The 144,179-nt window shown below is 39.6% G+C and overlaps 7 protein-coding genes across 9 annotated transcripts in view; 6 read left to right on the forward strand and 1 right to left on the reverse strand.

Annotated features, from left to right (window-relative positions):
* The first annotated feature begins 1,674 nt into the window (after positions 1–1,674).
* LOC135480961 (low-density lipoprotein receptor-related protein 4-like) lies at positions 1,675–18,923 on the forward strand. The gene is given in 12 exon segments (XM_064760891.1): positions 1,675–1,786; positions 4,689–4,817; positions 7,087–7,203; positions 10,488–10,625; positions 11,577–11,693; positions 13,335–13,462; positions 15,160–15,273; positions 17,575–17,600; positions 17,603–17,706; positions 17,876–17,986; positions 18,245–18,364; positions 18,745–18,923. Coding segments are annotated over 12 exon segments (1,362 nt in total). The 5' UTR covers positions 1,675–1,707.
* Positions 18,924–21,354: 2,431 nt separating this feature from the next.
* LOC135480962 (low-density lipoprotein receptor-related protein 2-like) lies at positions 21,355–67,146 on the forward strand. Its single transcript, XM_064760892.1, has 24 exons — positions 21,355–21,552; positions 23,824–24,013; positions 25,982–26,122; positions 26,954–27,176; positions 28,609–28,699; positions 31,554–31,654; positions 33,058–33,261; positions 34,673–34,851; positions 36,052–36,177; positions 38,239–38,493; positions 39,332–39,445; positions 40,524–40,673; positions 41,260–41,418; positions 44,193–44,306; positions 44,967–45,080; positions 46,874–47,012; positions 47,730–47,792; positions 48,520–48,582; positions 48,860–49,029; positions 50,211–50,368; positions 62,477–62,697; positions 64,394–64,585; positions 66,308–66,497; positions 66,952–67,146. The coding sequence occupies exons 1-24, from the start codon at positions 21,355–21,357 to the stop codon at positions 67,144–67,146; spliced, it is 3,750 nt and encodes a 1,249-aa protein (XP_064616962.1).
* Positions 67,147–67,569: 423 nt separating this feature from the next.
* On the forward strand, positions 67,570–79,087 carry LOC135480482 (uncharacterized). The gene is made up of 5 exons (XM_064760325.1): positions 67,570–67,654; positions 69,187–69,250; positions 70,923–71,919; positions 74,996–75,125; positions 77,390–79,087. The coding sequence occupies exons 3-5, from the start codon at positions 71,405–71,407 to the stop codon at positions 77,537–77,539; spliced, it is 795 nt and encodes a 264-aa protein (XP_064616395.1). The 5' UTR covers positions 67,570–67,654; positions 69,187–69,250; positions 70,923–71,404; the 3' UTR covers positions 77,540–79,087.
* Positions 79,088–82,594: 3,507 nt separating this feature from the next.
* LOC135480480 (protein odr-4 homolog) lies at positions 82,595–100,441 on the forward strand. Of its 2 annotated transcripts, none has more exons than XM_064760321.1 (12): positions 82,595–82,778; positions 83,594–83,782; positions 84,187–84,282; positions 86,797–86,903; positions 87,515–87,551; positions 88,497–88,634; positions 91,734–91,901; positions 93,113–93,238; positions 93,959–94,043; positions 95,764–95,952; positions 97,802–97,954; positions 99,967–100,441. In XM_064760321.1, the coding sequence occupies exons 1-12, from the start codon at positions 82,674–82,676 to the stop codon at positions 100,038–100,040; spliced, it is 1,467 nt and encodes a 488-aa protein (XP_064616391.1). In that variant the 5' UTR covers positions 82,595–82,673; the 3' UTR covers positions 100,041–100,441. The 2 variants fall into 2 exon arrangements, with proteins under 2 accessions (XP_064616391.1, XP_064616392.1); XM_064760322.1 differs by having other exon boundaries at positions 95,767–95,952.
* A 13,117-nt stretch (positions 100,442–113,558) lies between these two features.
* LOC135480483 (large ribosomal subunit protein eL28-like) lies at positions 113,559–118,149 on the forward strand. Its single transcript, XM_064760326.1, has 5 exons — positions 113,559–113,579; positions 115,064–115,152; positions 115,607–115,730; positions 116,733–116,851; positions 118,009–118,149. Exons 2-5 carry the CDS (start codon positions 115,072–115,074, stop codon positions 118,090–118,092), a joined length of 408 nt encoding a protein of 135 aa, XP_064616396.1. The 5' UTR covers positions 113,559–113,579; positions 115,064–115,071; the 3' UTR covers positions 118,093–118,149.
* Positions 118,150–124,065: 5,916 nt separating this feature from the next.
* Positions 124,066–128,237, reverse strand: LOC135480481 (uncharacterized). Its single transcript, XM_064760324.1, has 2 exons — positions 128,138–128,237; positions 124,066–127,372 (listed from the first exon to the last, which is right to left on the reverse strand). The coding sequence occupies exon 2, from the start codon at positions 127,219–127,221 to the stop codon at positions 125,956–125,958; it is 1,266 nt and encodes a 421-aa protein (XP_064616394.1). The 5' UTR covers positions 127,222–127,372; positions 128,138–128,237; the 3' UTR covers positions 124,066–125,955.
* A 13,358-nt stretch (positions 128,238–141,595) lies between these two features.
* LOC135480795 (neuropilin-1-like) overlaps positions 141,596–144,179 on the forward strand; it is a 4,411-nt gene continuing 1,827 nt past the window's right edge. For both annotated transcript variants that reach the window (XM_064760722.1, XM_064760721.1), the window contains exons 1-3: positions 141,596–141,680; positions 142,972–143,008; positions 143,629–143,880. In XM_064760722.1, the coding sequence (XP_064616792.1) occupies positions 141,630–141,680; positions 142,972–143,008; positions 143,629–143,880 (340 nt within the window). In that variant the 5' untranslated portion in view covers positions 141,596–141,629. The remainder of the gene's footprint in view (positions 141,681–142,971; positions 143,009–143,628; positions 143,881–144,179) is intronic.

Below are 144,179 nucleotides of genomic sequence, written 5' to 3' on the forward strand. Positions count from 1 at the left end.
ATCAAATCAACGCAGTTCTACAGACAGACGGACAGACAGGGTGATTCCAGTATACCACCCCCTCTCTCTAACTTCGTTGATATACAATAACATAGTTTCTATTGCTGTAAAGAAAGCTTAACCTTCAGTTTATTTATGAGTGCCCGTTATACAGAAATTAAAATAAAGCTTAAACATCCCTCCAAGTATGTACATTTACACACCATTCTTTAGATCATATAGGGAGGTAAAAATGCCTAACCTTCAATCCATGAAAATGAGAGCACAATATACAGGAGTCAAAATAAAATGGTTATTACCTTCCATCCGAGTATGTACATTTACACTCTATACCTTTGATTAAAGAGCTAAAACAAAGCTTGAACTCCATACTAGCAGTCGGGATGTGGTGTCGTTCTTGGAATCTTGGCGTACCTTATACATCTCAAACCCATAGATAGGCCCCTTTTTCACATGGTGCTGACACATATAGCCCGGGGTCGTTTCAGTACGTAGCCTAATTTATTAGAGCGTTCACCTCGAAGTCGGGGGACAAGGAATTAAACCCGCGGCGGGTCATACCAAACACTGTGACGCTCAACATTGCATGGTTAGCGTGTCGTGCCTGGTGTCTTCCGCATTATGCTTCCGTGAACGCAGCGCTTTAGCGGCATGGACTAACCGTGCCACAAGAGGGAGCGGCATCTGTACACTCACCTACTGATTCCTGGTCATCGCAAATAAAGGGCTCATTCCCTTGAAAGCCTCCTTTTTAAGTTTGTTTGATGAACCAAAAATATGTTACTACAATACTACAATGACATTTTTCATGCAGTTTTATTGTTTGAATATGGCTGGATGAGTGGAATTGTGAAAACCGTGCATATGCACTGTCAGTCATGTAGATGTTGGGATTGGAATAAACAGATATTTTGTAGAATAACAAATCATCTGGCGTTCTTTCTCGTTTTTGCATCGAGTTATTTATTTATTATTTCTTTCTTTATTTATTTTATTGATATTTAACGCCATACTCAAGTTTTACGACGGCAGTCAGTTTTATGGGTGGCGGTATAGAACTTACCTATAACGAGCTATATGTCTCACACGATTGGGGCTATTGCACACAAATTATTAATTGTGTCATTCGTTACCAGTTCAACAGAAAATTGCTCAGTTATATTGTATTAACATTAATTATTGTCCATATTATATATTACTCGCGTATTGACCGTTTAGAAGACTGTTGTTTTACTATATAATGTATTTGTTCCAGCGCTATAGAATGCATGTACGTCTGGGCGGTATCCAGAAGCGTTTATATAGGCGTGTGGTCTTGCATGAAGGACAAACTTCATGTCGTTGTAACCTACTTTTACGAAAATGTTTGGTAAGGTAGTTAGGCCTACATGTGATAGTTAAATTCGGCAAATTATAATCCAGTAGACATATATGTTATCACTGACTACCTTCTAAACTTCCGTATTTTGTGCTGACAACTTTACGTAGCCTGACAGGAAATTGACGTCAAACGGTGTATTAAACCAACGTGAGAACAAAGTTCCATTCACAGAATTGCGTGAACGATTTGACCAATGAAATCACCACCTTCATTGACGGGAGAAAAATCTTAGCGCGTGCGCACTTTTCAGAATCTTGTCACATCGCAAGAGACGAACATTTCCACGTGCGCCTGGAAGAAGCAGACATCGGAGTCGCTAGAACAAAATGACCGCAGATTTGATGGAAAATATTGCCAGATTTCTTCTTGCGGCCGCCTTTGTAGTGTTGCTTTCAGTAACATGTCGTGAGTATAATGTGCAGTAGATATGAACTTTTGAGAGAAGCCAAAAAGAAACTTCGGCTAAAATTAGAAACCTACGTCAGACAATCATTTTAAGCCGTAGCCTATTATACCGCTTAACGTTGAACTACAGCATACAATAGTTAGGCAGATCCGAATATCTGCTGTAAGTTAATCAAACAGTTTGGTCTCTGGAAGTACATGTTAAACATAAAATGTCCATGTGATAAATTGTTGCAGACACGTATGGCGAGATACGCAGACAGCGAACATTGTCCGTACTTTGAAGGCGGTGTGTGTGTTGGGGCGGGGTGTTATTTGTTTACTTGACATACTGAGTGTGGAAACAAGAGCTAAAGAAGAAAGCCATAATTGTTTTGATGTTATAATTACAGTTTATGCTACCATTGTCCATGTAAACTGAAAGTATTAAGTACAGCACACTTGCTTTTAATTTGTATTTTAACTTAAAGTTTACTTTCAATTACGCAGGCATACTTGTAACTTGTACAGCCACAAGAGTAACAACGTGAGAATGTCGTACTCATAGTCCCTGCTCAGAAGGATAAGTTCGTGAGCAATTTGTGTTAAAAAAAAAAAAAAAAGGCCTCCTGCATTCTTAACAGAGGGTGGTAGCTATATATGCATTACATTGTATGGGATTAATTTAATAGTGCTGAGAAAATCCCACCGAAAAGCTCAGTTTTTTGCTTTAATAATCTCCCCATTTTCTGTTGGCATGCTCTGTTTTTGAAATCCTGAATACTCGTCTACAGGCCTACTGCTATACATGTAGTATTGCTTCGTACATGCATGTGTTGAGTACGTTGCATAGTGTTCCGCAGACATGGAAAACCATTTGTCCCCCACCTCCCCACCCACTGCCCCAGGCCAGGGACCCAACAGTCTGCTTTACCCCTGGAAACCCAAGGAGTCGTGGCACATAGTGATTCACTCTTTTATATAAAAATTGTTCAACTGGATGATGTATTTTTTTTTAATCTATGTGTACATGAATTTTTTTTTTTCTAAATTGTACATCTGTTACATGTATTAAAATTGTATATATACACTGGAACTAGGGAGTTGAGCAGAACTAAGCTTGTTTATTAAGTCCGGATTTCAAACACTTACTTTATGTGAATACTTGAGTGCTAAGTTTAAACAATAATGGAAAAACAAAACCAAAAAGAAAAAAAAAACAAAAAAAAACCCCAAAAATAACACGCACATACACAATATAAATGAAAACACTTTCATGTAAGTGAATAGCATGTGTGTCATCATATCTTGTTAATTGTGCTAAAATATTCAGACTTACGTCAAGGGCCTCCGTGCCCTATGACCCTGGAGTCTGTCACCAATGCGGTTGCTGTGAGTTCAAGTCCAGCTCATGCTAGTTTCCTTTCTAGCTGTTTGTGAGAAGGTACGTGCTAAAATGATGAATCCTACATCCATCTGAATCCATATTAATTTACTGGTATGAAGAATGAAAACTTGTCAAGTAAGTAAGAACTATGGATGTGTCTTGGATGTGAACTTTGGGTACGTTTCACAAAGTACATGTGGTAAGATTGCAATAAACAAAGGGTTATAGAGACCGACACAGTAGCTTAGCAACCAGTGATGATGAGTTATGAGCTGCTGAACCAAAAGTAAATCAAACTAAACACGTACTGATGTGCCCAGTCTAACTTTGGTGTTTGACAGATGTTTTTGCAGACTTTATAGATCATGTTCCATGCCTTTTGGGAACTGTTGAGCTGTAAAGCACAGAAGCCATGTATCTACATGTCCCATTGGACTTTCTGGACTGGGATGACAACAGAGCAGGACAAACATTCACGTTTACATGTGCCACTTTTAATTGGTGCAATAACGGCCCTCAAGATTTGAAAAATCTTCATTGGTTAAGTTGGATTATTTTTGCATAATCTATGGGTTATGTAAACAGGTTTCCAAGACTCGAAAGGGTGGCCTGCGAATCGTGAAAAGCAGGTCAACTTTCAACCGGCCCCCCTCCCTCCCAAATCGTAGACCAAGCATGAGATGTCAATGAGTTCGCAACTATAAGTTATACTTTCTGATTTATGGTAATGAGATGAAGTTACGGCAAATTTATTATTTGCCAACAAACTGCAGGTAAGCCCCATTCGCGGCCCTTGTAAACCACATAGAGATGTTGCAGCAGAGAACTGTGCTGAATGATACTTGACAACAAAGTTATCTCCCTTTACTTATGTAAGCATGTGTGCTCATGTCAAGGCATGCGCTTCTATTTTTGCGTCAACTAAGCGAAACTAATGTCATTATTTCAAAAGCATGTCTCAAAATACTGTCAAATTGTCCAGAGGTTTTGGTTGCCCCCCAGGTGTCATTTTTGAATTTGTGTAACCACTAGGCGAATGGAACGATTGTTTACACCAACTTTTGAGGGCTTAGTAATTGTGTATATATATTAGCAATAAAATATCTTTTAACTAAAATCTTTTTCAGGTGTAAATTATATTGTCAGAGATTGGCCTGATGTTAGGTTTGGAAAAATTTTGTTCTGCCCAGAATGACCCCAAAGCAATGTCAGCACCCTCCTGGCATTAAAAAACCTCTTGCAGTTGCCTTGGCATTTTGAGACAAATTACCCATCAAAGATGTCACCACGGCTTGAAGTTTCCACAAGCTTATGTTCCTTACCTTTTCTTCTGTCGATTTATTACAAGCACAATGTCAATCAACTATTCCCTAGGTTACGTTGGTCCGAGATTCCTTGGTAATGCTCAGAGTAAAATACAGTACTGACAACCTCAGCATATTGATAAGGGCAGGTAACTGCGTCAGGCTTTTAAATGGAGCGAATTCGGATGTTTTACATGTCATGATCTGGACCGCTTTATTGATTCTGTTACAGGTGGGAGTGCTAATAGCGGATCTTGCTCATCTGATGAGCGCGCTTGTTCGAATGGAGATTGTCTATACATGAAATGGTGGTGTGACGGAGAAGAAGACTGCCTTGGGGGAGAAGATGAGGTGGACTGTCGTAAGTTTGTCCTTAGTAATTTATCTCTGTTTGACAGCGCAAAAAAACACTAGAATGTTGTATTCGAATGGAGAACTTGTTTGATTATTTCCAAATTTGGACCATTTGATATGTTGGAAAAATGCTCAAGTGACATTAGACATTGTCAAAGATAAATCCAGGTTTTTTTATTGACTCCTTTTTGGGAGACACCTGTTTTGTGATTTTAAGGCAGACACCTGATTGTTCCATTTTGGGGGTGGGACACCTCTTTGGTCATTGGGTCGGTGGGGGGGGGGGGTGTTTACCTGTTTGGTCAGTTTTTGGGGACACACATGTTTTGATGTTTTGTCAGTTTTGAGGAAAACCCGTGTTTGGTCCTTTTAAGGGAGACACCTGTTTGTTCAGTTTTGGGGGAGACACCTGTTTGGTCATTTGGGTGGAGTGGGAGTGGGGGGGCACATGTTTGGTCAGTTTTGGGGGAGACCTGTATTGTCAATTTTGAGGGAGACACCTGACACCTGTTTGGTCATTTGGGCGGGGGGGGGGGCACACCTGTTTGGTCAGTTTTGGGGGACACCTGTTTGGTCAGTTTTGGGGGACACCTGTGCAGTCAGTTTTGGGGGAGACACCTGTTTGGTCAATTTTGAGGGAGACACCTGTTTGGTCAAATTTGGGGGAGACGCCTGTTTGATAGGTTTTGGGGGGAGGCACCTGTTTGGTCAGTTTTGGGGACACCTGCTTGGTCATTCGTCAGTGGGGGACACTTGCTTGGTCAGTTTGAGAGGGGAAGACACCTGTTTAGTCAGTTTTGGAGGGAGACACCTGTTTGGTCAATATTTGGTGGGGGACGCCTGTTTGGTGATTTTGGAACTGACACCTATTTGGTCATTTGGGGGCTGATGCATGTTAAGTCATTTTGGGGCCGACACATGTTTGGTCATTTTGGAGGAACACTGGTTTGATCATTTTGGAGAGATACCTGTTTGGTCATTTGTGCGGACTCTATTGGGCCAAAATGACACCACCTGTTTTGTTTCTTTTTATACCAGCAAGTGTTGTATCTTAAAATGTTCCTTGTCTGAACCACCAGGTGCTCTGGTCTTCAAACCTTTGGTGAACTAGCTGACATGAGGTCTCTGGACATAGATATTGAATAACTGTAGTTGTACTTGTCTATTGTGAAGCATAGAAAATATCAGAAGTAGCAAAGAAATTTGAATTATTTTCACAAAGAAAGCTGTCTTGCATGTACAGTGTAACAGGTGAAGCCCAGAGTGAGTGTTGGAAAGGTAGCTGTAGTTTGTTCTGTTGCAAGCTTTGCTGGTTTCCGTCACCTTTGATTTTGCTAGGCTGACAATATGACTTGTCCGTCAGAAAATGGAATTAGATCAAGGCCCATTTCAAAAAAAGTGATTTGTGGTTTAATTTTGAGCTTTTTGTGAGTAAGTGATTGCTTGGGGTTTAACGTGATACTCAATAATTTTTTAGTCATATGACGAAGGAATCCTTAACGTGTATGTGATGTGCCTCATTGTTGCAGGGCGGATTTCCACTGCTCTTTTATCGAGTGCTGCTTCACTGAAATGACTTACCGAAGGGATGTAAGCCACCCAACCCGAGCCATTATACTGATACGGGTCAACCAGTGAGCTTTTTGTGAAGAAGATTAAAGTTTTGAACTTAATTACCCCAAAATGACCTTCTGAAACATGCAGGCCGCAGATAGCAATGCTATATTGTGCACCGACCCGAGTTGCACAGTTGGTAAAGCGTCTGCTTAGGGAGCAGTAGATCCAGGATCATTAAACGACATTAAACCCCAAGTGCTCAATCACTCACTCACGTCTGGCGCAGGTTAAAACCAGGCTCTTGACCGGAAATTTGTCAATGCCCCCACTCTCACTGCTTGTGGGGCTCTTACAGAAGCTCCTGTGGCAATTTGCAAAGTCTAATATTCGTTGAAGACCACTTTTTTTCCACCAGTATGGTGTGGAAAAACTTTGTCAGTAACTTGCCAAAGGTCAGTGGTTTACGCCAGTCAATCTGGTTTCCTCTACTCATGGGACTGACTGTCCTATACATGTAAGCAAAAAAGTCTTTAGTACAGTGTGCAAAAAGTTTGTCAGTAACTTGCCAAAGGTCAGTGGTTTACAGTGGGACAGACTTCCATCATATTCAGCAAAAAATTCTTGAGTGTGCGATTAAACACTGCATAAATGAATAATATTCGTAGGTGTGCATGTGGCTGCAGTCATTATCCTGACATGATGAGTTTGGCTTGTTTCAGCTGACAAAGGTTGCTCGGTGTTGGAGTTCCAGTGTGATAATGGGCATTGTATACAGGATATTTTTAAGTGTAATGGAGAGGATGAATGTGGTGATTTGTCAGATGAGCAGGACTGTGGTGAGTGATATGTTACTTAAATCTTAAAGGCAAAGACTAATGAAGTAAATATCTGATAAATGACTGTTAAAAACTGTTTCTGACCACAGTCAGACCAGTGATGTTACATAAGTTTTTGCTACTTAACACACAGTAGTCTGCTACATTTCATCATTCAAAGTACATATACATCCTTGAAACAAATTATTTGAGGAAAAAAGTATAGATGTGACACAATTGATACCTTGTGGGTCACAACAGACCACCTTAGAATCTGATCTTGAACACAATTTCACTTTTAGAAAAATTAAAAAAAAAAAAAAGTAAATAAATAAATCGAACTATTTTCCTGGATTGTCTTTTCATTGTCTTTCATCTTGACTTCTTTTTTAGTGTTATCATCTGATACATACTTCATTTTAAGTGTTATCATCTGATACATTCTTCATTTTTAGTGCTATCATCAGATACATACTTCATTTTTGGTGCTATCATCAGATACATACTTCATTTTTAGTGTTATCATCAGATAAATACTTCATTTTTAGTGTTATCATCTAATGCATACTTCATTTTTAGTGTTATCATCTGATACATCATTTTTAGTGTTATCATCTGATATATACTTCATTTTTAGTGTTATCATCAGATACATACATCATTTTTAGTGTTATCATCTGATACTTCATTTTTAGTGTTATCAGATACATACTTCATTTTTAGTGTTATCATCTGATACATTCTTCATTTTTAGTGTCATCATCTGATACATACATCATTTTTAGTGTTATCATCTGATACATACTTCACTTTTAGTGTTATCATCTGATAGTGTTATCATCTGATACATACTTCATTTTTAGTGTTATCATCTGATACGTACTTCATTTTTAGTGTTATCATCTGATACATACTTCATTTTTAGTGTTATTATCTGATACATACTTCATTTTTAGTGTTATCATCTGATACATTCTTCATTTTTAGTGTTATCATCTGATGCATACTTCATTTTTTGCGTTATCATCTGATGCATACTTCATTTTTAGTGTTATCATCTGATGCATACTTCATTTTTAGTGTTATCAGATACATCATTTCTAGTGTTATCTGATACATACTTCATTTTTAGTGTTATCATCAGATACATCATTTTTAGTGTTATCTGATACATTCTTCATTTTTAGTGTTATCATCTGATACATACGTCATTTTTAGTGTTATCATCTGATACATACTTCATTTTTAGTGTTATCATCTGATACATTCTTCATTTTTAGTGTTATCATCTGATACATACATCATTTTTAGTGTTATCATCTGATACATACTTCATTTTTAGTGTTATCATCTGATACATACTTCATTTTTAGTGTTATCATCTGATACATACATCATTTTTAGTGTTATCATCTGATACATACATCATTTTTAGTGTTATCATCTGATACATTCTTCATTTTTAGTGTTATCATCTGATACATACATCATTTTTAGTGTTATCATCTGATACATTCTTCATTTTTAGTGTTACTGATACATACTTCATTTTTAGTGTCATCATCTGATACATACTTCATTTTTAGTGTTATCTGATACATACTTCATTTTTAGTGTTATCATCTGATACATACATCATTTTTAGTGTTATCATCTGATACATTCTTCATTTTTAGTGTTATCATCTGATACATACATCATTTTTAGTGTTATCTGATACATTCTTCATTTTTAGTGTTATCATCTGATACATACATCATTTTTAGTGTTATCATCTGATACATTCTTCATTTTTAGTGTTATCATCTGATACATACTTCATTTTTAGTGTTATCATCTGATACATACTTCATTTTTAGTGTTATCATATGATACATACTTCATTTTTAGTGTTATCATCTGATACATACATCATTTTTAGTGTTATCATCTGATACATACATCATTTTTAGTGTTATCATCTGATACATTCTTCATTTTGGTGTTATCATCTGATACATACTTCATTTTTAGTGTCATCATCTGATACATACATGTACTTCATTTTTAGTGCTGTCTTAGCCTTTAACAGTCTTTGATCCAAGACTGACAGTTGTCAGAGTGAATACCAGTAATGATTTTGTTCAATATCACATGTATATTTGTTTTGTACTCATAACATATTTCACATAAAGTTTAGTGTGTAAAAATGCACTTTCTAAGCCTGTAAAGGCATTACAATTCCTTTTTATGCCAACACTTGAGTTTTCCTGGTAAGAAGCCTGCAGATGACCCCGGCAAGCTGACGATGACTTGATGCGAACTCGCACATCTTACCTTTCAATCTTAATATTCAAGCATTCTTTAAAGATCAGCAGAACTCTCAGCACTCCGGGGGGTAAAAATTAGCAAGTTTTAGTCATGGATGAATTTTAAATTACCTGGGTATTCATTATCTGTGTTTGATTAGTTGACCAATCGCCGATGAATCAGTGTGAAAACGCACATAAAACTGTCATACATGTACATCAGAATGGCTTTCCAGAATCGGTAAGAAAAAAAATGTGTTGATATATGTACATGTATATACCTATATATACCTCCACTTATGTCCCCACAAAAAAATAATTACCCTAACTGACCTGAAATTTAGGCAATTTAGTTTGAAGCGTGAAAGCATCTTTCTAAAATCAATAGAAGTTTCAAATTATCCAGTTATGGGCGAAATTTCAGTTCATTCACTTGCCCCGATAGCACAGTTGGTAGATCGTCCGCTTCGGGAGCGGTAGATCCAGGACCAACCCTGGGACGAGTCACACCTAAAACTTTAAAAAAGTTATAACTTCCTCGCTTGGCGTTCAGCATGAAGTGCATAGTGCAACTACTGGTTGACACATATCAGTATAATGGCTCGGGCCGGGCGGCGTACTTGCCTTCGGTAAGTCATCTCTGTGAAGCAGCACTAGATAAAAGAGCGGTGGAAATTCAGTCCTGCAACAAGGAGGTACATTACATGCACTCCAAGGATTCCTTCGTCATATGACTGAAAAATTGTTAAGTATGACGTTAAACCCCAAGCACTCACTCACTCACTCACTGAAACTGACTGTCATACATGTATATCAGAATGGTTTTCAAGAATCAGTAAGAAAAAAAATCTGTCTGTGTGCATGTATATACATATATATACCTCCACATAACTGTCCCCACAAAAACTAATTACCCTAAATGACCCAAAATGTACATGTGTACGCACATGTACATAGGATTCACACATTTGTTCCCGGAGGAAAGTTGTTAAGTATTCGTTACTTTTGTTTGACCAGTTGACCTGTCCCTTGTGGATGAATGTGACGAGGGTCAGTTCATGTGTGAGGACCGTAAGAGGTGTATCAGGGACTCTTGGGTGTGCGACCTCAAATCTGACTGCCTGGATCATTCTGATGAATCGCAAACTCGCTGTGGTGAGTCACTTGGAAGGAAATATGTGAAGAAAAAATGCAAGGCCAAAATTGTTTTGGGGGGTGGGGTAACATGCTCAGTTTGTGAGGCCAGAATAGAAGACTTTGTTTGCTAGGCTAACATTGTCAGCATGTGAGGCCAAACTTGAGAAGTTGTTCGTCTCAATTTTGGTTGGGGTCATTGACAAACTCAGTGTGTTGGGACTAGATTTGAAGATTTTGACACTAAAATTTTCTTACTAACAGTTTCTGAGGCAAAAATTGAAAAGCTGTATGGAGTAACATGCTGGATCAGTTGGTGAGGTCAAAATAGCAAGTTAAATGTTGAGGTAATGAGGCCAAAATTGAAATGTTGTTGGTTTGGCATATTCAACATGCTGAGTTTGTGAGACCAAAATTGAAAAGCTGTATGGAGTAACATGCTGGATCAGTTGGTGAGGTCAAAATAGCAGGTTAAATGTTGAGGTAATGAGGCCAAAAATTGAAATGTTGTTGGTTTGGCGTATTCAACATACTCAGTGTCTGAGGCAAAAATTGAATAGCTGTATGGAGTAACATGCTGGATCAGTTGGTGAGGTCAAAATAGCAGGTTAAATGTTGAGGTAATGAGGCCAAAATTGAAATGTTGTTGGTTTGGCATCTTCAACATGCTGAGTTTGTGAGACCAAAATTGAAAAGTTGTTTGTTTGGGGGGAACATAGTTACTCAGTTTGTGAGGATTTTGGTTGGATTGGCCAGTTTCAGAGCTTCACAAAGAGTATAATTTTACCTGTCTATACAGAATAATGACTTCAGAATAAGCTTGAATACACACCTGGCAAATGTGCAAAACGGTTGAAGAATTACAGAAGTGAAAGTATGTGTAAGTCTTGGCTACAGTGTTTGAAAAAGATTCAATGAAATAAATAATTGATATTTCAATGAAATAAATAGTTTCATCACTATGTATTTCAGGCCCGATACACTGTACGGACACGCAGTTTGCCTGCCGTTCTGGTCGCCAGTGCATTGTGGGTAGATGGGCATGTGACGGACGAGTGGATTGTGATGATGGGTCAGATGAAGAATGTGGTAATATTGTGTATAGTGTTTATAATAAATATCATCAGATATATTTGGGCAGCCTGCATGGCGGAGGTGATCAGCGTGGCAGTGAGGAGCGATGACCCAGGAGACTTTGATTATTGTGGTACCCGTGAGTTCAGGTGCAGCTCATGCTAGCTTCGTCTGGTGTACGTGGGGAAGTCTGGCAGCAACCAATGGAAGGTTGTGGGTTTCCTCAAGCTATAATGCTGGCCCAGACGTCCTGTAACTGAAATAGGCTTGAGTACAGTGTAAAACACCAATCAGATAGAGAAAATCAGACTGGGCAAACAAGCAATTTATTAGATGTCTCCTGGGAATGAGATGTGTTGATCTGTTGGTTACCGATTTGAATGGTCTCTGCCTAGATGTGCAGGCCTGTTTGCTATATGTTATGATGAATGAACAAAGTCAAATAGACCTAAATATGCAGCAGAGGTTGTATAACAAAGAGTTAGATTTGGAAGTGAAGTGCCAAATGCGCAGCTCTCTTGTTGTAACTTCAGTAAATCCACCTTTTCAACCTCTAATGCACTTTAAGTGGAATTTATACATATATTTGTTGTGAAAATGATGCCAAAATGATTTGTTTGTGTCACTCAAGATGCAAGCGTCTATATACTTTGCAAATTGTTTCTCTGCACCCCATGGTTCTGAAAGAACGTTTCAAAATTTTGGTCGCAGTGGTGATTGAAAAGTTTGTGTGTCGGCTTTATAGGAACATCACTTTCTTTGAATTAAAATGAACTTTTAAAGCCTTTTATTTTATTATGTTATTAAAATTCATCCCCACAAAATAGCAGAAAAGAAATGTTATGAACTATTATTTTTGGTGCTGAGATTTGCTCGAAGATCAGTTGTACTTATTTCTGATGCTTCTGTTGACCGTTAAATGTTTGGGGTTTGTTATCGCTAGTCATATTGGAAACGAAAGTTTTAGTATCAGGAAAAAATATTTTAATGACCTTAATTCTGCCTTAATTTTTGTTGTTTAACATTGAGATCTAATGGAGTATTAGAACACTGGCCTCACCACAGTAATTAAAACACTTAAAGGAGAAGAAACTTTAAAAAATGGCACTATACGCTGCAAAGAGCACATTTTTTTCTATCTGGTGGTGCCTGCTGCATAATTTTGGGATTTTTCCTCGCCATATAAGTAAAGCCTGAAAACGGCTAATCTGGCATAAATCGCAGATTCCATTGCGGCCTACATCTTTAACACCCTGTAATTTATGCTGGGGGTGTGTTGCCTCTCAGCCAGTGAGTGTCGTTAAAACTGCCGGCTTGTTCATGTATACTCGGAGCCCATGAAGAATCCAACTTCCTGATCGTCAAATGGAAATCACCAAAGCAATGCAAAGTACCGGCGCTTGGCAGGTTACGTACATTTTCTACCGGAAATGCATTGCACTTGAGCGGTTTCCGACAGGAATTCCCCTTCTAACACAGAAGACTTTAGGACCACAGTGGATTTTGTCGCTGAATTTATAATTTATCAACTTGAGGTTCATATTAGAACTTCTTTTTTATGGCATGCGCATGCGAGGAAATGCATCTTTTCAGTGGTATTTGTTTGATATTTAAATTTTCTTCTCCTTTAAATCAAATAAATCGTGACATTTTCAGATAAGCTGAACGTGTGTGATGAGGACCATGGCTGGTTCCTGTGTGGTGACCAAACCTGTATCAGCATAGCTCGGCTGTGTGACGGCAACAAGGACTGTCCGAGGGGGAGGATGAGGGAAATCATTGTGGTAAGATGTGTTATCATTATGAACATGTACTTGTAGGCCACCCTGAATAAGTTCCTCCATACGTGGGAAGGTCTGTCAGCATCCTGCAGATGGTTGTGGGTTTCCCCCCAAGGCTCTATCCGGTTTCCTCCCACCATAATAATGGCCGCTGGCCATATTCTTGAGTAAGGCATAAAACACCAATCAAAAAAAAAAAAAAAAAAAAAATTCCTTGTTACATCAACCCAACCCTATTAAAACAAGTGTTGATTGGTAAGAAATTTATAATTTGTTTTTTTGGCTCATGAAAGCAATAAAGAGATTCTAAAGAAATTGTCATATGTATCAAAAAAAAAAAAAAAGATTCTCCATCAGGAGCCCAATTAAGGCATTGAAAAATTAGAGCACTGCAGAATTTTAACTGCAAATACGGTTAAGTGGTTGAGAAAGCGAAAAGACTTCTCATGCTTTTTGCAGAATAAAACTATATTCATCAATTGGGAAAGAGTGAAAAAGCTGATCTCAAAGCAATAAGTGCTCAAACTTCTTTTTTAAGGAATACTTGAATATGTAAAGTTCATCAGTTAGTGGAAACCTAAGGGTTTTACCGGAATTTCTGTCGCTGATGGCATCGACCAAGGTCATCAGATAAGTCAGTAGCACAGGACTGCTGAAGTGGCCTATTGGTTTGAACTTCAACCCCAGAGACGAGGGACCCAGGATCAAATCTGACTTGGGTCATGACAAAGAAATTAAAAATGGTACTTGTTTCTGCCTTGCTTGTCACTCAGCGCTGAGAGGTTAGAGCAAGGAAACTGGACTAAATTGCTCAGGTGTCAGTACAACATTGCTTGGTGGGGTGTCATGTCTGGTGTCTGCAGCAGGATACATGTGCTTTAGTTGTGACAGCTCTTTGGTGGCATGGATTCGCCCTACCACAAGACAACACAGTATATGTACACACACCTAATGACTCCTCGTCGTCATATGACTTGTTATTATACCCCACTCTAATGAGGCAATATCCAGCGATCTCATGCTAATATCCAGCAATCACGTGGATTGATCCTGTGGTGGTTATCTCCCTTTGTTAGCTCTCTGCCGAATCTGCCGATTTAAACACAACCCGAGAAAGTACACAGTTTCGGTATAATAAAACCTATGGTATCGACAAGTGATACTCAGTATGGACGATACTGCAACAATTGGTTGACACGTATCAGTATCATGGCTCGGGTGTGGCGGCTTACTTGCCTTCGGTAAGTCGTCACAGTGAAGCAGCACTAGATCGGTGGAAATCCGTCCTGCAACAAGGAAGCACATTACATACACTCTAAGGATTCCTTCGTCATCATACGACTGAAAAATGTTTGAGTACGACGTTAAACCCCAAGCACTCAAGCACTCAACGAGGGCAAATATCGCTTCTCTCGATAACAATTCCTCATATCCCATCAGTATGCACAAACTATATAATGTTTGACTTAGTGTTAAGTACAACAACACCTCCCCCTCCAAGGATACATGTACATACATGTATATACGTATGTACTTATTTTTTAGCACGGCATTGCGCAGATCCATTGCGATCGGTCAGTCTTTTAAGATCTGCGGTACACGTGGATGAAAATTACCTTGGATATAGTTAGTTTTTCAGGCTCTTATGTCTTCCTGAAGCTGTATGTGTCATGGACATGCAGAAGAAAGTGTATTTTCAGGAACAATGTGTCAAAATGACACCTGCCACCACATGTGCTTTGAAGCTCCGTCTGGTCCGTTATGCAAGTGCAACCTTGGCTACATGCTTAAGTCTGACGGGAAGACCTGTGTTGGTGAGTAGTTAAAATACACTCCATTGCTTCATGCTGATCCAAAGTTTTGAACATTTTGCATATTAACGTTTTCTGTTGATATTTATGAGCTATCAGGCTGTTTTTGTAGTACATCTGTTTCTTCAGTGTACAGCATGCCAGGAAAGGGTCATTCGAACACGATGAAAAACAAAAAGCGAGCAAGAAACTAAGAAAGGTTCCATTGAATCGGTTATCAGCCAATCAAATTTCTTGCTGTGACACTTTGGTGACAAACATGGCGGCATTCAGCAAAAACGTTACCAACAAGAATACATGGGTGTCTGTATGTCCCTTCCCCTGCTTCCAGAAATCATGCGTGTACATGGTGGAGCTAATCCCTTTACTGCCATGACTGTGTTTCTATCTTTTAGGATGTAATTCTACTTAAATAATTACTGTGAAACAACAGACTGATACCCGTGCTAATTGTCCAGGTGTTGTTGTCACGTTAGCACGAGGGCTACCTTCAGAAAAAAAAAAATTAACTTTTTAAAGTAACTTTCTGCTGTTCATGTCACTTGATAATGCTATAACTTAGACTTTGTCTAGAGAAGAGAAAAAGTGAAAGTTATAAAATATGAACGTGAAAATTAATTTTTTTTAAGTGCTATGAAGGACCTATATCCAAAGTCACGAATTTCACTCTAATCCCTCAACCCTATTTGCATATGAAAGAGCAACTTTGGGTAAGATTTATGCACCGGTTTCAGTTGCTATCGGACACAAAACTACATTGGCTAGGTTAACCTACTGCAGGACTTTTCAACAGCCTGTGCAGAATAATGCACTCAGGATAATGCTTGAATAAACACCTTGGCAACTTTGCGAAAAGGTTGAATTACAGATGAAACTAGAATAATAAATTTACCTGATAAAATATGCAGACTTTTCCCTTCATTTTGCAAAGAGCTGTGGACAAGAAAAATAGGGCTGCATGAGGAACATTGAATTTCACTGACATTTAGATATATTTTTTTCCCTTGAACATGTTAGTAAATTAAAGGCAAAAAACACACAAGCATGAAGTACATATCAGATGAAAGACCATTACATAATGTCCGCAAAAATAGTTTATTTTTGTAGAATACTTTTTGACGTCGTAAAATGCATTTAAAATTTTGGGTTTTACTGTGACCTTTTCTGACTAAATTGAGACGGGGATGTCAGTTCAGATTTTTACTACTTGACACACGTAGATTGCTATATTTCATCATTCAAAATACTTCTTCATTTAGAGCTATAAATGAATAGAATTTTATGTTTTAAATGCATTTTGTTGGGTTAGAAACATTCTGAAAAAAAAAAATAAATCGAACTATTTTCCAGGACATTGTTGAATAGTCTTTCATCTGATAAATACTTCATTATTTTGGCATTTTATTTGCCTTTAACTGATTTGTATGGTGAATGGTACAGGTAGTTGTCATTTATTCAGGTCCTGCTTGTCATCAGCTGAAGCGTGAGACAACTTGTTGATATTCTGTTAGTATATACGCTCTGTGTCGTGTCCATATAAGGTGTCGATCTTCACTAAGTACTAAATTACAGAGGCCTCCGTGGCCTAGTAGTTAGTGTGCTAGAGCAGGACAGTGACCCTGGAACTTCTCATCAGTGCGGTTGAGAGTTCAAGCCCAGCTCATCCTGGAGGTCATGGTTGTACATGAAAAAGTCTTGCAGCAACCTGTGGGTGGTCATGAGTTCCCCCGGCCTGGTTTCCTCCCTCTATAATGCCAGCTGGCTGTCATTGTACAAGTGAAATATTCTTGTACAGCTTAAAACACAAAACCAATAAATAAATTTTTGCTAAATTTGATGTCATTGCTGAAATATTTGCACTTTATATTTGGTTGGGGCCTCCGTGGCTCAGTTGGTTAGCGCGCTAGCGCAGCGTAATGACCCGTTAGTCTCTCATCAATGCGGTCGCTGTGAGTTCAAGTCCAGCTCATGCTGGCTTCCTCTCCAGCCATACGGGGGAAGGTCTGTCAGTAGCCTGCGGATGGTCGTGGGTTTCCCCCAGGCTCTGTCGGGTTTCCACCCACCGTAATGCTGGTCGCCTTCACATAAGTGAAATATTCTTGAGTACGGCATAAAACACCAGTCAAACAAATAAATTATATCTGGTTACATGCTTGAATGCGTTTTGTGGGAACGCGGTGATTAGAAGTATTTTGTTCTGTTACTATGGCTACATGACTTTGTTAAGGATGTTGGAGTCTTGAAAATTAAAAATTTTCAGAAATTGTCATTTTCTGCATGATGCATGATTAATTGAAATTTCAGATATCGATGAATGCGATTGGTTGTCTGGTAGGGTGTGCAGTCAGATGTGTACAAACTTAGCCGGGTCTTACCTGTGCTCCTGTTGGGAGGGTTACAGACTGGAACCAGACGGACACACATGTAAAGTGAAGGGTATGCTCTGAAGTGTAATCTCTATTGTCTTGGACATCGATATACTGATAAATGAGCGATTAACAGAGGTGATACTCAGAAGTATTCTGAATTGGCTTAGTTATTTGGACTTATGATGAAACGCATTGGTACGAAAGCCGTGTTTTTTTTTGTTTTTTTTAAATTTCAGAGGCTAACCCAGTTTTGTTTTACTCCGAGGCACATCAGGTGCATTCCATTAACCTACATACCTCAGAAGTCAAGCAGCTTGTCAGTGGGAGGAAAAACATCACTGATATTGGTAAGTCAACGTTTCAGACAGGGCTTTGAAAACTTGGAAAAACCCGGAATTTGAAAGAAAATGCAACTTTTCCAGGCCTTGAAAATCCTGGATAATGGTTTCATTATGGCTGGGCAAAGAAAACTTTGTAATTGAATAAGGAGAAACTTTCATTATGAGAAACTTTAGTGCAGTGGCTGAATTAATGTTGAAAAACATTGTAAAACTGAAAACTTGCAAGTTGAATAACTTTCCAAGGATATTGAATTTATCCCACAGCATATGACCAGGTTGGCACCCTGGGGACGTTGTTCTGGGCAGACCAGGAGGAGTCTGCTGTATTCAAAGCCCATCTGGATTACCCTTTGAGGAACCATGTCCTTCCTGTGGTGAATGTTGGTGAGTTGGCTCTGGTTTGGTTCAAGGATGTGGGTAGTTGATTTGAGGATAGGGGTTGAGGCTATTCCAGGAGGAGTCTGCTGTTTTCAAAGCCCACCTGGATTACCCTTTGAGGAACCACGCCCTTCTTGTTGTGAATGGTGGCTGTGGGTTTCTTCAGGGATGTGGGTTGTTGATCAGGGGTGTGGGTGTGGCCGATTCTATGATGATTCTGTGTTATCTAAACAAGTACATATCGCTGTAACCAGCTGTTCAGTTTTTCTCCACCGATGAACTTCACTTGACCTCTGACATATTTGTGAAAAATACTTTCCCTGGGTTACAGTTTGATTAAATACCTAAATGCAAGAAACTGAAAGAAAGGTGAAACTGTTTTACAGGATTATCAAGTCCACATGCGATAGCAGTTGATTGGTTGTCTGCCATACTGTACATCATGGATTCGGGATGCAAGGAGATCATTGGCTGTAGAATGGGAGGAGATTCCTGCACTATTCTGGTGAAACTTGATGAGAGTGATCTCCCCTTGTCCATAGTAGTGGATCCTAAGAATGGGTGAGATTAATAGAACATGTTAAAGGGATATACTGAAATTCAGAACTTGTGCATTGGGTCCGTTAAGTACAAAAATGAGTTGCATTTTATTCCTTACTAAACCTCCTGGGCCTATATTTTCAAAAAAATGTTGGTTAAGAGAATTGGATTGGGAAATCTGTCACCGGTTTGAAGCGTCAGAAGCTATCTGTAAACAATACGATAGATTGAAAGTGAATTATAAGTCTAGTAAACCAAATACAATTTTGATTTCTATCGAAAATGTTTTATATAGTATTCGGGGGCCTCTGTGGCTCATTTGGTTAGTGCGCTAGCACAGCGTAATGACCCAGGAGCCTTTCACCAATGCGGTGGCTGTGAGTTCAAGTCCAGCTCATGCTGGCTTCCTCTTCGTCTGTATGTGGGAAGGTCTGCAGCAACCCGCAGATGGTCGTGGGTTTCCCCCCGGACTCTGCTCGATTCCCACCCACCATAATGCTGGGCACCATTGTATAAGTGAAATATTCTTGAGTACGGCGTAAAACACCAATCAAATAAATAAATAAATAATAAAGCATTCGTAATTCCCATTGATATGTATGGTAGAACTCAAATTCCGTTACTTCATAATTACAACACAATACTGTGTCTAACATTTGAAGTTTGCTGAACATGTCCGGTTGTCCAGATAACAAGGGGATGTAACTGGTTCAAAATGATCGGGGTTTCTAAATACAGCGACTTGAGTGAGTTGATGGTTGAAGGGAAACCGCAGAACATTCAATTGTTTGCTGAGTCAGATATGTGTCAGTAGACATTTGGCAGATTCAACTTTGTGAAGAGTATGTCTAAAATAACAGCACAATTTTTACAACGTTGGTTGTATGTCCCGTTAAAGGATTCATAAAATTTTGATTTCTTAATGTTAACTTTAGTAGGTATCCTAACATGAATAAGATTTTTAGCCTTGTTTTTTGCGTGGTAGAAATGGCATTAAAGTTGCTAAGGCCATAACTTTTACCTGTAATCCATATTTGTGACGTCTGTGATGAGGGGTAGTCTTCTTATGTTGGTTCTTGTTAAATACATTTCACAGGCTGACACATTAGATTGTAGTGTGGGGGATTCTCCGTATATTCTCCACATCAAAATTTCCCAGGCTGGTGATACAGGACTAGTGTGGAAGATTTTTTACATTAGTTCAGTTCAGATATGTTTTACAGGCTGATGTATTGGATTATAGTTTGAGATTTTCCATACATTACTTCATGTCAGATAGGTTTTACAGGCTGATGTTTTGTATTATGGTTTGGGAGGTTCCCCATACATTATTTCCTGTCAGATATGTTTTATAGGCTGATGTATTGGATTATAGTTTGAGATTTTCCATACATTACTTCATGTCAGATAGGTTTTACAGGATGATGTTACGGACTATGGTTTGGGAGGTTCCCCATACATTATTTCATGCCAGATATGTTTTACAGGATGATGTTATGGACTATGGTTTGGGAAGTTTCCCATACATTACTTCATGTCAGATATGTTTTACAGGCTGATGTATTAGATTATATTTTGGGAGGTTCCCCATACATTATTTTATGTCAAATAGGTTTTACAGGCTGATGTATTGGACTATGGTTTGAGATTTTCCATACATTAGTTCATGTCAGATATGTTTTACAGGTTGATGTTTTGGACTATGGTTTGTGAGGTTCCCCATACATTATTTCATGTCAGATATGTTTTACAGGCTGATGTTTTGGACTGTGGTTTGGGAGGTGTGTCAGATATATATACATTCTACAGGGGGGCCTGCGTGACCGAGGGGGTTAGCACGCCAACATGGCGCTGTGGCCATACATTACTTCAAGTCAGATATGTTTTATAGGTTGATGTTTGGAACTATGGTTTGGGAGGTTCCCCATACATTATTTCATGCCAGATATGTTTTACAGGATGATGTTATGGACTATGGTTTGGGAAGTTCCCCATACATTACTTCATGTCAGATATGTTTTACAGGCTGATGTTTTGGACTATGGTTTGGGAGGTTCCCCATACATTACTTCATGTCAGATATGTTTTACAGGCTGATGTTTTGGACTGTGGTTAGGGAGGTGTGTCAGATATATATACATTCTACAGGGGGGCCTCCGTGACCGAGGGGGTTAGCACGCCAGCATGGCGCAATGACCCAGGAGCCTCCCACCAATGTGGTTGCTGTGGGTTCAAGTCCAGCTCATGCTTCCTCTCTGGCCATACGTGGGAAGGTCTGCCAGCAACCTGAAGATGGTCGTGGATTTTCCTCCCACCAAAATGCTGGCCGTCGTCGTATAAGTTAAATATTCTGAAGTACGTCATAAAGCACCAATGAAACAAATAAATAAATAAATATTGGACTATAGTTTGAGAGTTTTACCATATATTTTGCCACATCATAATTTTATAGGGTGATGTATTGGACTAGTGCTGGTGATACTCCCTACATTGCTAAAGGCTCCATGGATGGGTCAGACTGGGATAAGCTGATCACTGAAGATCTGATCTACCCCTCTGGCCTCTTTCTGGATCAGACTACGGAACGCTTGTACTGGGCCGACCCCAAGAAGGGCAGGATTGCCAGTTCAAATTGTGATGGGACAGACATCCAGGTACAGTGCGCTTACAGTCTTTTGACCCCGTTGGTGCAGATGTTACATCTCGGTGATGGTTTTGTCTGCACATGCACATCACAAGCTAGGTCCCTAGGATTGAGTAAAACTGCTATATCTGCAACATTATCCTGGCTGAAAATGAGTTGTAAGTTCTTCTGGAGATAATTTAAGTTGACAGAAGCGAAAATTAAAATGGCAAGGAGTTCGTTTCAAAGACAAAATCAGAAGTCTTGCTCTAGGACACATACATGTACATACATATAGATAGGGCCATTTCTTTGAGCCATTTTAGTTCCACAAGACATTTAGGCTCCCAGACTGTTGGGCGGAACATTACAGGCATGATCAGTTATAGTTTCATTTTATAAAATTCCTTTATGTACAGTCAAAATGTTGCCTTTAAAGTTTGGGATCAGAGCCTGTAACACTTTTCTAGACCCTGATCAGAAAATGTATATATTTTTTTTTGGCTTGTAATTCAGGGGGCATCACTCATGTTCATGTTCAATCACACTTTATATTGTATATATATAAGTCCAGCCTTCAGTGCACACATATTTTTATTTGTTTAAAATTACTGAATTCAGCATGAAGGGGATAGTGCAACAACTGGTTGACCCGTATCAGTATAATGGCTTGGGCGGGGCAGCTTACTTGCCTTCAGTAAGGTGTCTCAGTGAAGCAGCACTAGATAAAAGGATGGTGGAAATCTGTCCTGCAACAAGGAAGCACATTACATGCACTCTAAGGATTCCTTCGTCGTCATATGACTGAAAAATTTTTAAGTGAGATGTCAAACCCCAAGCGCTCACTCACTCACTCCAATTACTAAACTTTGGAATTTCCCTCCAAAATGTATTTTACATCTGTTCTTGGTTCAAAGTTTTATTGGGAGGGAAATATGCAGTGACCTTGCTCTGAGGTCGAATTACTGAGCTGTAATGGGAATGTTATAAGTGCCCTATTTGAGCAATCAGTTCCATGGACATGGATCCTGAGAATAGTTAACCGGATTCTGGGAATAGTTAGCCGGATTCTGAGAATAGTTAGCCGGATTCTGAGAATAGTTGTCCGGATTCTGAGAACAGTTGGCTGGATTCTGAGAACAGTTGGCTGGATTCCCAGCCTTGTTCTACATAAACTATTCTCCAGTTTCACACTGAGGCATTTATATTGAAAATTTTGGTATAGAATGGAACCTTTCCAAACCTTAATGAAAAAAAATGGGAAAATTAGGATTTTTTTTTTTTTTCTTTGTGGGTCTGGAAAACCCTTGAAGTTGAGAGCCAGCGTGTACTGTGTGTTGATCTGTACACGGACAAACCTGACAGACAACTAACCTGAGCTTACACTGTAATATGCTTACACTATAATATCCATACACCGTAATATCCATACACTGTAATATCCACACACTGTAATATGCAGACTTTCTCCAGAAGAAATTTGTTTTCCAGAGTCTTTGAAATTATTTGATGCACTGATGTGTTTATTAGAATCTTGAAGTGCTACTTCAGGCCCAAAAGAAACTAGGTGAAAATAGGAAAATGATGTAGGGGATACCCAATGGAATGGTAACGGTTCACCACGGTTCTAAAATATTTACAGTGAATAATACTATTTAACCCCAATAAGTGAATGAGTCCTCAAAGACAAAATCTTTGGCAGTTTCCGTAAAATTCTTCTGATGTGATGTAATGTGATAATATTCCTTTTGTGGCGATGAATCAGGAAGATGAGATGTTGAGTAAGGCATTTGTGCAGGAATGATGTCATACGTGTTCGAAAGTACGACGTCATTTGTCATCACATGTGTATGTCAACGATGGGTGACGCCAAGTGTTCTTGCATGATGTCACGCCCAGCAAAATTGGAAATGACAAAACTTTTGTTTCTGTATTATCCTCCTAAACTAACAGCGGTTTTAATACAATGCATTTTTTTTTTTTTTACAGTTTGTGAAAACAATTTGCATTATCTTAACCCTTATTTACACTGCCATTAAAATAAACAAGTCTTAACTCTGAAGTAGTTCTTTAACATCATTTTACATTGCTTAGCATAAAGAAAGATTGTTTATTCCCAGTTGCTGGAAAAAGTAAGTTTTGGGTCTGGAAAGGCCGTTAAAAATACTGGAAATTTGACATTAATGTAGATGGTCCCTGTGTCTGATTTGTTTATTTAGTTTACTGGCCTGGAACAGCGAAGCTGTATTTGATTTTTTTGTTTAAATCTGAATTAACTGATTGATGATGTGTGCAATTTCAGGATGTTCCTTGTGAAGTGGGTGCCGCCCAAAACTTGGTGGTTTTCGAAGACAAACTGATTTGGACGGAACTTAACACCAGCAGTGTCCTGATGGTCAATAAATTCACTGGGAAGGGACTAAAAACCCTTGTGAAGATGATGAAGCAGCCACGGGGGCTCTATATTGCTCACCCTGTCCTGTATAAACCAGGTAAGAGAATGAGACAATCATTGGGGCTCGGTGTTGCTCACCCTGTCCTAAATAAACCAGCTGAGAGTATAGAAAACACAATATTGCTCACCCTATGCTCAGTAAGCATGGTAAATGCATGAGACAGCCACGGGGGTTCTACATGTATATTGCTCGTCCTGTCCTGTATAAACCAGGTAAGAGAATAAGACAACCACAGGGACTCCGTTTCCCACCCTGTCCTCTACAAGCCAGGTGAGAATATACAAAGCACAATATTGCTCACCCTATGCTCAGTAAGCATGGTAAATGCATGAAAGAGCCAGGGGGCCTCTGTATTGTAAGAGAACCAACCACTGGGGCTCTGTTTCCCACCCTGTCCTCGACAAACCAGATGAGAATATAGAAAGCTCGTCTGCCAGCAACCTGCGGATGGTCGTGGGTTTCCCCCCGGGCTGTGCCCGGTTTCCACCCACCATAATGCTGGCCGCCGTATAAGTGAAATATTCTTGAGTACGGCGTAAAACACCAATCAAATAAATAGCTCAGTGTTCATCCTGAGCTCTATAAACATAGTAAGAGCATGAGACAACCACTGGGGCTGTTTCCCACCCTGCCTTGCACAAACCAGGTGAGAATATAGAAAGCTCATTGTTGTTCAACCTGTGCTCTATGAACATAAAATTAGAGCATGAGACAACCATGGGGATTCTATACTGGTAACCGTCTGCTGTCGTCGTCATATGATTGAAAAATTAAGTAAGGTGTTAAACCCTAAGTATTCATTCATTAATTCATTTATTCCTGTACTCTGTAATCAGGGTAAGAGCAGGAGACAGCTGTGGGGCTCTATATTGGTCGCCCTCTGCAGTCGTCATATGACTGAAAAATTGTTAAGTACAATGTTAAACCCCAAGCCTTTAGCCATTCATCAATTCATTCATTCATTCATCATTTCATTCATCCATTCATTCATCCATTCATTCATTCCTGCACTGTGTAAACATCGTAAGAGCATGAGACAATCACGGTCTTCCATAAACTAGGTTATGGAGATCATGGATGACTATATTGCTCACCGTGTCAAACACAAAGTATCGTTGGCTCTGCCATGGTTCTGTTGTTCAACCAGCCTTCCACGGATGACTGCCCGCTCTGTCCTCCATAAACCAGATGAGATCCTGGCTAACTCTATTATATTCCTCTAGCTCTGTAAACTAGAGATCATAGAAGACTGTGGCCCACCCTGTCCTCTATAAACTAGAGATCTTAGAAGACTGGCCCACCCTGTCCTCTATAAACTAGAGATCATAGAAGACTGTTGCCCACTCTGTCCTCTATAAACTAGAGATCACAGAGGACTGTTGCCCACCCTGTCCTCTATAAACTAGAGATCACAGAGGACTGTTGCCCACCCTGTCCTCTATAAACTAGAGATCACAGAGGACTGTTGCCCACCCTGTCCTCTATAAACTAGAGATCACAGAGGACTGTTGCCCACTCTGTCCTCTGTAAACTAGAGATCATAGAAGACAGTGGCCCACCCTGTCCTCTATAAACTAGAGATCATAGAAGACTGTGGCCCACCCTGTCCTCTATAAAACTAGAGATCATGGAAGACTGTGGCCCACCCTGTCCTCTATAAACTAGAGATCATAGAAGACTGTGGCCCACCCTGTCCTCTATTAACTAGAGATCAAAGAAGACTGTTACACACCCTGTCCTCTATAAACTAGAGATCATAGAAGATTGTGTCCCACCCTGTCCTCTTTTAACTAGAGATCATAGAAGACTGTTGCCCACCCTGTCCTCTATTAACGAGAGATCATAGAAGACTGTTACCCACCCTGTCCTCTATAAACTAGAGATCCTAGAAGACTGTGGCCCACCCTGTCCTATTCCAACCATACATTTGAGTATGGTGTTAAGCCCCATTGAAGTAAATGAATTGAATATTCAACTCTCCTATTAAATCTGTTTGTGTTTCAGAGGAGAGACCATGTCGTTCTGACAATCCTGTGTGTAGTGACCTGTGTCTACTCTCACAGACCACCCCAGGGACAGAGCCCAGCTATAGGTGTGCCTGTCCTGTGGGTAAAAACTTGGCTATCAACCAGACCGTCTGTGAAGGTAAAGAGCTTGAATTGAAAATGTGGTGGATACTGGGTCACAGAATGAAAGTTATGCAAAATCGTTGGAGTAGAATGAAGTTGTGCAAATTGTTGCCTTAAATGAAGTGGTGTTATGCAAATCCTGGCAACCGAATGACGTGCAAATCATTTCAGTAAAAGGGAGTCGTGCAAATCGTTCCAGTATTTCAGTGAACTGTTAGTCATGCAGATTATTGCAGTGGAATAGAGGTGTTGTGCAAATGGTTGCAATGTGAAGGATGAATGAAAGGGGTTATCAGGCCATCGTGCAGCAGTCCTATCCTTTGTTACAAACCAGGTTGATACTGGGTAATGAGTGCATGCCTATACTTAAGTGGTGTGCATTTTAGGAGAGTTATTTGTGACCCATATTAGCATAACAATTATTAAACCAATCAGAGGGAAATTTTGGAAATGTTTACAATAAAATTAATACTGGTCTTAACCACACCATACACAACCAGACATTTGTAATAATCGTTGTCTTAATGTTTACTCTATAGATTTTTGTCTGCAAAGTTTGAATATCAAAAATATTGTTGGAGAGTGACAAACATTATCCATACTGCTCATGCGAATATAAGTTATTTTTCTATCCAATATGCTTTTTTTTTAAATATGAACATTTTTGTTAGAATATAAAATTTAGTGTATATTACATGGCATTGCACCTGCTCTTCTGAAAGAAGTATTAATGGAAGTCTTCTTATAAAATGGGTCAAATATTTATCATTTTGATCCGTGAAAGAAATATTGACATGTACATGCTCTGATAATCGTCTTTGTTTTTCCCCCCCCCTTTTATTTGCAGATAGTCATAATAGCCCGTTTCTAATGGTAGGCCACATTGACGAAATTATTAAAGTTGACCTGAACTACATCGGTAAAATTCCTTACAAGACTTTCGCTGTGCCGTCTGCAAAGAAAATAGTGGCCTTGGACTTTGACCCTGTGAGAGATGCTGCCGTGTACAGTGACATGACCCGGGGTGTCATCGGGGCCAGGAAGCTCTTCACACGGAGCGTACCCAGAGAGTAAGACCATCGTCATTGTGCTCTTTCTGTTCACCAAGTAGTGAGTGAGTGAGTGAGTGCTTGGGGTTTAACGTTGTACTTAACAATTTTTCAGTCATATGACGACAAAGGAATCCTTAGGCTCACCAAGGAAGTTCCAGTTCTTCTTACTGTGTGTGATCTAGCTTGAGTTGTGGCAGGTTCAAATCCAGCTTCTGCTCTTATTTACTCTGCAAGTAATTTTGATAGTGGCATGACCCCAGCATAGGCTCCAAACCAGCTGGTGTCTCCACGGCCGGGTAGTTACAATGCCAGTGCAGCACGATGAGTTAGGAGGCTGTCAACAATGATGTGACTTTCAGTCCAGCTCGTGTGAGCTCTGTCTTTGATTGCTGGTTTGAAGGTCAGCTTTAAGTCAGAAGATTTCCTTCCCAGGCACCATGGCAAAGTTTGGATTTCTGTATGCCCTTGCTAGTCACATATGTACCTCAGAAGAATTCTTCAAATAGTGAGATTTCCCTGGCACCATGGCAAAGTTTGGATTTCTCTATGCACTCTGCCTTGCTAGTCACATACGTACCTCAGAAGAATTCTTCAAATAGTGAGAATTCCTGAACACCATGGCAAAGTTTGGATTTCTCTATGCACTCTGCCTTGCTAGTCACATATGTACCTCAGAAGAATTCTTCAAGTAGTGAGATTTCCCTGGCACCATGGCAAAGTTTGGATTTCTCTATGCACTCTGCCTTGCTAGTCACATACGTACCTCAGAAGAATTCTTCAAATAGTGAGATTTCCCAGGCACCATGGTAAAGTTTGGATTTCTCTATGCACTCTGCCTTGCTAGTCACATATGTACCTCAGAAGAATTCTTCAAATAGTGAGATTTCCCTGGCACCATGGCAAAGTTTGGATTTCTCTATGCACTCTGCCTTGCTAGTCACATATGTACCTCAGAAGTATTCTTCAAATAGTGAGATTTCCCAGGCACCATGGCAAAGTTTGGATTTCTCTATGCACTCTGCCTTGCTAGTCACATATGTACCTCAGAAGAATTCTTCAAATAGTGAGATTTCCCAGGCACCATGGAAAAGTTTGGTGTATGACTTTATGCACTCTGCCTTGCTAGTCACATACATACCTCAGAAGAATTCTTCAAATAGTGAGATTTCCCAGGCACCATGGAAAAGTTAGATGGATTACCCTATGCACTGCGCCTTGCTAGTCACACATACATATATACCAAGGAGAAATAAATAAAATAGAGGCTGCATGCACCAGCTCTTGTAGGACCTTATACGTTGCAGATTCAGTGGCAAACAATGTGACAGCCTTTTGTTGCCCAAAGTTAGAAACCTCAAATTGATAACCTTTCATGTTCGATCAGTATCTTTGGCAGCCCCATGTTTTTTGGCATGTATATTTGGCTACATCTGTAACTGTTTCTCTGCAGGGAAGTGATTGTAGACCATATTGCTGGAGATGTTGAATCGGTGGTGGTTGATTGGGTAGCCGGAAATCTGATGTGGACGGACTCCACAAAGGTAAGGAGGATTGGCTATATGGAACTTAGCGAGCAGGGAAGATGTCGCAATAAAATGATACATCTTAATGGCATGTTCTATAAATTGATGGGATAATTTTACATTCATTTGACATCATTATCTTCATTTTGCATTATTATTACCAGTGTCACCTCATTGGACACACCTTTTTTCTGTATGGGACAGTGTCTCCTCCATGGGACATTAGCAGGTGCAAGACGGAAAAATGTGTTAGCAACTATGGCTAGAAAGTCTTAACTGTTTTGTCTCAGAAAAACAAAGTAACCAGTTTCCTGTATGTTTATAAAGTTTTAATTGAAATAAAATAGACATTCCTGGAATGTGGGGCTTTAAATGCAGCCAAGCATTCCATTAATAATATTTTGTCCAACTGAAGAAAATGTTTTTATTCACATGAAACATAATTAATATCTGAAATAATGGTCATGAAAAGCAGTTTTCATTGTTTTGCCACCATGCTTACTACAAGATTGTGAATGGCTGTAATTACAGGCCTCCAACAAAGCGAAAGTAATTCCATTATCACGGATCTAATTTTTGTCTCATGATTTGGCAAATACATTTCTGATAACAAGTGCACTTTTGTTGTATTCATGAGCAAGCTAAAGTTCAAGGAAGTAAAGTATCCCTTGTTTCTGGTTTCTTAATGACACTTAAGTAAATTTACCGTGTAGTCTATAAAAAGTGTAGTAAAAGTTTGATAGCTGACTAATACTCTGCCAGTGTAATGGCTGACTAATACTCTGCCAGTGTGATGGCTGACTAATACTCTGCCAGTGTGATGGCTGACTAATACTCCGCCAGTGTGATGGCTGACTAATACTCTGCCAGTGTGATGGCTGACTGATGCTCTGCCAGTGTGGTGGCTGACTGATGCTCTGCCAGTGTGGTGGCTGACTGATGCTCTGCCAGTGTGATGGCTGACTGATGCTCTACCAGTGTGATGGCTGACTGATGCTGTGCCAGTGTGATGGCTGACTGATGCTGTGCCAGTGTGATGGCAGGCTGATGCTGTGCCAGTGTGATGGCAGGCTGACTGATGCTCTGCCAGTGTGGTGGCTGACTGATGCTCTGCCAGTGTGGTGGTTGACTGATGCTCTGCCAGTGTGGTGGCTGACTGATACTCTGCCACCGCAAACGATCAACTGCTCTTAACACATTTGCTTGTTTATATATTAGTTTGCATGAATCAACCAATCACAGAACTTATTCATCAAAGCTATGAGACTCTGTGGGGACACCTGGGCCTGTGTGGGGACACCTGGGACTGTGTGGGGACACCTGGGCCTCTGTGGGGACACCTGGGCCTCTGTGGGGACACCGGGGCCTCTGTGGGGACACCGGGGCCTGGAAGGGGGGGGGGAGGGGGTGCATCAGGTCTCTGGTTTACGAGTTTCTGAATCGAAGTCCAAAATGTAATTTTATACTAGTGCTTAATTGTAAGTTTGAATCACTGCCAGAGGATAGGTATTGACCTACCCTTAGTCATACATGTTAGCTTTAGTGGAAGGTTTGCCATAGTCAGCTGGAAGCAGATCGAGATTAATCCTGCCAGAGGATAGGTATTGACCTACCCTTAGTCATACATGTTAGCTTTAGTGGAAAGTTTGCCATAGTCAGCTGGAAGCAGATAGAGATTAATCCTGCCAGAGGATAGGTATTGACCTACCCTTAGTCATACATGTTAGCTTTAGTGGAAAGTTTGCCATAGTCAGCTGGAAGCAGATTGAGATTAATCCTGCCAGAGGATAGGTATTGACCTACCCTTAGTCATACATGTTAGTTTTAGTGGAAAGTTGCCATAGTCAGCTGGAAGCAGATTGAGATTAATCCTGCCAGAGGATAGGTATTGACCTACCCTTAGTCATACATGTTAGCTTTAGTGGAAAGTTTGCCATAGTCAGCTGGAAGCAGATTGAGATTAATCCTGCCAGAGGATAGGTATTGACCTACCCTTAGTCATACATGTTAGCTTTAGTGGAAAGTTTGCCATAGTCAGCTGGAAGCAGATTGAGATTAATCCTGCCAGAGGATAGGTATTGACCTACCCTTAGTCATACATGTTAGCTTTAGTGGAAAGTTGCCATAGTCAGCTGGAGGCAGATTGAGATTAATCCTGCCAGAGGATAGGTATTGACCTACCCTTAGTCATACATGTTAGCTTTAGTGGAAAGTTTGCCATAGTCAGCTGGAAGCAGATTGAGATTAATCCTGCCAGAGGATAGGTATTGACCTACCCTTAGTCATACATGTTAGCTTTAGTGGAAAGTTGCCATAGTCAGCTGGAAGCAGATTGAGATTAATCCTGCCAGAGGATAGGTATTGACCTACTCTTAGTCATACATGTTAGCTTTAGTGGAAAGTTGCCATAGTCAGCTGGAAGCAGATTGAGATTAATCCTGCCAGAGGATAGGTATTGACCTACCCTTAGTCATACATGTTAGCTTTAGTGGAAAGTTGCCATAGTCAGCTGGAGGCAGATTGAGATTAATCCTGCCAGAGGATAGGTATTGACCTACCCTTAGTCATACATGTTAGCTTTAGTGGAAAGTTTGCCATAGTCAGCTGGAAGCAGATTGAGATTAATCCTGCCAGAGGATAGGTATTGACCTACCCTTAGTCATACATGTTAGCTTTAGTGGAAAGTTGCCATAGTCAGCTGGAAGCAGATTGAGATTAATCCTGCCAGAGGATAGGTATTGACCTACCCTTAGTCATACATGTTAGCTTTAGTGGAAAGTTGGCATAGTCAGGTGGAAGCAGATTGAGAATAATCCCAATGCCCTGTAATCAGTAGGTAGTGGTTGTTGTATGATTTATTTGTCTGTTTCAGGGTTCCATAGAAGTGGCAAGGCTAAACGGTTCGTTTCATGTTGCTTTGTCAGAGAGTCTGGATGGAACTCCCACTGCTTTAGCGATTTATCCCAAGAACGGGTGAGTATATCTTTACAAGTCATAGAATGTAAATTTGGTGAAATGTAATAGTCTTAGATTTTGTTCAGCCAAGGTTGCTTTACCTGAGATGTGGCTGTTTACAGATGCAGTAAAATTGATTAGCATAGTGCAAAAGCATAGAATCTGTGATTCTTCAACCTTTGGCATATTTGCAGGGTGTTTATTCAAGCATATTCTGAAGACTTTATTCTCTGTAGACTGATAAAATTATACTTATTGTGAAGCCCTGGAATTGGCCAATCCAACCAATGTAGTTTTGTCTGCATAATCTGATTAAAAATGTGCATAAATTGCACTGAAAGTTGCTCTTTCATAGTCAAAAAGTTGGAGAAAATATTTGATTCATATTTGACATTTTCAGTATATCAACAGAATTTCGTCGTCTTCAGGAAACGTGTCTTAAGAACACAAATAAAATTTTATCGAAGTAATAAAATGTCAAATGTGCAACTTCTGATTTTTTTTTCCTTTTTCAGAGTTGTCTGTTCTTTTGCACTATGCTAGCTTATTGCTGAATCTGTAAGTAATAATTCAGCATATTCAGAGGTGAACATGTTTCCAGTGCTCCTCCGCATTTTAGACCGCCCCCGATAGCACAGTCGGTAGAGTGTCTGCTTCGGTGGGTGGTAGATCCAGACTCAATACTGGGTCGAGTCACACCTAAGACCTTAAAAAGAGGATGTTGTAACTTTCTCCCTTGGCGTTCAGCATAAAGGGGATAGTGCAACTAATTTTTGATCTGTATCAGTATAGTAGCTTACTTGCCTTCGGTAAGTTGTCTGAGTGAAGCAGCACTAGATAAAAGAGCGGTGGAAATCTGTCTTGCAACAAGGAGGCACATTAATGCACCTTAAGGATTCCTTTGTTGTCATATGACTGAAAAATTGTTAAGTAGGACGTTAAACCCCAATCACTCACTCACTCACTCACTTGGGTTTTAATAATCATCGGCTCCACGTACAAGTCCCAATTGCACACAAACACAACATCTAGAACTAGATTGGCCCATATAGTGCCAAGCCCAAGTAGGCTGTGTGTGTGTGTGTCTCCCCTATTCAACTTGTCATACAAACTCACAGCCTCATATTGTAAATGACCAAAATTTTGTTCCGTGACTCAAATTGCCTGAGAGTTCTTTTGATCTTTTGAAAGGTTTTTTGAGGTTTGATTAGAATGTAGAATGGTGTTTTATGGACATATGGCATCAATAGCAATATTTTGTAGCATTTAATTCCTCCTAAAATAAACTTTATGGACAAAATTTTAGGTTTTTATGGCAACTTTACATCTTGGACCAAAGTTGATGTGGGTTCATTGCAGTTGAGGTACGCATGTATCTTAAGGGATAGTACACTTAAGACAAACATTTTTTTTATTTCCAGGATGTTGTTTTATTCGACCATAGGAGATAATGCCGGAATTTCACAGTGTGACATGTCTTTGTCTGGGTGTTTGCCAATCATCAGTGTAGTGAAGGACTGTCGTGGAATTGCCGTGGATGCAGACAGACTCTACTGGACAGACCAGGAACTGAAGCACATCGGAACAGCAAACCTGGACGGCAGCGACCCTAAAATTTTAATTACGTGAGCAGATCTCTTCAGTTTTTAGCTTTTTTTTTTTAGCTTCTCTTTTTGTCTGAGCATCATCGTCGGCGTCTAATAATAGAGAAAGCGATGTTAAACAGAATGTTATTTATTTATTTATTTATTTGATTGGTGTTTTACGCCGTACTCAAGAATATTTCAGTTATACGACGGCAACCAACATTATAGTGGGAGGAAACCGGGCAAAGCCCGGGGGAAACCCACAACCATCTGCAGCTCGCTGGCAGACCTTCCCACCTACGGCCTTAGAGGAAGCCAGCTTGAGCTGGTTTGAACTCACAGCGACCACATTGGTGAGAGGCTCCTGGGTCATTACGCTGCGCTAGCGCGCTAACAAACTGAGCCACAGAGGCCCCAAACAAAATGTTAGAGGTGATATCTCAAAGTGCTCCAGGTATACTGAACTCCGGGTTTGCACACAAGTAGAGCACAATAGAACTAGGGGGATATTCAATCGTTGATTGGGTGTGTGCATATTAAGTACCGTGAATTTCTGAATTCCTGACTTAGCATATTGTGTATTAGAATCAATGTTAGACAAAGTGTTAGGGTTGGTATCTTGATAAAATATTGTATGTGTTGATCTGAAGGTTTACTTGGACATAAAGCACAATGATGATCGCTTTGTGAGCACATTAAATACTGTTATTACCAAATTCACGATTTCAGTTGTTTATGCATTGAGCTGAAATTTTGCATTCATGTGTCTCATACAGGCGAGCTCTTTGGTAGCCTGTCTACCAATACTAAGTTGGTTTTACAATTCTATTGTATATGGATCAAATGTAGGGATTTGATTTGTGTTAAATGCACTGCTCAAAAATTTCAGAAGTATGACAGCTGTAAGTTTGATGTGTACAGGAAATCGGCGTGCTTCACATGGCATCACTGCCAGAAACAGTCAGAATAGAAAGTTACGGCCGATCCGTCCAAAGCTGGATTTGAGCTAGCGACCTCAGTCACCACAGGGACCATCACATAGGCAATTGTGGCTGAGATTTTTGGCAAAACCTTAATATTCATTCATCAAATCAAATTTTCTGTATTTACCAAGAAAAGCTCAATTATTGCCTTGCAGCAAATATCAAACTCCTGTGTACTATTTACTGTGTTAAAATGATTCTAAAGTATCAAAATGTTATGTGACCTGCTTATACAGTTTAGAAACTACATTTCAGAATTTGAACGATAACAAATGTGCACACGACTTATTTTGTGAAAGGTTACTTGTGCTGTTCTAAAATCAAACACCAATCAAATAAAATAAATAAATCAAATTTAAACAGATGAGCCTTTGAGATACATGTGTACATGCCATTGAACAACTGTGCTGTTTTATTGTGAACGCACATATATTGGAGGAAGACATCTATGTCTGTTTACTTTTCAGTGGACTGGAAAGTCCAACATCGCTAGCTGTTCACGGAGACGTCTTATTCTGGCTGGACTCTGCAACAGACATTCTGCACAAGTACTCTCTGTCCGAGGGCAAGGCCCTGTGGAATGCCCTAACTGGGTGGGACTCCATGACAGGGCTCTCGCTGGTAGACTGGCAGAAATACACCACAGGTACTGTATAGTAGTGCCCCTCATTCACCTGGCAAAGAGAGGAGATTCCTACAAGGACCATTAGCTTATGAAAACTGTTCGCTACGAAAACATGTTTGCTTTAGTCCGTACAGTAATTCTGAATTATCAACTAGTTAAGCGTGAATAATAAAATTTAGCACAAGCTTACCTAGCGCATCGACAGCAGACTTTAAACCTTGCTAGCCGCCATTTTTGATATGAGCCCAAAGACAGTTAAATTGTGGAACATTAGGATTATACCTAGGAAGATTACACCATTAAGGGGTGAGTGACAACTTGTTCGATTGTCTTAACATTGTTAATTTTCATTTTATTAATGCACCGGCCCAGATAGCACAGTTGGTAGAGCGTCCGCTTCAGGAGTTGTAGATCCAGTGTCAATCCTGGGTCGAGTCACACCTAAGACTTAATAAGAGGAAGTTGTAACTTCCTCGCTTGGCGTTCAGCATGATGGGAATAGTGGAACGACTGGTTGGCCCGTATCAGTATAATGGCTCGGGCGGGTCAGCTTACATGCCTTCGTTAAGTGGTCTCAGTGAAGCAGCACTGGATAAAAGAGCGGTGGAAATCCGTGCTGTGGCAAGGAGGCACATTACATACACCCTAAGGATTCCTTCGTCGTCATATGACTGAAAAATTGTTAAGTACGACGTTAAACCCCAAACACTCATTCACTCACTCACTCACTCACTCATTTTATTAATGAACATAAGCAACTTTTGTGGGAAAAGATGGTAGAGCAGCTGAGCCAACACAGTCTGTGGCATAAATAAAGTTCCCAAAATTTATAAAAGTGGGTTACATTACAACTTTTTCAAACATTAAAATCATGTTTACACTAACAGGTACAAATCTTATTATTTACCATATTTCCTATAATTTTAGGACAGATAATAGTAGTGCTGAAGGCAAAGATTTACCTTTCTCTCCCCTTTTTTTTGTTTTTCTTAAAAAGTATTCCTGCTACAATTAGCTCTACATGTATAATGGCTAGTATAACAGACCAGGTGTCCCAAAAACTAGAAGAATTAGGGTACTGAAAAGTAGTAATTTGAGCTATTTTTTTGTGTATCTAGAAAAGTTGAATTCATTAGCTGATGTGAATTTCTGTTAGCTGTTATCGTCATTTAGCTGTATTTACTGTTCTAAATACAATGTGTTGACAATATCTGTTTTCAGTTCAGAATGGATGCAGTGTGAAGAACGGGGGCTGTAGCCACCTGTGCTTGGCCCGTGGGGCACATGGCCGGGCATGCAAATGTCCAGAAGGGTTGTCGCTGAATGAAGATGAGGCTACTTGTCAAGGTATCATAACTGTCCCTGGGAAGAAGGCTGGATGTAAATGTAGAGTGTCGCTGGGTTACTGCTTCTTTCCCGATGTTGGACGCAGCTAAAACATCAACTGTAAATTTTCCTATGGAATTTCTTGCTAACAAGCATCATTGAGCGTCAAAGATCATTGGTGGTACTGCGTAGACTGGTTTGATCTGGATATGGGGTTGTGTGTATAATTTGCTGATCTTGGCAGTCTGCTTTATGAACTGTCGCTGGAACATTCAGCTGTAAAGTTTGAGCCCTTTGCCGTTTTTTTGGGTGCCGTCACGCAACTTTCAAGGGGTAACTTTGACTTGTAGGTGTCTTTATTGTTCGAAGATGCATGCACTCGCCCAAGTATGTACCAACCATTGTCAAAGTGTGGGTTCAATCCCAGCCTTGGGTAAGGACTTCGTATTTTGATTCCCCAACAGTCCTTATTGGTAGGGTCATGCGGACAGTAATGGGCCAACAGTTTGCATAGTCCTTTGTGTGTGGGTCACGTGGGATTAAACATTTGTGGCATTTTTCAAAGATTATTGATTAACCAAGGCATGTTTCATGAGGCATACTTAGGGTTAAGTGCACTTTGTCACTACAACACACATTGGATGGTTGTTAAGGGCGCTTCATGAAAACAGCCCGTGTGTGCTCGGATTTTCACCTCCCATGAAAGAGGTCACCATTATTTATAAAGTTGAAAATTCTAAGAGGATACATTGGAAGGTAATAGAAAAGTGAGAGTATAGCTTCAAGGAACTTGAAGAAAGATATGCCATAAAAATGTTCGTTGTTTTTAGGCATTTTTGGTAGCTCCCCAGTATTATGCAGGTTTTCCGTCAGTGGTCGGAAATGTGTGGAAATGTTATCATTGAACATACTGGGAATGTGTGACCAAGTTAGCACCTCCAATTTGGACTCTGTTCCCAAGCAGAGTTAGCTGTTCCCAAGCAGAGTTAGCTGTTCCCAAGCAGAGTTAGCTGTTCCCAAGCAGAGTTAGCTGTTCCCAAGCACAGTTAGCTGTTCCCAAGCACAGTTAGCTGTTCTCAAGCACAGTTAGTTGTTCCCAAGCACAGTTAGTTGTTCCCAAGCACAGTTAGCTGTCACCATTGATGCCACCACAGAGGGCAATTTAATTTTCGGGCTGACCTCTGGGTCCTCGTGAAAACTGTAGTTCGTCATGTTTTCTCTCCAAGAAGATCTGAAATCCGATAAGCTTTTTCGTATTTTATATAGTAGACCACATAATATACTATATACTAAGATGTAAAAATCAAGCATTTCATGTATCCTTGCAGCATATTGCATTAAATGCAGCTGTCAAATAAATGAATGTCTATTCAGAAAAACATTGTGAGTTTGCCTGTACGAAGTAAAGAGGGGTATTGTGAGAGGTGGATCAGCTGTTGGCGGTGGAGGTGACGGTGTCCAGTTTAGTGAAAGTTTCTGGCCAATCATAGGATTGCATTGGCTGCCCATAGTACACATATAGCCAGTTGCCAATATTGATTTGCATATCAAAGACCAAGAAAGTTTTTTTTCAACTCATAGCTCAATATTTACGTTGTCACCCATAGTACATGTATAATGCCAAATGCATTTCTCGATTTGTATATCAAAGACCTCTGTCGTCGTCATATGACTGAAAAATTGTTGAGTACGACGTTAAACCCCAAGCATCTCACTCACTCAAAGACCTCTGTGATAAATTTGTGCACGAAATCCCCAGTGTCTTTTTACCCCTGTAGTGATCTACAACTCCATGACAAATGAAGTAAATGCTCTGCAACCCTGATGCATCAACAAACAGTGATAGTTGAATAATAATGTTGGCCTTTGTAGTTGATTTAATGGCAAAATCTTAGCACTGTCTAATTAGAGCATAATATCTTTGTATGACAGTGTCCGTCATTCTACTTTATTTTGGTTTAAAGGTCATTATTTGAACATATTACAGGACTTGAACATTACACAGTTTTTACGAACTACTCAGTCAGGGGAGCTACTGGTATTCTCTGAATGCCTTGTTCATGTGGGTATCCTTCTAAACAGATACTACAGAAGAAACCTTGGAATGTTCTGTGGAGGAGATGCTCTGTGATAAAGTACGCTGTGTTGAGCTGAGTAAACTGTGCGACGACAGACTGGACTGTGAGGATGGCATGGACGAAAAGAACTGTGAGCGGCCGCATACCTGCAGCAGTGAAGAGTTCGCGTGTACACACAATAACAGAGACATCTGCATCCCATTTTCTTGGGTATGTGACGGAGACAAAGACTGTGACAATGCCACTGAAGAAGCAAATTGTAAGTAACAGAAAATGTGAACCAAGTTTATTGAAAAAAAAAATTGTTAGAAAGCAGCTCAAAATTTTGAACCAGTTTGTTGAACGCAAGTGTAGAACAGCCAGCATAAGATATGAACCATTTTGTTAAAGCAAGTTCTATTGTAAGGCTGAATTTCAATAGATATATGGGGAGAGCACAAAATTTTCAACTAGGTGAAAGAAATTGTAAGGCCTGAAAAATTGTAAAGCATGAAATTGTGTGCCGGTTTGTGAAAGCAGAAAGGTCTGGTTATTCATGGAGTTATTTGAATAACTTCATAGCTTTTTGCTAAGCCGACATAGTTTGACAGCATTATGTGGCTGTCCTGTAAAGAGAATCTAGCAATTGGAGGCAAGGTTCCCCCCCATGATTTGCTTGGTTTCCACCCCCATGATTTGCTTGGTTTCCCCCATGATTTGCTTGGTTTCCTCTATGGTGTCAGGGCCTCAATGGTTAACACGCCAGCGCAGAGCAATGGGAAGGCCTGTCAGCAACCTGGTTGTGGGTTTTCAACCTGTCCAATTTCTCTCACCATAATGCTGGTTGCCTTCATATAAGTGAAATGTTCTTGTGCAACGTGAAACACCAATCAAATAAACAAACCTGTGGTGTCAATGCTATTATTATATAGTTTGTGGTATCCTTCATGGCTTGAATGATTTCCTACATGAATTGCTTTGTTTCCATGGTTTTGATTGCCTTCATGGTTTTGATTGCCTTCATGTTTTTCATTGCCTTCATGTTATATGGATTGTTGTCTTCACCAATTAGTTCTTTTGGGTACAGTTTACAACAGTCTTCTTTCAAACAATTTCAGGTGATAAAAGTTGCTCGACTGACGAGTTCACCTGTGTGAATAAGGACTGTGTGCCCAATGATGTGGTCTGTGATGAACTAATAGACTGTGGGGACGGCTCGGATGAGACCAATTGTGAGTCGGTGCTATTTGGATTTTATTGCCTGTTTTGTTACCATGAAGAATCCCGTTGTTCTGTATAATATTTAACTTCAAGTCAAGTTTTCAGATTTTGTACTAAGCCAAAATATTACTATTAAACATGATGTTAAGTATGAACCAGGTCTGTAACTGGGTGGGGTGTCATGTGTGGTGTCTTCAGCATGACATTTTCGTGTCAGCAGCACTTAGTTGGCTGCATGGACTCACCCTGCCACGAAAAGACACAGTATATCTACATACACCTACTGACTTGTCCTGACGGAAAAATGATAAAGTACGACATGTAAACTCAAGCATATGTACATTTAATGCCATATTCAAACATTGTTCGCTTATACTACGGCGGTCAGTTTTATGGGTGGAAAAACATCCAACAGTTGACCAGTCCAGACATTCAACTTCGGTCTTTATTTATTTATTTGATTGGTGTTCCACACTGTACTCAAGAATATTTCAATTACGCAACGGCGGCCAGCATTATGGTGGAAGGAAACTGGGCATAGCCTGGGGAAAACCCACGACCATCCGCAGGTTGCTGACAGTCCTTCCCACTGGGTCAATACTCTATAACCTTCCCTGTGAAAATTTTATGCCACCATTGTGTACGTGGAAAATTTTTCAGTATAAAAGCACCAATTTAAATGAATTCTATATTTTACATTGTAAATATATCATTCACTATCATTTAAAACTTTCCTTTTTAAAACAGTCAATAACGTTCTAATACAACATGGAATGTGAAGCCGCTCAACAAGGCTGTCGCTATGAGCTTGTGCTGACTTATAGACTGGGAATAAAGTCTGCCAGTATTCAGCAGATGGTCGTGGTTTTCTCTTAGGGCTCTGCCCAGTTTCCTCCCACCAGAATGCTGGCTGCCGTCATATAACTTGAAATATATTTGAGTACAGGGTAAAACATTAATCAGATAAATGAATTCTAAAACAAAAGGGCTTAGAAATGCACTACAAACATGTAGTTCTTTGTTATCAGCGCTTATGCCTGCCCTAAAAATTAGGTTTAATATTTACAGTAATGCCTAAATGTTTACCAGGTCCTACCATCCCAGATCTGATGCCGGAGGATCTGTGCAGCAAGTATGGCATGTTTCTGTGCGAGTCTGGAACTTGTATTGAGTCCTCCAATCTGTGTGACAAAAAACCGGACTGCGAAGATGGTGATGATGAAGATTGGTTTCGCTGTGGTAAGACTTATCACACATGCAACAGTTGGAATAAAGAATTTCCCTTTAGACCATTGGTAGAAACGTGGACTCGAAACCCAAAGATTGCTGATTCAAATCCCCACTTAGAAATCTTGAAAAACTTGGATTTGGTGATTCACCTGCTTTCATTGCTTGTGAGGGCTTTGTGAAAATGAACAGTAGATGATGCTTGTGCAGGGGATTTATTCAAGGCTGCCTGCTTTGACCGATGCTCCAGTTTTACTTCTTTCAAGTCCAGCTCATGGTGGCTTCTTCTCAGGCCATCTGTGGTAAGGTCTGCCAGCAATCAGCGGATGGTGGTGGGTTTCCTCAGGTTCTGCCCAGTTCTCACCATACGAGTAAAACACCAATCAGATAAATAAATGAATATTACTTCATTTAATTCCATCGGGTAACTGACTTTTGTTTCCCAGGGTATTCTTATGTTCAAAAAGATTTTTAAAGCCCAACTCTTGTGGCGGCACATATGTTGGATATTGGGGTAATCTAGAATTGATCTGTTTGAGTTTTAGGCTAGAAGATTGAGGAATTCTGTATGCATATCTGATGCTTTTGTGTTTGACAGGAGGACAGGTGTGTGGCGAAGACGACTTTCTCTGCTCTGATGGCTTCTGCATAGAGCAGCGCTACCGCTGTGATGGAGAGAGGGACTGCAACGACAACTCGGATGAGGATCCCGTCCTGTGCATCAATGTCACCACAACAACACTGGCTCCTCCCCCTGGTAACAACTTCTCATGAATTTGTGTTTGCATGGAGCGTTAAGGGGCTGCATGTACCATCACAAAACTCAATAAATCAATTTTTAGCTCACCTGTACGAAGTAAGGAGAGGTACTGTGATAGGGGGACCAGAAACCATTGATGGCAGTGTCGGTGTCCAGCTTGTTGGCCAATCATAGTTACAGTGGCCATCCATCGTACACAGATAACCAATCATCGGTAGCAATTTGCATAGCAAAGACCAAGAAAGTTTTTTTTACCACATAGCTTAACATTTCCTCCGCTGTTCAGAGTTGCAATTGCCACCCATAGTACATGGATTGCCAAATGCAGTTTGTGATTTACAAATTAAAGATCTCTGCAGTGAATTTATGCTCAAGCTGCCCACAGTGTCTTTCACCACCACAATGATTTACAACCCCATAACATATGAAGTCACTGCCCTGCAATCCTTACGCATCCGATAAACGATCAGAGTTGTGACAGTTTAATAATTTTGGCCTTTCTTGTTGATTTAATGGCAAGATCTTAGCACTGTGTAATTAGAGAATACTCTCTGTATAGCAGTGTCAGTCTACTGTTTGGTTTAGAGGTCAATATTTGAATGTATCACATGACTTGAACGTTATGCAGTTTTATGAACTGCTCAGTCAGGCGAGCTACAGGTAGTCTTGGATTGCTTTTATAAGAACTGGTACAGTGAGATATCATTGAGCTGTCTCTGGGTAATCTGGGGAAGTGTGTGCGGTAGCAAGTTCTGAATAGTAGACTTGAAAGAAAGAAGACCAACTCACTTGAAAATACCTTGCAGTTAAATACAGGATTGTTGACAAAGAAATAGGAAGTAAAAGATAGAAGGGAAATCTTCGCAGGCCGGTTTGTGTGCTGAACTGATGTTGAGGACGGCCTGCGTGCTGGGGATGTCTGACTAAACCTAGATGCATAAATACAGTGGCATATGCAAAAGCTGTTGTGACTGTGAGTCTTTACTGGTCAACTGTCCCAGAAGAAAGAGCTGTTTTAAACGCGTGTAGGAAAATCATGATGAAACCTAAACTACATATACAATGTTTCAACGGAGTAATAACTAATATAAGAACAATGAGACAATGCATACGGTTATACCTTAATCACTGATAAGGTGTGACCAGGTAAAGGATGATTGGAGTTGACAACTGACTGACATATGCTTAGTTCTGTTAAAGAATTGTGACAACACTCACTCACTCACTTATGCCTAACCTAAGTGACACATCAGTTTACTGGGAATATGAGAAGGGTGAAAGCGAATGCAATAAGTTCATGTCTTATGTGGGCATGTGTAAACTACTGGGCACACATGGAAGTATTGGCGATATATGTAACTCTAGCATAGACCAAGGTAATAGATGTCATGAATGTAAAATACAGTGTGCATTCAACTATCAAAGTAGCAGCAAGAATGATTAAACCTATCATTATCTTAAGGCAGCTCGGCCAAATGGGATCAAAACTTTTCACAACTTGGGAGCGAAATTGTTTAGTTTAAACAAAACAAGGTAATAATCATTATCAAGATTATTAAATATTTATCCATGTTGCTACTGATTACCAATGAGGGAATTAAAATATAAGACATATGGATTATTGACATTCAGTTGGGGCTGCCATTTTGTCACATGATCGAAACAGAGTGGGGCTCTGACCCATCCCACGGTCCAGGATTTTATTAAATTTTTTTTTTTTTATTTAGCATCAAAAATACATACACCTCTACAAACAAACTTTGTCTAGTATTGAGACAAACACATTTACAAACAAACACGTATAACAACTAGACATAAACGAATCAAGACAAACAGGAATACACCCATACGAACATTAAACAAGATGATAGAACGGAACATAGATTCGGACTGAACAAATAGGCCTGATCTTATCATACTTTTGTTTGTTAGACACCTGTGAAAAAGGTCTTCATTTCATTTCAAATTATCCCTTGACCCAGGCCACAGCTGAGGATTATCATACCTGTGACTGGCTGTATACAAAGGTCACTTTGTAACTAAATGGTTCAAGCGGACTCTACAAATATTACTTTAAAAGCTACAGCACATGCACCAAAGTATTAAAGGTGATAACATTACAATATCATGTAACGTGTTGAAGTTACCAGTGGAAATATTCGATTGATCATAGTCCAAAGATGGGAAGTAGTGAATTCAGAAAATTTCAATGTTTTGCTGATTAACATCTTAATAATACACTAGAACACTAAGGTAAACTTTTTGATGTCAACTCCATGGTCAGTTACACAAAAGATGAGGAAGAAGGGGGAGAATATGTACATACATGTATATATATATATATATATATATATATATATATATATATATATATACACCCAATTGTTTGACACAAAAATTAAAATACATGTCCAATGGTCCCACATGACTCTATTTAATAAATAATTAAAATACATACTGTTCATGCTACCATTCTGGGGGCCTCCAGGGCCATACTGTTACCTAGACGCTAAATACAGTGGCTTACACAAAAGTTCCTGTGACATATTCTTTACTGATGGGCTCTCCTAGGAGAAAGAGGGGGACTTCTGTCTCTAACCCCCCTAGGACACCAGATAGGTATTAAATCTAAAATCTTGTTTGTTTTCAGTTTTCTGCACATTCCGACATTCCTTATGCACACACTGTCCCCATGTATTAAACTAGAACATTTGCCAAATATTCGTGTTTCTAAATTTTTTCTTCCAGTTCGTATGTTTTTATCCTTGTAGAGTTTTGCAGTTCTGACATGTTCCGCTGTGAGTCGGGTCACTGCATACCGTGGACATCCATGTGTGACGGAGCCGAGGACTGTCCGAACGGCTCTGATGAAGGAGGACTCTGTGGTGAGAAATATTGATACTGACATTCACAAAAAAACGTGATTTTTCATTGAATCAGTTCAGAGCACATAACACACATTGCAACAGATTTTTTGATTTATTATTTTATTTGATTGTTGTTTTATGCCGTACTCAAGAATATTTCACATATAGGACAGCAGTCAGCATTACGGTGGAAGGAAACGGCACTGAAACTTTGTAGGACTTAATTGGTTTGCTGTGCTTTGTAATATGTATGTACATGTGTAACCTTTATAGGTGATGAAACATTTCCAGATGGTGGCTTAATAACTGCCAAAATATTGAGCACAAAATACATGAGCCTTATTTGAGTAGTTTACATGTGTTAGTCCCCAGCAGGTACCAGAGAGTACACGTATTCTCCTCCTCTGTCCTTTAGTCACAAGTCTTTCAACGAGGTTCATCATATGAAATGAAACTTGATACAAGTCTTAACCAGGAGGACTTAGACGTTGAGTTTCAGATCACTTCATCAATCTTACACGTTAGCTATTATTCTGACAGCTCAACCCAGCATGGAGAAAAGCAAGATGTACTATCACAGTGCTGTTAAATGTTTGTGTTCTTTTGGTGTGCTTCATTTTTCCTGATGTCATACATTGAGTAGTTTGTTTGGCACCCGCCTGTTTTTTGTGTCCCCAGAGTCTGCCTGTGTGGATTCGTCCTGTAACCATGTCTGTATGCCTACCCCTACTGGTTCCCTGTGTAGGTGCCATGAAGGATTCACCATGTTGTCTGACAATGTCACCTGTATAGGTAAGCGCATTGACCATGTTGTCTGACAGTGTCACCGGTATAGGTAAGCCCATTGATCGTGTTGTCTGACAGTGTCACCTGTATAGGTAAGCCCATTGACCATGTTGTCTGACAGTGTCACCTGTATAGGTAATCCCATTGACCATGTTGTCTGACAGTGTCACCTGCATAGGTAATCCCATTGACCATGTTGTCTGACAATGTCACCGGTATAGGTAAGCCCATTGACCATGCTGTCTGACAATGTCACCGGTATAGGTAAGCCCATTGACCATGTTGTCTGACAGTGTCACCTGTATAGGTAAGCCCATTGACCATGTTGTCTGACAATGTCACCGGTATAGGTAAGCCCATTGACCATGCTGTCTGACAGTGTCACCTGTATAGGTAAGCCTATTGATCATGTCTGACAATGTCACCTGTATAGGTAAGCCCATTGATCATGTTTTCTGACAGCGTCACCTGTATAGGTAAGCCCATTGACCATGCTGTATGACAATGTCACCTGTATAGGTAAGCCCATTGATCATGTCTGACAATGTCACCTGTCTAGGTAAGCCCATTGATCAAGATTCCACTTGAATACTTAATTTTTCACACATAATAATTGCAGGGTTTGTACATTTTAAACATTTCAAACTTCCAGGCCACGTGAAGAAATATATTTTATAGCATCAAGGCATTGCTGCAAAGAATTCTAATATTCAATGTTATTTAAGGCCTGGAAGAGATATTTTGTGATTCCAGACTTCCCAGTGTTTTCAGAGCCCTGTACAAACCCTGTAATTGTGGTAATTCCATGCCGCAGTCCTAGAAGGAAGCACTCTTAAATGTTATCTATGCATGCATCATTGCAAAAAGTAGCTGAGCATTATGAAACTTTTTTATTTTAAGAATAAGGGGCCTCCGTGGCTCAGTTGGTTAGTGCGCTAGCACAGTGTAAAGACCCAGGAGCCTCTCACCAATGCGGTCACCGTGAGTTCAAGCCCAGCTTATGCTGGCTTCCTCTCCAGCCGTATGTGGGAAGGTTTGTCAGCAACCTGCGGATGATTGTGGGTTTCCCCCGAGGTGTTCCTGGTTTCCACCCACCATAATGCTGGCCGTTGTCGTATAAGTGAAATATTCTTGAGTACGGCGTAAAACACAAATGAAATAAATAAAGAAATATTTTAAGAATAAAGATACAAGAAAGCATTTTTATTGATTTAATTCTTTGAATTTTGCATTTACTTAATCCTTTAGGCCTTGCCAATTTAAATGTTTGTTTTATTGGCAGAATGAATTTTTTTCTTTTTTTTTTTTTTCAGTTTTGTCGGAAAGAAAACTAGAAAGTCATCTAATTTTAGGAAAATGTGCCAGACTTTCCAGACTGTTGTTCCTGTTATAAATGTACTTAAGTGATTTGGAAAAACTTAAACAATCATTAAGCATTAAGGTCCAACAAAACAAAAATGTGGATTTTTATGTTTGTTTTTATTCTATTTTTAGATTGTTTTAGTGTTGGCTCGTGCGTGAAAAAAAGAAAAACAAAACCAAATGAAATTGGTGTTGTGTTAATTTGTCTTGATGCAGAGTTAGATTTATATAGTCAAGAATTACAACTCTATCGATGCACATTGTCAACTTTAAACATGAGGCAAAGATAGCACTTAAGGCAAAGTGAAGAAAGGATTCAAACTTCTAAAGAGCAAACTTTCAGTTTGTAGAAATAATCAAACAGTTGTTAGATATGCACATTAACAGCGTTACAAAGTGGTATGGACTAGTGCTAAGACTTTCCTCTCTCTTCACAGATCAAGATGAATGTGCTGTCAGTGTTCCACTTTGTAGTCAGATGTGTGTTAACACCGAAGGATCCTTCTCCTGTAGGTGTGCTGAAGGATACAGCCTGACCAGTGACAACAGAGGCTGTAAGGCCATGGGTAGGTCATGGTAGGTTATGTGGAGTCAGATGTGTGTTTACACCGAAGGATCCTTCTCCTGTAGGTGTGCTGAAGGATACAGCCTGACCAGTGACAACAGAGGCTGTAAGGCCATGGGTAGGTTATGTGGAGTCAGATGTGTGTTAACACCGAAGGATCCTTCTCGTGTAGGTGTGCTGAAGGATACAGCCTGACCAGTGACAACAGAGGCTGTAAGGCCATGGGTAGGTTATGTGTAGTCAGATGTGTGTCCACACCGAAGGATCCTTCTTGTGTAGGTGTGCTGAAGGATACAGCCTGACCAGTGACAACAGAGGCTGTAAGGCCATGGGTAGGTTATGTGTAGTCAGATGTGTGTCCACACCGAAGGATCCTTCTTGTGTAGGTGTGCTGAAGGATACAGCCTGACCAGTGACAACAGAGACTGTAAGGCCATGGGTAGGTTATGAGTAGTCAGATGTGTGTTTACACCGAAGGATCCTTCTTGTGTAGGTGTGCTGAAGGGTACAGCCTGACCAGTGACAACAGAGGCTGTAAGGTTATGGGTAGGTCATGGTAGGTTATGTGGAGTCAGATGTGTGTTTACACCGAAGGATCCTTCTTGTGTAGGTGTGCTGAAGGAAACAGCCTGACCAGTGACAACAGAGGCTGTAAGGTCATGGGTAGGTCATGGGTAGGCTATGTGTAGTCAGATGTGTGTCCACACAGATGGATCCTTCTTTTGTAGGTGTGCTGAAGGAAACAGCCTGACCAGTGACAACAGAGGCTGTAAGGTCATGGGTAGGTCATGGTAGGCTATGTGTAGTCAGATGTGTGTCCACACAGATGGATCCTTCTCCTGTAGGTGTGCTGAAGGATACAGCCTGACCAGTGACAACAGAGGCTGTAAGGCCATGGGTAGGTTATGTGTAGTCAGATGTGTGTCCACACCGAAGGATCCTTCTTGTGTAGGTGTGCTGAAGGATACAGCCTGACCAGTGACAACAGAGACTGTAAGGCCATGGGTAGGTTATGAGTAGTCAGATGTGTGTTTACACCGAAGGATCCTTCTTGTGTAGGTGTGCTGAAGGATACAGCCTGACCAGTGACAACAGAGGCTGAAAGGTCATGGGTAGGTTATGAGTAGTCAGATGTGTGTTTACACCGAAGGATCCTTCTCCTGTAGGTGTGCTGAAGGGTACAGCCTGACCAGTGACAACAGAGGCTGTAAGGTCTTGGGTAGGTCATGGTAGGTTATGTGGAGTCAGATGTGTGTTTACACCGAAGGATCCTTCTTGTGTAGGTGTGCTGAAGGAAACAGCCTGACCAGTGACAACAGAGGCTGTAAGGTCATGGGTAGGTCATGGGTAGGCTATGTGTAGTCAGATGTGTGTCCACACAGATGGATCCTTCTTTTGTAGGTGTGCTGAAGGAAACAGCCTGACCAGTGACAACAGAGGCTGTAAGGTCATGGGTAGGTCATGGTAGGCTATGTGTAGTCAGATGTGTGTCCACACAGATGGATCCTTCTCCTGTAGGTGTGCTGAAGGAAAGGGGCTGACCAGTGACAACAGAGGCTGTAAGGCCATGGGTAGATCATGGTAGGCTATGTGTAGTCAGATGTGTGTCCACACAGATGGATCCTTCTTTTGTAGGTGTGCTGAAGGAAACAGCCTGACCAGTGACAACAGAGGCTGTAAGGTCATGGGTAGGTCATGGTAGGCTATGTGTAGTCAGATGTGTGTCCACACAGATGGATCCTTCTTTTTTTAGGTGTGCTGAAGGAAACCGCCTGACCAGTTACAACAGAGGCTGCAAGGCCATGGGTAGGTTATGTGGAGTCAGATGTGTCCACACAGATGGATTCTTCTTTTGTAGGTGTGCTGAAGGAAACCGCCTGACCAGTAACAACAGAGGCTGTAAGGCCATGGGTGGGTCATGGTGGTCTATGTGGAGTCAGATGTGTGTCCACACAGATGGATTCTTCTTTTGTAGGTGTGGTGAAGGAAACCGCCTGACCAGTAACAACAGAGGCTGTAAGGCCATGGGTAGGTCATGGGTAGGCTATGTGTAGTCAGATGTGTGTCCACACAGATGGATCCTTCTTTTGTAGGTGTGGTGAAGGAAAACGCCTGACCAGTAACAACAGAGGCTGTAAGGCCGTGGGTAGGCCTTTGTAGGTTATGCGCAGTCAGATTTATGTGTCAACAGGTGGAAAGCCTGAAGATCTTGGTGGCTTTTTTCCCACTGTAGTGCTGGCTGCAGTCCCATAAATTCAATATTAGCGTAAACACCAATCAAATATATATCAATAAATTAACTACCTCCATAGCCAGACGTTTTAGGTAAGAACAAACATGTGTGATAGGATCCAAACGTTTAGAGCAAAATTAGAATCCCAAGCAACATAATGTGTATCCCAATATACAAGGTGCTTGCACGGGGAATTTTCCCTCTCTAAATATTTTTGGGGCCTTGGTGTCTACAAATGGTTGACAGTTGACGCTAGTGTGGCGGCGTCCACTCTCTGACCTGAGTATGTTGATGACCACTTTCTTCACCAAATTCATTTGTGGCATGGATGTCATACTTGCCAAAGGTTGGTGGCTTTAATATTTGGGCTCGCTGTGAGTTCAAGCCCAGCTTATGCTGGCTTCCTCTCTGGCCGTAAGTGGGAAGGTCTGCCAGCAACCTGCGAATGGTCGTGGGTTTCCACCCACCATAATGCTGGCTGCCGTCGTATAATTGAAATATTCTTGAGTATGGCGTAAAACACCAATGAAATAAATAAATAATATTCAGACACTCCGCTTGAGATTCCCTCTGAAGCACAAATTTGTCCTTCCGTCGTGTATATGTGGTAAATTGGTGTTACATACATGTTTCATGCACATAGTGCACACAAGTTCATTTACATGTCTTGAAAAATGCCGGCATGGAGCAACTCTCATTTGGGACAAACCTTGAAAGGGAGGAAAATTTAGAAATGTGTGTTTATCGTTGCTCTGACCAGGTATAAGATCTTTGATTTTCAGTTCAGGAATATGGCAAACCTATTTTATTTAGTAGAAACTTTATATAACATCACACAACATCCTACATGCAGTGTACATACACTGGAGGTTATCTACACAAACAGCAAAATCTCAAGATGCACTTGTGTGTGTATGCACATTGTATTTCTGTATATGAATACAAGCTAAATTTTTTTATTGACATTTATTTTCAGAAAGCCGGCCAACTATCCTTCTTGGTCGTCTGCATGAAATTGTGAATCTGACGGAGAATGGACATAGTATGCAGGAGGTCATTACCGACATCAAAGGGGAGGTAACCTCGCTGGACATTAATGTGCACACTGGGGATATATACTGGACAAACTCTCTGGTAAGCCATTTTGTTCTGTGGTAGTTGGTTTTTCTAAAATGGCTGCAACAATCTCTGTTTATACCAATATGGGGCGCGATCAGAATAGCAGTCTGGTTATGCTTTAGAAATTCATTTCATATTTCGTAAGCTGATTCGTATTGATTTTGTAAATGGTTATTATTTAAACTTGGTCTGTTTTCAGTTTGTACATAGAATTCTGAGTAGAAATGCAAAATTTCTGTGAACAGGAATTTCAAGCTCCAGATTCCTACTTTAAACTGAGGCTTATTTACTCAAATATCTGGTTTCTCTGGTAACCGACTAGATTAATTGCAAGTTTGCATGACGGATGTGAGATACATTCTCTGTAAACTAGACTGATGGAATAGAATTTCTGGTTTCTATGGCAAGGGCCTGAAAACCGCTTGTTTCACACGATGCTACCAACTTTGGTAAACAAACCTTGCGGAGATAAAGTACATGCAGCAGTTTGAAGTTAATAAGATTTCCGGTTTCTAAAGCAACCAATTCATTAAAAATAACAGATTACAATTCCAGACTTTCATACTTTTAAGTGCTAATTCAGTCCCGAAAGAAACCAGACAAAAATATTGAAGTGATCTGAAAGGTACCCTATGGAAAAGAACTAACATGGTTGAAAAAAAATTTATGATGAATAGCTCTCTTTGACCCCTATAAGTGCAGAATCCTCAAAAACAAAATCTTCAGCAGTTTCCGTAAAATTTGTCTGATGTGATGTAGTAATATTTCTTATTTGACCATGAATTGGGCAGGTAGGATGTTGAGAAAGACAGTTAGGCTGGAGTGACATCATGTGGTCTTGAAAGTACGTTATTTGTTGCTATACATCAGCAATAGGCGACGATGATTGTCCTTCAATGACATCAAATCAGGTAAAATTAGAAACAATGGGAAAGGGTATTATCCTCCAAGACTAACAGCAGTTTTTAATACAATTCAATTTCTTTACTATTTAAGAAAGTAATTCAGACTATTTGGATCCTGGTCATCTATATTTAAGACATACAGGTCTTGACACGGTAGTAGCTCTTCAAGAAGGGATGATTGGATTGTCACACTTAGTTGATTATTTTTACCCTGGATATAGTGGAAGGCTCATAATTGTATAGGATCTTGGCACTTTGATGCCAGACATTCCCATAACCGAGAACTGAGATGGGCAAGTCGTAAACCCCCTTCCTGCCTGCAGCAAAGCTGTCCCAAGCTCTGAACTCTTGTAACGCCTAGGTTAGGATGATTTGTACTGCTATGTTTTACAACTCGTCATAAAGTAAATAAAGTGACTGTGTACAAAAAAACAAACAAAAACAACAACAGCTTTGCTCGCTTCCCTTACATCATAATGCTGACCAATGCCGTAGAAGTGAAATACATTGTATTCTTGAGTATGGCATAAAACACCAATTAAATAACAAAAGAAAAACACTAACAAACTCATTTGATGAACTTTAACTTACAGGTAAACTGTTTTTTTATCAAAAGTAAGCAAACTGTTTTTTATCAAAAATAAGCTCTTCAGAATATCACGAACTTGTTATTCTGAGGAAACATTTAAAGCCTGTATGATCCTATCCACAGGTTTGCTTTAAATCTTCAACCTTTTCAGCCCCTCAAGTACTTTTAAGAGTGGAATGTATGTATACAATTATTATGCAAATGATGCTGAGAATGATTTGTTTGTGTCATTAAAGATGCAAGCTTCACAAACTGGGTGAATGATTTCTCTACACTCCATAGTTCTCTCAGAATGCTCCAAAATATTGGTTGCAAAGGCGGTTGAAAAGGTTGAAGAATAAGGTAGATAAATAAATCAGACAGAAGAAAAAACTAACGCATTTCATGAATTTTAATGTACATATAAACTTCTTTTTGTATCACAAGTAAGCTCTTCAGAATATCACAGTTTTATTATTCTGAGGAAACCCTGTAAGATCTTATCCACGGGTTAGATACTGTGCATATTTCCAAGGATTTTCCATCCTTTTTAAGGAAATATACATAAAATAAAAAATGCTTCAGCACAAAATATGCACCGAACCAATTCGACAGTCAGATAATCATGATGATTGTATGTCCTTGTGTACTTACTCTCATGGGGAAATAAGTCATGATTGTTCATCCTTTAAACTAGGCATAGACTTCAGGCTGCTGAGTTCCCAAAGCTGGAAATTTGTCAGGTGACAGTTTCTCCGACGCATTTGGCATGTTCTTTCGGAATGTTATTTAACCACGATCTTTCCAGACAGGCAATAAAAATAGCCTTTCTAGTCTTCATACGTGGTTTTGACATGGGTCATCCATAACCTATGAGGGTAAAACTGTCTTTCTTTCAACGTGTTGGTATTTGTAAATCCGCAAACGTAATGGTGAAGTTGTTACTACCAAAAGCTCAGCAGGAAGACAAACAGTGCTAGGCAGAAAAAACTGCTACTTCGTGCAGATTGATAGAGGTGATGGTAAAAAGTGGCCGTCATACAGTGCCTGTCAATCGTCCGTAACACGGTAAAGGAGAAATTTTAGGTTATTTAGGTTATGTGGCCTAGTGGTAAAGAATGCTTGCCTTTCAGTTTCTTGGTCAGTTAATTTGCGGGTTCTCCCTTTCTGTGGGGCGCTGATGACAATGAGAGGAGGTGGCTTATCTTTTAATCCCTTGAGGTGGTGCTTGTGTGTGAAACAGGACGTTGAGCAATTCTTGCGTCAAAAATGCATTGTAGCACAAGGTCTACAATGTTTACAGTTTATCCGTTTCTGTTGTAACATACAGGGTTCAAAAAGATGTGATCATAATGAGCTAGGAAAGGAATGTTTGATGTTAGTAAAATTACTTCAAGGTCCTACTGCCAGGTGTTTTACAGGTGCCATTTAAGTGCTAGTTTTGCAGTTTGTACACTCTGATGTACGTTGAAGACCATTTGTCTTCTATTGCATGTCAGAATTTTCTTCTGTAAGCTTGTCAAAGGTTCGCACCTCTGAGCAGTCCTGTTTCCTGTACCCATAAAACTGACAACCAAAATACAAGTGAAAACTGTTAAGAGTATGAATGCCTACACATGTAACTTACTCACAGTGGTTTATAGGGATTGCTTTAGCTAAATGGCATACACGTTTTGTATCAGGTCCATACTTGTCACAAATTCAGATATGGCTACTGTTAAAATGTTTTGCTCTAGGAAGTTTAAAATTGGGAGACTGATGATTCTTTACTGCAGTAGACTACAGTCTACCAATCATAATTCAAGAGACATTCTGAAGAGACAGTGAATTTAAGGAATGCATGAAAATGAAATCTAAAAAAAAAAAACAAAATTCAAATTGGGTTTTAAAGGAAATGAAGAAAGTTATTGTGAATACAAAGTTTTATGTGAACTACGGTATTAAGTGTTAGTACACTGGTGGTTAAAAACTATTTGGCCCCACCCTGCTTCTGGCATCTCATCCTATACTGTTGGGTGTTGCACTGGTATCCTGAATCTCCATATCCTTCAAATCCACACTTTCCTTCAAATCTGCATTCTCCACATTCACATCCTCAGAATCCACACTCTCCACATTTCGCATCCTTCAAATCTGCATTCTCCACATTCGCATCCTTCAAATCTGCATTCTCCACATTCGCATCCTTCAAATCCGTATTCTCCACATTTCGCGCCCTCAGTATCCAATCTCCACATTCGCGTCCTCAGTATGCACACTCTCCACAAACTCATCCTCCGAAACCGCACTCTCTATATTCACATCCAAATCCGCACTCTCCAAATTCATGCCCTCCAAATCCACATCACTGGCATCCTCACCAGCCTGTGTGAAACGAATATAGTTTATTTTATGCGAGGGACAAACAGTGTAACAGTACACGTATCTGCCAGAGTAGATTAACATTAAGGCTTTGTGGTGATGTCCTTTGTGCTGTGAAGTTGCCCGAAGGCATCATGGTTTAGATCAGTACATTTTGACACGTATATTATTATTGTTTAAAGTACTGTGTAAAACACAAATATTTCCAGAAATATTTAATTTAGAGGATTACTGTAATTCAACCTTTCTGCATTTGTTCGAGGTGTTTATTCAAGCATATTCTGAGGACATTATTCTGTGCAGACTGATAAAATTACACTTTTTGTAAAGTCCTGAAATTGACCAACCCAATCAATGTGATTTTGTCTCAAAATCAGTTTAAAGTTTGTGTTAACCCCACTGCGCATTCACTTGCGAAAAGGTTGAAGAAATTCAGAAATCTTCTGTGGATTATTTTGATGATACTAACAGGTACACCTATATACCTCTCCATATTAAGATGCATTCATTTGCAGCACCGCATCACAAAGGGATGTCCCCCCTTGAAGTTGTAACGTTGAAACTTGCAACGTCCATATTAAATTTCAGAGCTGTTCAGATGGCTTCAACTTCAGCTTGTAATATCAAGATATCAGAAATGCGCACCGTTTTGTATTTGATTATTTGAAACCTATCATTTCTCCACAAAAAAAAATCCTACTTTTATAACCCCTGCAGCACAATCCTCAATTGTTAATGCTGGTCTGGTTATTGGAATACAGAACTGCCAAAGTATAGATGTAAGTCTGGATTTATCTTGTGCTTTAAAGAGAAAAGCATCGACTTAGTTTTGGAAGGGCTGAATTCAACTTGCCAGTTTTTTGTGCCGCAGAAATATTTTCTCAAGATCCTCATTCAAAATAGTAGCATGTAATGGGTTGACAACAGTTACGCAAACAATGAATAGTTAGCAAATAGCCTTGCGTTACAATTAAGGTCAACAGTGATGTTGTTTATGTACACCAGAAACAACAATGGAACCAGGACGGACCCTTGTGGGGCCATTGCTGGAACAGCCTTTTGGGTCTGATGTTATTCCATTTATGACAACGGATTGTCTTCTGTCAGACAGGTACTTCCAATCCAGAACATGCCAATAGGGTCTGATTTATAAAGAAGGCCTCTGTCATACTCTGTCAAATGCTTTTGTGATATCGCAAAAGACGGCCCTGACCTCTTGACCCTTGTTGATGGCATTGACAATATAGTGATAAATGTCAAGCAGCTGATACGCAGTGCTATCACCGGGTATAAATCCGGAATGGGCACTTGATAACAATGGATTTCTTGCCTTTTCTGTGAAGTGGCAGAACGTTTGCTGTTTTTAACAAATTAGGCATTTTCTTATGATTCAAGCACTAATTAGTATTAGGTAATTTTGTCAGTGGTACTTCTGGTATTGAGTAAAGTTGTCAGTCGGAACTTGTGGTTTTTAATGTTAGATTCCCTAGAAAATCCGACCTGCATGCGTCGTTTACATTTAGATTTGACGACACATTGTGTGTATCATTTGTGGTAAGGACTATAAATTCTAGGCTATTTCCAAGACATTGGAGTGGTGGGAGAACAATGTCGGTGTTTGGGATAGTAGCACATTCAATATGGAAGTCATTAAAAATATTTGTAATTCTTTTAGGGTCGCTCTCAATGTTTCCATTGTAAGACTTGTCTGGGAAAGCCATGCAAGCATTATTTTCTTTCATCAAACATTTTACCAGTTTCCACCAGTCCTTGGAACCTAATCTCAAATCAGAAATATTTCTGTTTAAACTACTATCATAATCACATTTGGTTTTCCTCAATTTTGATACTGTAAAGTACTTATTATTCGCTGGAATTTATTTTCGCGGATTTTCTCCAAAAATATCTTCACGGGAATTAATTTTCGCCTATTTAAGAGAAAACTGAAAAAGAAATCTTAAAACCTTAAAATTTTCCAAGAATAATATGGCCAAAATTATTCAAGCACGTCAAACGGGTATCATCATTAGTGGTTTTAATCCTCCTTTGTTTCCTGCGGTGTCGCTAATCCTCGTGATCTGGATCAGAGATTAAAACAATGGGGGATGGATTATAACTATGTATAACAGGGATGTTTTGAGTTAATACCTTTTTTTTATCATTGAAGGTAAAAATGGTTCTCCTGAATCATGTGACTTGTGAAAAATGATAGGCAACCTTTATTGAAACTGATTTACCCATTATTGGTCTCGGTGTGTTCCACAGGCACTAATGGAAACTTTTTCCTACCTATAGCAGTACAAGAGTTCTTATTTAACAGTGCATGTTACTGTGTAACAATGACTTTAGTGCATTTTTACATGCTTTTCTCTTCTGGAAAAGTTGGCTCTCTGATGCTGTTCCAGTTGTCTATAGTGCCATCGTCTTCATCGATGACTTGGCAAACATGTCTTCATGTGGATTGAATCCTGACACATAGCCAACTTTGGTTAAATTTCGGATACAACTGAACAGAACAATAAACAAGACATCTTGCTTTTAACTCACAACAAGACAGTACTTTAACTTGTGTATATTTATTGATTTCATTGGACATCACAGCCAATTGTTTAGATAATGCCACACTGTGACGCTATGAGTTTAGGGCCATTGGAGTTATACGTAGGCAGCTCTGCCAGAAACTTGCGGATGCTCATGGGTTTGTACCCATGCTTGACCCGGTTTCCTCCCAACTTAAAGCTGGCTGTCATGGTAGAAGTGAAATTTTCTGGAGTATGGCTTGATTGTTGCTTAGGTATTTTTCACTTCTACGATTAGTAAGATTTATGGGTAGAGGACACTGAAGTGCCCAGCATAAACCACTGACCTTTGGCAAGTTACTGGCGAACCTTCACCACATATAGGTGGAAAACAAGTGGTCTTCAGCGACCCATATACTGTGCAAACGACCTCATGAGCATTGTTGACTGCTTACTGTTAGTGAGACCACACAAACACTGAAAGTGGGGAAATCTAAACCTGTAAATAGACTTGACAATAGAATTAAATGGAGTTCTGTGTCATATTCAAGAGTGATACTTATGACAGTGACCAGCATAATGGTGAGAGGAAACCCGCGGAAACCGTTGGATACCCACAACCATTCGCTCCTGGGTCACTGTGCAGTGCTACCATGCTAACCACTAGGCCATGGAGTCCAAGAGACTTAGAATAAGCTGTATGGATAAATCACTGGTTTAATACCTCTTGTCTCTTCATCCAGAGAGCCATATTTTTGCGCTATTCTTGTGTTGGAGGTAATTGGCTTTTGAGGTTTTTTTGGCAAACACCAAAATAGATGTTGCAATGCAAACAGATGGTGCAGGAGAAAACTTTGTTTTCCCCCCTGCCTGATCAAATCTGGGCTTAGTCTACTTGAATGGGGGCATCCTTAAGCGCTGACAAGTAGTGGACAGATCCATCTGGTTTCTTTTGAATGTAGACTCCCAGCTGAATGCTTGAAGGTTCTCCAGTGTTATGTTGGCCTTTACCCAACTTTTCTTGTCTCGAGATAGGGACATCATATCACATCTTACTAAAATCGAGAGAACAACAGCAATAATGTCTGAATGCAGGAATTTTTGCCAGGGCTCTTGTTAATACAGTGCTGTTATTTTGATATGCGAAGATATTCCATTGCCTCTTTTCTCGTTCCCTTGTTGGCAGGTTTCTTTGCATAAAGGAAAATAACGACAAAACATTGTAAATGACCTTTCAATATGTCCCCTGGGGTTGCCCTTTTCATGACCCCCCCTCCCCTCCACCCCCTTGTCAGAAATGTCATGATAAAATGCCCAAGACGAGAATGTCCGGAAAAGGGATATAATGTCTATTAGAATCTACAGAAATATACATTCTTCAGTTTGTATCAACTATGTTGTATCAAGTTGATGGTGGTTAGTACCAGAGTGTCAGGGGAGAACCAGCAGCCTTTGGCGAGTTACTGATAAACCTTCCCATGGCATTTGATGTACTGGTATGAACACCATATTGATGGAATAGAAGGTTTTGAATGAACTTTAGATGGCCATAATTAGAATATCATTGATTGCTTATTGCCACCAAAGAGCTATTGTGATTCCCTCTCCAAGGCTAGTTTAGGAAATGCGCACCTTGTGTACATGTCACAATGATTGAAATCCAATCGCCTTTAATATGTGTGAACAATTGTAATGTAGGTGTTACAGCATAATCATTACACCTAGGTTCGTTAGTAGATCTTAATTATTTTATCATTTCAATTTCTGTTTGATGGTCAGATGTCAAGCAACGTTGTTTTAATAGTCCGATATACAATTCTGTATCCTGTACAATCCTAATGATGTATGTTGTGAAATCCTACAAGAATAGGTCTACTACATCAAAATATTTAGGGGGCCTCCGTGGCTCAGTTGGTTAGCGCGCTAGCACAGCGTAATGACCCCAGAAGTCTCCCACCAATGCCTTTGCTGTGAGTTCAAGTCCAGCTCATGCTGGCTTCCTCTCCGGCCGTACGTGGGAAGGTTTGTCAGCAACCTGCAGATGGTCGTGGGTTTCCCCTGAGCTGTGCCCGCTTTCCACCCACCATAATGCTGGCCGCCGTCGTATAAGTGAAATATTCTTGAGTCTGGCATAAAACACCAATTAAATAAATAAATAAATCAAAATATTTACACATTCTGTATGACTGGTTGAAAGTTGGAGGTCACGTGAGCACCCTTTTGTGTCTAAAACAAAATGGCCACCCAATTATAAAGCATTGGGGAAAAGGGCACTTTGAACGCTAGCACCCAGTAAGTCCCAGTTATATAAAATAACGTCAAGAAAGCTTTGCAGAAACATTCAGACTATCTGGAAAGCTGAAAATTATTCGAATCCAGTGGATACAAGATCGCTGACAGCGATTCAAAATAGGCATTTTCCTGTGTAATAACATAAGGAGGTCCGTTTTCTTCACCCAGGCCATGTGTTACTAAGGTCTCTAGCTTCGTTGGACAGACTTGAATGTATGTACGCCTACGTACACATGGTGAAGAGCAGGAGTGACTAGCTGTACTCGAGTAACATACATAGTTAGAGCCACAATCAGAACCAGATAAATGAAGATAAGTCAATCATACAAAAAGAACCAGCTCCATCAATTGTAGGACTACATAAAGCTAGATCAGTCAACCCATTCCTCTGTGATGGAATAGACCAAGAAATAAAACGTCCTAGTCATGGCTGCATGACAACAGTCGTACTGACCACACAGCCACCGGTGGATTTCTACTGAGAAACGATACTTATTTGGATTTTCATTACAAAATTGTCTGGGGCGACTGGAAATCTCTTTTTCGAGATAAAAAAAAAAAATTCTTTTTACTAATCATTTTTGCAACAGAGGGGTGCATGTGCCATCATCACTCTGGTAGAACATTAGCCAGTCAGCCATATTGGAGTCCTTTTGACATGGGGTGGTATAGCGGCAGTACTCCAGTATGGCTGCCAGAAGTGGGTCATGCAAAATTGTCTTTATAAAGATGCAAAAAAGAAATTTTTTTTATTCCTAGTAGTATAGTTAGGGCAAAAAATTTCTGTTTGAAGGCTAAAAATATAAAAGACAATTGTTTATGAACTGTTATTATATTTAGCCCTCCCCTGAATGACCAATAGGCTGGTAGATTAGTGGAACTTCGGTGCCATATGCTTATTTTTAATCATTGGTTGATTATCGCAGGGCCTGAGATACTATTGCAGGTCCTAACTAAATTGAGCCAGTCAAAAATCAGTTTAAAGCAAGTTTGATGAAAAAGCCTTTACAGTCTATTGTACACATGCACCACTTATGGCGTATCAGTGATTCTCCATCTAGAGGGGACATGTATCGGTGATTCTCCATGTAGAGGGGACACGTATCGGTGATTCTCCATCCAGACGGACACGTATCAGTGATTCTCCATGTAGAGGGGACACGTATCGGTGATTCTCCATGTAGAGGGGACACGCACTGGTGATTCTCCATCCAGAGGGACACGTATCAGTGATTCTCCATGTAGAGGGGACACGTATCGGTGATTCTCCATGTAGAGGGGACACGTATCAGTGATTCTCCATCTAGAGGGGATATGTATCGGTGATTCTCCATGTAGAGGGGGCACGTATCGGTGATTCTCCATGTAGAGGGGACACGTACCGGTGATTCTCCATCCAGACGGACATGTATTGGTGATTCTCCATGTAGAGGGGACACGTATCGGTGATTCTCCATGTAGAGGGGACACGTATCGGTGATTCTCCATCTAGAGGGGACACGTATCGGTGATTCTCCATGTAGAGGGGACACGTACTGGTGATTCTCCATCCAGACGGACACGTATCAGTGATTCTCCATGTAGAGGAGACACGTATCGGTGATTCTCCATCTAGAGGGGACATGTATCAGTGATTCTCCATGTAGAGGGGACACGTACCGGTGACTCTCCATCCAGAGGGGACACGTACCATCTGGAGGGGACAGGTACCGGTGACTCTCCATCCAGAGGGGACACGTACCGGTGACTCTCCATCCGGAGGGGACAGGTACCGGTGACTCTCCATCCGGAGGGGACAGGTACCGGTGACTCTCCATCCGGAGGGGACAGGTACCGGTGACTCTCCATCCGGAGGGGACAGGTACCGGTGACTCTCCATCCGGAGGGGACACGTACCGGTGATTCTCCATCCAGACGGGACACTCCATCTAGAGGGGACATGTATCGGTGATTCTCCATCTAGAGGGGACATGTATCGGTGATTCTCCATCCAGAGGGGACAGGTATCGGTGATTCTCCATCCAGAGGGGACAGGTATCGGTGATTCTCCATCCAGAGGGGACACGTACCAGTGATTCTCCGTCTAGAGGGGGACACAAGAGACTCTTGAGTTTGGGAGGAATAAATCCACAGCAAGCTAATTCGGTTGTTAATGTTGCTTGTATGTTGTAAATGAAGATGTCGACATGCTTTAACTGTGGAAACGTTTGTTCGAACATATACATAGCTCTTCGGGCAATTAAGTTTGCTAAATTATGATAAGTTCATGCACCCAGCTGTTTCAGCATGTCACATTGTAAGACTTAATGTTATGTATTAGCAAGGATATACAGGGTACCTAGTATCTATTTATTTTATGTAGCAGTATTCAAAATAGTCAACTTTGTGCAGTATTTTTGAGGTGGAATGTGTAAATTTGGTCTACTAGTCAATATAACTGTTTTATAGTTTTGACTTGACACTGCTGGAATTTGCCAACTTGAGAAAAAAAAAGTTATACTGGATATAAGGACTATAGGTACCGGTACAGTATTAGTGTGAAAACATTGTCTAAATAAAATGTTAAAGTGCTACATAAAAGTTAAAGTGCTACATACTTCAGTCCTAAGATAAACTAAGCAAAAAGATTAAAAGATATGAAAGACCGTATCAAACAGGACCAATGCCACTGCTCAAAAAAATTTACTATGACAAGCGCTGTTATACCCATGTAAGTGAAGAGTCCTCAAAAACAAAATCCTCGGCAGTTTCAGTGATATTAGTAATATTCCTGATTGGACATGATAATTGTCTGGATTGGACATGATAATTGTCCGGATTGGATGTGATAATTGTCCAGATTAGATGTGATAATATTCCTTATTTCACGTAATAATATTCCAGATTTGACATAATATTCTTGATGCGATGTGATAATTTTCCTGATTTGACGTGATAATTTTCCGGATTGGACATAATTGTCCGGATTAGATGTGATAATATTCCTTATTTCACGTAATAATATTCCAGATTTGACATAATATTCGTGATGTGATGTGATAATTTTCCTGATTTGACATGATAATCACGCTGACATCATCACCCTTGCAGAACGATAGTCAGTTAGCCATATTGGAGTACACTGGCTGTGTACTCTGAACTGGAGTGTGCTCCAGTATTGCTGCCATGAGTTGGTCATGCAACCCGTCTATTGCGAGATCAGATTTACTTTAACATGGGCGTCTGAAAAAAGTTTCGCAAGAAGTTATTCATAGTAAACATACGGGGAAAATTGAAGGGCTGAACGTTTGTGAACTTGAGAAGTTTCTAAAGGAAACAGGCATCATTTGTTGCCTCTGGAACAAGGTGAGACAAGTGATCAGTAAAGTAATGTCAATAAAGGTTGTCAAACATTTTTCACGAGTCACAAGATAGTACAGGAGGATTTGTTCGAAATTCACACATTAATTAATGTATATCTTGTATTCTGCAAATGCAGGGCCGTGTCTTGATGTTCACAAAGAAGACAATAGCTGGAAAGTATCAGAGATTAGTTGTATCACATGCCTCCAGCGTGGCATATGATTGGCTGACGGGGAATGTCTACATCACTGATGTTAAGAGGATGGTTGTCTGCTCAAGGAACCTAATCTGGTGTAGAATTATTCTTCACTTGTCAGAAGAAAAACAAAGGGGAGTAACTCTGCATCCCCCGAAAGGGTAAGTGATTGTTAACGGTACACAAAATCAGTGCTGATTGGTTGACAGGTTCTTATTGAAATGTGACAAGTTTTTAAGAAATTATATAAAAGGAGTCATCTCCATAATGTGAAATTAAATTGATTTTCTTGTAGTTGTAATTGTGGGAATTCATAAAGTCACAATGAAAGAAGTTCAGGAAAATTATTTTGTGAATGTTTCCGAACAAAGATTCAGTAAGAATCGGATCAAAGCGAGCTAAACTTTCTAATGAACGAATCTTGTCACATTATGCTGAGTCGGCATTTCAGGAGTCCCCCCACCTCCCCCAAGTTAATGCAGATATGGATGAGACAGGGTGGGGGCTCCCACAAACTAACGTAGCCAAAAGGCGAGATTTTACGGTTTTTGCTAGACTGAATACACATCTGGCAACCCAACTTGACCCAACAGCGCTGTTACCAGCTGCCGTAAAACCACGCCATTTAGCCGCATTAGTTCGCAAAAGACCCAACCCTGTCTCTTCTTAAGCTCTGTGAACTCATGAGATTCCTGAAATACCAAAACGGCTTATTTTATGCGTGTCCTTGTATGGAAAGAATAACCGAAGCCATGCAGACCTGAGGTGGGTTTCACCTCGGGCTCTGCAAGGTTTCATCCCACCATAATGATGGCCTCCGTGCTTTGAGTGAAATATTCTTGAGTGGGGCATAAAACATCAATCAAATAAATGATTAAAACCTGAGGTGGAGACTGAAAATATAATTACCTCCCTTGAACTAAATTTTCCTCGCCAAAAATCACTGCTGTAAATCTTCAACTTTTTTAATGATTTAAGGGTATTATTTTGGCCGAGTGTAGTTTTGCGTTTAAAGTCAAATTAGAAAGGAGCATAAATCGTACTGAAAGTTGCTATTTCATTATTGCAAATCGCGTGGAATTAGGGTATTTTCAGTTGGCTTTTCAGATAAAAGTAATAAGTTCCAGCAGATACACACAGCAGACAGTTAAGTTCGATGTACATCTGGCAGTGCCATTGAATCTAGTTTCACTTTTAAATTATTAGCTGATCTGTGTAGAACCTGCTGATGGTCGAGGGTTTCCCCCCATTCTCTGCCCAATTTCCTCCCACCATAATGCTGGCTGCCATCGTATAAGTGAAATATTCTTGAGTACGGCATAAAACACCAATCAAATAAATAAACATAAAGTATGGAGGAGGTACTGTATTTCATCTTAAATATTTATATATAAATGCTTTTATACTTCAACTTTTAGAAGCATATGAAGTTCCTTAATTGATTCTTTTAATGCAAAGACTTAACCTTTTCAACTAGAATATTCATCAATTTTCACAAAATCTGCTAAGCTCTTTATAATGTGGATGAATCATTATAACCGAGGCCTCATCAATTTTTAGAATTTTGTTTTATGGGTGGAAAGATTTTTTTTTTTTTTTTTTTAGAGATCGCAGGAGGTTATGAAAATAAATCTAAAAAAATCATCCGTTTTATGGGAAAACAGGAAAATCATTAAAAAAAATAAGAGTGAAGAGATTTTCAGTTTTTCTATTTTCATTTGGTTTTTGGAGGAATTTCTCACCTATTTCTTGTGAGCATACATGGTATTTGTGTCACAGTGGATATGTTGAACTTTAGAAAAATGCCAGTTGTGCACCCACTCTTCTCTGTTCATTTACATTTTCTGTTGTCGGTAGGCTGATGTTCTGGATTGACGGATACCTGTCTGTTAGGAAGAGTTGGATGAATGGGGAAAATATGGAGCATGTTCTGAATAGTGGACTGTCTCGCCCTGTCGCACTCGCTATTGACTACGTACAGAACAGGCTCTACGTCATCGACAACTTTCAGGGGACTTTGGAGTTTTGTGACTTCAGTGGGGAGAACAGGTTTGTATCCATGAGCACAGTTTATCTGCCAGTCTCATGCGGTTAAAAATACATGTATGTTCTTTGGGCCTTTTTGAGTTTTAAGGTTTTTATGGGATTTTGATTCAAGGTCTTTTTCTGTCCCTCAGTGCTTATTTCATTGGCCCTAATTAAAGAAAATAATCAACATTCAGGTTGAACACATTTGTAAGCTAAAAAGACCAAATTCTAAGGCAAATATATTCATTAAACATGCGTCGCATCCATCCTCATTTATAACATTATTACACAACGACAATATATACCAAAAGGTAGTCTCAAATACCCGCCATTCGAAAAAATATTTTCCAGTGTCGTTTTCTCTTTAAACAAAAGATGGAAAAAATTTATTGAAGACAATATTCACACTCTTTCATCTGAACTATTTACAATTTCTATGTTTTTTCCACCTTTAATTTATCATGCCCTATTTTAGCTCGCCCGTATGAGTAAGGCGCGAGTTTTTTAATCTCTTATATTGGGCTGTCACACATGGATTGAAGGTTAGGTTTTATTTTTGGTGTGTAAATGCACATTCTCAGATGGCAGGTAAGCTTTTTTTTAGCTCCTATATAATGCAATCATATGTGGGATCTCAAACTTAGTGACAAAAAGTTGGTTTTGTTTGTGTTTTTTTTCTACTAAGGGCCTACTTATGTAAGGTTGAACTGTTTTCATTGGTTTTAATTTGTATTTTAATGGGTTCTGCCAGCCCTGTACAAAGGGAAGCAAATCTTGTAACTGATAAGACACCAGTTCCCTATACCTTCTTAAATAACAATACCACTGATTTCAAGTACCAACACTAGTAATCATGAATAATAAAAGCTGACATTGTTATTCAAATAGATAGAGGGCACGGTTGTTTTTTCTGCTACAAGATTTGCCTCCCTTTGTAGAGGGCACTGATGTTTTATCAGCTACAAAATTTCCTTCCCTTTGTAGAAGTCTGACGAACCCCATTGATAGACACTGATTTCTACAAGCCTTTCTTGTAGGCTACAGTTTCTAGTGCAATCCCTTATCCAGATAAGATTTTTGTCTCTCTAGCTACTAGCTACAGATTTGTAGAGTGTAAGAATTTACCTTGGTGTATACCAGTTTATCCGGTATACACAGTATCTGCAGGAAGCTTTCCACTTCTGTATTAGTAGTAGGAACCTACGACACTGGCCAACGCATGTGCCTTCCTATACTGTGACGAAATGTTTAAACCATCCATGCAGGACAGTGACCGTTGTCAGCTGAGTATTTGCTCAGCCAATCAGAGGGCTGCAGTGGCCACCCATTGTACACGGATAGCCAATCATGGGAATGATTTGCATATCAAAGATTGCTCCAGTGAGTTGTACCCACAGCACCTCACAAAGAAGGTTTTTTTACTACCATATCTCAACATTTGCTCAGCCATTCACAGCGTTGGAATTGTTCACGATTGCTGCATGCAGTTCACAATTTGCATACCAAAGACCACTGCCACAGTTTTGTACATGAACTCCCACCACAATGATGTCTTTACCACCACAACACCTTACAGATTTTATCTTTTATTCTGATTCCATTGTCTAGTTGACTGTTATAGCAGGTGAGTTGGTGTGACTCTCTGAGCGCTTTGTTGTATTCAGTCGCCACGAAGGAGTGCTTTCTAGGAGTGCCTTTCCGGTTTGAATTGTTGGTTGATGCAAGTTTCGGTTGTACTTTCAGGCAAACCTACAAAGTGCTCAAACAGCCGTTCAGTGTGGATGTTTTTGAGGACTGGGTGTATGTGACAGACACTCACTTCAGAGCCCTGATGAGAGTTCACAAAAATGGAGTCTTGAAACCTGAGTCGTGCACAGGGGCTTACATAAACGTACTTCGGTTAAAGTTGTGCACCCGCTACGCCAACCTGAAGGTACTATAAAATTGTGCATGCGCTGCGCCAACCTGAAGGTACTGTAAAGTTGTGCACCCGCTACGCAACCTGAAGGTACTATAAAGTTGTGCACGCGCTGCGCTATTCTTAAGGTACTGTAAAGTTGTGCACCCGCTACGCCAACCTGAAGGTACTATAAATTTGTGCACGCACTGCGCCAACCTGAAGGTACTATAAAGTTGTGCACCCGCTACGCCAACCTGAAGGTACTATAAATTTGTGCACGCACTGCGCCAACCTGAAGGTACTATAAAGTTGTGCCCCCGCTACGCCAACTGAAGGTACTATAAATAGGGTGCATATGGTGAATGACCATATTTTTGGGGTATCAACAAGCCAGACTGGCTCTGGCGGTTGAAGCGCAGGCCCAGGTTCTTGAAGCGCAGGCCCAGGCTCTTGAAGTGCAGGCCCAGGCTCTTGAAGTGCTGGCCAGGCTCTTGAAGCGCAGGCCCAGTCTCTTGAAGCGCAGGCCCAGGCTCTTAAAGCCCAGGCTCTGGCAGTTGAAGCCCAGGCTCTGGCAGTTGAAGCACAGGCCCAGGCTCTTGAAGCGCAGGCCCAGGCTCTTGAAGCGCTGTCCATGGCGGTTGAAGCCCAGGCTCTGGCGGTTGAAGCCCAGTCTGGCAGTTAAAAGACGTCACTGTCTTGCCTGCAGCTTCAATTTTTTTCCTCTTTTCTGGTACCTAGCAAAGGTCTGTGGCATTGCGTTTTCCTCCAGGCATTGCCATTTCCTTTAGGCATTGCGTTTTCCTCCAGGCATTGCGTTTTCCTCCAGGTATTGCGGTTTCCTCCAGCCATTGAGGTTTCCTCCAGGAAGGCATATTCTTGTCACGTTTTGTGGTTTCTTCATTGTCATAATTTTTACCGAAATATCAGCGACTCAGTTGCTCAGTATTTGGATATTTCAATGCAGATTGATGAGCAAACCAGGTTTCCATTGACAAATGGCATTAGGCTTGGGTTAAAATGTTCTGCCGAAGGTAATAAAATCCATAACCTAAATTTGTGTGCATTTCCAGGTGAGACTAAGTGTTCCCAGCTGAAATGCAGTCATCTTTGTTTACTCACGCCTTTGGGCGGGAAGTGTGCTTGTCCCATAGGGTATTTCTTCCAGCAGAATTCCACCACTAACTGCTCGAGTGAGTATTCACATCTGGTCTCGGTGTGGACAGATCCAATCTTAGTTAATGGAGAATAGACATATATCTAGAACATGGGAGCCTTGCTGCTGTTGCTGCTGAAGATAATGGTTGAAGTACTGAATAATGAGATCGTAAGTTCGAATCCAGCTCTCGCTATTTTACCTGCGGCTTCACATGAAGGGGTTTGTTAGATACCTGCCCTGTATTATGTGGCAATAACCGGATATGATGCCACTGGTCCCATTATGGTGAGAAAAAAACCACCGCAGAGTCCAAAGTTCTGAATGCAATTTTCTGGGTTGATAAAAATCTGGAAAAAAAAAAAATTAGAAATTCAACTGTATTTTTGAGAGTGTTTAATGGTCTTTTGTCTGATGTATACTTCATCTTAGTGTTTTCTTAGAAACACAGGATGGTACACATGAAAGACAATCAGAGTTTACGGTAAAGGACCTTAAATTTCGCACACAGTTTACATGTCGTTTACGTGAGGTCAAGTCACTGACAGTGAGTTGTGCAGGTCTCCCGCCTGGTAGGTCCACATGTACATCTCTAAATATATCCATGAATGAAATTGAAGAAAGTATTAAGACTGGCGATGTCTATTGCAAACCTTTAAATTCCAAATACTGTCTGTAGGCATGGTCACACCAAACAAGGACAATGCACAATGTACACTGCAGATGAACCGATTATTCGGGCTAAGTGGAAGTCACCTCACACCGTTATCTTGTGAACGGTACATTGTCTGCTTAGAACCCTCATTATGCAACGAATATGTATATGAATGTATTTTAGCTAAAAACAAATTTCACTGAGAAATGTCCTCAGCTCCTGTGTACATGTAATTTCAATTTCGGCATATCGGGAGACGGGATTTGTATCAGTTTTTATCACATGAGGATTTCATTGTGAGTTTTACCTGCGTTCTGCCTCGTTTCCTCATACCGCAATGCTGATGACTGTCGTGCAAGAGAAATATTCTTGAGTACAGCGTGACACGCCAATTAACAAAATAAATAAATGAGTACATTAGGTGGATCGTGTCTAACCAATGGAACATACATGGCACCAAAAATGGCATCAAAAACCACTTTCTTGTGCTTTATTCTGACTTTGACATATTCTGGACACAGTACACAAGTTTGATTTCACGTTAGGAAGCTTAACGCTTTACCACAAGTAAGTGGGCTTTGGCTACATGAGTGTTGGGTTAGTCAATTCAGCTCTTGTCAACATGCTGAGATTTATTTTTTTGTTTATTTGATTGGTGTTTTACGCCGTACACAAGAATTTTTCACTTATACGGCAGCGGCCAGCATTATGGTGGTAGGAAACCGGGCAGAGCCCGCGGGGGAACCCACGACAATCAGCAGGTTGCTGCCAGCATGCTGAGAGTTGAGCTAAGCAAGACTATTAACTCGTGTATATGGTTGTATTATTACCATAAAGCCATATTTATTCTTTCATTCTGAGGGAAGAATGTATGATAAAGCATGATTTGTTTATTTATCTACTTTCTACGATAGATTGCAGCTCTTTTTGTGAGAATGGTGGAATTTGTATCCCTGTAGGCCTGCACCTGGCTTGTATGTAAGTTATGTTTTTATTTCTCTTTTTTTTAATTTTATTTTTATCAAATTCCTGAACGATTATGATCAGGGATCATGGTGTTGGGTGGAAAACAATATACATCTTTGACTAAAAGCTTTGACTTATATGGAATGCTCTTTTCTTTTTTTAGGATGTGTCCTATCGTATATAAAAATACAAATGAACTTCTCTTCTCTTAGAGTAGGAATGTTTTTAGACTTCAGTTTTCCTCAGGTCCCATTTGTCATTCCAGAAGTTAAGCAGCCAGCAGTGGTGACATCTACAGTGAAAGCTGTGAAAACAACTTTGTTGATGAAAAGTGCCCACCAATGTGGTCGCTGGGAGTTCAAGTCCAGCTTATGCTTGCTTCCTCTGTGGGTGTACGTGGAAAGTGTGTACCTGTGGATGGTTGTGGGGCTCTGCCGGTTTCCTCCCACCATAATGCTGGTGGTTATTTGAGAGCACTTGTTGTCCACCAGTATGGTGTTCACATCGGCACATGTGTAGAATGTGGCAAGATTTGTCAGTAACTTGCTAAATATCTCTGGTTTACCCTGGGCACTGCAGTCTCCACCCTTACAGCGCACGCGTTGCTCTTTCGCTTTACAGCGCTGTGAACACTATTAAATTTTGTACAGAAATCTTGAACAGTGCTGAGGTCACCACAAACAATCTGTCGCAACTTTTGTCTTAAACAATACATTATACACAGGTATTGTCTTTAACTAGAGTATGTGCAACATGATTGTAACCAAAACCTTAAACAATTCTGTTGATGGATGTTGTATAAAATAGTTCCTCCGGAAGGACACAAGTGATGAGGCTAAGTTTTAAAAAGCCTAAGTACATCTCACAGGCTCCATAGGTCAAGGTTACCCAGTGCTGGCAGTGATGTAAAGCGAAAGGTAGAGAGTGATGCATGCGTTGTAAGGAGTATGGTTTCCACCACCTGTAAAACTGACCTTCATCTTATACTGACACACCTTAACAACACAGAAGGTAAAATAAAATTTCCTAAGGCAATTTTAATGCAATAAACTGTTTTGAAGTCAAGACTATTAAAGGTAGACTTTAATAAGTCTGAGACAGCTTGGTAGTCCTGGAACAAGGTCAAAATGTAAATGTCCAGTAAGCATATATGAATTTAGAGTATTGGTAAGCTGCATGCCTTTCCCCTCCTGCACCTACCTGATTATAGTCTATTTCTTCTAGCCGCTCACCTGTATTCAACTGTCTTTAAAATCAGTCATTCTCCCTACCAAAATTGCCTTTCTTTAGTGACACATGACATCATCAGTATTTACTGTTGCAACTAAAATGCAGTTCTATAGCAGTTTAGTTAAACCCTTGGTTAAAACATATTGAACTCCAATATCCAATATCCAGCATGCCACTGGTTTCTGCATAATTAGGACATCACCCGAGGTAAAGACTTGTTGTTGTCGAAACAAGGCTGATGGTGTTTAAGATTATAAATTAGAAAAAGTGTTCCAACTTCCTTAACTTTGCAAGAATCTGGACTTCCAACTTATCGATGTGTAAAGCTTGTGCAGTTACGTTTTACTGAATAGAAGCAATTTTTGTGTGTCTATGAATGTACAGACAGCTGATTGTAGGTGACTGGCTGAAAGAAATAGACTACAGACTTAATTCCTATGACCTCCCTTTTCAGATGTCCGCCTGAATTCACTGGGAAGCTATGTCAAACTCCAGTGTCAACCTCTAACCCAACCTTCACCCAGTCCCCAACCCCACTGACTAAGTTCTTATCTTCCATATACCCATTAAACCAGTTTGTCCCGGAGTCCAAGGTTTCTCCTAAAACATCTGCTGAGCCAAAGTCTAGGGATTTCAACAAAGTTGTGAAAATTTCAGGAAAAAATCCCACTTAAAAGTGTAACCTTTGCAGAAACAACCACTGATGCTGTAAAAACCAAACTTAGTCCCAAGACTGTCTCAACCCCTGCTCCTTCTGTAACGGTATCTTCCAGATTCACTCTAGCAGTGCCAGTGACTGTTCCCAAGCTGACCTCTATTCACAAGCTGACCTTCAATCCCAAGCTGACCTCCATTCCCAAGCCGACCTTCACTCCTGAGATTTCCCTTCACACACCTCCTCCCAAGTTTCAGGATCCCAACCCCAGGTCCCCGTACATGACCACATTGCCTGAAAGCACAGATATCCCCAAAGTTGCCAGTTCTTACGATCCAAACCAACCCACTACATCTCAGCGGTCAGTTCGTAAGTTTGCCAATTCTCATAAGCCTGCTTTTCTCACACCGCATTTTTCTAAACAGACTCCAAAGCAAAAGGTAGCCACTCAGAAGTATCCCCCTGATGCTGCAACTCTCAAACCTGCCCTTTTCGAATCTTCTCAGCCTGATAAAAATGCAGCTTCTCATAAGCCCGCACATGTTCCCAGTCCCCCTCTTTCTACCAAATCCTCGGTTAAAGTTACTTCTGCTAAGACTTCCGTCCCCATACTACTCTCTTCTCCTGTTCCTATACCATCAAGTGTACCAACAGACATGGACAAGAACCAAACCCTGAACAACCCGGATAAGGAGGCCGATGAAGGCAATGGTGGTGTCATCGCTGGAGTGATTATCAGTCTACTGCTGGTGGTGGCCATTGTGGTGACGGTTGTTGTCACTCTTCGGGTTAGAGGGTAAGCACTCACTCATCGTTTAACTCAGCACATAAATAAATCATATATTCAGTGTGTACTATGTGAAAATTTCTGTAAGTATGTGGTAAATTTTCTGATACATCTGCGACAGCCCTTCAATTGGTAGTTACAGTTTCAATCAACGTTTTCCGGGATGACACCAAATTTGACCAAGAGAAATGGCATGCACGAGGTTTTTCCGCTGGAGATTATTGGATAAAGAGCCAAGAAATTTATTTACCCACTTTTATGGCATGCTGAGGATAACAAAGGTATGTGACAGAATTTTTGTGGTCAGTTATTTGTGATTTTTCCAGATTTTCGCGGAGTGCTTTGTATTGTCATTTTTTTTTTTTTACTAAAATTTTGCACTCTGAAAACTTATGACAAGCGGAAGAATAAATTTGGAACAGTAGTCTTTCATGAAAGTTATGTTTTCATCATGCAGGTTTAAGTATCTCCAACTGCATTTAAATGATCTTCAGAGTTTATTTAACAGACATGCATGATGAAATTCTAGTTTACTGCACATGCTTTCACACAGGGTAACATGTTATTGTAATCTTTCAGTAATTCTCACCAAAAATGTCTTCTTTCTTTTGCAGACACATCAGGCATCCAGTGGAGAAGATGGAAGTTCCGGCTCCCGTGCACTTATGTAATCTTTATGGACATCAGCACCTAGACATTATACAGCCATCCAAACTGTGTCACTTTGTTGGTCAAAGGGCAGCTGGGAAACAATAATTTAGGATCATGTACTGGTTAAGGTGACAAGTGAAATGTCGCCCATTAAGACATACGCATCTGAATTTTCCTTCCAAAACTAAGAAAAAATGTGGTTAGCCAGTGTTAAATTTGTGAAACTTGAATCATGTTAACGGCATATTCTCAGCGTCTTAGATTTAACCTTTGATGTCTTCATAGTTTGATTGTAACAATCAGCAGCCAGCAGCAGCGAGAACTTTGGATGAGGACAATTGGATGAGAAGAATCACTTACTGAAGTTAAAATTGACGTCTTGGAAGATTTGTTTTTTTTTTAAACTTAAAACCTGTACTTTACCACTCAGCTTTGGAAAATTGCATTGATTGCTTCATAGAGAGTCCAATTTGGAAAATTGTGTTGATTGCTCCATGGAGAGTCCAATTTGGAAAATGGTGTTGATTGCTCCATAGAGAGTCCAATTTGGAAGATTGCTCATAGAGAGTCCAATTTGGAAAATGGTGTTGATTGCTCCATAGAGAGTCCAGTTTGGAAAATTGCGTTGATTGCTCCATGGATAGTCCAATTTGAAAAATTGCGTTGATTGCTCCATGGATAGTCCAATTTGGAAAATTGCGTTGATTGCTTCATAGAGAGTCCAATTTGGAAAATTGCGTTGGTTGCTCCCTGGAAAGTCCAATTTGGAAAATGGTGTTGATTGCTCCATAGAGAGTCCAATTTGGAAAATTGCATTGGTTGCTCCCTGGAGAGTCCAATTTGGAAAATGGTGTTGATTGCTCGAAAGAGAGTCCAATTTGGAAAATTGTGTTGATTGCTCGATGGAAGAGTCCACTTTGAGCAACCACAGGGTCTACATGTCGAGAGCCAATGAGAATACTGCATTTCCCATGTGATATGTCCACGCTGGTTGTTGGATGAGTTTCAAAAGTCTTCGCGCGAAGTTTTCAGTGGGGAGTGTTGAGATGTTTAAATAAAACTAAGAAGAGATCGACAGACGGCAATCATGAATGGTATACTTAGCTAACAAGGTGACAAGCACTACACACAAAGCTATAGCAGTCAGTAGAAGTGAAGGCATTCGGTAAGCTATCTACACGTACTGAGGATATCACCACTGTTTAGCTATGGACTCTTGGCTGGCTCACCTGCTTTGTGCTGTCACTGACAAGATGAAGGCCTGCAGGCTTGGATATCTCCGACACTTACTTGCCTCCGTCACCAAATACTTGCATGCCCAGTGTGTCATTCAAACATCCGGAAAAGATGTAGTTTTTGTCTGGGCGCTGTAGAGGACTTTTTTTGTTATTTGTGACATAAACTTATAAAAACTGGATGTTTTTGACTGGACATGATCGTCAAAATTTCGATGGAAAATTAAAATAAAATTAACATGTGTACGTAGAATTTTGGTGTTGTTTTTCGTTGTTTGTACTTCGTAGTTACAAAGTGTACATAGACCTGTCAGCGAGTGTGTATGTGGAGTAAGTCATCGGCCCTTAACATGTTGACCTACTACACAGGTTGCAAGGCTTCTTATTGATGACGTCATATAGTTTGTTTTCATATATTTAAACTGTACGCAGTACCAACCTATCCTCCCTGTGGTTAGAACAACCCATTTGGTTGCTATGGTATTACTCTTCGACCAGACACACTGGTGGCGGAGAATAAGCATTTTTTCCCCCTTTAAATCATAGAATTTACCTCCCCTTCCTCTAATAGTAACAAATCCCACACATAAAGTTTTTGCCTGTTTCCTTATCTAGAATCTAACCACAAGCACAAGGTTCCTCGGTGTGGAGAATTGAACCAAAGCATTACCGTCTATGATACATCTTGTATTAGGAAATTGCGGCCATTAGCAGAGTTTAATATTTGTTGAATACCACTTTTCTTGCACCAAAATATTGTGGATGTCTGTACATCGGCACATCTAGCAAAGTGGTTTGTCAGAACATTGCCAAAAGGTCGTTAATATACTCCAGGCTTTTCAGCATGTTAAAGTTTCCTCAAAACATAAAACTGACCTTCATTGTGTGCAAGTGAAAAATTTTAGCGTTTAAACAACAATCAAAGGAATTAATAAATCAAGAATATCTGCGAATGTAATTGGTATTTTTTTTATGTATTACTTAATTGAAACTAAATGTGGCTACAGTTTTAACCCCTTTTTTTGAAGGGGGTTTTAGAAGTGTCTTTTTGAAATTTGATGTTCCTTTACTGCCATATCCATATATCATTTCTAGAACTCTTTACTGTATTAAGGCCGTGATATGACCGTATTGACTGCTAATTTGGTGTAAAACTATTATCCTGCATTTCTTTCATTGCATTGATTTCATATGCTCAGGAAAAAGCCGACCCTTGCTAAGCTGGTGTGGTACCACAAGGGCACCCCAGGGCATAAGAAGATAGAGGACCAGGAGGAGCTCGTCCCTGGGGCAGGAATCCAAAACCCAGTGTATGAAGAGGAACAAGATGTAAGCAGAAACACATGGCCCCTGGATCATGAAGCTGTCTTAGACTAAAGTCAGACATTTGCAATAATTAACTTTAAAGCTGTTCACTGCACTGAAGTTGTATACGTTTATGAAAAGTTGAAACTGTTGTCTGACTTAAAGGCATCCACACTAGCATGAAATACATGTCATATGAAAGACCATTAAATATTGTCTGAGAAAATAGTTTGATTTTTTTTAGAATATACTTCGACCTAGTAAAATGCATTTAAAACTTTGGAATCTACTGTGACCTTTTCTGACCCTATTGTGATGTAATTTCAGCTTTTTGACTCTTGACACACCTAGATTGCTATATTTCATCATTCCAAATGCATCTTCATTTGGAACTGTGAATGCATTCAACAAATGGACCTAGAAAAACGAACTATTTCAAGCCAAAAATATTCCTGTGACTATTTCTACCATTTAATCTAAAATCGTAAAGCATGCAGGATGATTGTGAAGGAAGTTGTATATGTGTGGCCTGGACACACTTGCCTAATGTCTGTTTGGTTGTCACATTTATTATCTCCCTTTGCGCCACTAGTTTGGTAAAAAGATGACTTACCGTAAATGACTTAAAATTTCACCCACAAAATTGCGTTTTTAGAGGCAAACAAATGCCACAAAATATTATTTTTAGTACTGAAACTTACAATTTTCCAGTAGAATATCATCTCATGTTCCCAGCCAAGCTCAAAACACCTTTCTAAACTCAATAGCCTCGATGGCTTAGGTGGTAGAGCGTCTGCTTAGGGGGCAGTAGATCCAGGGGTCAAACCTTAAAAGAGGAAGTTGTAGCTTCTTCATTTGGCGTTCAGCATTAAGGGGATAATGCAATGACTGGTTGACCCTTGTCAGTATATTGGATATACACTAGATAAAGGAGCAGTGGAAATCCATCCTGGAACAAGGAGGTACATTACATGCATGCACCCTAAGGACTCCTTCGTCATGTGACTGAAAAATTAAGTACAAGTTGGTCATTTAGGGTATATTCATTATCAGTTGCAATTATGACATTTGCATGGTAAATCCATATTGTCCATGCTTCTGTCAGACTTTTCCTACCCTTAAATGATGTTTTCGGTTATTCGCCATTTCCAACAAGATTTTGTGGGAAGAATCAAATAACAAAAACAGAAGCAGTGTCCACTGCAGTGCTTATTGCACGTTCCTGTCGACATTGATGTGATGAACAGTGATATGGCTGGACTATAATGGTTAGCCAGTACCTTAAGTCTTCGTATTGCAAATATTCAAAAAGGTTGAAGAATTAAAGTAGTGCAGTGACAATTTCTCCTGTTGCTGAAATAAATTGGATCAAATAAGAATTTGATTCTTGTATCATGGTTGCATATACTGAGCTGCTTGTTCCAGTGATCAGAAATATTTCGAAGGCTTGAGTGGTAAGACGAGTTACTGGTTGATGTAGTTTCATCTCCTTGAACCCCACTGCTCTATGGCCAAGCAGGGTTAGCACACCAGCGTGATGCAATGACCCAGGAACCTTCCACCAATTGAGGTCGCCATGAGTTCAAATCCAGCTCATGTCGGCTTCCTCTCCGGCTTTAAGTGGGCAGGTCTTGCAGCAACCTGAGGATGGTCGTGGGTTTCCCCCTAAAATCTGCTCAGTTTCTTCCCACCATAATGCTGGCTACCATTGTATAAGTGAAATATACTTTAGTAAAACAGCAATCAAATAAATAAATAGATATAGGCATGTATATTTAACACCTATAATTTGTGAAGAAAGAATACAGAAAGAGAAAATTTGAAAATATAGCCTCTGTATTTCCCTGTCAAAGGCTTGCTTGTATGGTAAAAGACCTTCCCTAATTCCCCAACCTTTTCACGTGTGAAAGAGCAAATTTTAATGCAAGATATCGATGACTTTGGAGACAAAACGACGTTCATTGGATTGGAAAGTTTCATATCTTCAGAAGAAGGATAATTTTAAGTCTAAAAAGAATAATTCCATCAGAATAAGCTTGAATAAACAGTTTGCAAACATGCGAAAAGGTTGAAGAATAACAGTAACATTTCTCTCGTGAACTAGTTGCACATTTTTCCCCGACTCTGAGAGTCCTGTTGATGAAGCATTTTAGGGTTTGTTCATATGTTTGGATGATATCCTATTGATAAATTAACTCCCATCAACCAAAGTAATACTTACAACATTTATTTGCCTCTACACCTGTTAGGGGTTAAATTTAGCGTCCTGTAACAAATTTCTTTTGCAGATAAATTTCAACATTCCTAAAGGCCCTATATTACGCTACCCATCTGACACATCCATTGACTCCGCCTTCATCAGCAACAGGAACAGCAAGTCCGCGTATGATGAATTCAGTGGTTCAACATGCCAACTTCTGCCACATGACAGTGTATAGCAGTGCCTTGTAACGCTGGTTATCGTGGGCGACGGGACGCTTAGCACTTGAAGCGATTTGTTCCGTGTGAGACAGGATATGCCGAGATGCAGTTGTTTTGTCAGTACACTATATATAATCAAAATAGTCACCTCCAAGAAATTGTGCATTTGAACTTTTTCTCTCTGGGAGATTGTTAAGTGTGCCCTCTTCATGATTTTAAGATACATGTATGTGCAGTATTGAAAGTGTTCTGGGATTTTTTTTTATCTCCTGGAGAGACAAGTAAATGATTTTTTCATCAGTTCTTGTGATTCATACGTTACATTAATAATGAGCACATTTATGACTGATCAGCGCTGATGTTGGAACTCTGTGAGGTTTGTTCTAAACATCCTGCCAGTGGAAAATATTATTGCGGCTCTGTCAAAGGAGATTTAAATTTACAGCAGACATTGTTGGAGTTCATACCAAGGCAGGCTTCTTCAAACCAGCATGGAACATTTTTCGCATACAGAAGCAACGTTTGGGTTTTGATGATTACATGTTCAGTGTTTTTATTCACATTTTTGTTAATCATTTGTGGAAAGAGGCAATTAATGGAGAGCATTCTTCACATGTGTGGACAGAAAAAAGAAACAAAACAGAGCCAAAAATCAAACAAAATGATCCACTGTGCAATGTATCGTTAGGTTTTCAAATGTGTTAAGTATTAGAACTCATGTGATAATTCACTCTGCTTATTTGACAGTGCATGCAGTGTGACTGATAACTCATGCAGTGCTCATGTGATAATTCACTCTGCTTATTTGAAAGTGCATGCAATATGACTGATAACTCATGCTCTGCCCATGTGACGAATCATGCATTGCTCATGTGATAATTCACAGTGCTTTTGTGATAATACATGAAATACTTACTGATAACTCATGCAGTGCTCCTGTGACAAATCACGCAGTGCTCCTGACAAATCACGCAGTGCTCCTGTGACAAATCACGCAGTGCTCCTGACAAATCACGCAGTTTTTACATGTATGTAATAAACCCTACCTCTCTTGTGTTATAATTCAGTTCTTACGTAAAAGTGCTTGTCTCACAGTCTTCTGATTTTTGTTTGCAAAAGGTTGATTCCACTTACTGCCTTTAAATATTTGTTTATTATATTGGAAAAGAAATTAATGGCAAAAAAGAATCGTAAAGTGAAAATCACTCATGTCCTAATTAGATTGAAATTTTCTTTTATATGTATAATTATCAGCTTCTTGCATGGAATAAAATTCAACAAAATTTTCAAGAGGCTGGCTGGAAAAATTGTTGGATATATGTCAAACTAGCATCTGTTCTGTACCCACTGTAGCTATTTGTCTGTGTAGTCCAAAAGCTATTACTTTGTTGAATGCAGTATTTAGGTATGCAATACGTTTTTGTATCACCAGGATTATGATGTAACAAACATGAAATCATATTGATACTTGTGCTGGCAGTCTAAGAAATGATGTTTTGTAAATTAATATATTTTTTAAAAATGTATTGATAGTTGAAAATAAGACAAAAAACAAAAAAACAAAAAAAAAAAAAACAGGTAATCATTTTCAAAAGTAATGTTTTCCAGATTGGCTGAACCAGTCAACTTTTTATCTATAAATGGTTAAATTTGTATCTTATTTTGCAGAAATTTTAAATTAATGGAATCAGAAAACCTTGGCTGAAAAAAGTTGTTAAAATTGTTTTCTGTTACAGTTAGTTGTCAGTGTTTTTATTAGATTTAGTGATTTGGTTTAGAATGTGCAAGAGTCACCAATGGTTGTGTACCTCTGCTTATTGTACCTCCGTATTTGCTTTGTACTTTTTGATCTCATTTTTAAAGTGTTTACAGGGTGTTGTTATTAAAGATGTTTCAATATGTTATCATTCAATAATCATTTTCAAGTAGATGAAATGTAATGTTGGTTTTAATGGTCTCTTGTGAGTTGTAGTAATTTTTGTTGTCCGTTTTTGTTTTTTATTTTTTTGTCTTTTTTGTTGTAATCCAAACTGATTTGTCAGCTATTTGTTAACAGTGCAAGATCAAATAAACTCTGAACTGCACTATTAAGGCTTTGGCTTTCATCAGTCTCGTTCCATCAGGCTGCAGACTATTGTTCTATGTGTACCCTGTTTCATCATCACAAAAAAGTGATATTACAAATAACAGCCTTGCACAGCGAATTCGTATATCCTATTCTTACTGTTCATTGGGCCTTGGAACCTGCGGATGGTCGTGGGTTTCCCCCTGGCTCTGCCCGGTTTCCACCCACCATAATGCTGGCCGCTGTCGTACAAGTAAAATATTCTTGAGTACGACGTAAAACACCAATCAAATAAATAAATCATTGAGGCTTGGTGACCTGAAGTAGACTTTGGGGATCATTTGAACTGTCTTAACACCCACGGAGAAACATTTGTCATGCAGTATAGTGTGCATGTCTGTACAACACCATTTTTCATGCAGTATAGTGTGCATGTCTGTACAACACCATTTTTCATGCAGTATAGTGTGCATGTCTGTACAACACCATTTTTCATGCAGTATAGTGTGCATTTCTGTACAACACCATTTTTCATGCAGTATAGTGTGCATGTCTGTACAACACCAGTTTTCATGCAGTATAGTGTGCATGTCTGTACAACAGGCGTGGTTCATAAACAGCTTCGTCGTCATATGACTGAAAAATTGTCGAGCATGACGATAAACCCCAAGCACTCGCTCACTGGTAAGCAGCTTGCTAAAGGTCGGTGGTTTATGCCGGGCACCCTTATTGCCACATGAAGGTATGGTAGGGCAAATGACCATCATGAAGAACTTCTGGAATGTCATGCTTGGGTTACTAGGCTTTCATGCTTGGTCAGAATTGACGTAGGCGGATTGTCAAAGTGTGCTCTGTCTATTCATCCCGTCCATTATTTGTTTTTTTTATCTGATTTGTTTCACACCATATTCAAGAATATTTCAGCCTGCTCAGGATACTAGGCAGAGGCCTGGGGGAAACGATGGCCATCCGCAGGTTGTTGCCAGCCCTAGTCCAGTTCATGGTAAACATGTATCCTGGATTATTTTACTGCAGTTCATCAATTAATCTGGGGCCTGCGGGGCTCAGTTGGTTAGCACACTAGCTCAGCGTAATGACCCAGGAGCTTCTCACCAATGCCGTCGCTGTGAGTTCAAGTCCAGCTCAGGCTAACTTTCTCTCCAGCCATAGGTGGGAAGGTCTACCAGCAACCTGTGGATGGTCATAGTTTCCCCAGGGTTCTGCCCGGTTTCCTCCCACTATAATGCTGGCCACCGTCGTACAAGTGAAATATTCTTGAGTACAGCGTAAAACGCCAATCAAATAAATAAATAAAACTAATTAACCTTGTTCCACATATTTAATTCTCCTCAAGGAAAACCCTTCTTCAAAGTCACTGGGGTAGTACTATTTGTACTACAAATTTTCTTGCAAAGAAAATGAAAGAACACTTTCTAACATACGATACATCGCAAAAGCTCGGTTTTGACAGCAATATACCCTGTTTATAACGTTTGCCCTGTGTGAAATTATTTGCATATTTTAGTGTAATCCTTCATAAATTAATTTTATTTTATCTTTTGTAGTATAGGATCTCCTACCAGTATAGTTTTAGAGTTAGATGTGGGGAAATTGTTCTAAAAATGTCTATTCATTGAGACAGTAGTGTAGGCTATGGTAATGCATGGAGTTTGTTCTAACCGCTTAAAACAAATATCTCCCCACACCCATTGCCCAGCATGCCACTTGCTTTTGAATTAATGACGTTACCCGAGACAAAGTTTTTGGTGTCGAAACCATGCTTATAGAGTTTAGCATTATGAATTAGAGAAAGTATTCTAATTGGATATTCCTTACATTAATACGGACATAACGTGTAGAATTTGTGATATTTTGCGAATACAACAACGTTAAATGTTGCTCAGTTAAAGTTACTCATACAGATAACTGAATATAGGTGACTGGTTAAAAGAAATAGACTATAGTCATGTGGAAAAAAAGTCAAATGACTGAAAAATTGTATACGACGCAAAACCCAAGCATATATATATATGTTTTAAAAACTTATCTTGGTGTCCTATCACGATGACAAGCTTATAGCAATTGGGTATAGCTGTAGGTTGTCTCCCCTTTCGCGCTGCAATGTACTACAGCTGCCCGTAATATGTGTCCTAATATAGTTTTGGCGTGTACGTTTGTTGAGCTTTATAGAGCATGTACATACGGACACAGTTTCACAAAGATATATATGTATGATAATCGCAAATATAAGACAATGGTACCGGTATGGTAATAGTGACGTTCAAAATATTGTACTTTAAATATGTGATAAAAAATTACACCACTGTCGGTGTATCGGATCTAGTTATGTCAGGCTGTGATTACGTATATTATTACAGCCCTGTCTTGTTCCATAAGCTTACCTTGAACACCTCTGTACTTCCTTTGCTGGGTTTAATATACTACTGCTGAGTACCAAATAATTTGTCTGTCCATAGTCACAGTTGTCTCAACTATCAATTCCAGGTAGGTGTTCCCATGTGTCATCGCCAACAAATCCACACAAGCATGAAACTATCGTGGAAACCGGATAAATTCCAACTCCAACTACCATGTTTGAATACATAAGATTGGTTTCACAGGTGTAAGTGGTTATAAATGTGAACATTTAAGTCTGGCTGTGCTCTAACTAACTAACGTTGCACCATGAGACATTATTTTGCAATTTCATTACGTGTCTCGGGATTATCTCCCCCTTAGTCCGACCAGCAAATTTGACCAGTTTCTGCAATGCCTACTGATTATTTTACTCTGTAGTACATTGTTTCACGTTAAAAACACACTTTCTTTCAGAGTGATTCACGCCGGTCGAATCTGAATGGGAATTTATTGCAAACAATCTTTAAATAAGCCGCATATTGCTCCAAACCTTTCAGTTATCGTCCCTGTCTCATTACGTTATCTCCCTTTATCATTTGTTATGTGGTGGCGCTGTTATGATACATTCGTTTCACGTGGAGCACTTCCATATGTCGTTGCAAACTTAACGATGCTGCCCAAACTTTGTTGACTTCACACATGACAGAGTAATTTCAGACCAGCTTGAAATGGGTAGGCTAATATTTGCAGACGAAAGTGTGCAAAAATACCTATCAAAACTGGTCGCAGATGGATCGTGGAACATTGGACTTGTCATCGGACAGCAAGGCCAAGTGAGTTTCCAAACCGCTGTCACTTCGCCTGTCATTTAAACCTGTGTACAACAACAACGCTGTTACCGACTAGTTCATGATATGTCGTCGTGTTTGAGTTTTTGTATGCCTGCTCCAGTGTCATCTGTTGTATTCACTTGTTTACTTTGTGTTGTATTGTAATTGAATGTTAAACTGAGTGTGTGGTCAGAATCTAAATTCCTTCGAGTTACTTACGACACATGGTGTTAAATCATGTTGCCTGAATAAGGAAAGGATGACCATTAGTGGCTGTCTAATAGTAATGAGAAGGAAAGTAAGCATTTCCTGATGTACACATTAATTCATACTCCTACTTCCACGCCCAGGTGCATTGACTTCTAATTGTTTCATAGTTATGGAATGTAATTCCTAAATTCAGTAACACAAAGTGTTAAGAGAGTTACAGAGGGAAACTGTTCTTAGTGTGTCAGATTGATGGTAAGGAACATTCACCGCATCCCTAAATGTGCATTAAATCACTGTCAGCCGAGTGGTCCTCTTAATCAACTAACCTGTTCTGAGACTTGACAACTGCACAGATTTAAAAATAAATACATTTTCAGATGATACATCCATTGCCTGATTCTGTTAGTTCTATTCTATCTAGAAAGCTGTTTGGAAGTTTGTTTGGATGGTACATGCAGGACTACATGTCCTGCTGGAAAATGTCAGTATTGACACCTAAAGGAATACTTTATAAGCTTTTTTTGTTTTGCCTCTTAGTATGCAATTTTTAGCACAAATACCATAATTTATCACAAGTTTGTGATTGTTAATGGTGTTTGTCCATACAGGGGGACGGTTCTCAGAGAGATTATGTGATACACGTGGCAAGAACCCCTGAACCAGTGGAGGATGTCGCTGATATTGAGAGCGAGAATGAGGCAGAAGAAGAGGACTCTAACAAAGAGATGCGGAGCGTACCTCGACCTGCATCACTTGAAGATGCTAATGAGCTGTGGGTGTCGACTCATGCAAAACAGGTAGACTAAGAATTGCACTGAAATTAATAGTATTAAAGGACAAGGGAAACGACATGAATGCTGCCAGGTGTGCCGTGGACTGTTACCTTTTCGATCAAAATCTGTGGTATAGCCTGATTAAAGTCTGATTAAACTTTATTACACTGTTAAACAACTGGGGGCAGTTCCTCAAAGCAGTCGTAATTCCAACTTTGGTTGCATGTACCAAGGCGGCATATGCCACCAGTATGTGACGTCATGGTGATTAGGGCAGGGTAATGTTACGACCCCTTTGAGAAATGGGGCCCTGGATCCTAGTTCCTTTCTCTTACAATGCAGGAGTGTGAGATGTGTTTACTGCATTTAGTTTTAAATACATTTTTTTGCTAAGTTGCTGTGGGTATAGCAAAGGTTTTCTTTGACAGACCACTAAAATGCTGCCCGGGGGAATGTCAGTCATAGGCCTCTTTGCAATTGCCCCCCCAAAGATGATGGAGGCGTCTCAAGCTAAACTGCGACAGGTAGGTTTTAATCTTAACTATTTATAATTGCTATGTGGAGGAGCGGACTGTTTTGAATGATCAGGGTGGTTGTCTGTCAGTTACTAGGATATGCATGGCGTGGGTTGAATCGTATGGTTGAACAGGGAGTTTGTAGATACTTCCTGTCTCACTGTGTTTGTGTGTCCATTGATGGCGCTTGTGTGGCTGCATTTGCCTTCCACCAATATAGTGTGCATATCTGTACATCAAGTGTGCGAAAGTTAATTAGTAACTTGCCAAAGGTCTGTTGATGGTTTACTTCGGGCGCTCCGGTTTCTTCAACTCGTATAACTGACCACCCTATATTCGTAAACATTTCACTGATAAACTTATAACTATTTTTCATTGGTGTGCATGTTGAAATTCTGATTTTTGCCTTATTCTTAAATTTTTAAAGTTTCCTCTATTCTCTAGGGTTTTCTTCACCCAAGTTTAAAAATTTAGCGTAGTTTCTCATGGAACTGCAGGAAAAAAGGAGATTTGTCTGGTGAAGGATTGTTCTTTTATACTCCAGGAACTCTTTTTTTTTATCCACTCATGAGCCCGACTGCCGTGTAAGGGAAACCTTTCACAGCATAAGGTCGAATTCAAATAAATATATCAGTAATGTAATGTTGCAAAACTTCTACAATATCGTTATATCTACGGATGTATGTTGGGCCAATTAAACACTTAATCGAAAATTATTTATCCATAAATATTTATCAATATCGCTGTTTCGTTTATCAATATCGCTAATTGATTTGTTGATATCAATAAATCATTTATTGATATCAATAAATCATTTATCAATATCACTAATTCATTTATTGACATTGATAAATCATTTATTGATATCGATAAATCATTTATCGATAAATCAATCAACAATTAACAGCAGTCGAGGTAGTAAGGCAGCAGAATCAGGGCCATCTCAGTTGTTGCGATTTAATGGAACCGACTGTGGAGTGCTCATGATGGGGACACAGCAGGGATTCATACACGTGAATTTTAGACCCCGGTACAGGGTGGTAAAATTCAACAGCTTCATCCGTGACAAATCAAAGTTGTCATGACTGTGTATTGGCTGTAATGAAATTAAAATAAGGCTTTAAATGTAGTCTTTGGTATGCCAAGAAAGTGAAAGAAAAGCAGATACAACACACATTTCTGAATATAGCACAGATTCTAGTGCTGAAAATATTGCTGGTGATTTGGTGCCTGACTCTGAGGTCGCTGGTTTGAATCCCGCAGCCAAATTTCAGCACTAGAATCTGTGCTATATTCAAAAAGTGTAACCCCTGTTAACAATAATACTGGTATATCATACATACTTTCACATTAACAATTCTGGTTATAAATATTTGGGCTAACATGAATTCGTGCACAGCAGCACAAGTGATACAGGTACTAGTATAAAACCCTGTCGGTATGATGAAAATTTGGCAAATTTCATTCTTAATATGTTACGAGATGTCAGGAAGGAGCTGTAATTATCGGAGGCTAAAAAAGGCGGAATTATCGATAATGTCAATTCATTTATCAATATCACTAATTCATTTATAAATGTTCTTATCAAGAATTCATTTATTGATATATATAAATGCCATTATTTATCGAAATCGCTAATTCAGTTTATTGATATCGATTATTCTCGATTGAGTGTTAATTTGGCCCCTCATACTGATGCCTTAAATATTAATAATTAACAGATTTAGAACAATTTCATGTTTTCCTTGTGTGTCAGAGCTCCAAGTAAGGATTCAAATGAACCTTTGTCCAAGTAAACTAATAGTCTGGCGTTCATATCTGGCAGCTTCTAGCTTGACTGTGACCTTGTAAAATGTCTAGACATGTGCTACCATGGTTACCGTATTTGACCTGAAAAGTTGTTCCAAATCGTGCATTTTCAGAGGCAAAGATGTATAAATATAACAAAGTATTACTTTTAATGTTGAAACTTACATTTTTCCACTAAAAAATACTATCCTACTCTCTGAAAAAAACCTCAAAACGTCTTGCTGAGATCAGTGGAACTCTTAGAATCAGGCAAAATGAGTAACTAGGTCACGGATGTAATTTCAGGTCAAATGCAGTCTGTACATGTATCTGCCAATATGCCATTTTCCTGTTGGGGTTCTCCAGGTTTTTCATATTACAGTCGCTGGGGGCCTCTTTGGCTGAGTGGCTGGAGTGCTAGCACAGCACAGTGACCAGGAGCTTCTCAACAACAAGGTCGCTGTGTGCTCAAGTCCATTCCAAACTGGCCTCTTCTCCAGTCATTCGTAGAAAGATCTGTCAGCAACCTGTCGATGGTCACGGATATAGAGCCTGGTTTCCTCCTACCATAATGGTGGCTGCCATTTTTTGTGTGAAGTATTCTTGAGTATGGCGTAAAACACATCTCAAATTAATAAATAAATAAAATGACTGCTTTCAGATATGGAATGGACAGGTGTGTAAATGCAGCGTGAAATACTAATCGTTTTAGTGAATTAATTTTTCTCTTCATAGTTGCTGTATGCAGTCCACCGTTCTGTAGACAAAGGGAGAATACTCCAGAGTAAAGGTCAAAACATGATGGACAGAATACTTGTACAAATTTGTTCCCAAACTAGAAAGTATCCTTTTTCAACACTGATTTTATGTAAGGATGTAGAAATGATAAATGTTTTCACACGTATGCTCTCAGATGAAAAAGTATGCTTGGATGTTTGCATTGCCCATTGGACTTGGTAAACATCGTGGGGAAAATCTAACAAATGAATGGAAAGACCAGTTATTGTGGATTTACTAAAATATTAACAATATCTTAGGTTGATCGAATTGTCAATCCATATTTTACTGAATCTGTTGCTTCCTCAATTAAAAAAGTAATTAGTGTGATATTCTATTTAAGTTTTCACTTTGCTATGGCTTCTGTTTAAATCAAACAGTGTTCTCTTTCATCAGTCATTGTTCTGGTTAATGAGTCACTGTTAAAGCATTCTGTTGAGTTAAGTGAGTGAATTGGGGTAAACATCAAGTCATTCATTGTTCTGGTTAATGAGTCACTGTTAAAGCATTCTGTTGACTTAAGTGGGTGAATTGTGGTAAACATCAAGTCAGTCATTGTTCTGATTAATGAGTCACTGTTAAAGCATTCTGTTGACTTAAGTGGGTGAATTGTGGTAAACATCAAGTCAGTCATTGTTCTGTTAAATCTTTTGAACTTGCCTTAACACCTATCCAGATTAACATGCCGTACCTTAGATGTCAATTACCACTTGGTAAGTATTTGTATGCAGTCAGCTCATGTCGTCGTCATCTGACGTCATCTGAAAAATTATTGAGTACGACGTTAAACCCTAAGCACTCACTCACTCATTAAAATACTTCTGACGCCAGCCTCAGTGTTTTTGCGTTTTAATAAAAGTGTAACAAAAAACATCCATCACTCACTTCATTCAGATTTATGTGTTTTGAACGCATGTATCTTGTCATTCCACTTAGTGGCCTTATTAGAAGGCACTAGATCTGTCACAACATTACCTCATTAATATTTTCATGTCATATGTATCAGGTTGTACAGAAGATTTTATTTTTGAGGACACTTCAGTTATTCTACACGCTTCTACTAGTGTTATACTTCATACATGTAACAGAATTTTTTTACCCTGGTGTCAGGTCTTTTCCCTTCGAAAGGCAATTTTGAGCCCTTTTTGACTTGGAAAAGCTCTTTAAGTGATGTAAAACCTGGTCTTAAAAATGTGTTTTAATGGTGTTTAGAAGATAGAATAATATCCCACTTACAGTAGCCTAAATCTTCAACCTTTTCAACCTCCTCTGCAACAAAGATTTTGAAAATTTTTCAGAGAACTATGGGTTATAGAGAAGTAACTTGTGTGGTTTTATGAAGCTTGCATCTTTAATGCCAAAAACAACTCATTTTTAGCATAAATTTGTTGCTATAATGTTTGAAAAGGTCAAAGATTTACAGTACTGGAAATTGTCAGTTCTAAGCTCCAAAATTGTTTAACATTGTCACCCAAGTACACCAATTTGTATAGTTGCAAGCAGCATTGTTGGAAGTAGATCAGACATCGCACACATTGGTTGCAAACTTTTAATTTGGGACCACAAGTGTTTTCAATAGAAAATGGAATGGATGTGAATATGATGGCTGGTGAACATCTAGGACCCTTCCATTGACCATTGGTTTTTCTGGGTTACAGAGCACCTACAGAGCAGCCGAGTGGAAATACCAGTCTATACTGGATCGCTTTATCCGTCTGGAGACACGAGTGGCCATCAATCTGTCCCTGCCTGTACCCCTAGACACAGCCAAACAGAACCTCAGTAAACAAATCAAAGTGAGTAGTGTGTGTGTGTGGCAGTGGCCATCAGTCTGTCCCTGCCTGTACCCCTAGACACAGCCAAACAGAACCTCAGTAAACAAATCAAAGTGAGTAGTGTGTGTGGCAGTGGCCATCAGTCTGTCCCTGCCTGTACCCCTAGACACAGCCACACAGACCCTCAGTAAACAAATCAAAGTGAGTAGTGTGTGTGGCAGTGGCCATCAGTCTGTCCCTGCCTGTACCCCTAGACACAGCCAAACAGAACCTCAGTAAACAAATCAAAGTGAGTAGTGTGTGTGGCAGTGGCCATCAGTCTGTCCCTGCCTGTACCCCTAGACACAGCCAAACAGAACCTCAGTAAACAAATCAAAGTGAGTAGTGTGTGTGTGTGTGACAGTGGCCATCAATCTGTCCCTGCCTGTACCCCTAGACACAGCCACACAGAACCTCAGTAAACAAATCAAAGTGAGTAGTGTGTGTGACAGTGGCCATCAATCTGTCCCTGCCTGTACCCCTAGACACAGCCAAACAGAACCTCAGTAAACAAATCAAAGTGAGTAGTGTGTGTGTGTGTGTGACAGTGACCATCAATCTGTCCCTGCCTGTACCCCTAGACACAGCCAAACAGAACCTCAGTAAACAAATCAAAGTGAGTAGTGTGTGTGGCAGTGGCCATCAATCTGTCCCTGCCTGTACCCCTAGACACAGCCACACAGAACCTCAGTAAACAAATCAAAGTGAGTAGTGTGTGTGTGTGGCAGTGGCCATCAGTCTGTCCCTGCCTGTACCCCTAGACACAGCCAAACAGAACCTCAGTAAACAAATCAAAGTGAGTAGTGTGTGTGTGTGTGACAGTGACCATCAATCTGTCCCTGCCTGTACCCCTAGACACAGCCACACAGAACCTCAGTAAACAAATCAAAGTGAGTAGTGTGTGTGTGTGTGTGTGTGACAGTGACCATCAATCTGTCCCTGCCTGTACCCCTAGACACAGCCAAACAGAACCTCAGTAAACAAATCAAAGTGAGTAGTGTGTGTGGCAGTGGCCATCAATTTGTCCCTGCCTGTACCCCTAGACACAGCCAAACAGAACCTCAGTAAACAAATCAAAGTGAGTAGTGTGTGTGTGTGGCAGTAGCCATCAATCTGTCCCTGCCTGTACCCCTAGACACAGCCAAACAGAACCTCAGTAAACAAATCAAAGTGAGTAGTGTGTGTGTGTGTGACAGTGGCCATCAATCTGTCCCTGCCTGTACCCCTAGACACAGCCACACAGAACCTCTGTAAACAAATCAAAGTGAGTAGTGTGTGTGTGTGTGACAGTGACCATCAATTTGTCCCTGCCTGTACCCCTAGACACAGCCAAACAGAACCTCAGTAAACAAATCAAAGTGAGTAGTGTGTGTGTGTGACAGTGGCCATCAATCTGTCCCTGCCTGTACCCCTAGACACAGCCACACAGAACCTCAGTAAACAAATCAAAGTGAGTAGTGTGTGTGTGTGACAGTGGCCATCAATCTGTCCCTGCCTGTACCCCTAGACACAGCCAAACAGAACCTCAGTAAACAAATCAAAGTGAGTAGTGTGTGTGTGTGACAGTGGCCATCAATCTGTCCCTGCCTGTACCCCTAGACACAGCCACACAGAACCTCTGTAAACAAATCAAAGTGAGTAGTGTGTGTGTGTGTGACAGTGACCATCAATTTGTCCCTGCCTGTACCCCTAGACACAGCCAAACAGAACCTCAGTAAACAAATCAAAGTGAGTAGTGTGTGTGTGTGTGACAGTGGCCATCAATCTGTCCCTGCCTGTACCCCTAGACACAGCCACACAGAACCTCAGTAAACAAATCAAAGTGAGTAGTGTGTGTGTGTGTGACAGTGACCATCAATCTGTCCCTGCCTGTACCCCTAGACACAGCCAAACAGAACCTCAGTAAACAAATCAAAGTGAGTAGTGTGTGTGGCAGTGGCCATCAATCTGTCCCTGCCTGTACCCCTAGACACAGCCACACAGAACCTCAGTAAACAAATCAAAGTGAGTAGTGTGTGTGTGACAGTGGCCATCAATCTGTCCCTGCCTGTACCCCTAGACACAGCCACACAGAACCTCAGTAAACAAATCAAAGTGAGTAGTGTGTGTGTGTGTGTGACAGTGACCATCAATCTGTCCCTGCCTGTACCCCTAGACACAGCCAAACAGAACCTCAGTAAACAAATCAAAGTGAGTAGTGTGTGTGGCAGTGGCCATCAATCTGTCCCTGCCTGTACCCCTAGACACAGCCACACAGAACCTCAGTAAACAAATCAAAGTGAGTAGTGTGTGTGTGTGGCAGTGGCCATCAGTCTGTCCCTGCCTGTACCCCTAGACACAGCCAAACAGAACCTCAGTAAACAAATCAAAGTGAGTAGTGTGTGTGTGTGTGACAGTGACCATCAATCTGTCCCTGCCTGTACCCCTAGACACAGCCACACAGAACCTCAGTAAACAAATCAAAGTGAGTAGTGTGTGTGTGTGACAGTGACCATCAATCTGTCCCTGCCTGTACCCCTAGACACAGCCAAACAGAACCTCAGTAAACAAATCAAAGTGAGTAGTGTGTGTGGCAGTGGCCATCAATTTGTCCCTGCCTGTACCCCTAGACACAGCCAAACAGAACCTCAGTAAACAAATCAAAGTGAGTAGTGTGTGTGTGTGGCAGTAGCCATCAATCTGTCCCTGCCTGTACCCCTAGACACAGCCAAACAGAACCTCAGTAAACAAATCAAAGTGAGTAGTGTGTGTGTGTGTGACAGTGGCCATCAATCTGTCCCTGCCTGTACCCCTAGACACAGCCACACAGAACCTCAGTAAACAAATCAAAGTGAGTAGTGTGTGTGTGTGTGTGACAGTGACCATCAATCTGACTCTGCCTGTACCCCTAGACCATCTAATTCGTCTTAGAAATGTATGTGTTTTTATGTTTGTTTAGCATGTTTATCAGATAAGATGATAAATTCTGGGAAACCAAGATTAATATGTAATGACTTATTTGTCTCCAAACAGTCATTTGTGGGCCAAATGTCTAGAGCATAAAAACTACATAATGTTACCTGGGTGTCATTTTATTGCCAGACCTCCTTAACACCATACTGTAACAACATTTGGGAATCCCTGGCGACAGTGAACAAGCAGATGCGTAACCTTGACCAGACCCTCGAGTTCACAGACAGCAAGAAAGGACGGCTGACAAAGGGCTCCACAACTCACCATAAATATGTAGTAGACCTCTTCCTCTCTGCAGTAAGATCACCAGTTGTCTCCCCTTTTTTCTTCTCCATTATGCCGATTGATCGTATTGCAGCCGCATGGAAATGACAGATTAACATCAGGCAGTTTACCTTGTTCAGTCTCAAGCTAAACACTGCCACCAGGCAAATTTTGTTAGTTCTTTCTCCAGACTTTAATGTCGGCACCTTGTTCCGATTCCCCAAAATCAGTGTTGACCAAATGTGAAATATAATATTAGACATTTTTGGTGCCCTAGAAATAAGAATTTTACCAGTATTGCGATTGTTACATTCTGTTGTTGCATGGTGCTTGATGAACGCTGTACCAGTAGACCGGCCCGGATAGCACAGTTGGTAGAGCGTCCGCTTCGGGACCGGTAGATCCAGGATCAATCCTTGATCGAGTCACACCTAAGACTTTAAAAGAGGAAGTTGTAAATTCCTCGCTTGGCGTTCAGCATGAAGGGGATAGTGCAACGACTGGTTGACCCGTATCAGTATAATGGCTCGGGCGGGGTGGCTTGCTTGCCTTCGGTAAGTCGTCTCAGTGAAGCAGCACTAAATAAAAGAGCGGTGGAAATCCGTCCTGCAACAAGGAGGCACATTACACGTACATGCACCCTAATGATTCCTTCGTCGTCATATGACTGAAAAATTGTTGAGAACGACGTTAAACCCCAAGCACTCACTCACTCGCACTGTACCAGTACTCCTATTGTTACATTATATTGTTTCATGGTGCTTGATGAATGCTTTATGGACTGTCCCCATAAATCGTTTGCTTCGAGTTCAGTTGAAAGGAATGAGAAGAACATACACTCAAATGATTGGTGTAAAGTTCTTTAGTTTTTTCTCCTTGGAGTCGCTCATTGGAAACAACCGAAGAACATCAACACCTGCATGATGGTCTCGGTCATACTGTTGTTGTTGCATGTTGCTAGGTCAAGACCGTACCAGTACTGCTATTGTCGCATGTGCTTTCTGAAGAAATTGAGACTTTGGTTAACAAACTATCCTGTTAGGTATATGTATGTATAAAAATTCACTCTGTTTCTTGTCTTTGATTCTTACTTGGAATTTTACTATACACAGCTACATGACTGGTAAAGGTAAACGTACTTGTAAAAATGAGAAATTCTGTGGCTTTTTCTGTGCTACTTTGTATGATGACCTTGCTGTATTAGGCAGTTTGGTTTGTATGGAAGAAAACTGTTTGCATTACAGACTAGTGATAAGGGTATCACCAGTGGGCCAGTATTGTCAGAGTGCGGGGCCAGAATGCAAATCTCAGGGGCAATCTCAGGCAGAGCGTTTGTCCACAACAAGGCTACTGTGAACGAAGGAATAGAGGTCAGTGTTTGTGTCATACGCATGTACTAGTATTTTGGTGGTGGAGTCCCCCAAACTCTGTGCGGTTCCCTCTCACTATAATGCTGGCCACCGTGATGAAAGTGAAATATTCTTGAGTACTGCCTACAACACCAATAAAATCAGTCAATCAATCAGTCTAACTGGTACCTGGATAACCTGTTAGAATGCATATACATTAGCAAAGAATTGAAGTAGTTTATTTGCACTACTGAATACATGTACAGGTACTCGTGAGCATCAAGCAAGGCTTTGTAGCGTATTGTTCACCACAGAAATGGGGTGATGGTAGACTTTTTAATAGAAGCCTACAAAGGGACAGACCTGGGCCCAGTTTCATGAAGTTCTCTTTGTGTTACAAGCTTGCAACTACCATGACGACGTATTGCCTACAGTACTGGTTGATATGGTAGTTAAGTTAAGGTAATGTGAAGAGTGCTTCGTGAAACTGGGCGCTGGAGTTTAACGCCACATTTCCTATAAAGGAACGGAATACCATACATGAGCCCACTATCACAAAATTTCATAAATCAGTTTTTCGTAAGTTGGATTGTGAATAACTGCGTCTTATGACACTGTAGCCTAGGCAGTGTCTTTTGTGAGAAAAGTTACAAGAAATGCGACTCGCATGGTTTCATGAAAGTGGCTCCTGGAAGTTCCGGAAGCAAATCAGAACTGTTTGATTTGTTTTTTTTTTGGCAGGCCATCAAGCAGGATGTGATAAGAAGCTTGTCATCTCGCTGCCAGCTTTTATGCGAAGACATTAATGTAATTGAAGAAGATAGAGGTAAGTAGAACTGCTGTCTGTCTGTCTTTCTCCACGTCATTAGATTTTGTATGATGTATTATGGGTGATAAAGGGACCAGGCTATAGGCTTACATCCCATCTGTCTGTCCATCACCTAACAGTTTTCCAGACTTTTTCTTCAAAAATGGTTTATCTTATTGAACTGAAACATGGTACATGGCCTCATCTTGATGAATTGCAGGTCAGGGTAGGATTTCACGCTGTTTTGTCAATTTTGGTCAAAATTATGGCCATTTTTTTAGAACTGTATTTTGGCATCAGATGTGTTTGTAATTTCTTTGGACATCAAGGAGCATTTGTTTGATCAGTGTCGTTGACGTTCATTGAAGTTGAGATTTTTTTCTCCCAGATTTATAGTATTGTGATCATGGAAGGTCATATCAGGGATAAAAGTTTTGACCATTAAAAACATAAGGCCTCAGCATTGAAGCTGAAAATGAATTAGCCTGCTGTGGTGACGTGAAATATGTGAAACAGTAATGTGAAAAAACACTGGGTTGTTATTTTGTAATACGTAGTATATAATGTGGCCTAACATATAAAATGGCACTAAACTACAGTTTTCCTGGAAGCTGGAAATTAAGTAGCCTGCTGCGGTGACGTGTAATATATGTGAAATATGTGAAACACTTAGGTGAAATATGTGAAACACTAATGTGAAATAACACTTGGTTATTATTTTCTAATACGAAGTAAATAATGTGGTGAAGCTGGATGTTATGTAGCCTGCTGTGGTGATGTCAGAGGTGGTAGGTGTCAAAACAGCTTTGTTTGGAGGAGAGCCCTAAATGGCACTGCGATGTCAGATCATGTCATTTTAGAATATTTCAATCATTGATGAAAATATGCATGAGTTGTTTTTTCTCTCTTTATTTTTGGCATACCTTTCTTAATGTTCCTTTAAAACCATACTCGTGGTTTCATTTAGCACCTTTCATGTATTTTTCAATTGTTTAGTTGTTCAGCTTGCCTATGGTGCAGCGAGTCAGATATAATTTCACACAATTTTTCACCAAATAATCATCTTTCTCTATGAACTGTGGTACAGGAAGGGTGATCATTTGGTGACAACCCGTGTAGTTACATACACTGTAATTCTTCAACCTTATCGCATGTTTGCAAGGTGTTTATTCAAGCATATTCTGAAGACATTATTCTGTGTTGACTCTGTTGACTTTTGTGAAGCCCTAAAGCTGGCTAACCCAACCAGTGTAGTTTTGTCTCCAACATCACAAACTCATTTGGTTAGCATGCTAGAACAGCGTTATGACCCAGGAGCCTCTCACCAATGCGGTTGCTGTGATTCCAGCTCATACTGGCTCTTTTCCAGCTGTAAATGGGGAGTCTTCCAGCAACCTGCAGATGGTCATGGGTTTCCCCCTGGTTTCCTCCCACCATAATAATGGCTGCCATCATATAAGTAAAATATTCTTGAGTATGGCGTAAAACACCAATCACATAAATAAATAAATCACATTAAAAAGGTGTATAAATCACACTGAACATTTCTGTCTTATGTGTGTAAAGGTTGAGGAAATAGGATAACTGCGATTTACTGTAAATTAGATAAATTTTTACATGAATATTTCACCAACTTTATAGTAGAGTGGTAGAGTAATCAATTTGTGAAAAATTCCATGAAAATCAATGATGATTTACTATATTCATTCCCTGTGCTATTTCTCTCTCTTTTCCTCAGTAGCAAACCTCCATGAACTGTATGACACACCCAAGCGGGTGTTCGCCCACGTGCCTGGCTTTCCGATCACATTCTGTGACTATGCCTTCAAAGATGAGACCAACAAGGACATAATGGAGCGGTATTCTGAACTCCTGGACATACGCCTGCAGGAAGAGAACCTGGAACTGGAAGCCGAGTCTTTCCTAGGTACCTGTACAAAATAAAAACTATCCTGTTTTTTTAGCTCACTATGATGAAGTAAGGCCTGCTATTGTGAGTGAGGGAAAGTGGTGTCGGTGTCGGTGTTAGTGTCAGTGTTGTCAGTGTCAGTGTCGGTGTTGGTGTCAGTATTGTTGTTGGTGTTGGTGTCAGCGTTGAGATAGTATATGACTATATGTATATGTATATATACATCTATATATATATTCCAACTGCAGTTTCAAACTTCATGTTTTTTTCAAGGAATATGAATTTGAATGTCCACAGAGGTCTTTATATAGGGTATGTGTTACCAGCAACTAAGGAAATATGTGCTGTGTTAAAAATTTTACACAATTATTGCAGGATTATATTTACTATGATGTGGGTGTCTGAAAAAAGTTTCTCAAATAAGTTATTTAGAGTAGACAAATGGTGAAGAAAATGAAGAAGCTGAATGTTTGTGAACCTGAGAAGTTTCTAAAGGAAGGAATTGTCATTTGTGCCATAAGGGGTACTGTTTTTACCTTCATCGACAAAAGAGTTTGAATTCAAAACTCTCCTGTTGCTTAACGTAACATACATGTATGCAAAATATTTGAAATGCTGTAACATTGTATTTACCCCTCATCATTCATATTGAACTAAAAATGTAACAGCTTTTAGGATGTCATTTACAGTCAGGGCAAATCATAGATGTCCCAGATTTGTGGGTTCATTTCAGACCAAACATGCCCTATTAATTGTTGAAAGTAAATCAGTCATCATCAAGTATAAATTTTCAGACTATACTCCTTGTGTTGTGCCCCATCTGGTAGAAATCATGTCTGTGGTGTACCATCTGGTAGAAATCATATCTGTAGTGTGCCCAATCTGGTAGAAATCATATCTGTGGTGTACCATCTGACAGGGAGGATATCTCAGAAATTGGGTAAAAATCATACCTCAGAAACTCTGTGGTGTGCCCAATCTGGTAGAAGTCATATCGGTGGTGTACCATCTGACAGGGAGGATATCTCAGAAATTGGGTAAAAATCATACCTCAGAAACTCTGTGGTGTGCCCCATCTAGTAGAAATCATATTTGTGATGTACCATCCGACAGGGAGGATATCTCAGAAATTGGGTAAAAATCATACCTCAGAAACTCTGTGGTGTGCACTCTCTGGTAGAAATCATACCTCAGAAACTCAGTGGTGTGCACCCTCTGGTAGAAATCATACCCCAGAAACTCTGAGGTGTGCACTCTCTGGTAGATGTCATAACCCAGAAACTCTGTGGTGACCACTCTTTGCTAGAAGTCATACATCAAAAACTCTGTGGTGCCCACCATCTGGTAGAAACTTTAGCCCAGTAACTCAGTGGTCTCACCATCTGGTAGAAATCATACCCAGAAATTCTGTAATGTGCACCAAATGTTAAGAAATCATACCCCAGAAACTCCCCAGAAATGTGGTGTGTACCAACTGATAGAAATTGTATCTCGGAAATCGGTTGTACCATATGACATGAAGGATATCTTAGAAATTCAGAATTCTGTTGCACAGATTGGTGGAAATCATGTCTCAAAATGTCAATCCTGTGAGTTCAAGTACAGCTCATGCTGGCTTCCTCTTCAGCCGTACGTGGGAAGGTCTTCCAGCAGCCTGCGGATGGTCGTGGGTTTCCCCCGGGCTATGCCCAGTTTCCTCCTACCATAATGCTGGCCACTGTCATATAAGTGAAATATTCTTGAGCACGACATAAAACATCAATCAGATAAATAAATAAATAAATTGAAATGTCAATCCACTTTTCACATATCGGTGCACCATCTAACTTCATTGCGTCATTAGTTTATTTGTCCATCCCTGTTTTAGATGATGAAGATCGTGATGACATGTTGAAGGCAGAAGATTCTGCCTCCTGTGAGGGGCGAACATCTGCTCCGCCACCCAATGTTGACAGTGTATCTCACTCCTCATCTGCCGGCAGCCTGCTGTCTGAACCAGGAGCTGGTGTCAGAGCTATTGGTGAGTTGTTCTAAAATATGCACAGTTGTGAGTTCTTTGGATGAGTCTTGTGCATGCAAATGCTGAAAGCTTCTAAGTTTTGAAAACTATATTTCATCTCTGTGCTCCAAGATTAGGATATGTTAATTATCACAAGGATGAAAGATTTATTTATTAATTTGATTGATGGTTTACACGGTAATAAAGAATATGTCACTTATACATTGGGGGCCAGCAATATGGTGGGCGGAAACCATGCAAAGTCCAGGGCAATCATCCGCAGGTTGCTGCAGGCCTGCCCACGTACAGCCGGAGAGGAAGACAGCATGAACTCAAAGCGAACACATTGGTGAGAGGCTCAATGGTCACTGTGCTGCGCTGGCATGCTAACCATCTCGAACAGGGAGGCTCCTAAGGATGAAAAACAACACAACAACTCTGTGCCTCTAGTAGGTCCACTTGGTTCACAAACGTGACAAAGCTGACCAGGCGTCTTGAGTGTGACAATGCCAAAAAGTGCTGAATTTCATGCAAATTTTTTTTAAAATAAGACAACATCTGTCATGTGTCTGTTATGGTTGATACAGCAGACCAAATTGGAAAGAATTAATAGCTGAAAATGTGAGGATTTCAGCAGAAAGACCATAATTCAAAAGGTTGAAATTTTTTTTTGAAAATTTGGTAACTCTATAATTCAAAATTGAACATTTTTTTGAAAGTTTGGTAACTAATTCAAAATTGAAATTTGTTTTGAAAATTTGGTAACTCTATAATTCAAAATTGAAATTTGTTTTGAAAGTTTGGTAACTCTATAATTCAAAATTGAAATTTGTTTTGAAAGTTTGGGAACTCTGTAATTCAAAATTGAAATTCAAAATTGAAATTTGTTTTGAAAATTTGGTAACTATAATTTAAAATTGAAATTTGTTTTGAAAATTTGGTAACTCTATAATTCAAAACTGAACATTTTTTTGAAAGTTTGGTAACTCTATAATTCAAAATTGAAATTTGTTTTGAAAGTTTGGTAACTCTATAATTCAAAATTGAAATTTGTTTTGAAAGTTTGGGAACTCTGTAATTCAAAATTGAAATTCAAAATTGAAATTTGTTTTGAAAATTTGGTAACTATAATTTAAAATTGAAATTTGTTTTGAAAATTTGGTAACTCTGTAATTCAAAATTGAACATTTTTTTGAAAGTTTGGTAACTCTATAATTCAAAATTGAAATTTGTTTTGAAAATTTGGTATCTGTAGAATTCAAAATTGAAAATTTTTTTCATTGATTTAAATGCGGTTTGGAATGTAACATGGGCATTGTGGGATCATATTGATAGTATACTTTTTCGACCATGTCTCCTTGGTTTCCCTTCTGTGTAGCGCTGGTAATGGTCACATAAGTGAAATATTCTTGAGTACGGTGTGAAACTCCATTCAAATCAGTAAATAAATCAAAAGACGTCACACTGATTTTTCTACACTTATTTGTTCAGGTGTGTATTCCTCTTTTAGTGATATAGAAAAAGCGAAAAAAAAAGTGATGACATACATTATGGATTATGGGATCCACGTGGTCCATTAAGCCCACCTTACCAGCCAACACATTGGCTTACATTTCATTTGATAAAAATAGTAGTCTAGAAAATAAAGTTTTTAATGGTCGTTCTACTGATGCTTGCTTGTTCACTTCGTTAAAGGTAGGTGAGTGGTAAGCTGGAGACCCAGGATCCAATCTCAAAGGCAAAGAAAATTTAGATAACTAAAAAAGTTATTTCGAAAGAGGGGTGGAGTCAGTTTTTTCTAACATGCTTGGTAACTGTAAAAGCCACCTTTGATTCAGAAATTTTACTTTAATAGCCAGGTGGCCATAATAGCAAGAAAACAAGTATGATGTTGTGTCAGTAAAGAGCCATTGTGTAAGCTCTGTTCTGTAGGGTTTCCATCATGTATTAAATTTTCGCCTAATTTCTAAATTTTCTAGGTTCATTTAGAAATGAAACAGCTATTTAATAAATCATTTAACTTCTGATTACAGGTGTTGTGGCAAGTGGGGCTTTAGCAGCTGTGATTGCTGGAATGTCCTATCTGTACCTGGGAACAGAAAGCTAGTCAGCAATTGGCCTTCGAAAGAATGATTTAATATGTGCTAAAAGTACAATTCATCTGGTCAGGATAAACATGTTTTTTTTTTGTTTTTTTGTAAATACTGAGTAATTTAAGCTCATCCTACTATATATTGTGGTTCTTTGTAGCCAGACCAAATGTTTAGGCCATGAAATAGATTTTCTTAAAATCATTCCCAGATTTTCCAGTGTTTACAGGCTTTCTTGTCATTTTTCAATTTAATACTGGTTTAATATTGTACGGTGGGAACTGAGCAGTTCTCCTCATTCTGACAAAACCACTAGTGTATGTTTCATCAACAATCATTCGTTTACTAACGAACATCAGCTCTTCATTGTATCTTGTTTATATATATATCTGATTGCTAAATAAAGCTTGTGAACATCTGTCAAAGAAATGACACTGTTGTGATTTTTAGAGTTGCTTGAGCTCTTTTTTTTAGATGGAATAAGCACTGCTTAATGTTCATGGGCGACCAACAGTTTTAGTCAATGTTCACGTACAACCATCAGCTTTCCTCAGTGTTCACATACAACCGTCAGCTTTCCTCAATATTCACATACAACCATCAGCTTTCCTCAGTGTTCTCATACAACCATCAGCTTTCCTCAGTGTTCTCATACAACCATCAGCTTTCCTCAATGTTCACAAACAACCATCAGCTTTCCTCAGTGTTCACAAACAACCGTCAGCTTTCCTCAGTGTTCACATACAACCATCAGCTTTCCTCAGTGTTCACCTACAACCATCAGCTTTCCTCAATATTCACATACAACCATCAGCTTTCCTCAATATTCACATACAACCATCAGCTTTCCTCAATATTCACGTACAACCATCAGCTTTCCTCAATATTCACATACACCCATCAGCTTTCCTCAATATTCACATACAACCATCAGCTTTCCTCAATATTCAGGTACAACCATCAGCTTTCCTCAGTGTTCACGTAAAACCATCAGCTTTCCTCATTATTCAGATACAACCATCAGCTTTCCTCAATATTCACATACAACCATCAGCTTTCCTCAGTATTCAGAAACAACCATCAGCTTTCCTCAATATTCACATACAACCATCAGCTTTCCTCAATATTCAGGTACAACCATCAGCTTTCCTCAGTGTTCACGTACAACCATCAGCTTTCCTCAATATTCAGAAACAACCATCATATTTTCTCAATATTCACATATAACCATCAGCTTTCCTCAATATTCAGAAACAACCATCATATTTTCTCAATATTCACGTACAACCATCAGATTTCCTCAATATTCAGATACAACCATCAGATTTCCTCAATATTCAGATACAACCATCAGATTTCCTCAGTATTCAGATACAACCATCAGCTGTGGTCAATGTTCAGGTACAACCATCAGCCAAACTAAATGTTCAGGTACAACCATCAGCTATACTGAATGTTCAGGTACAACCATCAGCTATACTGAATGTTCAGGTACAACCATCAGCTATACTGAATGTTCAGGTACAACCATCAGCTATACTGAATGTTCAGATACAGCCATCAGCTATACTGAATATTCAGGTACAACCATCAGCTATACTGAATGTTCAGGTACAACCATCAGTTATACTGAATGTTCAGGTACAACCATCAGCTTTACTGAATGTTCAGGTACAACCATCAGCTATACTGAATGTTCAGGTACAACCATCAGCTATACTGAATGTTGAGGTACAACCATCAGCTATACTGAATGTTGAGGTACAACCATCAGCTATGCTGAATGTTGAGGTACAACCATCAGCTATATTGAATGTTCAGGTAAAACCATCAGCTTTACTGAGTGTTCAGGTACAACCGTCAGCTTTACTGAATGTTCAGGTATAACCATCAGCTATATTGAATGTTCAGGTACAACCATCAGCAATACTGAATGTTCAGGTAAAACCATCAGCTTCACTGAATGTTTAGGTACAACCATCAGCTATACTGAATGTTCAGGTATAACCATCAGCTATACTGAATGTTCAGGTACAACCATCAGCTATACTGAATATTCAGGTACAACCATCAGCTATACTGAATGTTCAGGTACAACCATCAGCTATACTGAATGTTCAGGAACAACCATCAGCTATACTGAATGTTCAGGTACAACCATCAGCTATACTGAATGTTCAGATACAACCATCAGCTATACTGAATATTCAGGTACAACCATCAGCTATACTGAATATTCAGGTACAACCATCAGCCAAACTGAATGTTCAGATACAACCATCAGCTATACACAATATTCAGGCACAACCATCAGCTTTACTGAACGTTCAGGTAAAACCATCAGCTATACTGAATGTTCAGGTAAAACCATCAGCTTTACTGAATGTTGAGGTACAACCATCAGCTTTACTAAATGTTGAGGTACAACCATCAGCCAAACTGAATGTTCAGATACAACCATCAGCTATACACAATATTCAGGCACAACCATCAGCTATACTGAATGTTCAGGTAAAACCATCAGCTTTACTGAATGTTGAGGAACAACCATCAGCTATACTGAATGTTCAGGTACAACCATCAGCTATACTGAATGTTCAGGTAAAACCATCAGCTATACTTAATGTTCAGGTAAAACCATCAGCTTTACTGAATGTTGAGGTACAACCATCAGCTTTACTAAATGTTGAGGTACAACCATCAGCTATACTGAATATTCAGGTACAACCATCAGCTATACTGAATGTTGAGGTACAACCATCAGCTATACTGAATGTTGAGGTTCAACCATCAGCTATACTGAATGTTGAGGTACAACCATCAGCTATACTGAATGTTGAGGTACAACCATCAGCTATACTGAATATTCAGGTACAACCATCAGCTATACTAAATGTTGAGGTACAACCATCAGCTATACTGAATGTTGAGGTACAACCATCAGCTATACTGAATGTTCAGGTAAAACCATCAGCTATACTGAATATTCAGGTACAACCATCAGCTATACTGAATGTTCAGGTACAACCATCAGCTATACTGAATGTTGAGGTACAACCATCAGCTTTACTAAATGTTGAGGTACAACCATCAGCTATACTGAATATTCAGGTACAACCATCAGCTATACTGAATGTTGAGGTACAACCATCAGCTATACTTAATGTTGAGGTACAACCATCAGCTATACTGAATGTTGAGGTACAACTGTCAGCTATACTGAATGTTCAGGTACAACCATCAGCCAAACTGAATGTTCAGGTACAACCATCAGCTATACTGAATGTTGAGGTACAACCATCAGCTATACTGAATGTTGAGGTACAACCATCAGCTTTACTAAATGTTCAGGTAAAACCATCAGCTATACTGAATATTCAGGTACAACCATCAGCTATACTGAATGCTCAGGTACAACCATCAGCTATACTGAATGTTGAGGTACAACCATCAGCTATACTGAATGTTGAGGTACAACTGTCAGCTATACTGAATGTTCAGGTACAACCATCAGCCAAACTGAATGTTCAGGTACAACCATCAGCTATACTGAATGTTCAGGTACAACCATCAGCTATACTGAATGTTCAGACACAACCATCAGCTTTACTGAATGTTCAGGTACAACCTTTAGCTATACTGAATGTTCAGGTAAAACCATTAGCTTTACTGAATGTTGAGGTACAACCATCAGCTATACTGAATGTTCAGGTAAAACCATCAGCTTTACTGAATGTTGAGGTACAACCATCAGCTTTACTAAATGTTGAGGTACAACCATCAGCTATACTGAATATTCAGGTACAACCATCAGCTATACTGAATGTTGAGGTACAACCCTCAGCTATACTTAATGTTGAGGTACAACCATCAGCTATACTGAATGTTCAGGTACAACCATCAGCTATACTGAATATTCAGGTAAAACCATCAGCTATACTGAGTGTTCAGGTACAACCATCAGCTATACTGAATGTTCAGGTATAACCATGAGCTATACTGAATGTTCAGGTACAACCATCAGCTATACTGAATGTTCAGGTACAACCATCAGCTATACTGAATGTTCAGGTACAACCATCAGCTTTACTGAATGTTCAGGTACAACCATCAGCTATACTGAATATTCAGGTACAACCATCAGCTATACTGAATGTTGAGGTACAACCATCAGCTATACTGAATGTTGAGGTACAACCATCAGCTTTACTGAATGTTGAGGTACAACCATCAGCTATACTGAATATTCAGGTACAACCATCAGCTATACTGAATGTTGAGGTACAACCATCAGCTATACTTAATGTTGAGGTACAACCATCAGCTATACTGAATGTTCAGGTACAACTGTCAGCTATACTGAATGTTCAGGTACAACCATCAGCCAAACTGAATGTTCAGGTACAACCATCAGCAATACTGAATGTTCAGGTACAACCATCAGCCAAACTGAATGTTCAGATACAACCATCAGCTATACACAATATTCAGGCACAACCATCAGCTTTACTGAACGTTCAGGTACAACCATCAGCTATACTTAATGTTGAGGTACAACCATCAGCTATACTGAATGTTGAGGAACAACCATCAGCTATACTGAATGTTCAGGTACAACCATCAGCTTTACTGAATGTTGAGGAACAACCATCAGCTATACTGAATGTTCAGGTAAAACCATCAGCTTTACTGAATGTTGAGGAACAACTATCAGCTATACTGAATAGGTACATCTATCAGCTATACTGAATGTTCAGGTACAACCATCAGCTATACTGAATGTTCAGGTACAACCATCAGCTATACTGAATGTTCAGGTACAACATCAGCTGTAGTCAATGTTCAGGTACAACCATCAGCTATACTGAATGTTCATCAGCTAAACTGAATGTTTAGGTACAACCCATCAGCTATACTGAATGTTCAGATACAACCATCAGCTATACTGAATGTTCAGGTACAACCATCAGCTATACTGAATGTTCAGGTACAACCATCAGCTATCCTCAATATTCAGGTACAACCATCAGCTATACTGAATATTCAGGTGCAACCATCAGCTATACTGAATGTTCAGGTACAACCATCAGCTATACTGAATGTTCAGGTACAACCATCAACTATACTGAATGTTCAGGTACAACCATCAGCTATACTGAATGTTCAGGTAAAACCATCAGCTGTATTGAATGTTCAGGTACAACCAGGTACCTGACAAACTTCTGACTTAATTTATTTGGCATTGAGCTGGACTTAGTGACGGAGGAATAGCTCACAGCGATCACATTGGTGATATGTTTATGAATCACTGAGCTGCGCTGCGCTACCACACTAACCTTGGTCTCCATGGTACACACTAGTTATCTTCTACTCATGAACACAAAATACATAACAGAGATCTATACGAACGACAGAAGAGCTCGTTTTGAAACGAAAAATTCACTTTATTTATAAACTGTTGTTTTAAACATGCATTCTAGAATGCAAAAAACATCTGACACAGAAAGCTTTCCTGACAATAAATGGTACAAAAATTTGTGAAACACTATAGAAAGTATAATGGCAAGTCTTGTAAGAGCATCTAAAACAGATGAAATAAATACTGTTTCACATTTTAATCAATAATATTTCACTACTGTATTGGAAGTCGGGGTTTATGGGTGGAAGAAACCGCACAGATCCCACAAAATATGTCTAAACATTGCCAAGTATAGGTCAGGCCCCAGACCCCATGGCCCGGGATCATGAAGCGATCTTAGACTTAAATTTCAATTATTAAACTTGGAATGTTCCTGGCCTTTATTTTATCTGAAATAAAGATATCCACACATTTATCTTAATGATTTACCCAGAATTTACCTTGTCAAGCAATATTGTGATCTTGTTACTTCAGAAATAACCATTTTAGATTGATCTGAAATGTGTCTCTCATAAATGCAATCACTGTGAATTCAAGTCCAGCTCATGCTGGCTTCCTTTAAGATTGTACGTGGAAAGGTCTGCAATGTGTGGGTGGTGGTGGATTACCCCCTAGCTCAGCTCAGTGCCTCAACAAAATGTTGGTCGCCGTCGGGAAAGTGAAATATTCTTAAGTAGGGCATAAAACACCAATCAAATAAACAAATTAAACAACTCGACTATGCAAGCAAGTTTATAATTCATACATGTAAATTGTGCTTTTAATAAACCTTTAATACTTTTAAAATTAATACCCTAATTCTTCAACATTTTTGTATATGAAAGACTTTCAGTGCATTTTATGCAGTTTTAATTTAATTGGATTTTGGAGATAAAACTGCATTGGTTGGGTTGGCCAGTTTCTAGGCTTCACAAGTATAATTTTATCTGTCTTAACAGAATAATGCCTTCAGAATATGCTTGAATAAACACCTTTGCAAACATGCAAAAGGTTGGAGAATTACAGTACCAGTACTTCTGTAATTATACAAAATGCAAAAACCAAAAAAGAATACTTATGATGTGACCAAATGACAGACAAAACGCTGTACTTATACAGCTGCTTCTTTAATATTAGAACATGTATTCAATAAACTTCTTTAAAGTAAGAAATTCAATTTTAGACAGGCCAGCGAGAAGCTGGTATCAATAAAATGTCACCTCACGGGGAAGAAATACTCCTGTGGACTAGCATGACTAGGCTGTAATGTGTTGTCCATACTACCAAGGAGGCACCTGGAGAAACTGGTGTCTTTGCTTGTCTTTACAGTCTGATTAAGACAATCTCATCCAACAATGCAAAAAAAAAAAATCCTCATACTATAAGGTGGAATGTTGCAGTTCTCTTCTGACCCACGGAAATCACAGAGTATCTCAAGTAAAATGTTTGTAAATGTGTATCCGTAAACCCTTGAAATTATGATCATGTATCACAAAGGATTCTCATTGCACTTTTTCAACAACACCTGATGTGCAAAGTCCACTTTTTCCCACAAAAGTTTTTCATTGTACAAGAGAGTTTGCAGGGAAGTTTCATCCATTTCTAGCAGCATGCCTGGAAAATAAAAACATATGGAGTAAGTGTTGTCAGATTTATAACAACATTGAATTCTGTAGTGAATGAATTATTTTACAACAGTTTTCACTGACTTAATGAAGACATAAACATGTAACTGATGAATAAACAACTCAAGGGGCCTCCGTGGCTCAGTTGGTTAGCACGCTAGCGCAGCGTAATGACCCAGGAGCCTCTCACCAATGCGGTCGCTATCAGTTCAAATCCAGCTCATGCTGGCTTCCTCTCCAGCCATATGTGGGAAGGTCTGACAGCAACCTATGGATGGTCCTGGGTTTCCTCCCACCATCGCTGTCACTGGTGTAAAACACCACTCAAATAAATAAACAACTCAAAGCAAATCGAAATCAATATCATTATTTCCACTTGACAAACATTTTTGTACAGAAATCAAAAGCTTGTGGAAAACAGATGATATTCCTGTATGAATATTGTGACAGAAATCTCTACCTGTGCCAAATTGTTTTACTGTTATTAATAAATGAACAAAGAAATAAGCACCCATGATGTATGATTACATGTAGAAATACGGAGTACCCTAATTCCTCAACCTTTTCATATATCGAAGAGCAACTTTCAGCGCAATTTATACAACCTTTTTGATTATGGAGACAAAACTTCATTGGCTGGATTGTCCAATTTCATGGCTTCATAAAAAGTGTAATTTTATCAGTCCACACTGCATAACACCTTAAGAATATGTTTGAATAAAAACCTTAATAATGTCATAAATGAGGATATAACACAGGTTTAATAAAATATTTTTTTAATAAATATTTTTCCACTAGAATTTGTTCTTTTTAGCTAACAAATGTATTAAATCTCAATTTGGATCATATTTATATTTTAATAAGTTCATAAATATTTTCATTATTTAAGTCAAGTGCATATCTTTCGATATAAACAACAAATTTACATTCAAATAAATTTATCAGACAAGCTTCACATCCCTATTTACAACATTATTATGCAACAAAGATAAATACCAAAGCCCCAAATACCCACCATACCCAAATATTTTCAAATACCCTTTTCTCTTGAAAAAAAAAAATCCAAAAAAATATTAAAGATCATATTTACAAATAAGTTTTGATGCTCTTTCATCTGATTTTGGCATCATTTTTATGTTTTCTTCTCTTTTAATGCTTGATACAGTCAGGTCTTTTTTTATTGCGCGACTTGTTTAACACAATACCCAAGAATTTTTCATTTATACACTAGTGGTCAATTACAAAAGTGAAGGAAAACAGAATGGCTGGTGAACCACGAACATCTGTCAAGTCACTGACAAACTTTCCCACGTGTGACATAGACAGATGCACAACACAATGGCGGGAGTTATCCTGGATGAACAGAATCAACCTGAATGCAAAAAATCAGTTTCACAAGAGCCCTGTACAATCTCCATCATTTCCAGTAGATGACAAATGACGCAATTACAACAGATTTGTCCACAATTATGTGTTTCATACAGGCTATATTCTTGCTGGAAGTCAAAGTGTCTATTTGATCCATGTCCAACTCTAAAGAATAGTAAATCTACTGAATTCATTTCTACAAATCTTCTGTTGAAATTAAGAGTATGTACTTGTTTTTTCAGCATTTTGGTAAGAAACACCCACCTGTTATTTTCCCAGCATCTTCTGGATGGACTGGTTCAATTAAGTCATACAAGTACTGCCCAATTTCTGACTTTGTTGCTATGGTAACAGCATCTTTGTTACCATAGTTACTCTGTTCTAGGTGTTGCATGAAAGTTTTTTTTGATTTCTCCACAGCCTGTTTTAGTTTCTTGTCATCTCTCAGTAAATTTTCTAAAGTATCACAGTCCAATTCCAACAGCATCCCTATATTAAAAAAAAAAATATTTTGTACCTACATGTATGTTTAAAGGATCAGTTACAGTAAAATATATGCACCCTGACTCGCATCGTACAGATGACTCTGTTGGAGCTTTTTCCAGTTTCTTCCAACTATGATGCTAACCACTGTGATATTGGCTAGTTAAAAATCTGTGTGTTTTGTTAACTTACACTTATAGCTGTGAATAAGCAACTCTTTCTGGCTTGGCCATTCTCTCTGTGAGTCAAATTTTTATTTATTTATTTGATTGATGATTGAACTTGTACAACGGCAGCCAGCGTTATGGTTGGAGGACACCGTGACAGAGCCCAGGGGAAGGAAACCCATGACAACCATAGTGTAAGCCAGCATGACTCACAGTGACCACTGGACTCACAGTGACCACACTGTTGAGAGGCTCCTAAATCTTTGTGCTGCAATAGCACGTGAAACCACTTGGCCACGGAGGCCCCCTCATGGGTAAGAGGTACTGCTGTGGACTAGAGTGTAGTGCATTGGTCCATACTACCAAAGAGTGTATTTCTTTGTTTTGTTTTATAATGTACACACTCAAGAATTTTTCGCTTACACAATGGCAGTCAGTATATCATGGGTGGAAGAAACAGGATTGTCTGTGTAGTGGTTTACCACCAACCTTTGGCAAGGTATATAATATTGGTGAACTCTTTCTACAGGTGACATTTGTCATCATGGTGGAAGACAAATGGACATAGGAAGGTCTGGCAGCAACCTGCAGATGGTTGCTCCCAGTTTCGTCACACTATAATGCTGGACCCCGTTCTTGAGTATAGTGTAAAACATCAATCCAATATTATAAAATAAATTAAATAAACAAATGGACTCCAGTAAACTTCATGTAAGGCAACACGAATACATACACAGCCTTGAGAACAAGAGAAGTGTCTGTGATTTACGCGCATGGTGATAAACCATGTGTTTTACAATCTTACACACCTGTTATCTGAGCACAGAGTCCAGACTCCAAGTGTGAAATCTTCTCGTATAATCTGTAACCCAGGTCAAGTTTTGTGTCGTTACCACTGGTCCTGTGGACAAGAAATATGAGACAGGCTGAGCCAAGCAGGATGTCTTTCATTGAATAATGAAATAATAATAAAACTTCTGTGTTCAAAGAACAAAGAAAATCTTCATCATTACAACTTCTTAAATAAGTACAGGTCAATGTGAGGAACAATTTGCGTGAAAATAAAATCGAGAGAGAAATAATGAAAGAAATTCAATCAAAGCCCAATAAAAACTTTAGAATAGGACAATTTTATGGAGGGTCAACCAGATTACCTTCAACGAACATACTTTTACTGATGGCCTGACAGGTGGAGAAAACTGGAGAAACAGAGTACGCATCACCCTTCACCAGGTGTCGGATGCGGTTGCCATGGTTTCCTTCACCCCTGATCCATAGGCTTGACACTGACTATTTGTGCGAGTGAAATTTTCTAGAGTACGGTTTTATGGCATTATATGTAAACACAAATAAATATGTTGATAAATAGATAAATTAAACCCTGCACAAAATTAAAACCTTGCATTCTTGAATTGAAAACTTTATGCCCCTCCTTATTACAACTTACACACAACTCCTGGCAGCAGAAATTCTTTTCTTGAATAGGTTATCGTCTGTCAGCATGAGATATATATCCTTGGTGCAGCACTCCATCAACATGCCCGTGAGTTTACGTGGAACGCTCGGACTGTCCATCTGACAAAACTCCCACACCTTCTGATAAAGGTGATCCCCTAGTACTTCTCTGGTATTGGGCATGCTTGTACATTCATCCGTCTGTTCGTTAGTCAGTCTGTGTGCTTCTCCATTGAGTTGTGAAGATGTCCCATTCATTTTACAACATAATGGCCCGATGGCTTAACAAATAATTACCTGTGGCTTGTTAAATCACCTCTGAAAATAGACAAACACAGAACAATTAAATCACTCAAGAGTCCATATATTTAAATTTATATAATATTTAAATTTAAATTTATATAATACATATTTAATAAATTATTTTATTTGATTGGTGTTTTACGCTGTACTCAAGAATATTTCACTCATACAACGGCATCCAGTAGTAGTGGGGGAAGAAACCGGGCAGAGCCCAGGGGAAACACTCATCTATCTACAGGTTGCCCAGGGGAAACACTCACCTATACACAGACCCCCTCCATGCGATATATTTAAAAGAAAAGACAAAACTAGACAAATGTGTATAATTACTGACAAAAATGTCCCACAGTTTTAACTTCAAATTCGAACTTCACTCTGACATATTTGAATGCATACACCTCACAGGTTAGAGTTGAAAATTATTCAATTTCCACCTGTAGTATGCTTGAGTAAGTTTACTAGTGACGACACACTTAGGGACACTACCTGGCATGCCGAGTCAGCATTTCAGGAGTCTCACAATCGCACACCTTCACGGGCAGTTTAGGCGAGACATGGTGGGGGCTCTTACAAACTTACACGACCAAAAGGTGTGATTTTACGGCACCTGCTAAACTGATTATTCATCTGGCATTGTCATGTATGTTGGCTCAACAGTGCTGTTAGCAGGCACTGTAAGTGAGCGAGTGAGAGCTTAGGGTTTAATGTAGTACTTATGTAGTCACATAATGAAAAAGGAGGCATTAGAGTGCATGTACTTGCAATGTGCCTCCTTTCTGCAGGACAGATTTCCACCGCTTTTTTATCTAGTGCTGCCTCAATGAGACATTATACTGATAGGAGTCAACAAGTCTTTGCACTATCACCTATATACTGAACGCCAAGCGAGGAAGCTACAACTTCCTCTTTTAAGGTCTTAGGTGTGACTCGACCCAGGACTGACCCTGGATGGACCGCCTGCGAAGCACAGCCATCAGGACCGGGTTACAGGTACTGTAAAATCAAGCCAAATTTAGCTGCATTAGTTTGTAAGTCCACACAATGTGTCGTCTAAAACTCAGGGAACATGCGAGGCTCCTAAAAATGCCAACTCAGCTTATTGATAGCATTACTGACACATTATTTGGCAGACAGCATTAGAATGTTGAGGACAACACTGAAAGTACTGATGTGTTTGTGGTAAGCTTAGGAAACAAGAAAGGGCCATGATCGTGTATCTGATCGCTGCCTTACAGAGGTACATATAGTGTAGCCTACCCTGTTCTATATTGTACATTGCACCGGTACAATATATATTTTGTCATCGTCTGTATTAAGTACATGTAAGCCTGTATGTAAATCAGTCCTATACAACATGACTCAGTCCTATACATGACTCAGTCCTATACAACATGACTCAGTCCTATACAGCATGACTCAGTCCTATACAATATGACTCAGTCTTATACAATATGACAATATGTGTGATGTGTTTACAATAGAGTTTGGTCATCATGGATGTAGCCTAGTATACATGGACATTTGTTGTGTTGGTAGCGAATATCAAATAATTAAATTCAAACAAGCCGGCTGATGAGTATCTGTTGACAACTTATCATATATATTAAACACATAAGTAACGACTGGCTTTCCTTTTTTTCTTTATCAGTTTAGCACTGATTATCATGCTGCCCAAGATTGCTCTGATAGGTTTGGTCAAATTTTTGGGAGGTTTTGGGCCTAACTCGAGATTGCTATGATGTGGGGTTGGCAAAATTTTCATAGGTCAAGGATAGCCCCAAACTAACATAAGAGCGCGCTCCATTTAAAACCTGATGCAGTTACTAGCCCTTGTCAAATATGTCAAGGCTGTCCTCACAGCCCTTCTCTTTCAGCATCACCAAGGAATCTCGGACCCACGCGGCCTAGGAAATAATACACTGACGTTGTGCTGACGATAAATCGACACACAAAAACAGAACGGAAGTATCTGCAAACTTAAGGCCGTTGAGAGATATCTGATAGATAATTTTTGTCTCAAACGCCATGGCACACTGCCACAGAAACTGCATCAGGGTTTTAAATGGAACGGTCTCTGATGTTGGTTTGGGGCCAACCACAGCCGAACAAAATTTTGCCAAACGGACCCATTTAGGAATATTTACTATGACGTGCTTGACACTGACTAGCTGACTGACTCTCTCGACACATACTAAAAGACAGTCATATACATGTGTTAGGCGACTCGATCAGACTGCGGGTCGACAATAGCTCTTGTGGCTCTTGCTGTCTGAAGCCAGTTGCGTGAACGTGACTGAAGGGAGATAACTCCTAACTGAAAGCGATAATAACCATAACACTTCAAGGAACTTCCTACATTCTCTGTTAGACTAAAAGGTTTGCATACAAGACGGCACTCTGCAGTTCAAAACGTTCGGATTAGCGTGTCAAAATCCACCAAAATGATGTGGTGCAAAATAATCATGAAAACGTAGACTTGCTAATGCGGACTTATCGTACCTTGCGTGTCAATATGGCTGCACCACTAGTCGTAATGCTCGACTTCCGCCTTCAAAAAGTAGGCCCCGGAATATATGTCAAAGAATGCAGCTAAGGAAGACGTCTGAACCAACGGAGTACGTTTGTGTTTTTGTTCTTAAATAAAAACCGGATAATTATTTGGACAATTATGCTTTCAGATTAATTTTATTATGATGTTTTCGATTTGCGGATGAATTTCGATCTCTTCCGGCCTTTTCCGCCATCTTAATCACAACGGTACGAACATGTGCTCACGTTGCACGCAGTGAAACTTCAAAAATCTTAAGAAAAACATTAAGTTTTTCGTCGAACACTCGGGCCTTATGTTGGTTGATAATCAAACTGAATAACTAGATTGGAATAAAGACTATAAGTGCGGTCAAAAGCTGCGAACCGCCTCGACAATCTTGGAGAGAGAAGAACAACAACAACTTAACGTTATCTTAACCTACGAAGTAAACTTACAGAACCGAAGTTTCATTAATATTACTTATTGGTATAAACGCAAGACAGTCTCTGTTGGGGGAGACTCAAGTTACTGTCACATGGTAGAGTGACGTCGATTCTGAGGAACCAACTTCTCAGAATGTAGCCAAGGATCTCGCCTGTGATCTCTTAATATGGGGGTTAGGTAGCTCTGACGGGCCATCCAAAATGATAACGGCCCTGATGCCAGCAATGCTACCTGTCATATAACTGTACCTGCTTTATGTCCTGTCCGTCACACATCAATGATGCGGCGTATAAAAAGTGTCTGCCCGTGCTCGTAGTTGACCGAAATGCACATCTCAGCCAGATGTCCCCTCTTCCAATCGCTAGTAAATGCAACAGAGCCAAAAACTGCATGGCCATCGCTGCTAGGCATATAACACAATGCCAGGTTGCTTTCACAAGTTCTCGCTGACCAATGTTACCTCGTGAACAAAATCATTTGGTTGCTCTTGGGTCCGTCTGAAGATAACAACATTCCCATGAAACATTGGCTGTCTACGCAAAATGTGCACTTATGACACATCTGATGCATCCAAAAGCTAAATTGCACCTAAGGCCATGGGCGAAAGAAGTGGAGAATAAGACAGCTGCACACACGATAGTCGCAAGTCTAGAATAAAACCTATACAGTTGACTTCGTGCTTGATTGACTCGGTGAATTGTTCTTTCTATTCAATATTCATGATAACTGATGAAACCATCACTAAACTTTTCATTTAAGACTGACTGGGTGGTCTCGTCTTGTTAGGTTGATTTCCATTTTGAGTCTTTTGACCCTTGGTTCCAAAATTTTAGTTCACCTGACTGGCCATGACTGCGCAGATTTATTTTGGCTAGTGAAATATTTCTGTGGATTTCAACAACATTTCGACTCGAGAATGAATTTATACTTGCAGGTGTGGTAACAAAGGTACTATTCTCTTCAATGCACGACAGGGATTTGCATGTGCTGCTGATTAAAGAGTGAATTGAAAGGCCCGCTTCATTCAGCACGTGTGATACGCACAGAAACTCTTAATGATTTTAAATGGGGTGACTTCTGACTAGAACTGCAGCATGCTGTCAGGCTCACTACAATATCTGGAACAAGTTCTACTCAGAAAAGTGAACAAAGCATGTGTTCAAGACCAGTCAGTCAATAAACAATGAAATTAGTACATACCACTACCATATGTGTATAAGGGCAACGAACCCCTTTCAGAAAAAGTCTGTGTTTTTTTTTATCTCAGGTTTGAAGATGTCTGCTGATCTGCAGTGGTTGGTTATCAGAAACAACTCCTCTTTTCTTTTGAAGGGGAGCGATCAGACTTTCAGCAGGGTAAGAGAATTCTGGTGAATTAGTAAAATGTCTACATACTGATTTAGAGATAAAAATTACAAACAATGTTTATAAGCTTCTCTTAACTTTTTCTTCAAATGACCAATGTTTAGAAGTGATTTAAGAAATTGAAATATTAATAAAGCTGCTTGTAATTAAGACAAAAAATTGAGGCTTTAATTTGGTGGACAGGAATTGGGAGAGAGTAATGTGTTGTGTGTTGTAGATACTTTGGCATAAGTTTGACAGAAACTTACAGCACCTGTCATTTATGTTACCCCTGCCCAGGGAGCGGGTCATTGTTTAGGGGTTAGAGGTAGGTGCTTGTCTTCTAGTTGCTTGGGCGTTGGGTTATAAAACTGACCAGCAATGTACAAGGGAAAAAACTATTGTATATGTCTTTAAGCAACAATCAGATAATAAATATTTTATTTTAAAATTTTTGTCTGAACAGGAACCCAACAATTTGAAGAACAGGAATTCTTTCCGGTACAACGGTTTGATCCACAAGAAAACTGTTGGTGTAGAGCCTGCTAAAGATGGCAAGGGCGTTGTCTTGGTAACCAGGAATAGCCGAGGTAAGAAGGGCCGCTGTCGAATGACAGCTAACATAGGACGTAACAGTTCGCATGGAGATTTTCCTCGTGAATAAATGTCCAGATTGAGATACGGCCCTGACATAGTGTGTCCGTCAGGTGGTATGGTATTTGTTGTTTTTGCATTGTGGCTGTGATATTGCTGAAGTGCAATAATGACATTATTGTGTATTATTTGTCCGTACAATAAAGCTACCGATAGATGCCACATTTAAACTCTTAAGCCGATATGCTATATGTGGCCGTAAAGTTGCCTTTGCCATTCCAATAAAAAACATAGGATTGTTTACAGGCCCTACTGCAATCTCTCTGGCCACCTAGCCACTGGGGACATTAACAAGCCAGTATGTAAGCCCGAAAACGAAAGCACATGCTCAGCTGTGAACCTGTCCATTCATAACAGTTTTTTTAAAAAAAGCCAAAAGCTAAATAAATGTTCAGGATGTAGAAGAAAAAATGCATTACAGATATATGTACACTTGCCTTGAGTTAGATATAATGGGCGTATGCCATACGGAAGGAGCTTTGAATTTAGCAGATATATATTATGCATGGAATAAGCATTGATTTGGTTGTGTGTAGATATGCAATTCATATCTGTAGCAGGGGCCTCCTTGGCTAAGGCTGTGAGCATGCCAGCTCAGCGGAATGACCCAGGAGCCTCACGACAATGCATTCGCTGTGATTTCAAGTGGAGGTCATGCTGGCTTCCTCTCCAGGAAGGTTTTCCAGCAACGTGGTTGGTTATGGGTTTCCTGCGGCCTCTGCCTGGTTTCCTCTCACAATAGTGGCGGCTGTCGTCGTATAAGTGGAATATTCTTGAGTACGGCATAAAACACAAATCAAATAAACAAATGAACTATTTGTAGTATAACCACAATTTGACTTTACAGCTCGGCATGTGAGTACTGAAGAGAATCCCCGTAAAAACAGCTGTCAGTCTGGTGTACTTCAGGTTATTTATTGTCTAAATTTACCTTGTAGGTTGGAGAAAACCCAACAAAAATTTCACCCGCGTAGAACTGAAGAAAGGAGGTCGTCGTACTCTGGCTTCTATCAGAGGTGTTCTCCGAAACAACAAATACAGGAAAGATTTGAAAATGGTGAGAACTTACAGCTGGTTTATGTAAAAACACATTTTAAGCTCAACCTAATTTCTCAAATTGATGTGTTTGCTTTAAAAAAAAAAGTTTGCCTTTTTAGGGGCAAATAAAGGTTGTAAATGTTATTTTTAGTGCTGCAACTTATATAATTCCACTAGGATATCATCCTACTTTCCATTCAATTCTAAAAGCACCTGAGTGAGATGAAGAGCACTTTATCCTGGATGAAATGCTGGATCAGATATTGCAGGCTAATGTCATTCTGTGTAATTTGAGAGAAATTTATTGCCTGGTCAGACATAAATTTTTCACATTCGTGAAATGTTCACGTCACATTTTGAATTTTGATTCTAAAATCTTGAGAAGATGTTAAAAGAGGAAGAATGAAAAAAAAATTTAAAAAAAAATTAAAGTATTACAAGGGTAAACTATAATTCGACACAGCAGACATTCCAGCACTTCACTGGTGGGAGGCAGCAGCAGGCAGAGGAGTTAAAAGGTGATATAGGAAAATGAACAACACTGGACGATATTCAGAGAAAGTATGGCAGATGACAAACCAGAGATTCTAGAATTTAATACATTGTGCGCAGCGTAAATGAGTTGTTGTGAATGATAGAACTGTTATACACTAATATTGTCCATAAAGCTGTTTGTAAATATCAAATTAGCTATTTAGTAACTCACTACTTTAGTTGTGTGAATAGATTTCACAAAAGTGCGGTTTTGGGGATGACATATTTTCGTAGGAATGTATACCAAAATAACACGGACTTCACAATCTGAACATTCAACTGCAGTTTTCACAGTAAAAAAAATGCACATATTTTATGCAGCAGTTTTTCCATGGACTCTTGTTTTTCCTCCATCTCTTTTTTTTTTTTCGTCGTTTCAATTGCATATATTAAGAATCTACTGGAGAATCTGACGTTATACAAATGTTATACTCGCTTGGGGAAATTGTGAAATAAAATGAGTCAAATATTTTTCTTGGACAGTGGTGAATGATCTTTCATCTGACAAACTTTCTTTTAAATGACACAACTACATGTGGTGGGATAGCATTTACCATATGTGCCGTCGTCGTATAAGTGAAATATTGGCACGAAAGAAGAAAAATCAGATATAAAATAAATTTACTTTTTGTTCTGTTTCAGTCTGCTGTTCGTAGAGCGAGCGCCATTCTTGCGAGCCAGAAACCAGTCGTCGTCAAAAAGACCATCAGAAAGAAGAAGGATTGAGTTTCCGATTTCATGTTAAACTATGAAGAAACTAATTAAAACAGTGGTAAACTGTTATATTTAGCCTTGTGTATTTTTTTTTCTCGCCTCGGTAAGATCAGTGAAATACGGACTTATATGTAGATGCAATAGTTTCCAGTATGTCTGCAAAATTATTTGTAACAAGCGGTTTGCAGGATGGCAAAAGGTAGACAGAAAATGTATTTTTCCTTATTGATCTTCACAATTTAAGTGTCACACAAAGTTATTTTGAAGCCGACCATGGTTGGTCAGTCTCGTTCATATCAGTTAAGCCACCGCTAGCCATGTGAAGAAACACCATCTGCTCATTTCATTTTGATCCACTTGAGTCATTGCTTTTATATTTTGTGATGGCAAATCAGCTTTGTTTTTAACACTTATTTGTGTCTAGAAGACTTCCACTCATGACCATGCTGCTGTTGGATCTGAAGAAATAATTGTAATTTAGTTGATGGCAATTTGATTGTTTTTTTTGTGCCATATGCAAGAATATCATTTGTAAGGACCCCAGCCAGCTTCATGGTAGGAGGAAACTGAGAAAAGCCACTAATTGGCAATTAAGGGGCATTTAATTGGCAATTAAGGGGAAAACCCAAGGGCCAAATAGCCTTGTGTCAGAAAGAGAAGTTTGCAATGATTTCAGGATCAGTGTTCAAGAAATCATGCAATGTGTGCCTTTGGACTTGGTTATCTCCCCTTGTTCGACTTGGACAGCAATGATGAAGCTGAAACAACTCGTTAAAACATTGGCCTTTTTGCTGAATTTATGCGAAAAAAATTGGTAAACTGATACCCGTGACAGGATGGGAAACTATAATGTGTTGTCTGTAACCCTCATAGCGGAGGAGGCATTAGTGACAGGTTGCCCTAATGTATGCTGTATTTCACCCTAAGTTTGGTAGGTAAAAATGCAATTTCAGAAGCACACCTGAGCCTTAAAATGATACTTTTGATGCCAAAACATACATTTTTCTGATGAGAAATTAATAAGCATCACTAATAAAACTCTTTAATGGCCCTTAAAGGTGAGTGAATTATTCAGCATCAATCAAAATATCGTTTGAAAACTGTTAAACTTTAGGTTAAATACACAGGGCTCGTATTACACTGCCTTGAAAATCGCCACCAGGAATTCCAGGTTTTGAATCGACTTGAAAAATGAACAAATGGTCCGGTCTCCTTGAAAACGAAATTTCTAACCACGTGCTTCCAGAATATTGTGCCAGTATAAATCGGGGCCTCCGTGGCTCAGTTTGTTAAAGCGCTAGCGCAGCGTAATGGCCTAGGAGTCACTCACCAATGCGGTCGCTGTGAGTTCAAGTCCAGCTCATGCTGGCTTCCTCTCCGGCTGTACGTGAGAAGGTCTTCCAGCAACGTGCGGATCGTCGTGGGTTTCCCCCGGGCTCTGCCCGGTTTCCACCCACCATAATGCTGGCCGCCGTCGTATAAGTGAAATATTCTTGAGTACGGCGTAAAACACCAATCAGAAAAAAAAAAAAAAAAAAAAGTATAAATCGACCTGATCAGGTTACAATAGGGCTACATGTGGTGTCATAATCAGGCGTCTTGGGTAAGATGCTTCAGTGGCCACAGCACTTTGGTGCATAAATTCGTCCAGTCACGCGTATACACTGCTGCAGTATGACCGAAATAATGTGTGTTACATACAGCGTTGAACCCAAAGCATCCATTCGCTGCTTACTTTTCCGTATGATACATTCCTAATTTCCCCAAAAAATATCTTGAAAAATGCACCTACCTTGAAAAAACCTTAAAAAATGAGATGTAAGTTGAGCACGAACCCTGAATACAGTGTGTAAGTATTTGTGTAACTAGGTGTGTCTTCAGCATGTTTATTCAGCGATGCAGCACTAAAATGTTCCACTATGAGCAGTGGTAGCTCTGCAAATTATTTGGCCATTGTCCAAGCTTAGCTACCAAATTCAGGCTAAACTTGGCTTGATGTCAATAGACCAGGTATATGTGATATCAAGCCAGGTTGATTGCAGGAAATGTGATTTTGTAATGTAAAACTTGGACATTTCGATTTATTTATTTATCTATGGTGTTTTATGCAGTACTCGAAGAGTATTTCACATATATGATGACAGCTTCAACATTTTGAAGACGGCACAATCGTGAATGACCAAGCCCCAGGTTCGTGCATGGAAGAGTACAAATCTGTATTTTTGAAAGCTTAAGCAGTGAAGAATAAAATAGATCTCACAGTTAGGACATTGAGGCGTAGAACTCTCGAGACTGCCAGCACTCACCCACGACTAAGTTGTTCTTTTTGCCTGATTCTAAGAGGAGAGACCCCGGCCCGATAGCACACCTGGTAGAGCATCCGCTTCTGGAGCGGTAGATTCAGGATCAATCCTGGGTTGAGTCACACCTAAGACCTTAAAAGAGGAAGTAGTAACTTTTTAGCTTGGCATTTAGCATGAAGGGGATGGTGCAACGACTGGTTGACCCGTATTAGTATAACGGCTCGGGCGGGGCGCCTTACTTGCCTTCGGTAAGGCGTCTCAGCCAAGCAGCACTAGATGAAAGAGCGGTGGAAATCCGTCCTGCAACAATGAGGCACTTTACATGCGCTCTAAAGATTCCATCGTCCTTGTATGAGTTAAGTACGACGCTAAACCACAAGCACTAACTCACTGATTCTAGGAGTGTTGATGATACCAGAAGGGTCGTTTGAGGTTTGTTTTGGCAGGCAGATTATATTTCTACAGGAAAAAAAAACAACACATTTTTCTTTGTAAAATTTCAGATATGTATTTGTTATTTTTCACACAACAGTATTAAAAAGCTACATTAAACCTCAAGGTAAGTGAACAGTGAGAAGATCTGTGAACATGATAAATTAGTGTCTCCCAATCGAAACATGAATCAGAATAGCTAGTGTGACCACCTCAAAGTCAAGAGACTAGGATCGAACCCAGGTCAGGTCATACCAAAGTATTGGTATATTATTGCTGCTTCGCTTGGCATTCAGCATTGAGAGGTTAGAGCAAGGAAATAGGACTGGTTGGCCCGGTGTCAGTATAACGTGACTGGGTGGGGTGTCGGGTCTGGTGTCTTCGGTGCTCAGCGGCAGCAGCGCTTTGGCGTCATGACTTCAGGTGAACCTAATACACGCCCAAACAAATATACTCCTACCTACATAGTAGATACAGGGTATGTATTGGCAATCCAGTTATCATCACAACCGTGAAAATTGCTGACAGCATCTCCTCTGTATTTATGTATTTACCATGAAAAAATAGCCATCAGTAGATAGCAAAACTCCCCAGGGCTTTTAGTAGAAAGACATTATGATGTCACCCCATGCATGCACTGTGCAGTATAGGCTTATTAAAGATAGGGTCAGATTTGTTTACAAGGTGGTGTGGTTGTATTTATTCATTTGATACATGTTTTACGCCGTTTTATGTCCAGAATGATATACGACTATCATGTCTCCTATCTCATTAGTTAAAGTAGATTAACATAATTTTCATGTCATCTTGCACTCAGAATTCATGTTCAAAGATACGATATTAAAAATTTTGAGAAGGCCGACGTGGTTAACGCATCAGCGTGGCACAATGACATAGGACCGTCTCATGAATGTGGTCGCTGTGAGTTCAAGTCCAGCTCATGCTGGTTTCTGCTCCGGCTGTACAGGGGAAGGTCTGCCAGCAATCTGCGGATGGTCGTAGGTTTATAAGTAAGTGAATAAATAAATGAAAATTTGACCGCAAGAAAGAAAGGCCAACCCATACAGAGCTGCTTAGTCATAGCTAAAAATGCAAGTTAACAAAACAGATAGATTTTCGACCACTCAGGTGGTCTATGTTTATTACATAAATAAGCAAACTGATACGATTATGCTTTGTGTACGTGCATGTACGCGTAAAACAAGCTTAAAGCATAGAATTTTCTGTTCATCAATCAACTGAAATGGCTCAACAAAAATAGAGACCTGCTGCCATAAATATATTTTCAAACATACAAATCAATACAATATGTGTAGGCTTCTCAAGCTAAACACCGCACAAAAAGGTATGTACACAAGGGGTCGGTACAAAAATGAACAGAAAGAATACGATGCGACAAGAACGCATTTTCCATTAACATACGTTACATTTTTGGACATGAAGTAGATCCAGTGGTAGGTTGTAATTGATGGCTAGTAACATGTAAAATGACCGATCAAATGGTTAACTTAAGGAGTATTTTTGTTCATCAGATTACATCCATTTTATTTTGTGTTTAATGGACTGCCCAAAAAATCCAAAAACAGAATAAAATTAAAATTGAAACTTCTTATTTTGACTAATTTTGACATTTTTATGTTTTTTCCTGTTTCAAGGCTTTCCAATTATGTCTTCAACAAACTGCAGGCATTTTAGACTTTTTATTTTTATACCCTTCTCTGACTTTCGAAAGAGATTTATCTTATCCACGAAACAGATTAGACTGGTGTGCCTTGGCTTAACATGTCAGAAAAAAAAAAATTAACTATTAAACAAATTTTCTTCAATCTTCATAGTACCTTGGAAAAATATCTACATGATCAATGTAGCTCCTGCAGAACCCTCACTCTTGAAAAACATCAATAAATTAACAGAAATAAAAAAAAAGTTATATCATGTTCTCCCTGACGAACATCAACATACCGATTGGTCTCCAATGACTGATATTACTCATTCAGTCATAGGTTGGTAAACATGTTAGTAGGAATTTTGAAAATCTCACAACACCTACAACAGAATCTGTCAGACTAAAACAGACAAATTAGACCAAATTTTGCCCTACAAGATATTAGCATACACTGATCTTCTATACTATCAAAAATTAAACAAGCATATACAATGATATGAATACTGATTTTCTTACTGGACGTGTTAGGCCTATGAAATAGTGTGTGGAGTAGACAGAACAGATTGCCTGGAAATTACAGTTTAGCCTTAAATGACATATACTGAAAAAATGGTTAAGAAATGGAATTGGTAAGGTGTGCACAGTGATGAGTGATGCAAAATGTATATATCCAAAATTTTTACATTTATTGCATTTTATTTATGTAATTCAATGATTGGAGTTTTATGCCGTACTCAAATGTATTTCACTTGCACAACAGCCAGCATTATGGTGGGAAGAAATCAAACAGAGAACACGGGAAATTCCTGACCATCGGCAGGTAGCTGGAAGACCGTCTCATGTACGACCAGAGAAGAAGCCTGCATGAGCCGGATTTGAATTTACAAAGGTCGCATTAGTGAGAGGCTCCTGGGTCAGCATGCTAACAACTAGGCCATGGGGGCTGCATGTATTTTGTAGGCTCTCCCTGTAAATGTGCCCCTAGAAAAGATATTGCATTTCACCTAAAAATTCACCTAAATGCTACCTGAAAAATGCATTTTTAGGGGTTATATTATTCCTATTAATGGTCTTTATATTTCTACCCCGACATTAGGTGCTTTTAGGATATCATCTTACCAAATACAAAAAACGAAGCCCAAAACACATCTCCACGATGGATAGAACTTTCAGAATCATGCACATTAAGTAACTTATTCCTGGACAAAATTTTCAGTCAAGCACATTGATGACTGAAAATAATATTTATATTAATACAACAGATCAAAGCTCATATCTATGAAGCAACTTAAGAGTTAAGTCTTAAATTACAAGTGATTTAGTGATTTCATAACCGGAAGGAATTCAAATTGTGGTTGGTACATTGTTTTTGTAGTAAAGAATCATTGAACAAATTTTAAACTTCCTAGAGAAAATTATTTTGTTTGCAGCTGGGTTTGAATTCTTGACTTCAATCTGAAGACATTTGATAAATATGGGGCCTGGTGTTAACACAGACATCGGTCTTAATCCCAGCCTTCCCAGACCAAATATACATGTACCGATACGTACAAAATTTAGATTGGTTCCTGGACTTACGTTCCTGGACTTACGATCCTGGTAGAGACAGTTTTTCACACATATATGAAGCACTAAAACAATCTGCCCATGTCAGTATGACCATGGCACTAAATTTGGCATACTGCAATTTTGTAGTTTTTGTTTTTGGTACAACATTATTAAATTTATTTATTTAATCAAGATTATTTCACTAATACACATACACCATGGCAGCCAGTATTATGGTGGGTGGAAACCGGACAGAGTCTGGGGGAAACCCATGACAATCCCCATGTACTAGTGAAGAGCAAGCCAGCATCAGCTGGACTTTTGAGTGTCGCCCGAGTCATTGTGCCGTGCTGGAATGCTAACCACTCGGCCATGGATGCCCTATATTATTGGAAAAGACAATTTTTCACGCATCCTAAAGCCTTCTGCGCAGGTCAGCATTACCAATGCTCAAATCTGCATGCTTTACTTATGGGGCCAATCTGTCTGTCTATGGCAGAATGCAAAAGCGTAGATACTCCAAAAAGTCATCCAAGTAGCTGGTATATATACACAGTGCAGTTATACAAACAAACAACAGGAGGCTCAGCAGATTTAGACTGATGAATGATTTAGTGGATGTAGCCAATGAAAGAAGGCTGTGGAGCTGGTGAAGGGGAGTGGGGGGGGGGGGGAGGAGGGCTGGAAGTAGAAGGGAATTCTATAGACACTGAAAATCTATATGGTTGTTAAAAGAAATAGCCTTTCATTGTAACGAGGCAATAAAACTGGCAGCAGAATATGCTAATAAGATTAGAGGATCATCCTTTTCCTAAATTAATATGATGCTAAAGCTCCATAAATAACCTTTGCAGCTAGCCTTTCTTTCTGTATATATGATGAAAGGTTGAGTAATCAGTGAAGGCATTAAAAAGAAATAGACAAATAACAATTTATGTTTAACATGCTTTCATGGTAACAGGCAAATCATACAACATGCAGTCCATGTACCTTAGCCAACCCACCCAACAACATTTTTGAAGCAGCACGACTCATTAAATGTTCAGTGATAAAAGAAATATTTCAAGTTTTCACTGAACACTTCAGTCATTTATAATGACAACAGAGTAAAAGACAGACTAGCAGTCTAATAACAATATTCCTTGATTGGAAAATTTTATAAATATTACGGAATAGTTAAGAAGTTGACAGAATTACTGCCAAGCTCTAAGTACAATAAATAAAACTGGGTATTCTTCACTTCAACATCCTAAAAAACAAAAAGAAATTAAAAAAAAAAAATTTAAAAATTCATGTAACAAATTAAAATGTGACATTCTATGCTTGTTTCAGTTTTCTGGAAGATCTGGTCATCAAGTATCAACACTAGCTACATGAATCCAATTTTATAACACAGGATATTGTTCACTTAACAGACTTTACAAAAAAGGTGAAAATTCAAACGGCAATGATCATTATATTCATGAATAAACACTATGATTTTTCTTTCTTTTTTTTGACAAGCTTATATTTTGCTCAATACTTCACACAAACAAGGCAGTTGCTAATATTATACCTGGATTGTCTCACAGAATAATCAACTGGTTTTATATTAGTGTAACAGTTTGTCATTTATAAGATTAGTTGTCTAGACTATGAGAGTAGTTCCCCTTTGTAGTGCTTTTCTGTGTTGAAAGTACCAACAACGCTCTCAGGAATGTCAGCTTTCTTGTGCTCGGTTTTGTTCCCAGGAACTATGAAATATCAAGATAATGTATTCAAATGCCACATGAAATGAATTTGTCCATCTCTATCCATTCAGGCCTTAACCCACACACACCCTACCCCCAACCCCTCTCCTTGCATTACAACCGGTGTGACAAGAAGATTAAATTTCAACACGTTCAATGTGTCTAGGTTTTGCATATTCGGACTCGCATTCGCATATCACACATAAATGTCCATGATGGTTTTGATTCTTGTTCTACAAAGCGGACACACTCTGTTGTCGATAAAATGAGCACGGGCAATCTGATTGGCGCACTGCAAGCAGAGACAGAGATGTCGACATGGCAGAATTAGCACACTTTTCTGCCGATCCTGACAAACAACACAAGCGCGTTTGTCTTTCTCACGTTCGACCTCTAGTTCCAAGTCCTCTCTACTCATGCTTGCTTTCTCTTCAGCACTTAGGGTTGGCGTTTCTGTGCGCTGGCGCAAACCACAGCGACTGAGGGCACGTGTGATCGGGTTCATTGGCGGCAGCTGAATGTCGATCTCTTGGTCACTGTCGTAGTTGCTGTTGCTGTCATTGCTATCGTTTACATCGCTCCCTGATTCGTCGCTTTCGCCTCCTCTCGTCATCACACTGTCAGCGTCATCGTTTTCATTGCTAACATCAGACTCGCTGTCCAAAAATTCTTCATCTGAATCATTGACAATAATATTAGCCATCCTCCTAGTACCTCCAACAAAAGGCAATGTCAGTCCATGACTCTGCATGTAACGGAACATTCGAGGCAGATTGTTGAGCACCAGGTAAAAAAACAAACACACAACAACGCCGATGTAAGCCTCCTTCTGAATATTAGGGAAGACTTCTAGGAAGACGTACCTAGCATCGTTCTTCAGGTCGCGGATTTTACCAAATACAAAATCCACCAATGAGTGACTCACATGCTTTATTGTCCCAACAACACCGTTCCATGTTGACAAGCAAATTGTCTCCACACTTTCACCCAAAACAGCGAATCCTTTGACAGTGTTGTTAAACACCCCGCTGACTAATCCTTTCCCGTACAGCCAAGTTGTCCCACAGCTGCCCGCCACATCAATTAATGTCTGACTTATCGTTTTCACCGTCAGTACCAAACAGCTCCACAGGGTCAGCGCAATAAACTCAACAGCCGAAAGTACAAAGGTTAAGGCATGCCACAATAGGAGAATAAATTTCCACAGCAGCATCAGAAAAGAACGGATGCAGAAAACCAATTCCAGGAAAAACTCGCCTATGTTTGACAAGATGTCGGCGATCAGGAACCACGTTTCCTGCAGGATGCTGGAGCCTGTACAGACAACAATAGACATGCATTCAAACAGTGATGACAGCAAATGGAAATTGAACAGTGCTACAGTGTGGATCAACAATCCAAAATTCTTGACTCCATCCACCACCCCATGAAAACATGTTAAAAGGAAATCAAGAACTGCCATGGCGAGATAGCGTCAACCCCATGGAATCTGTGCCTGGTCACCACATCTCAGTTTGCAGATAGTCTTCTAGGTAGTGCATGGCACCTGGGTCTAGACAGGTCTCCCACCTGGTTCTTCAACTATACCAACTGTAGACTCCATTATCATATGGCTGAAACATATCCAAGACATACATAAATTTATTTAAATCTCTACACAGTTTATTTTAAGGGTGGAACTATGAAGTAAACTGTACACCACAAGCCTTTGACAAGTTATGGTCCAATTTTCCCACCTGTGACATGTGTAATGTACAGTTACAAACACCATATTGGAAAAACACAAGTGATCAAATGTTAGACTTCACAAAACTCATCCACATGAGAGTCATTAATACATTATTATCACCAAAGTCCCTTGTACAAATTCCATGTCCACAGCTGAGTTTGAAATTGAACCATGCGATTTTTAGGGACTGAAATATATTTAGAACCTTAACCCAATGACCCCTGCCATCTCTCAAGGGAGCATATTTTGAAAAACACAATGTATACGGTACCCCAAAGCTATGATATTACCGACAGGCATAGCCTAAATCTGTTCATTTCCGAGCAATCATGATGGGTATATAACCTAATCAAACGAAACAGACATTACACTACCTAACAGACTAGGAATACTTGAGTCAGAATTTTGAAGTAGCTTATCACGATGAATTATTGTTAAACTTTGCGCGAATAAGCCAGTTTGGGCTCATGACAGGTCAACAAGCAACATAGTCTGTGTTGTTGTTGTTGTTATGTTGTGGTTTGTTTTAATCAAACACAAAGGCACGTGGTGGTAATTTCACCGCGGTTCTATCTTAAGTTTTAAACTGTCCTCGAAATGGTACTGGTAATCTCGCACATAATTTATCTTACTATTCAACCAAACTCACCATCAAATCATTATTAACTCAACAAGTGCTGTCGTTGTTCATGTGCATAGACATGACGATTAAGGACATTTCAAAACTGGGACAGTCATAGCGTGGGGTAGATTTTGCAAAGGGGCTTATTCTCAGCCGCACATGGAAATCTAAACTAATGGGAACAACTTTTCGATGCGTTGTCACAGAAACTTTTGCATGGCTAATATGTTTAGTATATTCCCTACCTATATACTGCATTCACTATACAGGTACATAGTAGGCAGGTAGTGTGATAATGAACTCTTGTGGGGCATGTCAGTATGGGGGGTCTTCATCTGTAAAGCTAATAACTTAACGCTTTGTTAAACCATGGAGGTAAATTCTACCTCCACGGTTAGACATACAAAGGATTCTCTACCCTGAGATATACTACATGTGCTAAGCTTTTGAAAGAAGGAAACAGTCGTAACTCTAAATGTCACTGTGGCCGAGGTAATGTCAAGGCGCTGATGATATTGTGCAGCGCTTAACCCTACTACGCACACGGCCACAAGCCACTCTCCTGTACCTGGCAGTTGTTATTGAATGCGAAAGCAGATTGGAAAAATTTCTCTCCATCTTTCTGAAATGGTTTTGTTAGCAAAATTGCCAAACTAGGAAAATATCTATTTGAAGTTGTATTTTAGGCCATGATTATGGTTCTTAAAGCTTCCACTTTAGATTTCCAGGGCGAAGTTATTACTGTCACCGATGCGTGGAGTAACAGCAAACAGAAACACGCCACCTGGCGGAAAGGGAAGGGTCTTCCTGGTGTTCAGGTTTCGTTTTCTGAGCAAGAGATTTAACTCTTTCATCAGTTGTAGATTTATTAGGTGCACAACTGTTACAGGATGACATACAAGGACACGTCAGTATGTTTTTTGACAGATTCTGTGTCAAGTTTTGATGTCTGACAACTGCCATACGTGACTGTCGCAATGGGTTGGAAAGTGCTGTTGTGGGTATGTTTCGGCGGACTATTTTACTATCGACACTCACCTGTGGTACAGTACATTCTACTGCGATCGTGTGAGTTTGGGCAATATTTAGCCGCTCTCACATGTTTCGGAGTGAAGACGATCGCGGTGTTTGCCAGGAAAGCTGCTACAGTGTTGAATCATATCTCCCCCTACGTTATCGTACATCTCAAGAACTGGATTCAGGTATTTAGGTGGATTTGTCAACAGATTTTTCTCGGTGTTCTTGGATTGAAGTCCGCTTGGATAGTTTTCTTAAGTTGGACGTTGGTGTTGAGTGTTTTTTACCTATTTATAGCTCACAAAATTAGAAATTGGTGGTCGGGAAGAAGCCAGACAGAGAGAGGGCCAAATGTGGTCAATATAGACACCGTTCCAAATTTAGCTGCAAACAGAGACCAAAGGATTGACAGTAATATAGCTATGGGTTCCCAGGGTCTTGCCAGGCGAAGACCAATGCGCAACCTGGCAGGGGGAGACAACAGCATGCCTCATGATGTGCAGACCCAAAACCAGGAGCCACGTCTTCGAGGTGCTGAAAATGGCAGGCGACGTGCATCTCGGGAAGGAGGACATAGTGCGGATGAAATAGCTTCTTTAACACAGAGGATTGAAGCCAGCCTTGATGCACGAAACTGTGTGGTGTGTTTTGAAAATGAGAAAAATACAGCTGTGTTTCCATGTGGGCATGCCCAAATGTGTTGCCAGTGTGCTCACGCGGTTCAAAAGTCAACCAATAGGTGCCCAATATGCCAGCATTGTATTGTGGAGATACGAACAGTATTCATATAGACCTAATGCACCCTAAATTATCGTCATACAGTTCTGAAACGGAAAGCAAATTTTGTGATTTGTGAAGCTTTGATAATACTGTCAAATCCATCATGATTGTGTTGTCGTGGTTGTAAAACTCCTGGCAGGATAATGCTACTTCAGTCTCAAGATAAACTGGGTGGAAATATTTAAATGTATGCAGGACGCCCTGTGAAACTGTGTTAACACCATGATTCCAAAGTATCAAAGAAGAATAACATTATATGTCCTGTGTCAGTGAAAATTCCAGAAAAACAAAATCTTCAGCACTTGATGTGATGTGATAATATTTCTTATGTGACCACAAATCAGGTAGATTTGATGTTGAGTATTACTGGCAGTTATGATGGATTGATGTCACACGCATTTGAAAGTGTGATTTCAAGCAGAGAACTTTTCTTCATGTACTATCCTCTGAAACTTACAACAGATGTTTTGATACAACATGATTGTTATACCATAACAAGTGATATTCTCATAAGGGCTTCTGATGCCTTGATATAGGCCTGACAAAGGATGAAGGATAGGCCTTCACCGAATTACCTCCCTTGTTACACCACAGTGACCATGGTGTAACGCAAGATTAGTTTTTGAAGCGTTAAACAAGGCTTAGCTCTTTGTCTGCAGTATTTTAGCCATGTCATGGCCAAAATAGAAATTGAGCATGTTGAAGTGAAATGAATTTACGTCTAAGCATTGCATCAAACCCACCTTACAATTCTATCCTGTAATTTCTGGAAGAGAGAAAATTGTTTTTTTTTTCAGGCCTGCACAGAATTACCTCCCTTGTCACATGACAGTGGCCATGATATAAAGCAAGATTAGTTTGTGAAGTGTTAAAGTATGAGAAGTGAAACGTCGTCTGTTAATATATTATTTTCCAGTCAAGAAATGTCGAAAGGTATTAAATGACCTGCCAGCATTCTGCGAATGGTCGGTTTCCTCCCACCATAATGCTGGCCGCCATTACATAAATGAAATGTTCTTGAGTACGGCGTAAAACACCAATCAAATAAATAAATAAATCTTAAATGAAGTTGCTGGTTTTCAGCCTCAAGGTAGAAGATATAACTGTCATAGGTAAGACCAGAATTTCTACATTATCTCTGAATGGATTTAAAAAATACATAACATTTGTCCTTGTCTTTCCAAAGAAGGTTACAAACTTAAAATCTGCCTTGAAACTATAGGTCTTCAGCTAGCCTAAGCTGCTTAATCTCCGCTTAAACTGCCATATACAAATAAACCAGTATTATTTTCACTTACATATTCATGTATTTTGTACGAGACCTTGCAGTGTGGAAAAGTTCAAAAACCCAAACTCTGCCACCCAACCAATAATCAAAAAACAAAAATTGGGCTTTTGTTTGTATTCTGGCTCATGAAAAAGATATAGAGTTTAAAGTAATTAGAATGAAAATTTATCAAAATTCCCATAAGAGCTTTCGGGAATGGAGGGGTATTGAGGGCTGCACATGGTTAATAAACTCAAGAGACAAACATATTTTTATGTAGCCTGGTGTATTGTATTGAAAACCAAACATGTCTCAAAACAGCTTAGTTTGCAGTGTGTGTTACATCTGTGAAACCAATATAATTACATGTGATAGCTGCTATAATTTCCAGTGTGAAAACTGGCCTCCGGGGCTCAGTTGATTAGCACGCTAGTGCAGCGTAATGACCCAGGAGCCTCTCACCAGTGTAATTTCTGTGAGTTCAAGTCCAGCCCATGCTGGCTTCCTCTCCAGCTACATGTGCTAAGGTTTGCCAGCAATCTGCAGATGGTCATGGGTTTCCCCCTGGGCTCTGCCCGGCTTCCTCCCACCAAAGTTCTGGCCGCCGTCGTATAAGTGAAATATTCTTAAGCATGGCGTAAAACACCAATCAAATAAATCATATAAACCTGGCTGGAGGAATCAATTATGAACACATCAGTGCTGCTATAATTTCCAGTGTGAAACCTGGCTGGAGGAATTCATTATGAATAGATGTCAATGCACTTTTGGGGTGTGAAACTTGGTTTGGGGAATTTATTATGAATACATGTCAATGCTACTTTGCAATCTGAAACCTGGCTGGAGGAATCCATAATGAATATATGTCAATGCACCTTTGAGGTGTGAAACTTGGTTGGAGGAATCTATTATGAATACATGTCAGTGCTACTTTGCAGTGTGAAACTTGGCTGGAGAAATCCATTATGAATATATGTCTATGCACCTTTGAGGTGTGAAACTCAGTTGAAGGAAATCTGTGGATGGTTGTGGGTTTCCACGGGCTCTGCCCGGTTTCCTCCCACCATAATGCTGGCCGCCGCCGTATAAGTGAAATATTCTTGAGTACGGCGTAAAACACCAATCAAATCAAATAAATAAATCGGTTGGAGGAATCTATTATGAATACATGTCAATGCTACTTTGCAATGTGAAACCTGGCTGGAGGAATCCATAATGAATATATGTCAATATATTGACATGCTACTTTGCAGTGTGAAACATGGTTCGGGGAATTCATTATGAATATATGTCAATGCACCTTTGAAGTGTGAAACTTGGTTGGAGGAATCCATTATGAATACATGTCAATGCTACTTTGCAATGTGAAACCTGGCTGGAGGAATCCATAATGAATATATGTCAATATATTGACATGCTACTTTGCAGTGTGAAACATGGTTCGGGGAATTCATTATGAATATATGTCAATGCACCTTTGAGGTGTGAAACTTGGCTGGAGAAATCCATTATGAATACATGTCAATGCTACTTTGCAGTGTGAAACTTGGCTGGAGAAATCCATTATGAATATATGTCTATGCACCTTTGAGGTGTGAAACTCGGTTGGAGGAAACCTGTGGATGGTCGTGGGTTTCCGCTGGGCTATGCCCGGTTTCCTCCCACCATAATGCTGGCCGCCATCGTATAAGTGAAATATTCTTGAGTACGGCGTAAAACACCAATCAAATAAATAAATCGGTTGGAGGAATCTATTATGAATACATGTCAACGCTACTTTGCAATGTGAAACCTGGTTGGAGGAATCTACTATGAATACATGTCAATCCTACTTCGCAGTGTGAAACATGGTTGGAGTAATTCATAATGAATACTTGTCATAGCTGCTTAACTTTCCAGTGTGAAACTTGGCTGGAGGAATACATTATGAGTACGTCAATGCTGCTTTGCAGTGTGAAACTTCTAGGGATGGATCTGGGAAACCATTTACATAATTTATATAAATGTGGCAGTGCAAAAGCTGAGATGCATTGTGAAACCTGACAAGGATTTGATGTGAAACCATTATGCATAATGCTGAAACTGTGTAAAACTTGGTTAAGAGAGATGGAGAAACCATTATGTATACATGTCAAAGCTGCTTTACAGTGTAAAACTTGGTTGGGAAAAGGAGAAACCATTGTGTATACATGTATGTCAATGCTGCTTTGCAATGCCAAACTTGGTTGGGAAGAGATGGATAAATCATTATGTATACATGTCAGAACTGCTTTGAAGTGTGAAACTTGATTGGGAAGAGATGTAGAAATCAAAATGTATCCATGTCAAAACTGCTTTGAAGTGTGAAACTTGATTGGGAAGAGATGTAGAAATCAAAATGTATCCATGTCAAAGCTGCTTTGCATATGTGAAACTTTGCCGAGAAAAGACGAGAAACCATTATGTATACCTGTGAAAACTGCTGTGCAGTGTGAAATTTAGTTGTGAAGGGATGGAGAAATCATTAAGAACAAAGCAGTTTTGCAGTGTGAAACTTTGATGGAAAGAGACAGAGAAACCATTAATAACACATGTCAAAGCAGCTTTGCATTGTGAAAAATGGTTGGGAATTGGTGGGGAGACCATTTGTATACATGTCAAAGCAGCTTTGCATTGTGAAAAATGGTTGGGAATTGGTGGGGGGACCATTTGTATACATGTCAAAGCTGCTTTGCGGTGTGAAACTTGGTTATGAAGAGATGGAGAAACCATTGTGAAAACATGTCAAAGTTGCTTTGCACTGTGAAACTGACAGAATGGGAAATGACAGAGAAACCAAGTCTTACCTATGTCAAACCAGTCTTTTTGCATGATTTGAACTCCTGACCTTTGGGCAAGGGCAGTCAGTCAGTCTGATGTACTTTATATCATTACATTAAGTATTATTAAGGTGTGAAACCAAAGACGCAGTCTCATTCTGACAGTGTTTTAATGGTTCCTTCACTTTTTCCGCAGTATGTATTTTAGAAACACATTGTTTTGATGAATTCTGGGTAATAGATGTTTTTCTGTTTTTTGTATTTTTTTTTTTTAACAAATAAGTTTTCAAATTATTGCATGTATCACATAAGGAATAACTCTGAACTATTTGTCTAAATCTTTGTAAAATTAAAATTTATAAAATTAAAAAGTGTCATTGCGTTCGTTGTCTTCTGTTTTTGCAAATATTGGACAAAGTAGTTAATTTTATATAAATAAATTACTGTTGAATTAGTACTTCAGTCTTAAGAGACGCTAGGTTGAAATATTAGACTGGTATGAAGGATATCCTGTGGAATACAGCTAGCACCATGGTTCAAAAAAATTTACACTGAATAAAGCTATTTAATGGTATTATTTGAGCTTGTGACTATCATGTAGTTACAGTGCTTGTGACCATCATGTAGTTATAGGGCTTATTTATTTATTTGATTGGTGTTTTGCGCCATACTCAAGAATATTTCACTTATATGACGGTGGCCAGCATTATGGTGGGAGGAAACCGGGCAGAGCCCAGGGGAAACCCACGACCATCCGCAGGTTGTATAGGCTTGTGACGATCATGTAGTCATAGTGCTTGTGATGATCATGTAGTTATAGTGCTTGTGACCATCATGTAGTTATAGTGCTTGTGACCATCATGAAGTTATAGTGCATGTGACCATCATGTAGTTATTGGGCTTGTAACCATCATGTATTTATAGTGATTTTTCACCTTTATTTTTATTCCCTCTTCCAACTTTGAAAAAAAAATGCACTCTGCCTGTAAAAAAAAAAAAAAATTGGTGTGGCCTGAACATACTTTAAGGCTTAAGTTAGACAAATGATCAGCTGACATGACTGAATGAGTGAGTGAGTTTAGCCTCGTGCTCAACTGACTGAATGAACTTTATGCACCTACAAACACCAATCAAGACCACTCCAACAACTAACCCCACAAGTGCTGCCATCTTCATTTTCACAAGCATATCCAACTAGTAAACACTAAATATACTCAACAAAAATATATTTATTTATTTGATTGATGTTTTCTGGTGTTCACAAGAATATTTCGCTTATTCAACAGTTACCAACATTATGGTAGGAATAAACTGGGCAGAGCCTGGGGGGTACTCACAACCATCTGCAGGTTGCTGACACATCTTCCCATCTACATGTATGGTCGGAGAAAATTCCAGCATGAGCAGAGTAATCCTCCAGAAGTCTCTCACCAGAAATCTCGTGGCCGCTGTAAGTTCAAGTCCAGCTCATGCTGGCTTCCTCCCGGCCGTACGTGGGAACGTCTGCCAGCAACCTGCGGATGGTCGTGGGTTTCCCCTGGATACAGCCTGGTTTCCTCTCACCATAAAGCTGGCCACTATCATTTAAGTGAAATATTCTTGAGTATGGTGTAAAACACCAATCAAATAAATAAATAAATACTTACATCATCAGTATTAAATGCGTTTATAAATAAGAGCAGTGTCAACAATAACATTATCAGAGTAAACAACACTGTAACAAGCTTCAAATGGCACAATCAGAATTTCCAGACACAACCCACAGTGTTGGGGTGTAACAAATCAAACAACTGTGGTAACAACAGTAACATGTTACAGCATGGCTAACTCAACAACCTAACAGTGTAAAGAAATAATCTACATCATTAAACTTCAAATGTAACACAAATGGTCAAGGTTATAACCCAGGCCACTCATTCTCTCTTACGAGAGCAATGAACCCGTAAAAAAAAAAAAAAAAAAAAAAAAAAAAAAAAAAATCCAACAAATCTGGGAATTGCAAAAACTGAAAGACTTGGCAGTTCACTTTGCAATGGTGAACTGGGGCATTTTTAACAACTGAAAGATGCTGAAGACAGCTGACTTATTACACCATAAATTGTCCTGGATACATTCGCATCAATAAAGGGAGTGTTTCAAGAATTTACATTGTCCACAGTATTACCATTCTGGACTATCTTAACTTTGTAGAAAGTAATTAGCAAATGATATAATTTTAGCTTTTACAGCACTATTACAAATCTCAAGAAAAAAAATAGCCTGCACTAAAGAACTACCCAAACTGGGTGAACTTTTATCAAGACAAGCTGCCAGTAAGGGGATATTGTCTACACATCACCACATCTGTTGCTGAAAATGGTATTTCTTGATCCCCACAAAAAAAAAAAATCCTTGAAATTTATTCATGTTCTGGTAACCACACAAGAATTTCTGACTTCAGAAACTGGGTCCAAAGATAAGCGACAACAACAACAAAAAATTAGCAACAAATGAGCAGATTATATCCCCAGGTGTATGGACAAGCTGGGTCTTATTGGATGGATGAGCTGGGTCTTGCTGTATGGACGAGCTGGGTCTTGTTGGATGGACGAGCTGGATGTCTTCATCAACATCAACCAGTGTCCACAGAAATGTGATGAGAAAAAAAAAAAATGGCAGATACAACTCATGTGCAACAACTTTACACAGTCACATGACCTTGATCATATCATGTGTTTTGTTGCTGGAATCTTCAAAAATTTTTCTATCTGCAGTTTACTGATCATTTGACATCTGCTGAAATCTGTGCGCTGAGCTTGGTGGCCACTGCTCATTTAGTGACTTGTTTGGCGCATACACCGCTATTACACCATTTACTTGAGTTAACAGGCACATACCTTTAAACATATTCACAACCTATAGTCACTGGGTATGTACATTGACGGCTATTACATCTGGAACCCATTTTACAAAGAGGGTCATGTTTTTTTTTTATAAATTACCAGCTCAGATGTATCACAATTTTAGGCACCTTGGGCTGGTTATTCAAAAGTTTATTTTCATGTAGTGTGTTCTTTGCCTTTAAAGATTAAGCCAGGCTTAAATCTTAATACCAGTCTTGGCCTTATATAAAATAATAGGACTTTATTCCAGACTAAAGTTAAACCAAGCTTAATTGTTAATACAATTTTGAACAACTGGACCCAAGTGAGTATGTTTACATCTGTTACTATTTTCGACATTTGGTAAGAACCTTTACTCCAATTACAATTTTGTCGTCCAGTTAGTACCTTTACACCAACATTGTATTACAATACAATTTTAGACACCTGGTGAGTAACACCTATTCCACACAGTGACCATTGACTACTGAATGTAACTACTATGGCCACACATGATAAACACATACATGTATCATGTGTAATGCCACAATGCTTACAGCTTAGGTTTCAACACGCTTGAGGAGCAGGGCTTAGGCATGCACCTGTACACCTAGTACAACTCAAAAGCCACAGATGTATGTTCTACATTTAAACACCTATTACAATATGACAGGGATACATGTATTTGGTGTGTACCTTTACACCTGTACTGTCATCAGGTGTCCATCTTCACACCTTGACATCTACCTGAGTCAACTGGAGTGTACATCTACCAGAGATGTACATGTACCTTAACACTGACCACAAGAGTCATCTGGTGTGCACCCTCACACCTGTACATCCACCACAAGGGTCATCTGGTCTGTACCTTCACACCTGTACATCCACCACAAGGGTCGTCTGGTGTGTACCACAATACCTTTAAATCTACCTGAGTCATCTGGTGTGAACCTTTAAACCTGTACATCCACCATAAGAGCCATCTGGTGTGTATCCACCACAAGAGTAATCCGGTGAGCACCTTCGCACTTTTACATCTATTTGAGTCATCTGGTGTGTACCTTGGCACCTTTACATCTGCCCAAGCCATTTTTGGTGTGTACCTTCACAACTTTAAATCTATCATGACAGTCATCTGGTGTATACCTTCACAAGTTTACATGGACAATAAGAGTCATCTGTTGTGTATCTTCCTGTGCGAGTACAGACTCGGGAGGGCCTTAAATCTCTTTCCGCACTCGCCACACTCATAAGGTGTCTCACCAGTGTGAATGCGACGATGAATGTTTAAAGACTGGGATAGTCGGAAGCGCTTCCCACATTCGGCACAACCATAGCGCTTTTCTCCTGTGTGCACTGTTGAGTGCAAGCGCAGTCTTTGACGGCTGATGAAACTTTTATCACACTCCGGACAAGGGAACGGCTTCTCACCACTATGTGTGCGCTCATGTTCAATGAGCTTAGCCTTGTGTCGGAACACCTTTTTGCACGACCCGCAGGAGAATGGTTTCTCAGGGGTGATCAGATTGTTGCCAATGTCTTTGGGAGATGAAAGTTTCTCACAGGTGAGACACACTGTCACTACAGGCATTGCAAACTTGTCCCTGACAGGCCTTGAGGAATAGAATGTTAAAGGCAAAATTCTTTCACACACAAGGCAAGGCTGAGCTCTGGAGTTAACTGGATGGTTTCGGTTTTGTCTTTCCTTTGAGCAACATTTTGGTTCATTTTGATCACCATTCTCTGGTGTAACAGACATATTTATAAGAGCATAGAAATTCTGATGAACGATTGTCTCTTTCAATACCGCCTGAAAACATACATCTTTAACAGCCCTGAAAGAAAAAAGATAAAAATGAATATGGAGTAGACTGATTGTCCAAAAATTTACCTAGAGAGGTGCAACAATTTTTGCTCTTAGGCTTCTGAGTAAAATTTGTAAAAGCAAAGTGAAAATGAGCAAAAGAGTAAATATGAGCGTAGGCAATAGTAAATTAAAGAAAATACTCAACTAAACAAATTTCAGAATAATTATCAAAAGAGTGCTTTCTATGTTACAGGAATGCTATCGTGCTGTCTTCTTAATGCCTTACAACTAGTACTCACTTCAAAAACTCTGACAAGCACTTCTCAAGCATGACAATTATGAGAAAAGAAAAACAATTCAAATTTCGTCCTTCGCAACCGCCACACTAAATCTGCAGTAGAGGTATTTAGAGGGAATGAAATGACTAAAAAACAAGAAACAAAAAAAGATTTTCAAGGAGAATCTGAAAGCGAAGGAGCGCCTGACTTTAAGATTTACATGCATGCATAATTTATTTTCTCCACCCTTTACGTACATGTTACGATATAACACTGCAATATAGATCAATTCCGAATGCTTACTCAGTTCTTTTGACAAAGTACTTCTTTTTCTTCTTGGCTACTATACACTACAAATGCTGTGGCGAGATGTGGACCCTTTATCAACACTTCTAACGGCCATGATGAAATTGAATAAATGCGAAAGCGTTCTCATTCCAAACACTAAAGAAAACACTCCATACACAAAACATAGGGCTGAGAAAAATGCGGACATAATACTCGAATACATACCTTCTTCTGTATTTTGGGAAAAACTTGGCATTTTCTTCAAGTTCGGAAATCCGACAGAGGCTTGCGCACTTCCCACCTACAAACTTTCACGGGTTGCCAAGGTCGGCCAGTTTCGACCAATATCGGGAATTTCCGCTGCAGATCTTCTCTGTGAGATACGTTCCAGTGAATAGGCGGTGTACTAAGTTTTTAGTTTTACTGCGGTACTTAAGTTAACATAATATGCTAAATTAGTTAAAATGTCGCAAATAGGCCTATTCAGATTTTCAAGACGGGAACTGACGTAGGCCTATGAATTATGGTGGGAGGAAACCGGACAGGTTACGGAGGAAACCCAAGGCCATCCGCACGTGATTCCAGACCCTCCCACGTACGGCCGAAGAGGAAGCCAACGTGGACTTGAAATCACAGCGATCGCATTAGCAGGGGCGTGAGGTGGGTGGAGTGTCGCCGGCTGAGTTAAACTGTCTCAGAACTTTGTCGGAAATACGCCTATTTGGATTTTCAAGTTCGGAATTCAGCTCTGAATTATGGTGGGAGGACAATTTCGTACCAGTTTACTAAATAGTTTATAGGCCTATTTAGACATGAACTGTTGTGTGAACCACTCCATATTGTTTCCGGTGGATGACGGCGTGTTTCACAGAATTACCTCTCTTGAATCGTACCGCGCATGCAGCAGTAGCCAAAAATGCTAAACGCTAAAATGTGGGCTACATACTAAGCTACAGAAATGTGAACTTGGTAAACACTGTACCCGGTAGACCCTTATTGCAATAAGAGTTCTAAATACATATAATGTGTATATATATTTTATAAGTGGGGTCATATAAATAAATGTAACGAGTTTTCATGATCAATTAAGTGACTTGTTATCACATGCTATGGTGTAATTTTACTTGTGTTCTTTGTTACTCTGGAACCCTTTGACAATAAATACTATATATTCAGGGACGGCCTGTTTTCAACCTCACCAAAAACATTTTTTTTTTTTTAATGTGAAAATGAATGTGTACACATTGGCCAAATCTCCTTTCAAAACACTTCGACATCACTCAGATTCTCTCTCTGGCAATCTAATATCTCGGAGCTTCCGGGGCCTAGACGGCCCTTGGACCCGTTTCCACAGTCTATTACGTTCGTTGAAGACCACTTTTTTTTTAACCAGTTCGTCAGTAATTTGCTAAATGTCCGTGGTTTACGCCAGCATCCTGTAAGTATACACGTAGATATGTATGCTTGGGGATTTTGTTCGTAGGCCCTACTTAGCAATTTCTCAGTCAGAGACGACGAGGAGTCACTGGGAGTGTGTACATATACTGAGTGTGCACATGTACTGAGTGTGTACATATACTGAGAGTATACTTGTGACAGCGTGGGTTCATGCCGCCAAAGTGCTGCTGCTCCTGGAATATCATGCCGAGGGCACCAGACACGGCAACCCACCCATGTAGTCACACTATAGGCTACTGACACCTTGCCACCACGTCCTGTTGCTCTAATCTCTGAGTGCTGAGCGCCAAGAGAGCCATCAACTAGTACCATTTTTTAAAGTCTTTGGTATGACCCGAACCGGATTTGATCCACCCGACTTCGAGGACACAAAGCTGGTAACATGTGAGAGGGAATCAATGGAACAGTTTTAATTGAAGAGAGTCGCTTTTCTAGGAATGAAGTCCAATTCAAAATTAAAACTCGTTATTCGCGAATACTTCTCAGGTAATTACATGTAAAGATGCCAGGTTGATGTAAAAAAGATGAATTGTTATACAGCCCTATACCCTGTGGGATAAGCACAACTAGATGCAGTATTGCTGTGATTCGAGAAAACCATATCGTTAATTATACGCTGTTGAATACCTTTTTTTGACGGTTCGCGTGAGTGCTCTTAATAGATGATGTAACACCGATATGTAATATGACAAAGTACTCGAACATTAGTCTTAAATCCGCAAAGCACTGCAAATCACACGGTAATTCAACAAATGGTTTGCGGAATGCAACGATTGCGTCAATATTGTATTGTCTCAGATGACTTGAGAGCAAACATAGACATTCTTGCATAGTTGTAACGCTCAATAGTCCATAATGATCAGTTTACCCACCTGGTTTGGAGGTGGGAGGCAGGTAAGTATAATAGTTGCAGTGACAGTGACTGGTATGTATTCTCCGAGTTCAGAAGAAGACGAAAGACAACCATGTACACCTTCAGTGTCCTGTTACTCGCCATTGTATTGGTCGTCGCAAAGGTACGTATTAAATTATTTTCAGGGCCTCCGTGGCCAAAGGGGTTAACACTCCAGCGCAGCGCAATGACCCAGGAGCCTCTCAACAATGCGGTTTCTGTGAGTTCGCTCCAGCTCCTGGTGGCTTCCTTTCCGGCCATTCGTGGGAAGGTCTGACAGCAACCTGCGGATGATCGTGGGTGTTCCCGGGCTCTGCTCGATTTTCTGCCACCATAATACTGGAAGCCGTCGTATAAGTGAAATATTCTTGAGAAGCGCATAAAACACCAATGAAATGACATATAAAATAAATGATTTATACTGTTTCCGCCAACGGCGTATTTTTATCATATTGACTTGACTGTCGTGTGACCATATACTCCAGAATTCATCGCTTAAGCGATGGTGGTCACACGAGGATTGTCCAGTATTTATTCTCACCAAGGCTAAAGGAATCTGCAAATTCCCTGTAAAGTCTTGGATTGACCCTGCATTTATTCCTGTATTTATTAAGATATTCACTGATTGCAGACTGTCCACGTGCAGGCGTGTTACCCATGTTTAGACGCAACCACTGAGCTTTGACATGTAAAAAGGGAAAAATCTGAGAATGTAATTGTTCAGAATGGATTTTGCAATGTATTTCATTTGTACTGAGAATAATGCTTAATAAATAAAATTACATTCTTGGACAGTTTATTTTGATATAAACTTCATTTTACTATTCGTTAGTCAGAAGTTTATATATAAGTTTATATATATATAAGATGTTTGTCCGTTTTAGGATAAATCTCCAATGATTTCAAATTTATATTTTGTATTGTTTGTATAATTTTCTTCGCATTTTTCTCTTTCTTTTTTAAATTGCTCACGTTTGTTTTCTGCCCGTACTGTGTCAATATTAAGATATCATGGAAAAAGTAAGTTTCATAAATGTAATATTATCTTGACTGATTATCGGAAAAGATGTCATAATTGACAAGAACACTCAAAAAATAAATCTGATAAATTTAACAAAAAATCTATTATCTGACTGTTACTAGAATGTATTCCGGTTTTGCAGCAGATAATTCTGTTAAATATAACACACATGTTATATTAATTCAACATAACCACTCTATTAGACTAACATGGCGTTATGTTGAACATGACAAAATATTGTGATCTAATAACAGAATACATTCTAGTATCACTCAGAGAAGGGATTTTCTTTTACAGTCAACAGATTAATTTATTCAGTGTATATTTAAATCCACATTTGTACTTTATATCCATATCTAAATCTTTGACCGTTGTTTGTCTGTTTTTAAATTAGCCCAGACCACCTGCTGGCCACGAGCGCAAGCGCCAAGGTGAGAGTTTCTGTATGTGTTGACAAAAGATATAACACTATCTTAACTGTATGTTGTGCATGGCAAATATCGAAAATGCTGTTTCACTGCCAGGTCTGCTCATTGCAAAGACTTTGATGTTATTGTTTATATATGATGTAAATAAGGATGTGTTGATGTATGAAAGGTACACATTATTGTGTTGTGCAAATTGGTGACAATTGAAGTGTGCCTGTGGTATCTTGTGTATTTTTTGTACACAGTTGCTTTTATAAAGAGTACTGTGGTGACCTGGTCAGCGAAAAAACCTGATTCAATCCCCGATAAGGTTAGATACACTTAAAGATTTTCAAGGTTGCCACTTTTATAACTCATTGCTCAGCATCCAGCCGGGTAGTTTTCGGCAGGCGTCATTACAATATACCAATTCTTCTATCTTCATAATCCATACCACTGAAGTATCTTGTCACCGGACACCGACATTTGACATTATACTGACACCGGACCAATCAGTCCAGTTTCATTAGTAGAAGCTGTCGGAATATCCTAAATACAGTGCTGAACTACTAAAATATAACATAGCAAGAAATTCTTTCTAACTTAAAGCTATAAAGAAGCAAAACTTGTTGTTTTCTTTGTAGTGACACGATGCGCCCCACAAGTGTTCACGAACACTAGCGGGTTTATACAGACTCCCAACTACCCGGAAGACTACCAGAACAACATGGACTGTCTGTACACCATCCAGCCTACAGGATTGTCGACTTTCTCCGTTGATTTCTACGCTTGCAACTGTGATATAGAGTCCTCTAGGGATAGAAGCTGCCCATATGATTACTTTGAGTTGGCAGGGGGTCGTTACTGCGGAGTATTCGACGGTTTGTCGGGCACAGGTGAGGATTTGACGTTATTATACTTTAAACCATGTTGAGGCGGAGAGAGGGGCTTGCGCAATTTGCTGTTATCTGGTTTATGTATTTAATTGGTATTTTGAGCCGCGCTGAAGAATATTTCATTCATAAGACGGCGACAAAATTATCGTTGGAGGAAAACGAGGCAGAGAAATCATAGCGTCGTCATTGCTCTGGTTTTACCCTTCCATGCTGGGATATTTTGTTGCTGCACAAACCCGGATACTGCTGGTGGACTGAGCACTCTCGAGGCCTGGTCCCTTTACATTGTTTTCATGTAA

The sequence above is a fragment of the Liolophura sinensis genome, chromosome 13 (genome assembly GCF_032854445.1).
Source record: "Liolophura sinensis isolate JHLJ2023 chromosome 13, CUHK_Ljap_v2, whole genome shotgun sequence".
Classification (NCBI taxonomy): Eukaryota; Metazoa; Mollusca; class Polyplacophora; order Chitonida; family Chitonidae; genus Liolophura; species Liolophura sinensis.

What these genes read in the sequence shown, in the direction of transcription:
- LOC135480962 (XM_064760892.1), top strand. Translation starts at nt 21,355, where the DNA reads ATGTATTGGACTAGTGCTGGTGATACTCCCTACATTGCTAAAGGCTCC. An exon ending in CTGGCAGAAATACACCACAG is followed by an intron (nt 34,852 to 36,051) that starts GTACTGTATAGT and finishes ATCTGTTTTCAG; the next exon opens with TTCAGAATGGATGCAGTGTG. An exon ending in AAGGTCATGGGTAGGTCATG is followed by an intron (nt 47,793 to 48,519) that starts GTAGGCTATGTG and finishes CTTCTCCTGTAG; the next exon opens with GTGTGCTGAAGGAAAGGGGC.
- LOC135480482 (XM_064760325.1), top strand. Translation starts at nt 71,405, where the DNA reads ATGACCACATTGCCTGAAAGCACAGATATCCCCAAAGTTGCCAGTTCT. An exon ending in GTCACTCTTCGGGTTAGAGG is followed by an intron (nt 71,920 to 74,995) that starts GTAAGCACTCAC and finishes TCATATGCTCAG; the next exon opens with GAAAAAGCCGACCCTTGCTA. An exon ending in TGTATGAAGAGGAACAAGAT is followed by an intron (nt 75,126 to 77,389) that starts GTAAGCAGAAAC and finishes TTTCTTTTGCAG; the next exon opens with ATAAATTTCAACATTCCTAA.
- LOC135480480 (XM_064760321.1), top strand. Translation starts at nt 82,674, where the DNA reads ATGGGTAGGCTAATATTTGCAGACGAAAGTGTGCAAAAATACCTATCA. An exon ending in ATTTGTTCCCAAACTAGAAA is followed by an intron (nt 86,904 to 87,514) that starts GTATCCTTTTTC and finishes ACACCTATCCAG; the next exon opens with ATTAACATGCCGTACCTTAG. An exon ending in ACCTCAGTAAACAAATCAAA is followed by an intron (nt 88,635 to 91,733) that starts GTGAGTAGTGTG and finishes TTTTATTGCCAG; the next exon opens with ACCTCCTTAACACCATACTG.
- LOC135480483 (XM_064760326.1), top strand. Translation starts at nt 115,072, where the DNA reads ATGTCTGCTGATCTGCAGTGGTTGGTTATCAGAAACAACTCCTCTTTT. An exon ending in GGTAACCAGGAATAGCCGAG is followed by an intron (nt 115,731 to 116,732) that starts GTAAGAAGGGCC and finishes TTTACCTTGTAG; the next exon opens with GTTGGAGAAAACCCAACAAA. An exon ending in ACAGGAAAGATTTGAAAATG is followed by an intron (nt 116,852 to 118,008) that starts GTGAGAACTTAC and finishes GTTCTGTTTCAG; the next exon opens with TCTGCTGTTCGTAGAGCGAG.
- LOC135480481 (XM_064760324.1), bottom strand. Translation starts at nt 127,221, where the DNA reads ATGGCAGTTCTTGATTTCCTTTTAACATGTTTTCATGGGGTGGTGGAT.